The 123,637-nt window shown below is 39.9% G+C and overlaps 3 protein-coding genes, 1 non-coding gene and 1 pseudogene across 5 annotated transcripts; 1 reads left to right on the forward strand and 4 right to left on the reverse strand.

Annotated features, from left to right (window-relative positions):
- The first annotated feature begins 24,932 nt into the window (after window positions 1–24,932).
- On the forward strand, window positions 24,933–26,573 carry RRAGA (Ras related GTP binding A). The gene has a single exon (XM_060014780.1). It carries the CDS (start codon window positions 25,202–25,204, stop codon window positions 26,141–26,143), a length of 942 nt encoding a protein of 313 aa, XP_059870763.1. The 5' UTR covers window positions 24,933–25,201; the 3' UTR covers window positions 26,144–26,573.
- Window positions 26,574–27,459: 886 nt separating this feature from the next.
- HAUS6 (HAUS augmin like complex subunit 6) lies at window positions 27,460–71,653 on the reverse strand. The gene is made up of 17 exons (XM_060014781.1): window positions 71,214–71,653; window positions 66,650–66,745; window positions 65,251–65,329; window positions 64,608–64,740; window positions 61,947–62,094; window positions 60,276–60,341; window positions 59,923–59,971; window positions 55,410–55,580; window positions 53,788–53,981; window positions 52,922–53,048; window positions 50,502–50,604; window positions 43,881–43,962; window positions 38,982–39,048; window positions 38,494–38,670; window positions 36,556–36,691; window positions 33,634–34,680; window positions 27,460–31,627 (listed from the first exon to the last, which is right to left on the reverse strand). Exons 1-17 carry the CDS (start codon window positions 71,339–71,341, stop codon window positions 31,533–31,535), a joined length of 2,898 nt encoding a protein of 965 aa, XP_059870764.1. The 5' UTR covers window positions 71,342–71,653; the 3' UTR covers window positions 27,460–31,532.
- On the reverse strand, window positions 39,131–39,264 carry LOC132427760 (small Cajal body-specific RNA 8). The gene has a single exon (XR_009519968.1). It is a non-coding gene; the product is annotated as a small Cajal body-specific RNA 8 (non-coding RNA).
- Window positions 50,611–52,748, reverse strand: LOC132427364 (DNA (cytosine-5)-methyltransferase 1 pseudogene; annotated as a pseudogene).
- Window positions 71,654–82,572: 10,919 nt separating the features above from the next.
- On the reverse strand, window positions 82,573–91,111 carry PLIN2 (perilipin 2). Of its 2 annotated transcripts, none has more exons than XM_060014784.1 (8): window positions 91,045–91,111; window positions 90,014–90,064; window positions 89,732–89,927; window positions 88,034–88,116; window positions 86,589–86,874; window positions 85,602–85,783; window positions 84,558–84,692; window positions 82,573–83,614 (listed from the first exon to the last, which is right to left on the reverse strand). In XM_060014784.1, exons 2-8 carry the CDS (start codon window positions 90,041–90,043, stop codon window positions 83,159–83,161), a joined length of 1,368 nt encoding a protein of 455 aa, XP_059870767.1. In that variant the 5' UTR covers window positions 90,044–90,064; window positions 91,045–91,111; the 3' UTR covers window positions 82,573–83,158. The 2 variants fall into 2 exon arrangements, with proteins under 2 accessions (XP_059870767.1, XP_059870768.1); XM_060014785.1 differs by having other exon boundaries at window positions 83,471–83,891.
- Between the last annotated feature and the right edge of the window lie 32,526 nt (window positions 91,112–123,637).

Here is a 123,637-nt window from a genome sequence, read left to right on the forward strand (position 1 = left end):
CCTAAAGCTTAACAAAATGTGTTCTTGTATATTAAAATTAACCTCAATGCTTCAAACTCCTTATCTGTAAAATAAGAAGAGCTGGAGACTGCTAAGATCCCTTTCAGATTTAAAAAGCTAATAAGCAGGACTTCCCTGGTGGCTCGGTGGTTGAGAATCTGCCTGCCAATGCAGGGGACACGGGTTTGAGCCCTGGTCCGGGAGAATCCCACACGCCGCGGAGCAACTGAGCCCGTGCTCCACAACTACTGAAGCCCGCATGCCTCAACTACTGAGGCCTGCATGCCTGGAGCCCGTGCCCCGCAATGGGAGGGGCCACCGCAACGAGAAGCCCGCGTGCACCGCAATGCTCGCCGCAACTAGAGAAAGCCTGTGCACAGCAACGAAGACCCGACACAGCCAAATAAATAAATAAATACATTTATTTTAAAAAAAAAAAAAAGCTAATTAGCAATTTATTTTATCTACAGCCCTCCCCAGAACCCTCCTCCTCCCCACCCCCAGTTGCAAATTTAGTAATCTGGGACAAGAACAGCTCAGTAAACAGAAAACATCCCCAGGGAAAATGAAGGCTAAGATCAAGGAATCAAATTTCCAAGCTAAGCAATGCTCCCCATGTTGAGGGACCACCCCCCACCCCCGCCAATCCCGAAAGATAATAATGTATAAGAAAGTGCTTTTAAAATTTTCGAAACACTACAGAAATGTAAGGTAGTATAATACTGAAAACTGTGAAAGGTGGCCTTTTTTTCAGTAACAAGAAGTACTGGGGACATTCAGATGATCTTATTTTCTCATATACAAAAGTAAGGTGACTACAATCAAACACTCCAATCCCCCAATGTAGCTCTGTTGTGTCAAGATGATTAAGTGATAGGATGGTTAGAAACAATTTTAAAACTGTTCCATTACTGTATCTCTACAACTCATGAATATTTTTGCTTACTTGGCACTGATCGCACTGAAAAGAGATTATAACACTTTATGGTAATAATACCGATCGCCAGATCTTGATTGTCAAGTGGAGTGCTGCTGTGGATGGAAAGCCTTGAGCTTAATTCAGGAAAATGCGCCTGGTTTTTTAAAACCTGCAAAGCTCATTAAAAAGTTTTATGAGAGGTTGGAATCTCCAGATTTAGATATTTGCAACACCTTCACTTTGTCATCTGTGATCTACTCTCAAGGTATACCACTTCCTGAGCTCTGCTGGGCCCTAAACTCTAATTGCTCATTCTATAAAACTTAAGGTAAATCTATAAAAAATTACGCTGAAGAAAAACCCAGAACGAGGTGTTGTTTTCCCTTTAGGCTGATCTAGCAGTGAGACTTGGTTGGGAGAAGGCTGCCATCTTGTGGCCAAAAGAAAGAACTGGCTCCAAGAGCGCTGGCCATTCCTCGAGCCTCTGACAGCTGCTCCCACAGAGGACGGCTACCTATCCAGCTATCCGTGTGCATCCTGAGCCTCCCCAGTAACAAGAACAGAGTCTTCCAAAGTTAAAGTTGAGGACTTCCCTGGTGGTGCCCTGGTTAATAATCTGCCTGCCAATGCAGGGGACACAGGTTCAAGCCCTGGTCTGGGAAGATCCCACATGCCACGGAGCAATTAAGCCCGTGCACCACAACTACTGAGCCTGTGTGCCTCAAGCCCGTGCTCCGCAACAGAAGAAGCCACCGCAACAAGAGAAGCAACCGCAACAAAAAGCCCGCGCACCGCAACAAAAAGTAGCCCCCGCTCGCCGCAACTAGAGAAAGCCTGTGTGCAGCAACAAAGACCCAATGCAGCCAAAAATAAATAAATTTTTTTTAAAAATTAAACTTGAAAGGACATTAAAGAACTATTTGCTCAAACAAAGCCTCAGGAGGAAAATGCAGTGGAAGAGGAAGAAAGAGATGTGGGCTTCCTTCCCTCCCTGGCAGTCCCAAGAGCCTCCACAAGTCTCCTGATTTTAAAAACTTGGAGGAACTGAAGCCCTGGGAAATCAAATGACTCACTCAGAAACCCCAGGCTCCCCTCTCCCACTGAAACACTCTCTCCTCTGACCAGTAGTGTTCATCTTCACACATGCTTTTCCTCCAGATTTCTCATCACTTTTTCCCATAATCTCAGGCTGGCAAAGTAAAAAATCTTCGACTTCTAAAGCTTAGAGAACACCTATATAACTCCTCTCATTCCTTCCCAACCCATTTCTAAGCAGATTTAATTGGGGGTGAGGAGGAAGCCTTCCAAATAATGAGACTCTAGGTCAGGGTTGTCCAGTGTAACTCTGCAATGATGGAAATGCTCCCTATTTGCACTGTGCAATAGAGTAGTCACTGCACATGCATAGCTACTGAGTGTTTGGAATGTGGCTACACACGTGACTGAGTATATTTTATTGAATTTCAAACAATTTAGATGAAGTTGCCACATGTTGCTAGTGGCTAACCTACGGGACAGCACAGCTGTAAACCCAGGCTCCCTAATCCATTCCGGTATAACACCTTGACAAACAAAATCCATCTATTTATTCAAAAGGATATGTTTTGACTGCTCTATGGAGAACAGTGTGTTAGTATTATACAGCACACACACACAAATAGAAAACATGGGCTCTGCTTTCCAAGAGTACACAAAGAAGGGAGAAAGCATGCAGACAGATAACTAGACCCATTAACAGAAAATGGGGTCCCTCTCCAAAGGGGAGCTACAGGGCTCGATTACTGAGACAGGCGACAGATGCAGGGCCTTAAAAGATCATGCAACAGGAGGAGGCGACACAAGCATTTTAGAAAAGGGGCAGTAAGCGTAGGGGAAAAGAGATGGGGAGGGTCACAAGGTCTGCTTAGGGGATGCCAGGAAGCCCAATCCAGTATGAGTGGTTTTATGTAAGGGGGTCATGGAGAGAACTAGAAAGTTACATTAGGACCAGTTTCCAAACATAAAAATTAGAGACCCAAGGGGAGAACAATGAGAATAAAAAGGAAGGAACCAATATAGATTTCAAAAGAGGATGGTTTGAGACTTTGGAGATGATATGAATACTGGGAATGGTGGAGGATAAGAGATGATTCAAATTTTTAAACCCAGGATAAAAAGACAAGGATGTCCACCTAGCCACTTTTATTCAACATAGTTTTGGAAGTCCTAGCCATAGCAATCAGAGAAGAAAAGGACATAAAAGGAATTCAAATTGGAAAATAAGAAGTAAAACTGTCACTGTTTGCCGATGACATGACAATATACATAGAAAATCCTCAAGATGCTACCAGAAAACTACTAGAGCTCATCAATGAATCTGGTAAAATTGCAGGATACAAAATTAATACACAGAACTCTCTTGCATTCCTATACACTAACAATGAAAGATAAGAAAGAAAAATTAAAGAAATAATCCCATTTATCATCACATCAAAAAGAATAAAATAGCTAGGAATAAACCTACCTAAGGAGGCAAAGACCTGTACTCAGAAAACTATAAGATACTGATGAAAGAAACTGAAGATGACACAAACAGATGGAGAGACAGACCATGTTCTTGGATTGGAAGAATATTGTCAAAATGACTATACTACACAAAGTAACTGACAGATTCAATGCAATCCCTGTCAAATTACCAATAGCATTTTTCACAGAATTAGAAAAAAAAGTTTACAATTTATATGGAAACACAAAAGACTCCAAATAGCCAAAGCAAACTTGAGAAAGAAAAATGGACCTGGAAGAATCAGGCTCCCTGACTTCAGACTATACTACAAAGCTACAGTAATCAAGACAGTATGGTACTTGCACTAAAACAGAAATATAGATCAATGGAATGGGATAGAAAGTCCAGAGATAAACTCACATACCTATAGTAACCTAGTCTATGACAAAGGAGGCAAGAATATACAATGGAGAAAGACAGTCTCTTCAATAAGTGGTGCTGAGAAAACTGGACAGCTACACATAAAAGAATGAAATTAGAACAGTCTCTAACATGATATACAAAAATAAACTCAAAATGAATTAAAGACCTAAATGTAAGACCAGAAACTATAAAACTCTTAGAGGAAAACATAGGCAGAACACACTGTGACATAAATCGTGGCAAGATCTTTTTTGATCCACCTCCTAGAGTAATAAAAATAAAAACAAAAATAAACAAATGGGACCTAATTAAACTCAAAAGCTTTTGCACAGCAAAGAAATCATAAACAAAACAAAAAGACAACCCACAGAATGAGAAAAAATATTTGCAAATTAATCCTGACAAGGGATTAATCTCCAAAATTTACAAACAGCTCATGCAGTTCAACATCAAAAAAACAAACAACCCACTGAAAAAAATTGACAAAAGATCTAGACAGGCATTTCTCAAAAAAAGACATACAGATGGCCAAAAAGCACGTGAAAAGATGCTCAACATCAGTAATTATTAGAGAAATGCAAATCAAAACTACAATGAGGGGGACTTCCCTGGTGGCACAGTGGTTAAGAATCCACCTGCCAATGCAGGGGACATGGGTTCAATCCCTTGTCCGGGAAGATCCCATGTGCCGCGGGGCAACTAAGCCCATGCACCACAACTACTGAGTGTGCACTCTAGAGCCCACAAGCCACAACTACTGAAGCCTGCATGCTCTAGGGCCCACGTGCCACAACTACTGAGCCCACGTGCTGCAACTACTGAAGCCCATGTGCATAGAGCCCGTGCTCCACAACAAAAGAAGCCACTGCAATGAGAAGCCTGCGCACTGCAACGAAGAGTAGCCTCCACTCGCCACAACTAGAGAAAGCCTGCGCGCAGCAACGAGGACCCAATGCAGCCAAAAAAAAAAAAAAACTGTTAAAACTACAATGAGGTATCACCTCACACCAGTCACAATGGCCATCATCAAAACGTCTACAAACAGTAAGTGCTAGAGAAGCTGTGGAAAAAAGGGAACCCTCTTACACTGTTGGTGGGAATGTAAATTGGTACAACCACTATGGAGAACAGTATGGAGGTTCCTTAAAAAACTAAAAATAGAGCTACCATATGGTCCAGCAATCCCAATCCTGGGCATATATCCAGAGAAAACCATAATTCGGAAAGATACATGCACCCCAGTGTTCACTGCAGAACTATTTACAAAAACCAGGACATGGAAGCAACCTAAATGTAAGTAACCATAGACAGATGAATGGATAAAGAACATGTGGTACATATATACAATGGAATATTACTCAGCCATAAAAAAGAATGAAACAATGCCATTTGCAGCAACATGGATGGACCTAGAGATTGCCATACTGAGTGAAGTAGGTCAGACAGAGAAAGACAAATATCATATGATATCACTTGTATGTGGAATCTAAAAAAAAAATGGTACAAATGAACTTGTTTACAAAACAGAAATAGAGTCACAGATGTAGAAAACAAACTTATGGTTACCAAGGGGGAAAGGGGAGGGGAGGGATAAATTGGGAGATTGGGATTGACATATACACAAAATAGATAACTAATAAGAACCTACTATATAGTACAGGGAACTCTACTCAATACTCTGTAATGACGTATATGGGAATAGGATCTAAAAAAGAGTGGATATATGTATGACTGATTCACTTTGCCGTATACCTAAAACTAACACACATTGTAAATCAACTATACTCCAATAAAAATTAATTTTAAAATAAATAAATACACCCAGGGTAAATGGACAATAGAAGGCACCATTAATGGGACAGATACTGGAGAAAGGGAACGTGGTGACTATCTGAAGGTTGTTGAAGTTGAGGTTGATGAGATAACCAGATGGACCAACAAGCACTCTGAGAAGTGAAAGGAGACTGAAATAAGAGAAGAGAGGCTGAGGGGTGTGAGAGTCAAACCAGAGACCCCTGACTGAAATCAGAGTAGAGGAGTAGGTACAGGAGGAGGAGGAAGGAAAGAGACCCATGGACAGACTCTGCATCCAATGGGAAACAGCCCCTTTTCAGGGGGGAAGGAGAAACAGAGAAGGAACGTCCCCTACTACAGGGACAGGACGGAGACTTCTCACTGCATACCCTCTGTACCTCTTCAATGAGCATTCCTGGCTTCCTAACTGGAATGCATACTGGGCAAAGATGGAGACTGTATCAGATATTTCAATCCCAATGTCCTCAAGGGAGCAAATTAAGCCCCAGTCCTACCTGAATAACTCAATACCTCAAGAAGAGACGCGAGGGTATGTAAAGGGCACCAGCAGAGGGTGAGCCGTAGAGGTTTTGCCTCAGTATGTGGAAAATTAGCCCTAGATTAAAACACTGCTCTGGATCCCCCTAACCAACCTTAAAAAGCAGGACCCATGCTTCTATGTGATCTAGTTCAGCGGTTCCCAATCCTGGCAAATGGGGAAATCACCGAAAGACTGATTTCGGTGATTTCATTTAGGTGATGATTCGGTGAATCATCCTCTCTGAGGCTGGTGGGGCCCACCCTCAGAGAGGATGATTTAACAGCCTGGGAAACCAGTATCACTTTAAAGCTCCCCAGGTGACTCTAGGGGGCAGCCACGGTTGAGAACCACCCACTGACGCCAGAGATGTGTAAGATTTCTCACCCAGTTACTAGAGTTCCCTTTAATTCTCCCCACTACTGATGACATTTTCAATATTCACGTAACAAAGTTAGCAAGTGTTTTTTGCAGCTTTCCAGATGCTAACATATTTTAAGCACAACCCATTAGCAGGAGTCTCACACACATTATCTCATTGACTACTTAGAGAATCCTGGAGAAGTTCAGTTACCTGCCCAAGACCCCACAATGAACAACAGCCCATGAGGGCTGACCCCAGAGCCGCCCCTCTTTTCTGTTGCTCCTGTGCTGTCCTCAAGCCCAGCAATTCTTACATGTCCTAAGAAGGAGGTGAAAGAAGCACCTCAGGCGTTGTGAGATACAGGAAAGGGGTCAGCGGCAGAACTTTGACTAAAACCCGGGATTTCTCCCTGGACCCACCTGCTTCACCCAAGCATGGTTAATAAAGGCAATGGTCAGGAGAGACACCTGGCAAGGCCAGGACAAGTGAGCGCAAAAATAATTTCCTTTCCTTATTCTTGTTCAACTCTATACCAGTGTGGACATGAGTTTTAGAATACCTGACACTCCTAAGTAGTAAGAATTTCTCTGAATGAGAAATTCAGTTACACGAAAGGATTCCTCTTCCCCAAAAGGAGACCAACAAAAGATGCAAGACTTGGCCCAACCTGGCCAGGGGGGTTTCTATCCTTGTCTGACACTCTCTAGGCTGCAGGGAGGGGAGCACAAACTCTGCGGGTCTGTGCCCATTTTCAACGTCCGCGCAGCTCTCGGCGGGAAGGAAAACGGAGAAGGCCTGAGAACAGCCACGTTCATCGGGGCTGATTCAACGCGGCGCGTTAACTGCTAACAACAGTTAGCAGCAGCCTAAAAGAGGCCGCCGACAAGTGGACGCACCCACCGTGGTGCTGCCTGATCTCGAAGCTCAGGGTCAGGGCTCAGCCTAGCTTTCAGAGTCTGAAATTCCAGGTTCCTGGGCCCTAGGCGCGGGCGCGGACGCCTTACCCGCAGGAGCACAGGTCGCAGATGCACTTCCTCTTCATCGGGGCCATGCACAGGCCTGGAGGCCGGCGCAGGGCATCCCACGCCGCTGCCTCCTAGACGCCGACCGCCTCGCAGGGGGCGCGCCGAGTCTCCTGGGTCTTGGCAAATATCCCGAATACTGACTCCAGAGAAAACTTAAGTGACCCTTTTGCAAACTCCGGTCTTCCGTTTCCTTCCCTGAGCCGGCCTTGCACCGGGGCAGAACAGAGCGTGGACCACGCGGGCCCGGGAGACCGCCCCCTGCACGCACCGCCCCGGCCCCTCCACGCACCGGCCCCGCCTCTGCCCGCCCCAGGCCCGCTGGGCCTCTGTGACGTCACCGGGGCCACGGGTGCACCTGTGAGGTCAGGAATCCTGCAGCGGCTTGCCTGGCAGGCCCAGGACCAAGGTCCCCCGTTGGGCCTTGTTGAAACCTCGGGAAAAGCGAAGACTGTGACGACTTTGGAAAGCTCGTGGGTGCACAAGTCAGCAAACGCCCTGCTCACTTGGGCAAAAAGGCCGAAAACCCCACCTTCATCACACTGGGTGGCATTTTCTATCTCTAGGATCCATGGTGCCCCTTGGTGTAGAAAGGCATCCATTTCCAGATCTTCCTTGTGGAAATCGATGCCTTCAGCTCTTCACACAGGCCTCGCACTCTGAGAACAAAGCAGTTTCAGGGCGCCTCGGCCTTGACTGCTCAAGTGGGTGCTCAATCACTGCCCCAGGTGATAGTAATGATGCCGGGGCAGTGGTCTTCAAGTTTCCGTGTGCATCAGAATCACCTGGCTTGATAAAAGCCAGACAGCCACACCCTACCCCCGAGTTTCTGATTCAGTGGCCCTAGCAGGTTCTGAGCCACTCGGATGCCGCTAGGCCAGGGGCCACACTTTAAGAAGCACAGTTTGGGAGATTATTTTGCCCTCTCTATAACCAGCCTTCCCCTCTTATAGTGTTTCTTCAGCTCACCTGACCCTGAGAACCACTACAGAGCCTACCTAGAAACCCCTGGCATCAATAACTCTCATCTGGGACCCTAGTTTCAACAAGAAGCCAGGTGATTTGAATCACAAAGCAAACTCAGGAGACACTGCTCGGATGGGTGGTTTGGAGTTAAACACGATGACTTCCCCATTGTGGGACATGGGAGCTTCAAGTATTGACAATCCTATGGTTGTTTTTCTTTCCCACACTTCCTCACTCTTCCCATTAGTTTTTGTGAAGGAGTGAGTCAGTAAGTCAGAGGCATTTTAGACTGCAGAACACTCAATATTCAGAGTTTTTTGTATTTTTTTCTTCCACGTTCGGCTCTAGAATAGAGCGCAGCAAAGTATTGGCAACAGGCCAAATTCAGCCAGCCACCTGTCTTTGTATGGCCAACAAGCTAAGAATGTTTTTTTACATTTTTAAATGGTTGAAAAAAGTCAAAAGAATAATACACGACCCATGAAACATATAAAATTCAAGTTTCGGTGTCTACAAAATTTGTAGAAATATTCCTGATTTTGCCTCTTGGCCCACAAAACCTAAAATATTTACTATATGACTTTTTACAGAGAAAGTTTGCTGACCTCAGCTCTAAAAAGTCAAAGAGGGAGATCCAGAGGGGAGCAAAGCTTACTGATCATTCTTAAGAACAGGGGAAGGTGAAGCTGCTCCTTGCCTCCTCAGTAGGAGGTCAGGGCCCTAACAGCTGAGGATGGAAACCTGAGGGGACAGGATGGAGACAGGGAGGCTATTGGAAGCCGAGGAAAAGCCTGCATGCCATCCTTGCCATTGACAGGGAACATCACATGGGCCTTACAGAGGAACTACAGTGATGAACACCAGCCTTCTCTTCACAGCTGTCTTAACATTACCTACGAATCTTCCAGAAGAAAAATGTCACACTCATGCCCCCGGACTTGGATGAGAAGCACCCCCCCACCTTTCAAACTGCCCTTGTGGAGAGCAGCTTTGTCAACAACCCATGGCACTCCCAACTTCCCCCATCCCTGCTCTCAACAGAGGGTGGAGATCTTGAAAGATGAAGATGGTATGGATAAAATGGCATCAACACTGGTACTTTTGTAGAGCTGGTGCTGGACAAGACAACCTTTCCTCCCCCTCCCTGTTACAATTACTGCCCATGTCTTGTTAGTTCCAGACAACTCTACCCTAACTCATATAAACAACTCTCTGATCCTGTTCCAAAACGTCCTTGCCTATGAAGAATTTACTGTCACTTGCTATGCATTAAACACTTTTGCATACTTTCCCTTAAGCTCTCTTGTCCATCTCTTAAAACTGGCATAAATCTATCTTACCCATATTGCAAACAAGAACACTGAAGCTAGGAGATAAACTCACTCAAGATCACACAGCTAATGAGTACTAGAGCTGAGATTCAGGCCCACTTTGATCTTTCTTTTCAAACTTTTCCTCCCAGGAAATAGAATGAATGGGTAAGCTGGAGATCTTAGGGACCACTGCAAATGGTATTTTATCTTAAAATTTTATATTTACTTCTTAATATGGCCATCTTTAATATTTCCCCAAACTCTTTTTGTAAAATTGACACTCAGTGAAGCTATACAGTTTCTTTCCTGTGGCCTTAAAACCCATTCAACCCCAAACTCACTGCTGTATACCATCGGAAAATCTACTCTTTGTAGACCACTGTTAAAACTCTATAGTTACTCCTCTGAGTACAAAGCACTTTAGCAAACACTGCCTTTTTTACCATCTTTAATTATTTGGAATTGCTAAACTTCATTGGCACCAATAGAAGACTAGCCCATCATGACACATAAATTGGGCATCTACCATTCACTCCACAAACACTTACTGATCTCCTATGATGAATCAGACACTGTGCTGAATGACAGAGACAAGGAACAGGAACCTCATGGAACCTTAATATAGAAGGAGAAGCAGGTGACCAAAATATCGCCCAAGTGTATCATTATGAACTATGTTAAGTATCAAGAAGGATAAATAGGGGGACCTGGTGAATTCTATCAAATATTTGAGAAAGAAGTAACACCAATCCTACACATGATCTTTTAGAAAATTTAGGAACACTTCCTACTTAATTCTACAAGGCCAGTATTACCCGGATTCCAAAGCCAGACAAAATTGTCACACGAAAACTACAGACCATTATCTCTTGTAAATATAAATGTAAAAATCCTTTAAAAATATGAGCAAACTGAACCAGCAATATATATAAAGGATTATATGCCATGACCAAGAGGAGTTTATACCAGAAATACAAGGTTGTTTTAACACTGGAAAATCAATTAATGTAATATACCACATCAGTAGAATAAAGGACAAAACTACTTGATCTTCTCAATGATTCAGAAAGGCATTTGACAAAATTCAATAACCATTCTTGATTTCTTTTTTTTTTACAAAATCCTCAGGAAATTAGGGAAAGAAGGGAACTTCCTCAACCTGATAAAAGTCATTTACAAAAAAGCTACAACTACCATCATGCTTAGCAGTAAGACTGAATATTCCCTGCCACTGTGAGGAACAAAACAAGATGTCTGTTCTCACCACTTCTATTCAACACCCTACTGGAGGTTCTTGCCAGTGGAATAAAAAAAAGAAAAAAGAGTTAAAGGCATCCAGATTGGGAAGGAAAAAATAAAACTGTATCTACAGATGACATGGTCCTATACTTAGGAAATCCTAAGAACTCTACACACACACACACACACACACACACACACACACACAGACACACACACACACAGAACTACCAAAAACAAGAAAGTTAAAGCTGCAGGAGACAAGATCAATTACAAAATCAATTGAATTTCTACATACTAGCAACAAACAATCCAAAAGTTAAATTAATAAAACAATGCAATTCACAATAGCAGAAAAATGAATACAACACCTAGGAATAAATTTACCCCTTAAGTGCAAGACTTTACAGTGAAAACTACAAAGCATTTCTGAGAGAAATTAAGTAAGATATAAATGAATGGAGAGGTATATATAAATGAATGGATCAGAATATTCAATATTGTTAAGAAGGCAATTCTCCCCTAACTGATTTATAGATTCAGTGCAATCCCTATCAAAATCCCAGCAAACTTTCTGTTACAGAAATTGGTGTGCTGATCCTAAAAATGTATACAAAAGGCAAAGGACCTAAAATAGCCAGACAGTTCTGAAAAAGAACAACAAAAAAGACTTAAACCATTCAATTTCAAAACTTAGTATCAAAATTATAGCTAAAGTAATCAAGACAGTATGATATTAGCTACAGATAAACATACAGATCAAGGAAAAGAATGGAGAATCCATAAATAAACTCTTACATTTGTGGTCGATTGATGCCAAAAAACTGTCATGGCAATTCAGTGAGGAAAGGATGGTCTTTTCAACAAATGACACTGGGATAACTGGACATCCATATACAGGAAATTAAAAAAAAGAGCTTAAACACTCACACCACCTCACACAAAAATTAACTCACAATACACCACAAACTTAAATGGAAAACCTAAAACTGTAAAACTTCTAGAAGAAAGCATATAAGTAAATCTTTATAACCTTTGTTAGACAAAGATATCTTAGACATACACCAAAATCATGATCCATAAAAATAAAAAATTGACATATTGGACTTTATAAAAATAATTTACTCTTCAAAAGACACTATTAAGGGACTTCCCTGGTGGCACAGTGGTTAAGAATCTGCCTGCCATTGCAGGGGACATGAGTTCGATCCCTCGTCCAGGAAGATCCCACATGCCACGGAGCAACTAAGCCTGTGTGCCCAAACTACTGAGCCCGCAGGCCACAACTACTGAAGTCTGCGCGCCTAAAGCCCATCCTCCACAAGAGAAGCCACCTCAATGAGAAGCCCATGCACTGCAATGAAGAGTAGCCCCCACTCACTGCAACTAGAGAAAGCCTGCACAGAGCAAGACCCAATGCAGCCAAAAATTAATTAATTAATATTTAAAAAGACAATTAAGAGAATGAAAAGACAAGTACAAGCAATCCTGAGAAAGAAAATGGAGCTGGAGGACTCAGACTCCCTGACTTCAGGCTATACTACAAAGCTACAGAAATCAAAACAGTATGGTATTGGCACAAAAACAGAAATATAGATCAATGGAACAGGATAGAAAGCCCAGAAAGAAACTCATGCACCTATGGTCAATTCATCTATGACAAAGGAGACACAAATAAACAATGGAGAGAAGACAGTGTCTTCAATAAGTGGTGCTGGGAAAACTAGACAGCTAGATGGAAAAGAATGAAATCAGAACACTCTCTAATACCATACACAAAAATAAACTCGAAATGGATCAAAGACCTAAATGCAAGGCTGGATACTATAAAACTCTTAAGAGGAAAACTTAAGCAGAACACTCTTTGACATAAATCACAGCAATATCTTTTTTGATCCACCTCCTAGAGTAATGAAAATAAAATAAATAAATAAACAAATTAGACCTAATTAAACTTAAAACCTTTGGCACAGCAAAGGAAACCATAAACAAAATGAAAAGGCAAACTTCAGAATGGGAAAAAATATTTGCAAATGAAGTGACCAACACAGGATTAATCTCCAAAATATACACACAGCTCATGTTAGCTCTATGTCAAAAAACAAACAACCCAATCAAAAAATGGGCAGAAGACCTAAATAGACATTTCTCCAAAGAAAACATACAGATAGCCAAAAAGCACATGAAAAAATGCTCAACATCACTAATTATCAGAAAAATGCACATCAAAACTACAATGAGGTATCACCTCACAACAGTCAGAATGGCCATCATCAAAAAGTCTACAAACAGTAAATGCTGGAAGGGTGTGGAAAAAAGGGAACCCTCTTACACTGTTGGTGGGAATGTAAATTGGTACAACCACTATGGAGAACAGTATGGAGGTTCCTTAAAAAACTAAAAATAGAGCTACCACACGATCCTGCAATCCCACTCCTCGGCATAATCCTAAACCATGATCCTAAAGGATATATGCACCCCAACGTTCACTGCAGCACTATTTACAATAGCCAGGACATGGAAGCAACCTGAATGTCCATCGACAGCAGAATGGACAAGGAAGATGAGGTACATATATACAATGGAATATTACTCAGCCATAAAAAAGAATGAAGTAATGCCATTTGCAGCAATATGGATGGACCTAGAGATTAGCATACTAAGTCAGACAGAGAAAGACAAAAATCATATGATATCACTTGTATGTGGAATCTAATTTTTAAAAAAAGAAAAGAAACCAATGAACTTGTTTACAAAACAGAAACAGATTTACAGATGTTGAAAACAAACTTATGGTTACCAAAGGGGAAACATGGCAGGGGGAGGGGAAGGGAGGGATAAATCAGGAGCTTGGTATGAACACACACACACACTGCTATATATGACAGATAACAAAGGACTTCCCTGGTGGTGCAGTGGTTAAGACTCTGCACTCCCAGTGCAGTGGGCTGGGGTTCAATCCCTGGTCAGGGAACTAGATCCCACATGCATGCCGCAACTAAGAGTTTGCATGCCACAACTAAGGAGCTGGCAAGCCACAACTGAGGAGCCTGCTGCAACTAAGGAGCCCACCTGCCACAACTAAGACCCGGCACAGCCAAATAATAAATAAATAAATAAATATTAAAGAAAAAATGATAGTGCCTACTTAAAAAAAATAGATAACCACCGAGGACCTACTGTATAGCACAGGGAATGCTTGTCAGTATTCTATGATAACCTATATGAGAAAAGAATCTAAAAAGGAATAAATATATATACATGTATAACTAAATCACTTTGCTGTACACCTGAAACTAACACAACATTGTAAATAAACTATACTCCAATAAATTTTTATTTTATTTTATTTATTTTAATAAATTTGTTTATTTATTTATTTTTGGCTGTGTTGGGTCTTCACTGCTGCACACAGGCTTTCTCTAGTTGCGGGGAGCAGGGGCTACTCTTCATTGCGGTGCACGGGCTTCTCATTGTGGTGGCTTCTCTTGTTGCAGAGCATGGGCTCTAGGCACACGGGCTTCAGTAGTCATGGTATGTGGGTTCAGTAGTTGTGGCTCACGAGCTCCAGAGTGCAGGCTCAGTAGTTGTGGCGCATGGGCTTATTTGCTCTGCGGCATGTGGGATCTTCCCGGACGAGGGATCGAACCCATGTCCCCTGCACTGGCTGGTGGATTCTTAACCACTGCACCACCGGGGAAGTCCCTTCAATAAAATTTTTTAAAAGAAAAAAAAAAATTGCTACTATGTGAGTGACCACTGAAGCAACTTGGAACTGATGTCAGTGATAAGGCCAACAGAAAGAAAATAATTTAGTGAAAATTAAATAAAGAATAGTTGATAAAGGAAAATAAAAAAGATAAGTACAGACTGAGAGAAATACTTGCACATCATTTATCTGATAAAGGACCATATCCAGAACATGCAAAGAACTCTTACAACTCTTAGTAACACAACCCAATTTTAAAAGAGCAAAAGATTTTAAGAGATACTTCACCTAAGAAAATATATGAATGCTTAATAAGCACATGAAAATATACTTGTGCAGAAAAGAGTTAACAAAGCAAGCCTGAGACTGCTATGCTTAGAAAGTCCTACTTGCAAGGATTGCCCTTGGCTGAGAACTTGGATCTCAGGAGAGTTCCCACCATTCCCTAGTAACAATAACTCACTGTGCCTAAAGTGTAAACACTGTAGTTTACACTGAACACCTACTTTCCTTCTAGGAACCTGAAATTTTGGTGCATGGTAGGTAAATGGTGCCTAAATGACGGGCCCCCAATAAAAAACCCTGGGCTCTGGGTTCCCAATGAGATTTCACGGTAGACAACATTTCACACGTATTGTCACAACTCGTTGCTGGAGGAATTAAGTATATTTTGTGTGACTCCACTGGGAAATGACTTTTAGAAGCCTGTGCTTGACTTCCTCCAGACTTTACTCCATGTGTCTTTTCTCTTTGCTACTTTTGTTATGAGTTCTTTTACTGTAATAAATCATAGCCATGAGCATGACAACATGCTAATTCCTCTAAGTCCTCCTAACAAATCATGGAACCTGGAGGGTGGTCTTCAGGACCCCCAACACAATCTATGACATCAATAATCATTAGGGATATGCAAATTATAACCATAATGAGAGTCCACCTCACATCCATTAGAATGGCTATAAACCAACATTGTTCCCAAGGATCTGAAAAAAGTGGAACTCTCATCCATTGCTGGTAGGAGTATAAAATGGGTCAGTCACTTATGAAAAAGTTTGGTAGTTTCTTTAAAAGTTAAACATATACTTACTGTAATTCTACCCGTAGGTATTTACCCAAGAGATATGAAAACATGTGTCCATACAAAAACTTTAATATGAATGTTTATGGTAGCATTATTCATAATGGCATAAAAACTGGAAACAATCCCCATTTCCATCAACTGGTGAATGAACAAAATGTAGTAGTATATATTCATACAATGGAGCACTATTTAGCAATAAAATAAATGGAATACTGAAACATGTTACAATTTGGATGAACCTCAAAAACCTTATGCTAAGAGAAAGAAGCAAGATACAAAATAACTATATGATTCCACTTACATAAAATTTCTAGAGAAAGCAAATCTATAGAGACAGAAAGCAAAACAGTAGTTGCATGGGTCTCAGGTTGGGAGTAGAGACTGACTGCAAACAGAAGCAAGAGAAATTTGGTGGGGGGGTGGTGTGATAGAAATATTCTAAAAATGAGCTGTGGTAATGGAAATGTACTTTATATACAATGGATGAATTATGGTAAGTAGATTATACCTCAATAAAGTTTTTTTTAATATTTCTATTTCATTGGTGTAGAGTTGATTTACAATGTGTTAGTTTCAGGTGTACAGTCAAGAAAAAATTTTTTAAGAAAAGAAATCACTTGCAAAAAGTCCCCTTCAGTGTCATTATCAAATTATTATTCAGTTTTGAATAATTTAGGTAAAGATTTTTCTTATTTCCAAACAAGGTGGTAGATTAAACATACAGATTTATCTTTCTCTCTCCAAAATCCCACTAAAATGAGAGTAATGGGAGGACGGGGTATGGACAAAGATAGAATAAGAGATAATAGCATCAAATTTGGGGAAGCAGAAAAGCACAAGGAAGAATGGTGCCTGACTTAGCTGACCCAAGAAAACTGAATCCTTAGCCAACAGCAGAGAAAGTTGGGAAGAAGAATTATTTTTACCACAGAACCTCCAAAATGTTCAAGATTCAGCAGCATCAGTGACAGTAGAACACTAGAAACAGAAGGACTGATTGAAGACCTGTTTAAGAAGCAGTTAGAGGATATATGGTGCAACACAGGGAATATAGCCAATATTTTATAATAACTATAAATGGAATATAACCACCTTTAAACACTGTGAATCAATATGTTGTCTAACTGAAACTTATATAATATTATACATCAATTATCCCTCAGCAATTTAAAAAATGAAGCAATTAGACCCACAGATCCCCTCCCCAATTCCAGATTGCCAGGCAATTGCTCCTCACCCACTAATCCCAAACACTTATCAGTTTTTACTCCCTGAAAAGAGTAAACCAGAGTGTCTATGAATTGGGGGAACACCAAGGACATTGAGGAATGGAGTACCATGTTGAAAACAGGAGGATTAAGTGAAGTCTGCCTATAAACTGAATATTAGGACACTGGTTTTCTTCTCCTAGAATGACCAGAATGTTATTTATCAGGCTTATATTCATCCCAGCCCAGCAGAAGAATCTTGGAAGAATCAAAGCAGCCAAACAGAACAAGTCTAAAGATGCAGGCAACAGAAGTTTCCTCAAAGAAATGGCTCAGCCAGATGACTTTCCAATGAACCTCATAGTCTGCCAGTGCTACCCACAGGCTTTAAATGAATTTAAATAGGAGCAGACAGCCAAAAATCACTAGACAATTGAGGAAAGTTTCTAACATGAAAAAGACAGACTAAAACAAAACAAACCAACAAAAGAAATTTGGAAGAAATCAAGACTAAACAGAGATGAAAACTTTCCTTAATGTTACCAAGATCCTCAAAGAGGTAAAAGATGTTTTGTCCAAGAAAATAATTTATATTTGTAAAGGAACTATCAGAAAAAGAAATAGCCTATGGAAATTTAAAATATGATACCAAAATTTAAAGCTCCAAAGAAGAGATGGAAGATTAAGATGATGAAAATCTCCTGGAAAACAGAACAAAAAGACAAATAGAAAATAAGAAAGGGAATATAAAAGCATTAGAGGATAGTTCATGAGATCCAATATCCAGATCACTGGAGTGTGGATAAGAGAGAACAGAGAATACAGAAGAAATGTAGCATCAAAAAAGTCCAGAACATTTTCCAGAATTAAAGGACATGAGAAGGCCCAGCACAAAGCAAACTGGGGCTCAGTTTCAGAACACCAGAGATAATGAGAAAATCTACGTTTTTAAGAGAGAAAAAATAGATCAATAATAATAATAGTAAATAGATCAAACACAAATTAACAGGCATCAGACTTACTAGAAGCTAAAAGACAATGGAGTAATGCCTCTAAGACTTTGAGGGAGTATTGTTTCCAACCAACCAAATGTCAGAGTAAAAATAAAGACAATTTCAGAAAGGCAATGTCTTGAAACTTTTATTGCTCTCATGCTTTTTATCAGGAAGCTACTGGAGAATGTGTTCCACCAAGTGAGTGAATAAGGTAAAAAATGAGGAACGGATAGGATCAAGGAAAAAGGGTACTTAAGAAAGGGGAAGGAAATCCCAGAATGATAGTGAAAGGAGATCAGTTCACCTGTAGAGGAGACACTGAGGATCCCAGAACAGATGTCACCAAGGAGATGAAATTGAGTTTGAATATAATGAGATTTTCCATACACTATTTTGTATTATGACATTTTGCTGTATGTTTTATTTCCATAAACTAGAGCAAGGGAGGATATTTTAACTTCCTGTCTTGCACATATGTTAACATAGTGCCCTACACATACAAGATACTCAAAAAAAATTTTTAATTACAAGGTATTCTTTTTTTGTAATTATTATTTATTTTTAAAATTTTTGGCTGCGTTGGGTCTTTGTTGCTGTGCACGTGCTTCTCTAGTTGCGGCGAGCAGGGGTTACTCTTCGTTGCAGTGCACGAGCTTCTCATTGCAGTGGCTTCTCTTGTTGTGGAGTACGGGCTCTAGGCGCACAGGCTTCAGTAGTTGTGGCTCGCAGGCTCTAGAGCGCAGGCTCAGGAGTTGTGGCGCCCGGGCTCAGGTGCTCCGTGGCATGTGGGATCTTCCCGGACTGGGGCTCGAACCCATGTCCACTGCATTGGCACACGGATTCTTAACCACTGTGCCATCAGGGAAGCCCAATATTCAAATATTTTTTTTTTTATTTTATTTTTTTCTGAAAAACAGCACTGTTTTTAATCAGTTTTAGTCCAGAATACAAAGCAAGGTGCTAGTTGTTGCCTCAATGATAGTACGATGATAAACAATGGCTTTTTCTTCCCCCATTAAGGCAAGTTACAGATGTGTATCAGATGGACAGGATGAGACATTTGAATAAGTGAATGGAATACCTGTATTTGTAGAGTATAGCACACTAAAAAGGGCTGTAAGGTGGATCTGGAGTATCCTAACTTAGGAAGCTTCAGTATCCTGAAAACACTGATAAGTTCTGAATGAATGATACTGAATAAAACTAATTCATTCATCTACTTAGAGACCAAGGACAGAACAATGTTATATTTTTACGGGGGTAGTACGGCCTATTATTAGGCAAGTAGACCCTGCAGTTATTCTATACGAGTTCAAATTTCTATTTCAACAACTATAACTAAATTGTATTAATGGATACATACTATTAATTGAGGTAAATTATGACATCAACAGTATAAAATGTAGAGAAGATGTAAAAATGGAGAGTTCTTATACGCAAGTGAAGTTAAGTTTTTATCAGCTTATTTTAAGTCTATTTTAGACTGTTAAAACTATAAGATATTTTATGTAGGCCCTTTGTCATCACAAAGTTAATGCCTATAGAAGTTACACAAAAGAAAAAGAGAAAAGAATCGAAACACTACAAAACAAAAACAAAACACAAAGGAAGATAACAAGAGAGAAAAGAAGGACAAAAGAACTACAAGACAAAGAGAAAATAGTTAACATAATCGCAACTGTAAATCTTTCACTATCAATAACTACTTTAAATGTAAATAGACTAAACTCCCCAATAAATAGATACAGAGTAGCTAAAAGAATATGAAAACCAAGATTCAACTATATGCTTCCCATAAGAAACTCACTTTAGGGGCTTCCCTGGTGGCGCAGCGGTTGAGAGTCCGCCTGCCTATGCAGGGGACATGGGTTCGTGCCCCAGTCCGGGGAGATCCCACATGCCGCGGAGCGGCTGGGCCCATGAGCCATGGCTGCTGAGCCTGCGCATCCGGAGCCTGTGCTCCACAACGGGAGAGGCCACAACAGTGAGAGGCGCGCGTACCACAAAAATATATATATATATATATTGACAGATCTGAGAGGAGAAATTAAAAGCAATACAATAATAATATGAGACTTCAATACCCCACTTGCAATAATAGACAGAATATCCAGACAGAAAATCAATAAACAGTGGATTTGAACAACACTATAAACCAAAGATATATACAGAACTTTTCACCAAACAGCAGAGGAATACACATTCTTCTTAAGTGCATACAGAAACATTATCCAGGATAAATCACATTAGGTCACAAAACAAGTCTTAAAAAATTTAAGATCAAAATCATACCAAGTATCTTTTCTGATCAGAATGGAAAAACTAGAAATCAATAAAGTAAGAAAACAGGAAAATTCACAAATACATGGAAACTAAACAACACACTCTTGAATAAATCTCTAGGGCAAACAGGAAACCAAAAGGGAATCCAAAATATGTCTTGAGACAAAAGCAAAAACACAATGCACCAAAACTTATGGGATGCAGCAAAAGCAGGACTAAGAGGACTTAGGACGATGTGATGAAAACCTACCCTTAAAAAGATCTCAAATAAACAACCAGACTTTACACCTCAAGGAACTAGAAAAAAGCAGAATAAACTAAACCCAAAATTAACAGAAGAAAAGAAATAATAAAGATCAGAGAAGAAATCAATCAAATAGAGAATAGAGGGAAAAATCAACAAAACTAAGGGTTGGGTTTTTTGAAAAACTAAAACCAACAAACCCATAGCTCAAGTAAGAAAAATGAGAGAAGACTCAAATAAAATCAGAAATGAAAGAGGAGACATTACAATGGATGTCTCAGAAATAAAAAGGATCAGAAGGGACTATTATGAACAATTATGTGTGTGCAAATTAGATAAACTACAAAAAAATGGATAAATTCCAAGAAACATACAACCTACCAAGACTGAATCAAGAAGAAATATTGTAGAAAGCTTGAACAAACCAGTAACATATAAGGAGGCTGAAGTAGTCATCAAAAATCTCCAAACAAAGAAAAATCCAGGAACAGATGACATCACTGCTGAATTCTACCAAACACTAAAAGAAGAATTAATATCAATCCAATAGAGAAAAGATAGTCTATTCAATAAGTGGTGCTAGGAAAACTGGACAGCTACTTGTAAAAGAATGAAATTAGAACATTCTCTAACACAATATACAAAAATAAACTCAAACTGGACTAAAGACCTACATGCAAGACTGGAAACCATAAAACTCCTAGAAGAAAACATAGGCAGGGGCTTCCCAGGTGGCACAGTGGTTAAGAATATGCCTGCCAATGCAAGGGACACAGGTTCGAGCCCTGGCCCGAGAAGATCCCACATGCCACGGAGCAACTAAGCCCGTGCGCCACAACTACTGAGCCTGAGCTCTACAGCCCGCAAGCCACAACTACTGAGCCCACGTGCCACAACCACTGAAGCCTGCGTGCCTAGAGCCCGTGCTCTGCAACAAGAGAAGCCACGACAATGAGAAGCCCACGCACCACAGCAAAGAGTAGCCCCCGCTCACTGCAACTAGAAAAAGCCCGCGCACAGCAACAAAGACCTAACACGGGCATAAATAAATACATAAATTAATTTTTTTTAAAAAAGAGAAAGAAAATATAGGCAGAACACTCTTTGACATAAATTGCAGCAATATTTTTTTGGATCTACCTCCTAAAGCAAAGGAAATAAAAGCAAAAATAAACAAATGGAAACTAATTATACTCAAAATCTTTTGCACAGCAAAGGAAACCATCAACAAAACAAAAAGACAACCTATTGAATGGGAGAAAACATTTGCAAATGATATGACAGATAAGGGGTTAATATCCAAAATATATAAACAGCTCATACAACTCAACATCAAAAAAACAAACAACCTAGTTTAAAAATGGGCAGAAGACCTGAGTAGACATTTTTCCAGCGAAGACATGCAGATGGCCAACAGGCACATGAAAAGATGCTCAACATCGTTAATCATCAGAGAAATGCATAGTAAAACCACAGTAAGATATCACTTCACAATGGCTATCATTAAAAAAAAAACAAGTAGGGACTTCCCTGGTGGTCCAGGGGTAAAGAATCCACCTTCCAATGCAGGGGACATGGGTTCAATCCCTGGTCAGGGAACTAAGATCCCACATGCCACGGGGCAACTAAGCCCACAGGCCACAACTACTGAGCCCGCACGCCTCAACTAGAGAGCCCACATGCTGCAAACTACAGAGCCCACGCGCTCTGGAGCCCGAGTGCCACAACTAGAGAGAGAAAAAACCTACACGCCACAACTAGAGAAGAGAAAACCTGCACACCACAACCAGAGAAGAGAAAACCAGCACGCCACAATGAAAGATCCCTCATGTCTCATCAAAGATCCTGCGTGTGCAACTAAGCAACTAAGACCCAACACAGCCAAAAAACAAAAAACACAAATAGATGACCTAAATGGGAAGGAAATCCAAAAAAAGAGGGGATATATGTATACATATAGCTGATTCACTTTGCTGTACAGTAGAAACTAATACAACATTGTAAAGCAACTATACTCCAATAAAAATTTTAAAAAACCCCCACAAATACCAAATGTTGGTGAGGATGTGGAGAAAAGGGAACACTTGTACACTGTTGATGGGAATGTAGGTGCAGCCACTATGGAAAACAGTATGGAGTTTCCTCAAAAAAATTGAAAATAGAATTGCCATATGACCCAGCGATCCGACTACTAGGTATGTATTCAAAGGAAAGGTCACTATCTCAAAAAGATATCTGCACCCTCATGTTCATTGCAGGATTCCTTACAATAGCCAAGATGTGGAATCAACCCAAGTGTCCACTGATGGATGAATGGATAAAGAAAATGTGATTGATATTAATATATCAATAAATATCAGAGAGACAGGAGAGGGAATTCAGCCATAAAAATGAAAGAAATCCTGCCTTTTGCAACGACAAGGATGGACCTTGAAGGCATTATGCTAAGTGAAATAAGTCAGACACAGAAAGACAAATCCTATATGATCTCATCTATATGTGGAATCTAAAAAACCAAACTCATAGATGCATATTGGTGGTTGCCAGAGGTGGGGTTTGAAGAGGTTGGAAAAATGGGTGAAAGTGGTCAAAAGGTACAAACTTCCAGTCATAAGATAAATAAGTTCTGGACACGTAATGTACAGCACGGTGACTATAGTTAACAATACGGTATTGTATATTTGAAACTTGCTAAGAGAGTAGATCTTAAAAGTTATTATCACAAGAAAAAAATTGTAACTACGTGAGGGGATGGGTGTTAACTAAGCTTATTGTGGTAATCATTTGGCAATATATACATATATCAAATTATTACATTGTACACCTAAAACTAATACAATATCATATGTCAAGTATATCTCAATAACACTGGGGAAAAGGGGGAAAAATCATCATAATCCAATATAAGTACTAGAAGAATTTAAATAAACTGAATGCTAAAAACCAAAAATGTTCAACTTTTCTAAGAATAGCAGGAATTCTTCTGTTGATATATTTTAGCTAAAATTTATGTCAATATCCACTTGTAGAATATGGTGTTAGAGAACATTCTTACTGGCTCAGAAAACTGAAGATGTGTTAAGTTTTGAACAAAAAAATCAAAAGAAATCTTTTTACATTAAAAATGTAGAAATGGAGGTTTATATATACAATGAAATATTATTCAGCCTTTAAAAGGGGGATCCTACCATTTGCAACAACAAGGATGAAACTGGAAGGCATCAGGCTAAGTGAAATAAGCCAGACACAGAAAGGAAAAACCTTGCATGATCTCACTTATCTGTAGAATCTAAAAAAAGTCAAATACATAGTAGCAGAGAGAATAGTTATTACCAGGTAGGGGGAAGTGAGGGTAATGGAGAGATAATGGTCAAAGGATAAAAAGTTGCAGTTATGCAGGATAAGTAAGTCTAGGGATCTAACCTACAACATGATGACTATAGTTAACACTGTATTGAATACTGGAAATTTACTGAGAGTAGATTTCAAGTGCTCTCACCACATACACACACAAAACTGGTAACTATACAAGATAGGTTAGCTTGACTGTAATCATTTCACTGTGTATGGACTGTGTATTCACTGTGTATGATGGACACCTTAAATATATACAATTTATATTTTAAAAATAAATTGCACTTCATTATGTAATAGACGTGTAACTTGGTAGAGTTACCTAACCCCTATAAGCTTCCATTTACTGACTTGAAAATGAGGTTATTTATTCATAGGATTATTGTGAGTAGTAAGTAATGTTCTATATTAGAGTTTCCTCAAGCTTTGGAATTCTGATTATAAATCCCAAAGTCTGAGACTACCGAGAAAGCAGGTGTAAGAAAGGAACTTGCTTCCAAGTGGAAAAAGCACTAACTGGGAGTTAGGATATCTCCCGGGAGGGATTCACCACCATTCAGCTGTGTAGCAATGGGCAATCACTTACATCTGAACATCTGCACAGTTTTTATCTCCCCTGTCCTTGTACTGAGTAAACCAGGGAATCTGAGGAGGCCTAACTGGGCGGAGAAGTTAAGCCTTCTTCGGCTTTTCCCTGTCTGCTGCTCAGGCCTAAAACCACGCAACAGCACACCGCGCTCTTAAAGCGCGTAGTGGTGTGCTGGGGTTTTTTCGGCCACGAGATGGCAGCATTCTCCCAACTGCCCACACACGTACAATTTGCAACCGTAGGCCCCGTTTAAATAGCAGAACAGAACACCAGATTCCTGGGTTCACCTTCCATTTTCCCTTTCGGGTGGGCCCTGCTGCGTTTCGTTAAAAGAGCGGCTTATCAAAGCTCGTTGTGCAGCGAAGGCCGAGACCGCGGGTTCTCGCGAGATCGCCGCCGGAAGTGGGTGGCAGCGGAGACGCAGAGGCTCTCCTCTCCGGAAGGCGAGCGATTCTCCGTAGCGGTTGCAGCGGTTTACCCTACGGCGCTCTGCCCCGAGAAAGAGCTCACTGGTCGCCGCCTTCCCAGCGCCGAGCTCGCACCTTCGGCTTCTCCGGCTGCACAGCTGCACGGCCCGGCCGTCGGAGCCCGCGCAAGCCTCGGCCCCTCCCTCCCTCCGACTCGCTGCAGTTAGGCCGCGCCCTGAGGCCCAGTCCGCGGCAGCTCCGGCGGGTGATGCCAAATACAGCCATGAAGAAAAAGGTGCTGTTGATGGGGAAGAGCGGGTCGGGGAAGACCAGCATGAGGTCCATTATCTTTGCCAATTACATCGCTCGTGACACCCGGCGCCTGGGTGCCACCATTGATGTGGAGCACTCCCACGTCCGATTTCTGGGCAACCTGGTGCTGAATCTGTGGGACTGTGGCGGTCAGGACACCTTCATGGAAAATTACTTCACCAGCCAGCGAGACAACATCTTCCGTAATGTCGAGGTTCTGATTTACGTGTTCGACGTGGAGAGCCGCGAACTGGAAAAGGACATGCATTATTACCAGTCGTGTCTGGAAGCCATCCTCCAGAACTCTCCTGATGCCAAAATCTTCTGCCTGGTGCACAAAATGGATCTGGTTCAGGAGGATCAGCGTGACCTGATTTTTAAAGAGCGAGAGGAAGACCTGAGGCGTTTGTCTCGCCCGCTGGAGTGTGCCTGTTTTCGAACATCCATCTGGGATGAAACGCTCTACAAAGCCTGGTCCAGTATTGTCTATCAGCTGATTCCCAATGTTCAGCAGCTGGAGATGAACCTCAGGAATTTTGCCCAGATTATTGAGGCCGATGAAGTTCTGCTGTTTGAGAGGGCGACGTTCTTGGTCATTTCCCACTACCAGTGCAAAGAGCAGCGTGACGTCCACCGATTCGAGAAGATCAGCAACATTATTAAGCAGTTCAAGCTGAGCTGCAGTAAATTGGCCGCTTCTTTCCAGAGCATGGAGGTTAGGAATTCTAACTTCGCTGCGTTCATCGACATCTTCACATCAAACACGTACGTGATGGTGGTTATGTCAGATCCGTCGATCCCTTCTGCAGCTACTCTGATCAACATTCGCAATGCCAGGAAACACTTTGAGAAGCTGGAGAGAGTGGATGGTCCCAAGCACAGCCTTCTTATGCGTTGAATATTGCCAAAATGCGCTCTCTGAAAATGCTGAATTGCCTTCCCCCTTTTTCTTTTAATATTCATAATGTCGTGTGCTTAAAAGTGGGCTTTGAAATGTGTGCTGCTTACTTCTTCCATCCCTTTCTTCCCTTCTCCCCAGTCTTCAAGCCTTGGACGCTATTTACTCAGCTATCCAGTAGAGCTTCAAGATGGCCTTTCTGAAAAGTTGGTATGGTGTTAACACTAAAGTAGGTGGTGGTGTATGTGTGTGTGTGTTCTGATTACCTGGTTATAATAGATATACACATCAAAGCCTTTACAATATCTTCCTGTATTCCTTACAAGGTTGCAAAGGTGGAATGTTATTTTATCAGCAAGGTATTAAAATGCATTTATAAATTCTTTTTGGCTTCAACCATGAATAAACATTTGCTGTTAGCAATTTAAAATATGGTCTTATTTGAAATAATTTGAAGGTGGTTAATATTAAAGCTATAGATTCTGATTGCCCACAAGTATTGCTTAACTGGTAAGTTTGATTTTGTGATCTTGGCTCCCATCACCTTAACGATGTTTCATAGCAACTGTAGCAGTGTGGTTAAGAGAACGGTCTCTGGAGCTAGACCACCTGAGCTGAGTTAGTATTCTAGTCCCTTCACTTACTAGCTCTGTGAACTGGGCAAGGTACTTAATTTTACTGTGCTTGTTTCCTCATTTGTAAAATATGGATAAGGATAGCACTACTTTATTGGATTAAGATTAAATTAAAGCAACATGGAAAACATTTAGAATGGTACCTGGCACATACTCAGTAATGTGTCAGCTGTCAATACCACCCACTGAGCCATTCTTCCTCCCCGCTCCCAAATTACTGGATGTGAAGCCTAGCTAAGTATTTAAGCCCTTACTAAATCCCAGGTATTCTTAAATACTTGATGTGCATTTTCTTACTTAATCCTCACAACCTGTGAGGTAGATTACTTTTATCTGTTAATAGATGAGAAAACTGGTATGACCTTATTAAGGTTATACAGCTGAACCTAGGCAGTGTAATTGCAGATCCTCTCCTAACCTCTCCTAACTCTTCATCATAAAAATCCTAGCTTTTTAGCTGTACATTATTCCTTCATATAAATCCCCCAATTTTATAGATTGAGTAAACTGAAGCCAGGAAGTTAAATGACTTCTCAAAGAATAGTGTTTTGCTTTGGGCAAGATCACTTTCCCATCTGTATTTGTCTGGAAATTGGATAATTTTGAATCAGATTCTTAGATTACATACTTTGGGGGAAGAATTCTAAGGTTCCTATTTTGAATTGGCAGTGTGGTATAGTGAAATCAAAAAACAGACCTAAAGTGCCCCGTTACAGCCGCCTCATAGATTGTTTTAAATGAAATCTAGTATCTTAGAGCCAAAACACCTCTGATCAACTCCTCTCACCTCATTTTACAAATGAGGCATTATCTCTATTTACAGACATTAAATATAAGTGATAGGGAATTTCCAAACCTTTATAAAGTTATTTAACATTTATTAAATCCTTTATAGCAGCACCTGTGGATGACAAGATCCCTACCCATGAAGAGCAAGAAGCTGTTCAGATATGTTATTAAACTAGTCTAATTAGGGCCTTTGGCAATAAGCTAGTATAGACTCCAAATGAACTCTGAGAGTATATATGTACTTTTAAAAATCATTTTAAAATACATTTAATAAATCTAGAGCTAGGTGGTATAATACTGAACATTTATTCAAGACTAGTATGTAAAACATTTACAGATAGTCCCATGGAGGACTCACAAATATTTTAAATTCAACATTCACAGTGCATAACGCAAAAGGTATATCAACTATGTATGTGCAACTTAACGTGAAAGAGAGCTTTACTTTAGCAAATACTTTCTTTACATTAAGGAAAATGTCCTTAAACCTATCTTCTTTAATTTTAGTATACTCAGAGTAGGGGAAAAACAGGATTTCCTTTTATACAGGTCTCAAGAATTTAAATCAAATTGACTCCATACATCATGGTTAAGAAACACATGGTAAAGAATGCTTTCAAAATACTTGTATTTTTGTTTTCAATTAAATTCCCCCAAATTGATTTTAACAACCAATAGTCTTTATTCCACTTGATAACATTTTTCATGTTAAGCAACATTATATGCTTGTTGTCTTTAAACATTTAAAACAATTAGAACGTAAGGGCATTGTCTAAAGTTTCAAACTGATAGAGAAGTCAGTTTACACACCATCTTATGAATAGTGAATAAAACAAGGTATATTCTGCTGTGAATGTAATGAGAAAAAGTACTCTTACAGCAATAAAGTAGCCCTCCGTCTTTACCATTACTTTAATTCCATCACACAGAGGCAAAGAAAACAATTCCAATACTTCAGTATCTGCTAAGGATGATCTATGGCCCTTGGAGTATATGTATGTGTGGACACACCCCACACACATATCTACGTAAGTATATGTCTATGTATTTAATCAATACAACTGCAGAAATCACAACCATGAAAAAATACAATAAAAGCAATAAATGAAAAATACTAAGTGAATAAAAGTTAACATAAGCCATAGGAGATTTCAGAGAAGGGACAGTCCCAGGGATAAGAGATTAAGACTTCAAGGTGAAAGTGAGATTTGTTCTGAACCCTAAAGGACAAACTATAACTGAAAGGCTGGGAGATGAAGGTAGGATATTCCAGCTTCAGAACTGTGCATTAAGATTTTTAAAGACACATGCCCACCAAAGCATTTCAGTTAAAAAAAAGGTGGGGGGGGAGATCATAGTGGAAGAGGGAAAAGAAGAATCTATGGAGGAGACCTTATATGCCTTTAACTTTGAACTCACTTCTGGAATTAACAATGAACCATTAATGGAATTTTAAACAAAGAAGTGATATGGTCAAAGCAGTCCCTTAAGGTCAAAAGGCAGGTAATGCAGGCAATATTGGATAAGGAAGAGGAGTCATAATCAAAATGGTTTAGGAGAAAGTGACAGATTTAATATACTTTTGTTTATACTACTGGCATACAAAGGACAGGGAAGAATGCCAAAAACTCTCAGCCTTTCACAGGTGTGACTCAACGATGTGGTTTTTTTAAATCTATTAATATCCAAAGATATTTTGGTCTTGTGATTCCCATTAATTCAGGGCCCACACTTATTGATGAACTTCAGCTTCCTTATCAGAGAGCTCGTATCTCTAAAGCAGAATGTAATAGTGTACCTAGCTTCTTTAAGATACCCCAGGGCTAAATGTGAATCTCTATCCACTAGCAGTGGCTCTCAAGCTATTTATTGAGCCTAAGAATTACCAGGGCAGCTATTTAAAATGCAGATTTCTAATCCTCACTTTAGACCTACAGAATATATGTTTTTTTAAGATGTATTCCAGGTAATTCCTCAAGTCCATCTTAGACAAGTCATTTAAGCTCCCTAGCTTCGGTATCATTACCTGTAAAATAGGTACAATATCACTATCTTACAGAAGTATAAGACTTAAATGATATATTAAGTATCCAGGAATAGCTCTGGCCCTTTGTAGATGCTAGTACCTTCTCCTTAGCATGTTAATTTTGGATTTACCAATATTAGGTTTCTTAAGACTAGAGGACAGTTTCCCAGTAGACTTAGAGAGTCCCTATTTGTTCTGTTAACTAATAAAAGGATATGGCACCTTAGGAGAAGCTTTTCTCTTCCTCTTTCTTTTCCACTGCAAAGAAGGCAGTTATTTGTGCTTTTCTTCTGTCTTTTCTCACAAAAAAAGACTGGCCTTCAAACTTGGATCAAACAAGCAACACAGAAAGTAAGCCAAAATGAGTGAAGAAAGATGAAGTATTAAGCCCATCCACTTCCAGAACTCTTCAACTTTTCTCTTCTTGCCAGTTTCTTGGCAAACTGGACAAGGCTGTGATGGTTAAGAGTTGAGGCTAGACACGGGTGCTGTAGGTGCTACCACCCTTCCAGTGTGTGCTTAACAACCTGGTTCGCAGAGGGCAATGGCATGTATTCATCACTTGGATGCTAAAGACAAGCCGTTTTCTTGGCCAGGGGGTCTAACTACATGAGGCAGGACACTGTACAAGAGGCCTCACATCTGACTCCCATTTAGAGTCCGGAAGGCCCACTCCTGCAGCCATATCCTAAATCCTGGCCTTTCAGTTACTTCTAGGAGGTCTTGTTGGTATATTAAGGAAGGAAAATAAGGTCAAATCCTAGCTTCACCACTGACTTAGCTGTGTAACACTGAACAAGTTATTTAACCGCAAATTCAATTTTCTCGTTAATCTGAAGCTATTCTGTAGGCAGTGAGGAACTGATGGTTTTTGAGGAGGAAAGTAACAATCAAAATTAGCTCCCTTAACCTGCTGTATAGCACAGGGAGCTCAGCTTGGTGCCCTGTGATGGCCTAGTTGGGTGGGATGGGGGGTGAGGGGGAGGGAGGTCCAAGAGGGAGGGGATGTGTGTATGAGTATAGCTGATTCACTTCACTGTGCAGCAGAAACTAACACAACATTGTAAAGCAATTATACTCCAATAAAAAATTTTTTTAAAAATTGAAAAAAAAATTAGCTCCCTTCCCCAATAACAGTGCCCCTCCAAAAAAAAAACCAAACAGACTAATTTTTTAATTTACACTTTTTCTGTTAAAATAAAAAACTAGAGTTAAATTCTCAAAGTCTAAATTAGACTAAATATAAAACTGCTATACAACCCACTGAATGGATTTATAATGTCCCTCAAAAGTATCTAGTCATCTTCTGCCTTTTTCCTTTTTTCTAAATTCATTCTGCTCCAGTCTTCACTATCATCACATGCACTTTATTCCATCAAACATCATTTTCCAGGATCAACCTACCTGAATAATCATTAAGCCTCTTTAGAGCTTTCCCAAACTTAAACTTTGTCATTTTGATTATACACCCCAAAGCATTACTTTCCTCACTTTTTTTGTTTAGTACCAGAATGTTGTAAAAAGAAACAATAAAAGTTGTATATTTCCCTAAAAAGAAAGATCAGTATATCCAATGGCTATTAAGTTAACCACTTAATAAAACACATTAAAAACTACTCATCCTTATGTTAATTAACTGAAATTAGAACATAATGAATTAGTAAACCTAATACTATGCCATTTCATGCCCACAAGATTATCCAAGAAACCAAAATGGCTTCTCATAACTTGTTTGCTTTCCAAATACTTCACATTTCAACCCCATATCCATACAGAGAGAGAAAATCCAAACATACTCTCCTTACTTAAAATCAGTAGAGAAGGCTAAAAAGCATTATTTAGGACTTTTTTAGACCCTGAAAAAGTTACACTTCCAATGTGTATTTAAATTACAAATGTTTTTATCCTGTGACATTGCTTCAACTTAAGTTCATCATAGTTAAGTTGACTGGGCTACTACTTCATCTTTCAAGTGGGATGGAGATTCTTTGGCATCAAGGCTCTTATTCAAGATTTCTTCTTCTGCAAAATTGACTTCAAAAAGAGAAAAAAGGATAAGCAAACATTATAAGAAAAAATAGGACAAATTCCAAGTAGTAGCAAATTTCAGTAAAAAGTTCACATGCAAATATGTAACTGCAATAAAATTACCATTATTCTGGGACTTCCCTGGTGGCACAGTGGTTAAGAATCTGCCTGCCAATGCAGGGGACACAGGTTCGTGCCCTGGTCCGGGAATATCCCACATGCCACAGAGCAACTAAGCCCGTGCACCACAACTACTGAGCCTGCGCTCTAGAGCCCACGAGCCACAGCTACTGAAGCCCGCACGCATAGAGCCCGTGCTCCGCAATGAGAAGCCACCACAATGAGAAGCCCGTGCACCGCAACAAAAAGTAGCCCCCACTCGCCACAACTAGAGAAAGCCCGCGCGCAGCAACAAAGACCCAACTCAGCCAAAAAGAATTAAAAAAAAAAAAAAAAAAAAAAAGGTAAGATGGGAGTAGGATGGGCCCTTAATCTACAGGACTGATGTCCTTATAAGAAGGTACACGGAACACAAGGGGAGAATGCCATGTGAAGATGGAGGCAGAAATGTGTTATGCTGCCACAAGCCAGAGAACACCTGGAGGTTATCAGAAGCTAGAAGAATCAAGAAGGATCATCCTCTAGTGCAGAGGTACCCAACCCCCGGGCCGTGGACCACTACCCGTCCGCAGCCTATTAGGAATCAGGCCGCACAGCAGGTGAGTGACAGGCGAGCGAGCAAAGCTTCATCTGCCACTCCCCATCCCTCACATTACCACCTGAACCTCCCCACCCCCCACCATGGAAAAATTGCCTTCCACGAAACTGGTCCCCAGTGCCAAAAAGGCTGGGGACCGCTGCTCTAGTGGCTTCAGAGGGAACACGGCCATGCCAACACCTTGATTCTCAATCCTAGCCTCCAGAACTTGTTTTCTCCAGAGACAAAAAATTTCTGTTGTCTTCAGCCACCCAGTTTGTGGTACGTCGTTACGGCAGCCCTAGGAAAGTAATACAATGACCTACCTTGTTTTGTCACTGCACCCCCATCAAATTATTTCAAACGAAACCACAGATACTATATTATTTATTTTTTAATTCAAATTTATTTATTTTTTGGCTGTGTTGGGTCTTCGTTGCTGCGCACAGGCTTTTTCTAGTTGTGTCGAGCAGGGGCTACTCTTATCGCTGTGTGTGGGCTTCTCACTGCCGTGGCTTCTCTTGTTGCAGAGCACGGGCTCTAGGTGCATGGCCTTCAGTAGTTGTGGCACATGGGCTCAGTAGCTGTGGCTCGTGGGCTCTAGAGCACAGGCTCTGTAGTTGTGGTGCATGGGCTTAGTTACTCTGCGGCATGTGGAATATTCCTGGCCAGGGAACGAACCTGTGTCTCCTGCATTGGCAGGCAGATTCTCAACCACTGCGCTACCAGGGAAGTCCCACTATATTATAATGATATTTAACATAGCGTTTCTCAACTTTAGAACCACCTTCCATTAGCCAAAAAGATTTTGACAAGGTTTACTTTCAGTAGTTTCTATTACAAAAGCAATAGGTTTCAGGTTTTTGGTTTTGTTTTCCACCCCTGTCCCATACCAATTGTAAGCTAAATCACTAGAAGGGCTTCCCTGTTGGCGCAGTGGTTGAGAGTCCGCCTGTCGATGCAGGGGACACGGGTTCGTGCCCCGGTCCGGGAAGATGCCACAGAGCGGCTGAGCCTGTGAGCCATGGCCACTGAGCCTGCGCATCCGGAGCCCGTGCTCCGCAACGGGAGAGGCCACAACAGTGAGAGGCCCGCGTACCGCCAAAAAAAAAAAAAAAAAAAAAAATCACTAGACATTCTGAAAGTACCCATAAAAATGATGGGTTTACTCTTCTCATCCTAGCTGAAGGAATAAGGAGCATATTTTGTCATATTAACAATAAAGATCATGTAACATTCACTGCATGCTATTTTTAGGAGAAGGTGAGAGAAAACTTCAGCAGGTTAATATGCACATTATCTAGTTAAATCTTACCTGTTAAATTAGGTAGACGTTCTCCAAGACTACATGGTACTGTGGTCCTCAATCTTTGTTCCACTGGAGAAAACTTAATTAGTGGTGAAAGAGACCGTTTTCTTTCACCAAGGGACATGCGTGAAGATGGTTTTGTACAGTCAATGTGCATATCATGAGTGCCCCAAAAGTTAAGCATATCATCAGCTTGCATGTATTGGGAAGTAAGGCTCAATTCTGGTTTGTGTCTTTCAAGTGTTTCAGGATTAGAGAGGCAAATTTCTTCCCTTTGCTTGGGCACAGATTTCTTCAGAGCCTCATATCCACTCCAAGTAGCCTGTAAATTAAAGTCTGATTCTGGAGTATTCTGTCTTCCTCCCACAGCACCTTCTGGGAAAATGCCACTGTGCATAGGGCTATTTGGTTCCAGTTTAAAATTGGCCTCTGTACTACTGGAGCTATTAAGACTTAAGTGACCAACTTCTTCTGGAAGAGTTTCATGTAATATGCCAAAATCACTATCTTTAAAACTGGAACTAATTCCACTTGATATCTGAAAAGAGTTCCATAACATACTTTTATGCATGGAAAGATCTTTGTAAGAAGCTTTCGAGTGGTCTGATATTTTAATATACTCTTCTTCACTGCTACCTATCACATCTCTCCTATTGCCTACAGCAGGGGAGGATGTCTCTATTTGGCTAGTTTCTAAAAACTTGTTCTGTAAAGCTGTACATTCCAAATCTTGCTTACAAATTATGTCCTTATTTAACAAATCTGACACATTCTGTGTTGTTGGTTCACCTATGCAACTGGTTACCACAGGTTTCTGAAGCACACACTTGAGGCAATCTGAAACAACTTTCTCTTCAGGCAAATGAGAATGGCTAGAATCGGACACAGTGGTTGCTGAGAAAAAACTGTCCACGTTAAGCTCTTTTTGATTATGCACCACAGGTAAGGATTCTGGCAATACTTCTCTATGTTCAGTATCCATCTGAATTGGTTCTGCACTTCTGTTATCTTCTATTTTAACAGCTTTTCTCCATGAGCTCCTAATTTCACTTACTGATTAAATGAAGGGGGAAATAACACAAGTTATTAATAAATTCCCAAATAGAACATGCAATTAAACATTTCATTTCTAGTGGTTAAGATAAAACTTCTGACTCAGTACATGTTCATAAATATGCCAGTTGGATGACAAGGCTCCACAATACACCAAAGCCCAACAACATCAAAGAATTCCATCTCCAACTGACCACACACAAAAAATGAAACGTGTTCCTGAAATGTGCATATACTTTCACACAGCACATACAAATCACATGTATTAAAGAGATATTTTCTTAACCATAATTCAAAGAGTCATGTACCACAATATTCATTGCAGCTCTGTTTACAATAGCCAGGACATGGAAGCAACCTAAGTGTCCACTGACAGATGAATGCATAAAGAAGATGTGGCACATATATACAATGGAATATTACTCAGCCATAAAAAGAAATGAAATCGTGTTATCTGTAGTGAGGTGGACGGACCTAGAGTCTGTCATACACAGTGAAGTAAGTCAGAAAGAGAAAATCAAATACCGTATGCTAACACACATATATGGAATCTTAAAAAAAAAAAATGGTTCTGAAGAACCTAGGGGCAGGACAGGAATAAAGATGCAGACGTAGAGAATGGACTTGAGGACACAGGGAGGGGGAAGAGTAAGCTGGGACGAAATGAGAGAGTGGCATGGACTTATATATACTATCAAATGTAAAATAGATAGCATAGCTAGTGGGAAGCAGCCACACAGCACAGGGAGATCAGCTCGGTGCTTTGTGACCACCTAGAGGGGTGGGATAGGGAGGGTGGGAGGGAGACGCAAGAGGGAGGAGATATGGGGATATATGTATATGTATAGCTGATTCACTTTGTTATATAGCAGAAACTAACACACCATTGTAAAGCAATTATACTCCAATAAAGATGTTATTTATAAATAAATAAACAAACAAATAAATGGAAAAAAAGATATTTTCTTGTCCATCTAGGCCAGGGTTTGGCATGCATATATATATATATTTATTTATATACTTATATATATACAGTATACACACACACAACACACACTTTTTCTATAAAGGGCCAGATAGTAATACTTCAGGTATTGCAGGCCATCTTATCTGTGGTAACTACTCAGCCACTGTAATGTGAAAGTAGCCATAAACGATATGCTGACAAATGAACAAGGTTGTGTTCAATGCAACTTTATGTACAAAAACACATAGGGTGGGCCAGATTTGGTTTGCAAGATGTAGTTTGCCAACCACCAATCTATACAGTGGCTAGGTTCAACCTGAACTGAATCCATTTAACTTCGGATATGTCATTTCTAGTAGCAAAATGGAAATTATATATCTAATCACTCACCCAGCATGATGTGCCTACATGAGGACAAGAATATCCGAACTTTGCCCACACAATACAGGTTGTAAGAAGAAAGTACTGGGGAGTCTGATTAGCTTGGGAGAGGTAGGTAAGATCTCTGTACAGAGTTTTTGGCTGATGCTGCTGGTTGTTGACTGGAAGAATACAGCCTCCATACTCTATAAATGTTGATCACAGATCAGGTGTGGAGGCAGAGGATATTTCTGAAGTGATCAACTGAAATATTTTCCACGAAAAAGCCAAGTAAAACAACAAAAACAAAACTGTACAGTTCCAGGGCAAAATAATACTGCTGAAGGACTGCCATATAGGTGACAGTGCCCACAGTTGGTATTTCAATAAAAGTCCCCCACATGAAAACAAATAGAGCCAATGCCACTAAATTGAAAGATACAGAAAAAAAGTTTTAAAGTGAGTTTCCAAAAGATTTGTCAGACCATGGTTCTAATAGTAGTAATGTCTAAGAAAGAAAATAGTGACAAAAAACATTATTAACTTACTCAAGTTTTCTGGAGTTCGGGGAATTTGATTCCTTGTTAAGAATGGGTTGGAAGCTAGAGAGTCAATTAGTTCCTCTAATATTACTTCTTTTCCTTTAGAAGGCTGTGGTGAATCAGATAAAACTGCCCTTGCAACCTAAAACAGAAAAGAAAAAGTAAAGCAAAAATTACCAAGCCCACTGGTAGAATGCAACAAAGGCCCTGATAAGAACAATAAGCACAAAAATAAACTCAACAATGTAGCTCCCAGGCACTCCATATAGACTCTCCAGGCACAATCCTATTAAGGTGAAATCAAACCCAAACCCTGTTTCCTCCCTTATCTTAAATGGATATCCTGTTACACAGGAGAGAAAAGATAAGAAATCTTTACACTTGGAAAGATTTAGATATAGTTCTGACTGCAGTGATCTGAATTACTATCTGCCACACTTGAGCTTCACAATTCCATATCTGCTAAAATGACTGGTTCTAAAGCATGCAGGTTCTTCTTAATTATAATCCACCGCACAGTAACACCTCTACTAATAAACAGAGTACATTCTGACAACAAACTTCTTTGCCAGAAACCTCATCATCAGACATAAATTAGTGAAAACATAGGGATACATTTCTAAAATAGAGAAAAGAAAGTGTACAATATGGAAATAGCACTCTGTATTAACATTTTAATAAAACCAGAAAGCAAAAAACAAGCAAATTAAAATCTCTGCACCCTGAAATCCTGAAAAAAAGAAACTGCCTACAACCATAATCAAACTGACTCCTCCTCCATAAAAATAGAGGGCTTCTTAGAATTCTAACACTAAATATTCCTTGTCATAAACACTATTAAAGAGAATTAATTTCACTTTACTTTCAGAGTTTTATGAGATTTTAGGGCTCTCCTCTTCCATCCTATCTCATTCCACTGCTACTGTAAATTCTTTTAACCAGAAAATGTGCCTTTCCTCCCATATCAGGAAAGAAAAAAAGAATGACTAATCATCTTTTCTTTAGTATAGAGTCAATCAACTAATACAGAGAAACAACAGAACTTTAGAGATTTAAAAATATTTAGAGACCATGAAACTGGTCCAACTTCCTCAAGTTGCAAACAAGAAAAATGACTGACAGCCAGCTCTCTTATTTGGACAATATTTATTAACTTTTTTCACGATCAAGATAAAGGAGGGAACTCCAATACCTGAATCAATATGCACTAAACCAAACTTTTCTTTCAGTCTCTCAGGAATGTAAAACAGCTGATTTATTTTCTGGCTGTTTCTGTTCCTGGCAGATAATCCAAATTCAAACAATGGGAAATATGTAATAAAAATAACATTAATGAATGGCCTGACCATTTCATTTGTATAAACCGAGTTCTGTAATACTCAGCAATAGTCGTATTATGTGGTCACTTGCCAGTGAAAAGTAGAAAATTATTAAGGAACAGAGCTGGTTAAGAAAACCAAGATCATAAACAATCATGTATTTATTCACTTTTGAAATATTTAAAAAGCAGAAGGACAAAACCTTCACTTGGTGGTAATATACTGTATAGTCTTTGTTCTAAAATTCAAAAAAAGAGGAAGCTCAGCTAAGCAACAGATAACATTCGCAGAGTATTTTAATAAGTATAATCATTGGGTGTATTTATCCAACAATTTATGTAATGGTTAATTCCAAAAATATTATACATGTATTATTTTTATACTTTTGGATAGTTATAGAATGGGACATGGGTTCTAAACCACCGATATAATCTTAACTAAATAAGTTTATTTTATATCTGTTTCTACTTTTGGGGAGGACCAATTCTGCTTTAACCATGATTTTTATTGTCTGTGACCTCCTTCCCAAATTACACCTAATCAATAATTAACTGTACTTCACTTATAATCCCAACACCATTTAGAAAATGACATTTCAGTATACTTATTACAATCTCTTTCTAACCTCTTCTACCAGATGATCTTGCTCTTTTTGGAATGGATCACTTTTTTTAGCTGGCAGAGACCCTCCAAATGCACTACTCTTTGCAATATTTGATGATGAAGAGTCTTCCGCTTCAAATTCTGATGTTTTCTTAGAAACTGTTTCATTTTTCTCTCTAGGAGTCATCAACTTCGTGTCCTGAATAAGATAGACATGTAATGTTAAAACGTTAATAATTGTACCTGATCTTCATTGTACCTGATCTTCATTAATGTTAATCTATAAAAGGTTAACATTATTGTAAAATTAAATGTTCACTGGCACAGTTTAAAAATTCCAGTATTCCCATTTAGAAGTAATAACTAATGTGTAAACAGGAATGGTAGATAATGTGCACATACTAGGAAATGCGAAAATAGAAATTTAATTGGGATATCAACAAAAGTAAAGAATATTTTTATCATATGTGAGTATGGTCAGAATTAATTTTAAATTGTTTTAAAATGTACCTTTTCAAGTAGTGTAACACTGTTTCTATCTGATGGTGAAATGGGCTGCAACAGGAAAGAAGCAGGGCTAAAAGGAAAAAAAATTAATAAATCCAAGTTATGAGTAAGAAAGAATTCCATTCACTTGATGTATTTGAATATTCTAAGGAAACTGTCTGCCCCGTATCTGTCCGTTACGATTTCACTCAATTCGTCCCGGTCATCAAAAGGCAGTTTATTATTCTAGGGAAGTATAGTGACAATTAGAGCAGTACTTCAGCCCAATTTGTGTATCAGCCTCCCAAACTAATGAACATTTTCCTTACCCAGTATGTATTTTAAGTCAACAGCATTTTTTACAAGGGTTGGATGACTTGATGAACACTCAAAAATTTGAGTACAAGGTAAAAACAAATTCAATTAGGGACTTCCCTGGTGGCGCTGGGGTTAAGAATCTGTCTGCCAATGCAGGGGACATGGGTTTGATCCCTGGTTCGGGAAGATCCCACGTGCCGCAGAGCAACCAAGCCCGTGCGCCACAACTACTGAGCCCGAGTGCCACAACTACTGAAGCCCCTGCACCTAGAGCCCATGCTCTGCAGCAAGAGAAGCTGCCGCAATAAGCCCGCGCACCGCAACAAAGAGTAGCCCCCGCTCGCCGCAACTAGAGAAAGCCCATGCGCAGCAACGAAGACCCAATGCAGCCAAAAATAAACAAATAAAAATAAATAAATTAAAGAAAAAAATTCAATTAACTAGAATCACATTATTACAATGTCCTCAGGCTTCAGACCACAGAAGCACTGTAGCAGAGACTAAGATTCTTTTGATATTTCAGGTCCAAAATCAATTTCTCTTATGCTGAATTTTCTATAGCAAATACATTACACTTACAGTAAAGTCATGAGGTTATTCAATTTGAATTTGCAGCATTCCACACATAGTGTTCCTTAATCTCTTAGATTCTCTTGCCCCTTTTGGTTAACGTGAAAACCTTATGCATCTTTTCACTATAATTACAAAGTAAGTTATTAAATTTTTTAAGCCTTCAAAGTAATGATAACTTTATTTATCTTCATCTTGAAAGTGCCTTCAAATTCAATCATGGATTGGGTCTGCTCACTGACCAAAAGCTTTTCTACTCTAGGTAAAATGGAGGCAGGATTACCACAGAAACCACCTTCAACATCAAGCATGCCAGTGTTTTTCTTTCCGTTCACAGACAGAAAAGTACAAAATTAACAACTTTGCAAATATTTTATATAATAGCAAATATGCCTTTCAAACTTTTTCAAATATGCCCTTCTTGAAATCTACCTTCCAAACATAATTCAAAATCACTGAAATCGCTCAAGTTTCAAATTCGCTTCGACAGGATATAATCTAGATATCTAAGGCAAAAGATTAGTGATTACTATCTAGTGTGATTTTATCCACATTCTTCCCCAAAATTGACGTTAAAATAATCAGAAAGCCCTCTGAAGCAGGGCCAGCAAGCTATGGACCAATGCCATTAAGATGCCACCAAAAGACTGGTGAGCTCCTTGAGGATGATGACTACGTCTTACCAAAGGCTATTCCCAAGTCCTAACACAGTGCCTGGCGCTTGGCAGTGCCACACGATGGATCAATGAATAAATGTCACTTGAAGATGAGGTTCTATAGATGCCACCAAATTTTTCTATCTGAATCATTCTTGCAGAGTCTCATAATAGAGAAAAACGGAACCACATTCTATACCTCCTCTCTCTCCTTTCTGAATTGGCAACATGCTATTAGCCTTGTTAATATCTCAATTCAAGTCAACTTCAAAGCAGCCCTGGCTCAGTCCTTACTCTCTACCCACTTGCCAGGCCAAAACTGAGGCCCATGAAATCCAGATAAAAAGGGTATTGATCCCACTGTGGAAATTAACCCTAAAAGCACTACCGAAAGAAAAAAGACATGCTTTTTATAGCAGCAAAAATTTTGAGGAAAACCTAAAGTCTAAAAATAAATGAAATGTTAAAAAGCTATTTTAAGTGGTAATATAATGTTAAGTAAATATACACACACACTTAAAAAAACTGCATTTATGCTATGTTAATGTTGAGAAAATTTTGTATTTTAGAATACAAGACTTTGGAATTGGAAATAAAGTCTAAAAAAGAACTTCGGAAAGAATCTGACAAGTGATTTATTGGAAATTGGAAATTTTAGCTAATTATTTTTTATTTTCATTTGTTGTTGTTGTTATAATATGTCTACAATTAACAGAGAAATAAAAAAAGAGAAAGGAAATAACAAAATGAGATTAGAATTCAATTTCTAAGACTAAGGATGTTTGTTTGGAATGCATGCAAGATCATACTGCCCTATCTCTGAAATGTAGTAAAGGAGAAACCGTAGAGGTTAAAGGTCTAGAAGAACTGCATCACCACCACTAGAAATATCATGGAACCCTCCTTTCCAGAAACCACTGCAAAGAAAGGTAGTACCCACAGTGTACAGCAAAGGCATCACCAATCACTGAATTCTGATTGTAAGTATGGTGCAGCCTCCATGAGCTCACTCTGATCAAAATCAAGCCAGGAGATCTATGGAGAAGACTACTTATACTTTAGTACTTGTGAATGAAAACCACACGTGAAAGGGCAAACAACACACTTACCCTAAAAACTACATTCATCTCATGCTTTTTAACTGCATAATTATATTAACCATATCCACATATGAATTTCCCAATTAACTACACTGATACTGATGTAAGATGATGCCACTACAAATAAAATATTTAGTATAATAGCTGAACTACATGCCAAAAACGGTATTTCTTTAAGTGCAGTCTCTCCATGTTACACATGAAACATTTTATTACAAAATACCTTTTACAGTAAAGAATTCTGAGCAACATGTTTACTTCCATATCCCAGTAACTCAACTCTTTACCTCTCTTCTGTTCTCCTATTAGGCAGTCATAATCTTTCATTTCCCATTAAGCGTTTATCCCTCATCACCAAAAGCCTTCCTCTACCTCCTTTCAATATCCCAACCTATAAGTAAAATAAAGAGTGAAAAGACAGTTAAAAGATCCAAAAGCTTAGAAAAGGATAAATGTGGAAGTCAAAATTATTTAATACAGGGGCTTCCTTGGTGGTGCAATGGTTGAGAGTCCGCCTGCCGATGCAGGGGACACGGGTTCGTGCCCCGGTCCGGGAAGATCCCACATGCCGCGGAGCAGCTGGGCCCATGAGCGATGGCCGCTGAGCCTGCGCGTCCGGAGCCTGTGCTCCGCAACGGGAGAGGCCACAGCAGTGAGAGGCCCGCGTACCGCAAAAACAAACAAACAAACAAAAACAAACAAACAAAAAATTATTTAACTCAACTTTTTCCTATATTAAGAGAATTCTATTTGAATTAAATTCTTAGGGGCTGAGCATCTGGCTCCTGTAGAATTCTGATAGTACATCTTAGTACAAAATTCTACTTCAAGAAAGAATCTTGAGGTTGAATGGAGTTCATAAATAAAATCAGATTTGTGAATTAATCTACTAACTCCATCAATCTTTAGTCCAACAAGAGACCTTAAATCAAAATATTTAATCTGTTCTCTGAATGAAAGACAGACCAAAAACATAACTGAGATCGGGAAGCACCAACTACTTCCCTCTAAGAGGCATGCTTTAAGAACAATTGTGATAAGGGGGTAAAATTAGCAAGCCCAATAACTTTATAATTTCTTCACTTTACAAGGTCTTCACTGCAGATTTCATTCTATTTCTTTAGGTACTCAGAAAATCAACATCACACCCAGATCTAAGAACAAAAATAAAATTCTCCCACAAGTAGTGCTGACCTCCTATGAACCAGAAAATTTGCAGAGGAAACTGCCAATAGCATAATTTCACATGTAAGCTTTGACAATAGTTACGGTATTTCAACTTAATAACTTATTAAGAGTATACAGAATGAAGGGGGCCTCAAGTCATTTAAAATTTTCTTTTAGAATTATCCTAAATATTTTGTTTCCATATCTGTGCCTCATTAACATGGGGAAGTTGAACTGAAAATCGACTATTTAAATCAAAGGTTAATCAGAAAAAGCAAAATAATAAAGGAATCTATTTAGCATATCTGTGTTTGACTGCTACTTAATAATGTTTAGTTTCAATAAAGGACAAACACATTCACATTTAGTTTAGAGATTTCTGCTTTTATAATCTGGCATCAGTTTATTTAAGGGATAAATAGGATAATAGAGGAAAAAAGACAATAAATAAAGTAAGAATACTCCTAGTTACAACAAACTAGCTAGGTTCAGTTTTTTCATATTCTAAATTTTGGGATTAGATTGAATCAGAATTCTTCCCAAAAAAATTTTTTTTAAGTACAGAACTCTTTTTATCAAATGGCATATAAAGCCTCAATATATAGTACAGATAAAACAGAAGGCTGCTTAGGTTGAAGTGGGAAACGCTGGAACAGTCACAGGTTAAATTTGATTCATCCACAGCACCAGAGGGCGCTGCAGAACACAGACTGAAAACTACCAACTAGACTACCAACTAGATCATCTCAGAAGTCCCTAAACTCTTGGATTTAGTCGAACAGCCACAAGTGATTTCAAAGACGTTCACAGACACAAAAAGGCAAAAATTCCTAAACTTGCATTAAATAATTTTCACATATGTCTTTTTCTTCAAAAATTACATAATCCCCATGAGTCCCAACATTTAGATAAGAATAGAGGAAAAAAATGCCCTTGCATCAGAAATGTTGAATCTTTCCTGAAAACGTGGATCCGCAGTAGAAAAACACTGTCTGGTTAAGAGAAGAAAGTTACGAGCTATCTCACAGTGGAGAAGCTTGAAAGCTGGCTGAAGATGGGACTAAAATTAATTAAGAGAAAAAAAATCAATATGAAAATCAAATTTCTTTTACCTGTTGGCTAGATCACATTTAGTTTCCAGTATATCACTTGCCCTTCTGCAATCATCTTCCTGGGTATGTTGCTTACGTGTATCTAAAGGAATAGAAAAATTAATTACTCTTTAATTATGTTTGTACATTCTAATATTCAGAGATCTCTTGAAGTTATACAACAACCTGTAAACAGAAGAAAACAGAAAAATAAAATAAATGTTAAAGAAAAGGACAATTATTCAATTATTAAGTATAAAGTAGTATGCATGACAGTGACGGAGAATATGTACAATAGGCTTTTCTAGAAAGATAGCTCATACAAAGTTTCCCAAAAAGGGACAATCCATAATTCTCAAGTATTATATAGCCATGCTTCTTGTTTAAGTACACAGATAATGCAATTACCACATAAACCAGCCAAAAAGTTATACTACTTAGCATATTTTAGCCCAGCATCTATGACATCAGTCAACCTATGTATTTATTCTTCAACATATCATTTAATAACTATGTGTCATTACTGCACTAACAATAGGAAAAAGAAATTAAAAATGGAGACCTGTCTTCAAGGAGTCAGTACAGAATTATGGTATACTGCTACAGTATTATGACACAAGTATGTACAGAATGCAAGGAGGCAGAAAGGCACCCGGCCCAGAGTGGGGAACATGAAGAAGCCATGAAAGTACTAAGAGAATAAGTTGCATGTTTCGTGTGCCACAGCATAAGGTATATCTAGTGGAAGCATGATAGGCAATGAAATTGATGACAAAAGCCATGGCTATATTTCAAAGGATTTGATATTCCAGGAGCTCCTCTTCTTTCAACATGTTAGCTTCTGAAACACTATTTATACATGTGTCCAAAGTGTTACTGTGTAAGAAGCCAATGTGTATTCTATGTAAAGTTTTCCTTTTAATTCATCATAATGCCACCTCATAACATTTTCAATACCCTATGCTTTTGAACCTACTAATTATGATGGAGTTACTGTTATTTATAAAACATTCCAAAAGTAAGCACAAATACAACTATACCACAAGCTTAGTAGACAACCATTAACTAAAATGATGATGATATATTCAACATCTTGTTATAACCTATAATGTTAAAGAACTGAAAAAAAATATGTATGTGTATGTGTGTGTATACATATATATATATATGTTCCATTTCAGATCACTGAATCACTTTGCTGTACACCTGAAACATTGTAAATCCACTATACTTTAATTTTTAAATATTTTAAATTTAAAGATTTTTTAAAAATAAAAATGATGATGCATAACTTTAAACACCATCTGGTGGTGGTAGGCAGAGTTCATGCACATTTGTTCTGGTATGAAAGAAAGTCTGTAAGGTAAAAGCTGCTAAGTGAAAAAGCATCTAGAGCCTTTTTCTCTTTTCCAAAGGTGATAGGTGATTAAAAGTCACTGGTGGGTATTACACCAAGAGATGAAAAGGATCATATTTACATTACAGGAAGATCACTGATAGCCATTTGGAATACAGAACAGATAAACTATTGGAGGCAGAGTACCTAGTTAGAACACAATCACATGCAAGAAATGATGAAAACTAAACTTAAGATGCAAAGATAGCAAAGGAGGGCACAGTCATAATAGTGCATTTAGGAGGTTAAAACAAACTAAACTCACCACTACAAAGCAAACGAAACTAAAGTAGACACTGACTCCTACTGTAAAGACACTACAACTACTAAATAAAATGTAAGAAAAAAGGAAAGCCCAGAAGAATAAAAATCATCACATGACAGAACCGAAGACGGAAAGCACAACAAGCAGGGTAAACTTAAACTGAGAAACAAGGGCTCAATGAGGCAGGCTCCAGGGGCTGAACACAGGAGATTTAAATGCCTACATGGTAACAAGAAACATCATCTCAGGCCTCTCAGGCTGGGATCTGAGAGACCACCATAAGACAAGACACTGCAAAGACTGCTCTGCCTCTAAAAAGGGATTATAAAAATTCTGCCAACTGGACAGGGAAAGCCTGCTGTCTACCTGGACTCCTTGGTGAAAAAAAAGTATAGAAGGAAGGAAGGAAAGATATCTAAAACCTAGCCTACTCAAAAGGAGGTGTGAAATCCATAATTATACTGGCTACTTGTTTTAGGAATCCCAAACCAAAGACATTAACTGCTCTAGTTCAAAAGAAATCCCTGGGACTCTTGGCCACTCTGTAGAGACCCTTCTGCAATCCTGGGCCCACATGACTCCTCCAGAGGTGGGGAACCCACTGAAGTTGAGATTTCATTCAAATATTTAAATATTATTATTTCAATAGAACATCAGCAGGCAGAGCATACCGGAGAAGTACCTGAAATGAAGAGATACTGGGAAAATTGATAAAGATAAAAATCAGTATATTTAAAATGATCAACAAAAAAGAAACAACAGGGGCCATAATGAAAGAAGATGACACCATGAAAAAGAATGGGTAGTTTTGAAAAAAGAAGCAAATAAAAAATACATTCATGAAAATTAAATACTAAATGGACAGGTCAAAAAGGAGATTAAACATTAATAAAGAGATAATTAGTGAACCATAGCGAGATACAAAGAAAATACCCAGAATGCAGGTCCAGAGTTACAAAGAGGTTATAAATATGAATGAGAAGTTATGAGATATGGGGGACAGAATTAGAAGTCCCAATAATATGAGGGATAAAAGAAAAGGACCAAAAGAATAAGAGAGGGGGGTAATATTACAAGAGATATTAGTGAATAAGTTTCCAGAACTGAAGAAAGATATGAGCCTTCACGCTGAATAAGCACACACAAGTTCCAAACAGGCTTAATAAAAACAAATCTACATTTAGACACAGCTCAATGAACCTGCATAATACAAAAATAAATAAGTCTTAAAAGCAACCAGAGATCAAAAATTACCTACAAATGAACGACAATTAGAGAGACAGCAAATGTTTCGAAAACAAAAGAAGGCAGAAAGCAATGAGATCATATTATTAAAGTCCCAAGGAAAAATAAGTGTTGATCTTGAATCCAAACTATCATTCATAAGTAAAAACAAAGATATTTTCAAAGAAAGACTAAGAGATCTTACTATTCAGGGTCTGTCACTAGAAGAAGTGAAAGATATACTTCAAGGTATACCTCTCAAAAGGAAGGAATAGAACAAAAGTAATACTGACCAAAAAAATCAGTAAATATATTGGTAAATCACACACAATGATTGTTAAAAAGAATTTCTATCAATGTCATTCTTTTTTTAATGGGTAGGGCATTATCCTAGAATAAAAGTAAGAGGACAAAACAACCATATACAGTGAGTGAATCCTCCTTGGATCCTGGTTCAAAAACAAACATTTACAAAGAACATGTTGGCGGATAAGAGAAGTTTTATTTATAAACTTAAGAACAGCAGAACAGTATACGTATGGTTAGATTCAAAGTAAAATCATTTTTATAAACATACATCAGAATAAACTTAAGATTTAGGATAGTGGTTACCTCTGCAAATGCAGAATGAACAGTCAAGGCCAAGGGGTTAATATCCAAAATATACAAACAGCTCATACATATGAATATCACAAAAACAAACCCAATCAATGCATGCCGCAACTAAAAATTCACATGCCACAACTAAGGAGCCCGCAAACCATAACTAAGGAGCCCACCAGCCGCAACTAAGGAGCCCACCAGCCACAACTAAGGAGCACATGTGCCATAACTAAGGAGTCTGCCTGCTGCGACTAAGACCCGGTACAACCAAATAAATAAATAAAATATTTTTTTAAAAAGGGGCAGGGCTTCCCTGGTGGCGCAGTGGTTGAGAGTCCGCCTGCCAATGCAGGGCACATGGGTTCGTGCCCCTATCCGGGAAGATCCCACATGCCGTGGAGCCACTAGGCCTGTGAGCCATGGCCGCTGAGCCTGCGCGTCCGGAGCCTGTGCTCCACAATGGGAGAGGCCACAGCGGTGAGAGGCCCATGTACCACAAAACAAAAACAAAAACAAACAAAAAAAAAGGGCAGAAGATCTAAATAGACATTTCTCCAAAGAAGACATACAGATAGCCAACAGGCACATGAAAAGATGCTCAACATCACTAATTATTAGAGAAATGCAAATCAAAACCACAATGAGGTATCAACCTCACACTTGTTAGAACGGCCCTCATCAAAAAGTCTACAAATAATAAATGCTGGAGAGGATGTGGAGAAAAGGGAACCCTCCTGCACTGTTGGGGGGAATATAAATTGGTGCAGCCACTATGGAGAACAGTATGGAGGTTCCTTAAAAATCTAAAAATAGAACTACCATATGATCCAGCAATTCCACTCCTGGGTATATGGGTGGGAAAAACGAAAACTCTGATTTGAAAAAACACATGCACTCCAATGTTCATAGCAGCACTATTTACAATAGTCAAGACATGGAAGCAACGCAAGTGCCATCAACAGATTATTAGCTTAAGAAGATGTGGCATATATACACACACATACACACACAATGGGTATTTCTCAGCCATACAAAAGTGAAATATTGCCACTGGCAGCAACATGGATGGACCTAGAGAATATTATGCTTAGTGAAATAAGTCAGAGAAAAACACTATATGATATCACTTATATGCGAAATCTAAAAAATAATACAAATGAATTTATATACGAAACAGAAACAGACTCACAGACACAGAAAGCAAACTTACAGTTACCAAAGGGGAGAAGGAAGCGGGGGAAGGGACAAAGGAGTATGAGATTAACAGATAACAAACTACTTTAATACATAAAATAGATAAGCAACAGGATTTACTGTATAGCATAGGGAATTATAGCCAATATCATGTAATAGCCTATAATGGAATATAACCCGAAAAAAAAAAAACCAAAATCACTATGCTCTGCACACCTGAAACTAAAATATTGTAAATCAACTATACTGCAATTTAAAAAAAAAAGAATACTCAAGGAAGGGTGGATACTCAAGGGTTAACTACACTAGTACTTTTTAAAAAAACTAAAGCAAATACTGCAAAGATTTGACAAGAGTGTTCAGTAAACAGGTATTTATAATATTCCTGTACTTAATAATGCTGAAATGTAATTTTTTAAAACTACTGAAAAGAAAAATCACTTCCAGCAAGATGTAATATGTAAGGTATAGGAGGGAAAAAGCTGTTGTACTTTAAGCAAAGTAAAGTGGTTTACTACAAAAAGTATAAAATAATGTTGAGGTTCCCCAGCCCAGACAAAGGCTCTAGAGGGAAAAAAAAAAAAGGAATCCCAAGAGTACAAACTGTGCAATGTGTGAAGGAAACGGTTACCCCCAAAGAGCCTATCAAACACTTTTAAAATGTGGACTTCTAACTAAACTTCATAAACAGACACAAATATTCCCTCACTCTGAAGGCGACATAGAAATCTCCAAATGGACGTGAGGACAATTTCATGGTTTCACAGGGCCTAAACTAAGTATGCCAAGAGTACAAAGGCCCTTTCCATGCTGAAGTGAGAACACAATGGCAACCAAATATGCCAAGAACTATCAAAGTAATTCTATCATCATAAGCAATGCTCTGTATCTGAAGATCTTTTTCATTCATCAAACTATGCAGTCTTTTGTGTCTACTCTTCTGCTGGCACCTATCCTTGACCCTTGCTCTCTGGTCTATGATCTTTCCCAACTAGTGTCCTCCCCACATACACCTGACTCCCAAAGCAATCACCTATCCTAGCTGTGTTCATCCTTTTTCTTCCTAAGTCCTGTGCTAACTGCTGCCATGACCGATGGCCTGCCTAAACTCAACTGTAGCCTATACTTATTACCTGCTCCAGATTGGCTACATAATTCGTACATTTTTTATTCATTTATCCCTCCACCTATCTACCTTACATTTACTGAACCCAATAAAAATTTCTTGTACACAAATACTAGGCAATTGGTGAAACTGAGTATGAAATTGATATTAGATATTGTAGAGAAATTAATTTTTTAGGTGTGATAATGGTATGAAATTTGAGGAAACTGAGATAATTATTAATTTTAGGTGTAACATTAGTGTGGTAATTAAAGAGGAAAAAGTCCTTATTTTCATGGGAATGCATGCTGAAACAGAGTGAAGTGTTAAGGTCTCAGACTTACATCGTTTAGCAAACAAACATACACATTTAAAGCAAAAATCTCAACTGCTGAAACAAGCAACAGTTAAGTATTCAGGTAATTACTGTACTATTCTTTCATGTTAAAAACTTGTGGGCTTCTACACAAAACTTGTAAGTGAACATTTATAGCAGCATTACTCATAATAGCCAGATGGTGGAAATAACCCAAATGTCCATCAAAGGACAAACAGATCAACAAAATTCGATTCAATCATACAACAGAATGTATTCAAACAAAGTAATGAAGTATCGATACATGCTACAACTTGGATAAACCTTGAAAACACTGTGCAAAGTAAAAAGCTGTGCAACTGAAAGAAAGGAGACACAAAAAGCCTTATGTTAACGGAGGCTCATATGACTGAAATGCTTTGTGCATTTCACCACAGTAAATAACTGGGAAAAAAAAAACATGAAAGTTTATAAAAGAACTGTTATCACAGTGAGAAATATTAATGAGATTGAAGTTTAAAAGAGAAAAAATAACCAACCTGGAAGTGAAGCAGGGTACTGCAAAAGAATACTCTTCTCATATGCTTCTTCTGAGGCAGGATCAAACGAAAGGGGAGACATAGGTGGTAAAAGATCCACAGCCTTAAAACACAGAATTTGTTATTTTGAAATATACACACTTTACTCAGTACCACAGTAACAATACTAAGCAAACCTAGGAATGGATGGGTTTTTTTCCCTAACGAAGAAAGAATTAGCAAACATACAAATTATCCTGTAACTATTTTTAAACTAAGGAGTATGATATTAGGAACAAGAGGACTACTTTGCCCTCCAACTATGCCTCAAATGTAATAGTACCTAAAATAAAGAGGAATGTCTCAATTTCTTTTTTTTTAAATTGTAATCCTTACTGTTACTGGCCAAAAACTCTGGACCTAAATCCTGTTGTCTTTGTTGAAAGATGAACCAACTGCATGGAAAGGTTTGAGATGCACTGGCAACAAAGTGAGACTTGCTCTTCACCGAGATCAGAAGTATTAAAAGGGGATTGCACATTGTCCTTGTTTGAGTCACTTATTAAATGCCACTCGGGACTTCTAGCTGGGGTGTGTCCCATGGAGACTCACCCCCACCCCCGCCATAGCTGTGAAGCTCAGAGCACTGCTTTGCAACAAACTAAATTCTCAACGTGTTCATAGGGACTGTGGGGCTTGGTCTTTGGTCAAAGGCTCAGCCATTCCGAGGAGTCCTACCATATTTTTGCTTCCTGCTCTAGTAGGTCTAGTGTCCTGGGTTTGGGGTGAGACATGTGGACTAGAGCTGTTAGATTGCACAGGGGACTGAGTGTTCTTCATGTTCTGCATCTTCGGGCATGCACAGACCCCCAGAGGATACGGTCCAGGTCCCTTCGCTCTGACGGGGAACTTTACCATGTCGAACTGCTGTGTTTACCATGTGCGTTTGTTACCTTTTCATCCTCATCTTTCTCATCAGAAACTTGTGGTTTTACTCTTTCAGGTTCTTTTACTTCTGGTCTCCGTTTGCTAGCTAGATGTTTGGGTTCACTTTTGTGTCTCTTTTCATCTTTGTCTTCTCCTTCATTCATTTCAGCCTGAGCTCCTCTGGGCCTCGCATCTCTGTCTGGCTCCTCCTTAGATTTCTGTTTAGGTGTTAGTCCTTCGGTTTGACTTCTGAGTCTCTTTTCTTCCTGGAGGTGACCAGGCTTTACTTTATCATCTCTTTCTTCTTCTTCTACGTGTGTTCCTGGTCTTACTCTTCCCAGTTCTTCTGCAGGGAGCAGTCCAGCAACTTGTTCTCTGGATGTAACTCTACGTCTCTTTTCCTCCTGGTCTTTTTCTTCTTCATCGACAGAATCATCTGATTTTGCTTTTTCAGTGTCTTCCTCAGGCTTCCGTTTGGCAGGGCTCCCTGTGAAATGAGATGTGACAGTGGTCTGCCTGGTAGTTTGCCTTGTAATCCTGGGGCTACATGAGACTTCAGATTTTGTTTCTCCATCGGACTTGCTTCTCCTGGGCATGCAGTTTGGAAACAGGTCTGGGGGACTTGTTCTTCTCTGCTATTTCCACTCTGTGGTCCTCACCACTTGTCTGGCTCCCGTTTTCTACACATCCATTCACTTCCCGACTGAAAGCATGAGCTCCGTTCTCCAAGGACAAATCTTTATTTAAAAGGGATTTGGGGCTTCCCTGGTGGTGCAGTGGTTGAGAGTCCGCCTGCCAATACAGGGAACGCGGGTTTGTGCTCCGGTCTGGGAAGATCCCACATGCCGCGGAGCGGCTGGGCCCGTGAGCCACAGCCGCTGAGTGTGCGCGTCCAGAGCCTGTGCTCCGCAACGGGAGAGGCCACAACAGTGAGAGGCCCGCGTACCGCAAAAAAAAAAAAAAAAAAAAAGGTATTTGACTTGTGCCAGGTAGCCCTCCTCTGATAATTCTTCTTTATGTAATTTGGTTTCCAAGTCACATAACTGATTCTTTATTTCTGTCTGCAGAAATTCATGCAAGAGGTTCCACTTCTCCTTCATGCATTCCTTTTCTGCTAAACTATCTCTTTCCAAATCTTTGAGCCGGATGGTCTCGAGGATTTCGTGAGCAACATCGTGAGGTTTGTCGTAGACCGGCAGCGGCCACAGGTAGACAGCAGGCTCAGCCCCCACAGGCGACTTGAGCCTCAGCGCCAGCTTCTCCCCGATCTCATTTTCTTTTTAATACAATCCACTGAATCTAAAAATATAAACTATATCACAACAGCAGCTTAATGAACATTCTAATATGTATTTAGAAAAATCACAGAAACCGAAATATTTGAACTTTAGGCTCAGATGCAAAGATGAGAAGCATACACACAATATAGCATTTCCAGGTCATTTGTACCATGATAAATCAAGAGTTTGCAAGAGATTAAACTACTCTCCAAAAGTCAAGTCAATATTACTTACTGGAGTCCAACCTTTTATTAGACTGAAAGGAGACAGGCCGAGAAATTCTTTCCAATTTTTATGCCATTCTTCTTGTTTTTCAACAATAGAATGTTTTATAGTTGAGACATCTTCTTTTATTTTATACCTGTAACGGCATAAAAAAGAACTTCATTCAAAACATGAATATATAAAAAGAAGCACTGAGAAAAAGTGTTGAAGTAAGAATATTATAGCTCATAGAGAAAGGGCAGAAAGTATAACTGAAAGTTCAACCAATTCAGCACACCTAAATTGCATAAACTCTCCCATTGAGAGTTCAGAATCTAAAATACCTTGTTTCCTTTTAATACCAAATAGCAATCATACATCTGTACCCTATTTATCTTTAAAAATATTGGGTTGGCCAAAAAGTTCATTTGGGTTTTTCCCTAAGATGTTACCCAAACGAACTTTTTGGCCAATCCCATACAATTTTTTCCTGGTTCTGAACTCAAGTTGAAATTCTACTCCTACTCTCTATCCATTTCTAAAGAGAACCCATACCTCCCGGTCACCCTGCTCAATATAAACAAATTTTTTAAAACCTAGTTCTATTAGTAGACCCTACAAAAGAAAAGCTAGAGAAAAGTCAGAATTATTTGATAAAGAATTATCACTCAGGGCAAATAATATACTCCAGACAAAAGAAAACTACATTAATTTTCCTTGCTACTTCATGTGTCTCTCTAGAAGTTGGTGACATAAGGTTTTTGAGTACGAGTAAAATTTTCACACTTGTTTGCCAAAGCTACTGAGTTGTTAACTAAACAAGAGTTGTGCTGAGAAATTATCAAAACCACCCTACTCCTACCCCAGTGAAATAACAGAAGATCTTTCTAGTGTACCTCATATGCTTCAGATCTGACAATCTTTCTCTCTGAACTTTGGTCTCTTTTTCAAGGAAGTGAAGGTCTATTGTCAGTCTTGCTTGGTTAGCCTGACAATGTTCATATTTCATTACTTTCAAGACTTCATTTAATAACTGAATAACTGTTAAGAGATTCAATTTTCCAGCCTCATAAACATTTCCTATGTGCAACTGAAAAAAAAAAGTAGTGAACTATAGATTGTTAACATAGTAAAATGCTACAAAAATATATTTACATTTTTCACTATTATATAAAAAGGTTACCTTAAAAAAGAGTGGAAAAAAAAGAACGACTGTCTACCCAAAAATAAAACTATGTAAATAATTCTGGCCCAAAGAAAACTACTGTGGAAGAATTAACACACCATGCTACACTTGTATATCATGCAAAAAAGCTGAAACTAGAATAAAAGAAATGCAAATAAATGGAAAGCAAAATAAAGACTGAGGAGAAAGATCAGGTTTGGAGAAAGATCATGAATTCATGTTTTACCAGAAGTTGCAAATTAAAGGACCCCTAAACGTTGATTCCAAACTTAAGACATGTTTATTTGGCCTACACAGTTCCAATGTTTTAAAATCATCTGAATTAGTTGCTAATATTTTTTAAAATCACAGATTTCACACAAAATTAGTACCCCAAAGATCTCATCATTTCCTACTTTACCCCTATTGTTACACATAATTAGCATACTTCATCTATATAGTATTACCTGCCTAGCCCCTGTATGAATCTGAGTTTACAGATCCTGATTTTTATGTACTCTGAATTTGAAGTGCCTGACATGTTACCTATTAAAGTGAAAACTCTTCAGGGTCACAACAATATTTTATCTTTATATCCCCTTCACTATAATAATACCTGGCACATAGGAGATGCTCAAAAAATTTTAAGTTTACTAAGAAAAATAAACGTAGGCTATTCAGATGGAAATGTCCCATAAGCAAGTGGAAATAATTTGATGTAGTTTGAGTTGAAGGAGAGAGACTGGAAATACCACTCTGGTAATATTATTGTATAGGAGGCTGATGAAGCCATGGAATTGGGTAAGAAAATACAGATGGATTTATAATGTGGGAAAGAAAAGGGGCCATTAAAGGAACCATGGGGAACATGTTCATTTAAAAGTTAGAGAAAAAGGAACCAGTGGAAAACTGGAGACAGCAGTCTGAAACACCACAGGAAGACAACGACACTGAGGTCACAAAAGCTAAAGGAAGAAAACACTTTAAAACATTTAATACCATCAAGACGAAAGAAAAACGAGAGAATAGCTTTTTAAAAGAAATTTAGCATTCAGGAGATCATTGGTGCTCTCTTTGAGAATTTATAAAAAACTAAGTACCATATCATCTTCCTACTAAGTACCTTCTACTCTCTACACTATATGATGTAGCGCCGTACAACGTTCGGACAATGAATAAAGGTCAATAGATGTGAATATAAACACCTTTAACAGTACCCCTCTTACCAGATATATTCACAAAGGTAAATTCTGAAAACAGTAGAAAAACACTGTGAGAAAAACAATATACAACATATAAAAAAATTCTGTGAAGGGAGTTTTCTCAAAGCTCCCTTAATTATCAAATGCTTACCTGACACATTTGTTTCTCAATTTTGTCAAGTAAGAGCCTTGGAATATTGATAGCAACATTAGTTCCATCTAAAGTATATTGGTTAACAACACTAAGGACTGAACTAACAACTTCTCTCTCTTTTTCCAAAACCATGAGTGTTTCATTCACTGAAGCCCACAAAGACCGAACCTTCAAAAACAGAGACAAAGGAATTATTAAAGTCTATACATAATCTATACATAAAGATATGTAAAATACAAATATATGCTCATTCCTAGGAACAAATTAGGTATTCCTGGAATGGCTTCTGGTAAGAAAAGTAACTATTTTAACAGTCTAAAAGCACTGATATTACTTTCAAGGGCACTTTAAAGAATTTCTCAGGAGAATCTAGCCCACTATGATTTGCAAAACATATCTAAGAAACCTTATACTTCGGAGATGCAATTAGCATTTCCTGTATTCTGAGATGCCATCAGGGAAAATAAAAGATTTTCAGGAGAAAATAAAAACACTCACATCAATTTTAAGAGTCATTCAAGTTTCAAAAAGTTAAAATGTTGAAAACCATGCATTAACCTATGTTTATTAAATCACATAAAAGAATGTTCACAGCACTATTTGTAATACTCAAAAACTGCAATCAACCCAAAGAACTACCTTGAATAAAAAGTATACTTTCCTTTAATCATAAAATAGAACATTATACAGCAATGAGAATGAACACATACAACAGCATGGATAAAACAGCATGAGTGAAAGAAGTCGAACACAAAAGAATATATTCTATACACTCCCCATTTACACAAAGTTCAAGAACGGGCAAAATTAATCTTTAGCATAGGAAGTGAGGATAGAGCTTCCCTGGTGGTGCAGTGGTTAAGAATCCGCCTGCCAATGCAGGGGACACGGGTTCGATCCCTGGTCCAGGAAGATCCCACATGCCGCGGAGCAACTAAGCCCGTGCGCCACAACTACTGAGCCTGCACTCTGGAGGCCGCGAGCCACAACTACTGAGCCCACATGCCACAACTACTGAAGCCTGTGTGCCTAGAGCCCATGCTCTGCAACTAGAGAAGCCACCGCAATGAGAAGCCCACGCCCACACATCACAACAAAGAGTAGCCCCCACTCGCCACAACTAGAGAAAGCCTGCATGCAGCAATGAGGACCCAATACAGCCAAAAATAAATAAAATGAATTAATTTTTAAAAAACAAACAAACAAAAAAAGAAGTGAGGATAGTGTTTACTCTTGGAAGGAAATGGTCATGAAAGAAAGGGGGCTCAATGCTCCTGGGGTGACGGTAACATTCTGTTTCTTTAACTGGATGCTGGTTACACGGATGTGTCCACTTTGTGAATTTTGTCAAGCTTCACACTTACGATTTTTGCACGTCTTTATATGTATGTTATGCCTCAAAAGAATTTACTTAAGTGGGAAAGAGGAGGGGAAATACACTAATTATATTTGTGTTAGTGTCTGTGTCTTCTCACAGTACAAAGTAAAGTTGTTTCCCCAAAGGAAGACTCATTGGCTGGCCATCTAAAGATCTCATAGGATGGCATTTCCTTGGTGAACATACAAAGATCCAGGATCTGGTTCTCAGATTTTTCAAATCTAGAAAGTTTACCTTCTCAATGGCTCAAAGTTGACTGGACTCAGGGAAAACTGAACATTACCCAAACTCAAGAGAGACTGCTATGAAAACTCCTAACGGGTTTCATACCAACCTAACCTATTAAGCCTACAATCAAAGATACTACATTCAGCGATAGGAATATTCATATTCACTAAACTGGAAGCTCCATAAAGGAAGTGACTCTGCCTGTTTTCTTCAGTGCTCTAGTCCATAATATCTAGAAGAATGCCTAGCAAATGGCAGTTGATCAATAAATATTCACTGAATTAATGAATAATTACTACCTGAGGAGGGCACTCACCTTTTCCAGTGACAAAGTGCCTAAAAAGCCAAATTAATACCCCAAGGCAGCTTGGTGACCATGGAATCAAAAGAGCTTGAGAGACATTTCATCCAAACACAAAGGTATAAGAAAACACTCCTACCCACATTTGTTAAAGCCAACCTCTGAAAGCCTCAGATCATTTATATCTGCCAGATTCCTCTCTACTGCCATGTCAGCCTCAACATGACTTCTCATCGTTCTTCCATACTTACCATCTGCCTTCACGTAATGTATTTTATTAGATAAATATTACTGATTAAGTTAGAATCAAGCTGAATTTTCCCTGCTGGCATGAAAGATTTTAAATTAACCAAATTTAAACTGGTTAATTTAAAACTGCTTTTGTATATATTTAGTCTGATAAGATTATAAGCTAATTTTTCCATTATATTCAAGTGTTCTAAAGGCACCCTGTTAATACTTTTATACATATGTCACTTATAATGAGTAAAAAAAAGAAAAACAAACAAAAACACTGCTACAAAGAGAGATATACGAGTTCAATTAAGTAAACACTGCATAACACAAAAGAAAGATTAAATTCCTCCCTTCAAAAGTTGTCTTGGGGCTTCCCTGGTGGCGCAGTGGTTGAGAGTCTGCCTGTGGATGCAGGGGACACGGGTTCGTTCCCCGGTCCGGGAAGATCCCACATGCCACGGAGCAGCTGGGCCCGTGAGCCATGGCCACTGAGCCTGCGCGTCCGGAGCCTGTGCTCCGCGGCAGGAGAGGCCACAACAGTGAGAGGCCCGCGTAACCACAAAAAAAAAAAAAAAAAAAAAAAAAAAAAAAGTCTCTCAGAAAGAGAAGTTAAGGGAACAATCCCATTCACCATTGCAACAAAAAGAATAAAATACCTAGGAATAAACCTACCTAAGAAGGTAGAAGAACTGTACTCAGAGAACTATAAGACACTGATGAAAGAAATTAAAGATGACACAAACAGATGAAGAGATATACCATATTCTTGGATTGGAAGAAACAACATTGTGAAAATGACTATACTACCCAAAGTAATTGACAGATTCAATGCAATCCCTATCAAATTACCAATAGCACTTCTCACAGAATTAGAACAAAAGTTTACAATTTGTATGGAAACACAAAAGACTCCGAATAGCCAAAGCAAACTTGAGAAAGAAAAATGGACCTGGAGGAATCAGGCTCCCTGACTTCAGACTATACTACAAAGCTACAGTAATCAAGACAATATGGTAGTGGCACAAAAAGAGAAATATCGATCAATGGAACAGGATAGAAAGCCCACAGATAAACCCACTCACCTACGGTCAGATAATCTATGCCAAAGGAAGCAAGGATATACAATGGAGAAAAGACAATCTCTTCAATAAACAGTGCTGGGAAAACTGGACATGTAAAAGAATGAAATTAGAACACTGCCTAACACCATACACAAATAAACTCAAAATGGATTAAAGACCTAAATGTGAGACCAGACACTATAAAACTCTTAAACAGGAAGAACACTCTGACATAAACCACAGCAAGATCTTTTTTGACCCACCTCCTAGAGTAATGGAAATAAAAACAAAAATAAACAAATGGGACCTAATGAAACTTGAAAGCTCTTGCACAGCAAAGGAAACTACAAACAAGACGAAAAGACAACCCTCAGAATGGGAGAAAATATTTGCAAACAAATTAATGGACAAAGGAATAATCTCCAAAATATATATACAGCTCATGCAGCTCAATATTAAAAAAACAAACAACCCAATTAAAAAATGGGCAGAAGACCTAAATAGACATTTCTCCAAAGAAGACATACAGATGGCCAAGAGGCACATGAAAAGCTGCTCAACACCACTAATTATTAGAGAAATGTAAATCAAAACTACAATGAAGTATCACTTCACACCGGTTAGAATGGGCATCATCAGAAAATCTATAAACAATAAGTGCTGGAGAGGGTGTGGAGAAAAGGGAACCCTCTTGCACTGTTGGTGGGAATGTAAAATGATATAGCCACTATGGAGAACAGTATGGAGGTTCCTTAAAAAACTAAAAACAGAATTACCATATGACCCAGCAATCCCACTACTGGGCATATACTCAGAGAAAACCATAATTCAAAAAGACACATGCACCCCAATGTTCACTGCAGCACTATTTACAACAGCCAGGTCATGGAAGCAACCTAAACGTCCATCAACAGATGAATGGATAAAGAAGATGTGGTACATATATACAATGAATTATTACTCAGCCATAAAAAGGAACGAAACTGGGTCATTTGTAGAGACGTGGAAGGACCTAGAGACTGTCTTACATGGAGTGAAGTAAGCCAGAAAGAGAAAAACAAATATACATTAACACATACATGTGGAATCTAGAAAAATGGTACAGATGAACCAGTATGCAAGGCAGAAATAGAGACACAGATGTAGAGAACAAACATATGGACACCAAGGGGGGAATGGGGGGTGGGGTGCGATGAACTGGGAGATCGGGATTGACATATATACACTATATGTATAAAATACATAACTAATAAGAACGTGTTGTATAAAAAATAAATAAAATAAAATTCAAAAAAAAAGTCTCACCTTTTGAATTTTCTCTTGTATATTACTTTGGTCATCATAGGGTTCCATTCTAGTTAAAAATTAAATAATCTCATTAGTCAATTAAAAAACCATATGGTAATTTACCATCCAAAGAGCTAATTAATCTGCAAACCCACCTGCTAACAACCACCTATTAAAAGCAAAAGTAAAATTCAAGCTCAAAGCTATCATAATTTATTAGAAGAACTGGACTAGGAATCAGAATTATGTTCTCATCCTATTATCAACTAGCTATTGATATGTTATTTTAACTAATCTCAGTTTCCTTACCGGTAACATGCAGGAAGCTAAACTAGTATCTCAAGGAACTTTCAACTCTAAAAGTCACTTACTTTTTTATCTCGTTTTGCTGTCCTATACATTCTGATCTCAAATTCTGTATTTGTTTAACTGATAATCTGGAAGAAAACATACAAAATGACAACTGTAAATCTATTACAACTAACTAGTATAGCCCGCTTTGATATTTTCCCTCATTTCATATCTTTGCTCAAGGCCTCTGATGACTACTCTTCCAATTATACCCAGCAGACAGTCATAAAGGGACTCCAGACTCCCTTTAAGACTTACAGGAGTGGTCTAACATATAGGCGGCTATTGAAATGGACCAGGACTTCTTGGCTCATACACTCTCTGACTTCAAGTAAAAATGTTGGAAGTCAGTTAAGACTACTCTGCTCTCTTATCCTTATCTCACATACCATGGGGATAATTTTAAATGTTACCTAAAACAGGCAACATTGTAGTTTTAAGGAGATGTCAAAGGATTCTGTAGCTTTGGGAATAGAAAACAGCATTTAAAAAGTTATCTTACTATAGTTGTTTATAATTGTAAAAAATTGGACACAATTTATGTCTAGAGAGTAAGAACCTTGCTTGTCTTGTTTAATGCTGTAGGACTAGTGTATAACTAATATCCAGCACACAGAAGTAACTCAAGAAAGAAAAGTGCTGAATAGATGAATGTAAATGTAAGACAGTATAAAATGGCTAAAGAAACTATGGAATACCTCTTCAACTAAGACACTAAGTAGAAATTAAAAGTAATACATTATGGCAGTATGGAAAAATTTATAGAATGAAATATTAAGAGAAAAAGGGATACAAAATAGAATGAGCACTATAATTACAGCTTAAAATTTTATTTCCATGTTTAAAAGAAAAAGCACCTAAAGAAATTGAGTTTTTGAACTAAAATGATATCTTCCTTTTCTCTGAATTTTCATTTACAGTATGCCTAAAGTTATAAAACATTTTATTCAGAAGTTATCAGGCTTTAAAATGGAAAGATAGGGGCTTCCCTGGCGGCACAGTGGTTGAGAGTCTGCCTACCGATGCAGGGGACTCGGGTTCATGCCCTGGTCTGGGAAGATCTCACATGCCACGGAGCAGCTGGGCCCGTGAGCCATGGCTGCTGAGCCTGCGCGTCCAGAGCCTGTGCTCTGCAACGGGAGAGGCCACAACAATGAGAGGCCCGCGTACCGAGGGGGAAAAAAAAAAAAAAAGGAAAGATAACAGCCAGGGGGTTTTGAGGTAGACATGAATTATTGCCATTGAAAGAATACTGATGAGGGACTTCCCTGGTGGCGCAGTGGTTAAGAATCTGCCTGCCAGTAGAGGGGACACGGGTTCGAGCCCTGGTCCGGGATGATCCCACATGCTGCGGAGCAACTAAGCCCATGTGCCACAACTACTGAGCCCACATGCCACAACTACTGAAGCCCACACACCTAGAACCCATGCTCCACAACAAGAGAAGCCACCACAATGAACAGCCCGTGCACCACAATGAAGAGTAGCCCCCACTCACCACAACTAGAGAAAGCCCGCGCACAGCAACGAAGACCCAACGCAGCCAAAAATAAATTAAATAAATAAATAAGTATTGATAGAATTAAAAATAAAGTGCATACACCAATGGGTTAAAAAAAAGAAAGGATACTGATGACATTTGTTCATAAAGAAAGGAATTTACATTTTCTAACTATCAAAGTATTACTTACTGTGCATTTTCCTGGTATTTTCGGGTAACATAATCTTCTCTTTGCAAAATTTGTAAAAATCTGTTACGTGCTACGTGGCATCTGGCAATGCACTTGTGCAAATCTTGTGGCTTTATGTTAAATGTCTCTGTAAAATGTACAGAAGAATCTACACAGAACACAAATAAAATATACAAAACTTAGACGTACAAGCTAATAAATATAAAAGTGTGAGATTACTGAGAGATTAACAACCTCATTTAACTAACAACTCCTTAAGATCTGGCATGCCACATACACAAAAAGATACAACTAATTTCAGCAAAAGCAAGGATGACCTATTTTTAAATGAGGCAATAAAAAAGGATATCTGAAGTTGAGTTATTTTACATAATTAAAAATTCTCAGAGTCCATGTGCCCCAAGTAATTCTTATTACAAATACATCATCACACATAAGCAACTTCTCAACTGATCTTTTAACAACAAAGGAAGAAAATCAATTAAAAGAGATGAGGTGAGATCACATCACCTTCATTGCTTCATTGCTTCGTACTTTTCTTCCTAGTAAGATCAACAGGACAAGACAACCAAATAAAACCAATCTCTATTTCTCAAGTAATTCTTGGCTATGTTACTAATGATCAAAGCAGACCCTGACAACAATCCATCTAAACATTTGAGAGTCCAGGTTTTCACCTGTAATAAAATGTAATAAATCCTACTTTAAGATGGCTCAATACAATAAAGGTGGATATTCTGGAAAATAGTGACCCCACACCATACTAAACATTGTAAATCCAGGCCCTAGATTACCCGCAAAGAAATAACCAAAACGCCTAAATATTTAACAGGGGATGAGTTCGCTGGATGTAGAAGTCACCTAGAGACTGAATATGTTGAATGAAACTGCTTTAAATGAGAAATATGACAACCCATGCTTAAAAGCCTTATGTACAATAAATCTTGCCAAATCCAAATACACATAATTCATATAAAATAGTTTGGGTTACATGTAACTGGAATAAATCTAACAGAAAAGCTGGTAAAATGCTTATGTTACATTAAATTTAAAATACGTAGGGCTTCCCTGGTGGCGCAGTAGTTGAGAGTCCGCCTGCCGATGCGGGGGACACGGGTTCGTGCCCCGGTCCAGGAAGATCCCACATGCTGCGGAGTGGCTGGGCCCATGAGCCATGGCTGCTGAGCCTGCGCGTCCAGAGCCTGTGCTCCACAACGGGAGAGGCCACAACAGTGAGAGGCCCGGCCCGCGTACCGCAAAAAATAAATAAATAAAAAAATTTTTTTAAAAAATAAATAAAATATGTAAATGCTTATAAAGCAAGATCACATGTACATGTTTTAAAAAATCACGCACAGAAGATAAACTGGAAAAAAGGTATGTGTTTGAGTGCATATATATATGTATACACACACACACATACAATATATACTTGTACATACACAAAATGATATATGTATAAAGTTTGTCACTGTAGCATTATTTTTATAGCAAAAGGTTAGGAAAAAAGCCAACTGTCTGTCAGCAGAGCTGATTTCAGAACAAATGTGTGATTAAATACACTATGACACATCCATTCAAATATGCAGTTCTTAAGAGAGAGACAGAGTAAGGAAGATCTATGAACTGACATGGGATGATCTCCAATAGACACTGTTGCATAAAAAACACAAGATTCAAACCCAGATGTATGTCACCATTTAGGGTTTAAAAAACAGAATATATACACATTTGCTAGTATTATTCATTACAACGGTTGCTTCTGGGAAGGGAAACTAGGTAGTTAGAGATGGAAGACAGACTTTTCACTTCCTGATTTTTGAATCATGAGAATCTATCATTTATTCAAAATAATTAAAACATATAATATGTGCATTTAAAAAAACAACAACAAAAACACCTAAAAGAAAACAAACCAAAATATAAGCAATGGTTGTCTCTAGAAATTGGAAGATGGGCTATTATTGCATCAACTTTTCCAGCTTTTACCTCCCATGTTTTATGAGCATAACTCAATTAAACTGAGCAGCATACTTAGTAAGCTACAAATAGCATTCTTTTAAGTCTTAGGTGAAAAATCCAATATTTTGTTTCTATAATTTAGCAAATAGATCAAATCCCTTTAAAACAGCAATTGTGAACCAAAATATTCCAACACATTGCCAGTAGCCAAAATAAATCTCTAACAAATTCAACACAACATTTAATACAATGAATTATAGGCAAACTATAACCTGCAGGTCTACCCTGGCCCACTGGCTGTTTTTCTGAGATCAGAAAGCTAGAACTGCTTTCTACATTTTAAGGGGTTATATTACAAAAAATAAAAATTTAACAACCCTCACAAACAGGTATATGTGACAGACACTCTTATGTGGTTCACAAAGTATAAAATATTTACTGTCAGGCCTTACACAGAAAATGTTTCCCAACCCCTGTATTAGAACATAAGAAAATAATCTGTATTGCTACCTATGTTCATTACAAGAGGATTTCAAACTACAGTTCCAATAAAATATTAACCATTTGCCTTTTGAGGTAAAGTAATATTTTTATCTTACTTTATTTTATTAAAATCTCTTAATGATTTACAAATTATAAAAAAATAATAAAAACTTAAGAATCAAAACAAAAAAAACTCCTACTGTGAGCTTAACTTACTTTTAGAATGGGTTTTTATATAATTTATTGCAACAAATCTTGCAAAGTGATACATCAGATGAATAAACTTAGGACCACCAGGAGAAAGAAATAGTGAACCAACAACTTGAGGGAAGCTACTTCCACATTCAGCCTATGGAAAAAAGAAACAAGATGATTTGAAGACCCTAACAACAACAACCTTTATATTTACATCACACTGTTTTGAAGCATAACAGGGTTTACCAGAATTATTCCATTTGAATCACAAGTTGAATTTTTGAATCCTTCTAAACTCTTGGTGGACTCAGTCACAAAAAGCAATTAAAATTTAAAGCCACAATTATTGATACTATTTGGGGACATAAGCTAAAATAATCTATGGTAAAAAAAAATTTTCTTTAAACAAAAACTGTGATATAAATTCCCAGGAACTCAAAAACCTATTTCTAATGCACTTAGCCAACAAAGCTGGCTTCCCAGAAATATAGAATCCCAACCAAAAACCACCAGAAAGTATTATCCTGATTAGTATTTCTTGCTTATACTGTTAGCATAAAAGCACTAAAAAGATTTCACCTCTAAAAAAATTAATGTACCTCAATAAAGCCTGAAAAAAAATTACCTCTTAAACGTTTGCACCTTTCAGAAAGAAAATACTTACAGAAATCTTTTTTAACCATTCACAGCAATGTTTTCGGAATTCAGTATCACTTTTTTGGTCAAATGGAGGCCAACAAAGTCTTTAAAACAAAAATAAAAATTAGAATTATGAATAAAAAAGCAAACTCAGCAAAACTTTAAAACATCAAAATTATCTCCTATACTAGAAATATTAATGCTAAATCAAGGCTAACATTCATAAATTTCAACTAAAGAGAAACACCAACCTGTAAGAAATTAGGTCTTTTTCTTTATGAATATCTATAGAGTTGAATTCAGCTTAGTGCAAATTACCAATGAATATGTAAGTTAAATATAGGGAGAACCACTATTAAAATTACTGAAAATCAGCTAAAGAAGACAACACTCTCAATGAATTCACTGGACTAATGCATAAAGATGGTATAAATAAATTAGGATAATAATTAATGCCTGGGGAAAAAGAGAAAAACACATGGTTACACATGAAAAGCACAGAAAGAATGGCATAAGAGATCATGACCCCTAGAGATAACCTATATTACAGTGAGGGGTGCTACTGTTTTGTGGACAAACAAGATATGAAATTATTAAAAATTCAGTTTTAGTCAAAAATAATGAACTTTAAAATTTGCCTATTGCTTTCTCCTTATAATGTTTTGTCTAAATTTTTATTATGAGGCAATTATTTGATTAGGGCCCCATTTTTTTTTGTATTTCTATAGCATAACTTACATGCTATATTCATAGAAAAAAATTAAGTATGCAAAGAAAAAAAGACTAAAAAGCTGGAATGTCAACAGTGATATTCTCTAGTTGGGTTTAGGAATAATTTTTACTTCCTTCTTTAACGTTTCCTGTATTTGCTGAACTGGTTAAAGTAAGCTGTATTTTGTTTATAATCTAGAAAAAAAATCAAAAAATCTATTTTTATTTGAGCAGAGGAAGCCCTATACCTTAATGATAGGGATTTCGAAAATATGTTTCAAATACACTTGTTCTCCTGGTCACTCATAACTTTAACTGAAGGCAAAATATTAAAAATAAATTATCACAAATAAAAACAATGCCCTAAACAATGGACTTACTATATAAGAGGATGAGGGCACAATATAAATATTAAAACAAATTTGAACACTTTTTCTTATAGATGAAACCCAAATCACATGCAAAATAACTTAGAACCAAGGCTAGTGAATATTCACATTTTTATATTTTTATTTTAATTTACAATAATTTTACAAAAAAAAATCACTCAGATTTATAAAGGTTAAGTACTAAATTTGTAAGACTCAAGCCTAATTTTTATAACATCCATTCAAAATAATAGTTGAAGTCCAAAGTTGAAATTCTGGCTTATATAAAGTCTTAATCCCTTTTTAAATCCCCTACAAAAAGAAAATGAAATAACTTTTACTCACTTGAAAACTTCTTTAGTGAGAGACTGGTCAAGCGTTTGAAACAAAAAATAAGAAACTATCTGAAAGGCATCACGGTTCAACTTGTCAAACATGTTCCTAATGGTTTAAAAAGAAATAGAAGTAGGAAAAAAAAAAAGAAAAAAGAAAAAGATTAATAAAACTAAGCATCATCAAAAGCTGTTTAAGAGTCTGGCCTATTAATATTTTTCATTCTGTTCAAGAGGTCAAGGCAAATTAATTTTTCTAATTCATGTATATATTTATAAACAATTAAACACATACAAGTTTTTGTTTTCATTCTGAAAATGTAGATCGATTAGAAGAAAACTAGAAGAATTGGCTTTACTGCAATGAAAACATTCTACAAAAAGAAAACGAAAGACTAATTAGGTAGAGAGAAAATCATGGTCTAACATATAGTGAAAATGATGATACCCACCAACATTTTCTGACAATAAAAACAGCTAAATATTTATTGAGTTTATTATTTATCAGATATTATTTTAATTAAGCCTTTTACAAGCAGCAACTCATCTAATCTTCACTGCAATCATATGAAGTTAATAGCTGTGCTTGCAGCTTTAACATGAAGTATTTTATCTAATCCCAACAACATTAGAAAGCAGTTTGATTATCTGCATAATACAGATGACATGACAAATAGATCTGAGTACTCCCGTGAACACATAAAGCTATTTTCCTGAAATAAGCTTTGAGTTGGAAAAAAGAGTTAACATTAAAATTCCCATGCTTATCCTTTTGTCAAACAACTCTTTTATCCTTGGAATGTTTCTATTCCTCAACAAATACAAATGAAGTTCCTACCTCCTTATCATCTCTCAAACCTGCTATTTTTTTCATAGAGTATCCTGTTCTCTTCAACACTTCTAATTTTTAAAAAGATATTTGTTAAAGGTTTGCTCACCCACTGGACTGAAATTTTATAAGGGAAAAGTTCACGTTTGCTCTGTTCACCACTGTATACCCAGGTCCAATACTGTGTTCAGTTAATATCTGTTGAATAAACAAATGAATGGGGGGCTGAGAGTGCCTTCTGCTTTGCTTCGGGCAACTGAAGGCCTAGTAGAGCCTGGGCTGATTCCATGGAGGGGGCTGCTTATGACCTTAAGGGTCGGTGTGCTAGAGAGAACTGCAAGTACCTTCACCCTCCTCCACATTTAAAAATGCAGCTGGAAATTAATGGACGGAACAATCTGATTCAACAAAAGACTGCTGCAGCCATGTTCACCCAGCAAATGCAGTTTATGCTCCAAAATGCTCAAATGTCATCACTTACATCTTTTCCTGTGACTCCATCCCTGGAAGCTAATCCTGCCATGGCTTTCAATCCCTACTTACCTCATCCTGGGATGGGCCTGGTCCCTGCCAAACTTTTAGCAAATGTACCTGTGCTGATTTCTGGAAACCCAGCTCTCCCAATGCCAGGAGCTGCTGGTCCAAAACCGATGCATTCAGATAAACTGGAGGTATTTGTTCAGAAATATATAAATCTCTATAGGGCAGATATTAACCTTATGCATAAACATTCTTAGAACCCAATGTTTTGAATGCTTTAAATAAGTACATCTGAATTTTAAGCTTATGGAATATAACCTCAGAAAAATGTTAGACAATTTACTACTGCAATTTTACCCTGTTATGAAGTGCACAGTTGTACAGTAGGTCTAACAATGTCTTAGTGTACCCAGCCACAGACTCTGCATCTCCTTTGCTATGGCACAGAAAGTCTGGTGGGAATGCTCCTTTTAGCCAGCCTCCAGCTTTGCAGAGTGGGATTACTGTGTTCGTTGATGAGTCTCTACTTTCTAGAATAATCAGAAAGTCAGCTCTATTGGCAGCCCCTTAAATGCCTTGTCATGTATTGAACTGGAATCTGTACATGTCCTTTAGTCATGGTCCACAAGTCTGCTTGTAAAAAGCACATTGCGGGACTTCCCTGGTGGCACAGTGGTTAAGAATCCGCCTGCCAATGCAGGGGACATGGGTTCGAGCCCTGGTCCAGGAAGATCCCACATGCCGCAGAGCAACTAAGCCCGTGCATCACAACTACTGAGCCTGCGCTCTAGAGCCCACGAGCCACAACTACTGAGCCCGTGTGCCACAACTACTGAAGCCCGCGTGCCTAGAGCCCAGGCTCTGCAACGAGAGGTCGCTGCAATGAGATACCCGCACACCACAACTAGAGAAAGCCTGCGCACAGCAACAAAGACCCAACGCAGCCAAAATAAATAAATAAATAAACAAACAAACACAATGATGTGTGATAAAGACACATCTTGGACCCTAACAAAATAACCCCCTCTTGCAAACTTAGCTAATTACACTTCAGGCTGTGTGTCAGGTGGAGGATTAAAAACTGGTTTTCAGCAATACTTGCATTTCAATGTAAGGAAAGCAGACAAAGTTTTCCTTTGGGAAAACTGGATTTTTTTTTCTTCCTTGGAATAGAAACTTTGTTTAGGCTTATATCTCATAGTGAATATGGCTCGACATTATCCTTCAGCTTTCAAAATTTTTCCTAAATAGATGACAAAAGAATGTATATGTTGCTCTTACACATTCACTGGCAAAATAAATAAAAGCGAATCACCTTCCAAGCAAAAAAAAAAACCTACAAATGAATGAATCACCTTTCCTTTCCATTCCCACTGACTCCTTAGTTTACGTCTACCTAACTGCAAAGCCCTGATTCCCCCTCTAATCCATTCTCTGTAATGCAACCAGAATGATTTTTCCAAAATGCAAATCTTTTGGGCAGATGCCTAGGAATGGAATTGCTGGATCATATGTTAAATGTACATTTAACTTTATAAGAAAAGTGGCTACACAATTACATGCTCACAGAAACTAGAAACACATACAACTGCACACCAAAAAGAATGAATTCTAACATATGTAAACATAAGTGAATCAAAAAAATGTTTTAATTTTGAAGTAAATTTGATGCCACATTCTTGCTTAAAGCATTTTAAAGGGGACATCTGTTTTAGTATATCCCTCCCACTAACCAACTGAGACAACTCTAAAGACATGGGAGGGGGGCAGTGAATCTATAACAATGTTTAAAAAAAAAACTATCATCACTGAACCAGAACTTGGCAGATTTTATTTAATTTTCAAAGGCAGAAAGAAGACTGCAATTGAATAAGCCATAGCAGAGAAAACTAAGATTGCCAAAACAATAGAGAGGATGCAGTGGCAACGGGAACCATCCTCAGTGGAGGCCTGGGAGAAGCTTTAAGTTTTTCTGCCATATGGTGGGGCATCAAATCATGTGAGATAGGTGGCACATTTATTAATATATAATCATAACCTGAAAAATGCTACCCACTGGTTGTCAATTTTTACACTAGACTTCTAGACAAAACCTTTCTACATATAAATAGTAGTAACTTCCAAACAGTTACCAAACAAAACTTAATTACAGCTCTAAACCTTGACAGTAAAACAGTTCTAACACAGCTGAAAAAAGTCAAGAGGGAGAAGGCAGAGGGTAGGTAAGTGTAGGTGCGCTAATTATCGTATAAATAGCAGCCTTCACTGTGAAATTACATCGTGGGGAATCCAGAGATACTTTTGAGATTGATACACCAAGAAACAGAGGTCTAAGCACATCATTTAAATACTGCCACAAGAAAAACGGAAATAACGTAATTACAAAAGTCAAGAAGGTTGAGAACAGGAGATAGTCTATGTATCCCAAATTTTCCTTGGCCTATAGTGGCCAAGATAATAGAGACTGTCTAAAGTTGATAAGTTAAGACATAGAAATATAAACAAAGCATTAAGTTTTTTGTTTTTTTCCGGTACGCGGGCCTCTCACTGTTGTGGCCTCTCCCGTTGCGGAGCACAGGCTCCGGACGCGCAGGCTCAGCGGCCATGGCTCACGGGCCCAGCCGCTCCGCGGCATGTGGGATCTTCCCGGACCGGACCGGGGCACGAACCCACATCCCCTGCATCGGCAGGCGGACTCTCAACCACTGCGCCACCAGGGAAGCCCAAGCATTAAGTTTTATGATGAGATCTGTAACATCTGTAGCAAAGCAGGAAGGGGCTTTTTTTCACTTTTCATCTTAATACCACTCTCTACTAGTTTTTTGCTAACTGTGGCAGCCTTCAGCCTGCTATTTCAGTTAGTGAAAATTATAAACTAAAGATCAACTACCTTGAAAGTCTCCCTCGAGTCCTAAAGGCGTTTGCACCTAACGGAAGGCGTTCCCAAGTCCCTCCGTTACCAAACCGCCACCTCTCCCTCGACTTCACAGACCACCCAGCTTCACTACCAAAGCAGGAATAAGCCGCCCCTTCAGTTTCGCCCCAACTGCAGACTCTACTCCCCTACAAGGCGCTCCCGGCAAGGTCCCGTAACAGACAGTCTCCTGCCACCAGGCTGGCTGCCACTGGAAGCAGGAACTCTGCAGCCAGTGCCGGGCCCCAGTAACCGACTACTTAATTCATCAACCTACGAGGTCCGCAACAAGGCGGGTCACGCCAGCACGGCCAGGCTCAGACTCCCCCGCCCCGTCGGCCCCGGCCTCCTTACACTCCGAGGTGCGTGTGCGACACGATCTTTCCACCGGCTACGGTCGCCGAGCCCGGCTCGAAGCCGAGCGCCTGCAGATACATCCAGAGATGCTCCTTCTCGAAAGAAGGGACCCAGGCCGAACTCATCTTCGCAGTAGGCAGGGCCCAGCAAAGGAAGAAAGCGCAGGCTCCAACGACTGCGAGGGCCCCTCAGGCTTTTTCCCTACGGGCAGCCTGAGATGGCGGCGGCCCCTCCATTGCCACCGCCTGATCCTCTCTCGTCCGGAACCATTTCGCCTCAAATGGCCTCAAATGCCTCAAATGGCCTGAGACTCTAAAGTTTCAGGGAAACAGAGCCTCTACCGGTTGTACGGCACAGCGGCCTAAGCGAGGTCACCACAAAAGAAGCGTCCCGCGCCTCCAAAAGAACGGTTTGCGCCGGCGCTGCCCGGCTTCCGGAGGAGGAGGCGCTTCTTTAGAGGACCGTCTCCCGCCATGCAATGCACCCTGGCCTCGGTCTTTTCCGGTTAAGACCAGCCGAGAGCATACAAGACCCACAAGGCATTGCGGGGCTGGCGAAGTTCCTCGTGATTGCGGGGTTTTGCTGGCGTCTTGCGGCTTTGCGTTTTCTGATCATTTTTCCATTATTCACAGGTGATTGCAAAATGTTGAAATTCTCATTTGTCATTTGTTATGGGCTGAATGTTTGTGTCCCCCCCGCCAAATTCATATGTTGAAACCCTATTGCTCAATGTGATGGTATTAGAAGGTTGGGTCTTTGGGAGGTAATTAGGATTAGATGCAGTCATAAGGGTGAAGCCCTCATGCATAGAACTATAAGAGTCACAAGAGGGTTTGCTTCCTCTCTCTGCTCTTTTCACCATGTGATGATACAAAGAGAAGTCAACTCTCTGCCACCCAGAAGGGGGCCCTCACCAAAACCTGACTCTGCCGGCACCCTGATCTCAGACTTCCAGCCTCCAGAACTGTGAGAAATAAATGTCTGTTGTTTAAACCACTCAGTCTAAGGTAATTGGTTATAGCAGTCCTAACTGACTAAGATATCATGTCTTTTTCATTTGTCAGAAGGAATACTTTTATGAGAGAGATTTTCCCTCATTTACTATTTGTTTACCTAGTGATGAAGACATAAAGAAGGATAAATTCTTTTTTAATTTTTTTTGCCACACCATGTGCGGCTTGCAGGATCCTAGTTCCTGGAACCTGCACCCCCTGCAGTGGAAGTACAGAGTCCTAACCACTGGACCGCCAGGGAATTCCCAAAAAGGATAAATTCTTGATTCTTTCATTTTATTTTTTTGTAAACTGTACCTCCAGCCCTAATCTTTTACTTTTTTTATATTTGTTTATTTATTTATTTGGTTGCATCAGGTCTTAGTTGCAGCAGGTGGACTCCTTAGTTGCAGCTCGAGGGCCCCTTAGTTGTGGCATGCGAACCCTTAGTTGCAGCATGCAAACTCTTAGTTGTGGCATGCATGTGGGATCTAGTTCCTGGACCAAGGAATGAACACGGGCCCCCCGCATTGGGAGTGCGGAGTCTTAACCACTGCACCACCAGGGAAGTCCCGATTCTTTCATTTTATTTACCAGTTTTCAAGATAATAATTGGTTTGTTATCATCCCCTGAAAGTGACCAATTAGGTTGCTTATATAGATAGATAGATAGAGATATATTTAGATTTTGATGGGGTTCATATTTGATGGGGTTCAATCTATTGCAATTATTATCCTTATTGAAGTTCAGATTGTCCCATCTTCAGTTAATTGGAACCTCTTCCAATTAATGGAACCAATTAATGGAACCTCTCCCAATAAATCAGCTTCTTTTCTACCTGAAATAGCAAGAAGTTCAAGGCTCATTTTGTACATTTCCTGCCTCACACCTGGAATCAGCCATTTCTCCAAGAAGCACTGATTTCTTTTAGTGGGAAAAGGTATTACAATTCCTCTTTCTGACAAATGAAAAAGAATTACAATCTGGACACTGGGGGTGCTCCTCAATACTGGTTTGGCCATTGTTTCTACAATTTATTTAACTAATACTTATTTAATGTTGTTCTGTGCCAGGCATTGCTCTAAGATTTTATAAATGTTTATTTATTCTTCATAACAAACCTACTATTATCCTTATTTTACAGATGAGGAAATTGAGGTACAGAGAAACTAAGTTATTTGTTTAAAGTAACATAACTAGAAAGTAGAAGAGCCAAGATTGGAATCCAGAGTCTGAGCCTTTACCCATCATGATATGCTTCCTCCCAAGTGACCTGTTTTTTAGTCATATGCCTACCCCCTAGGCCAGGGGAAAGCAAAAAGACCTTGACTAGCAGATGCACTGAGACCACACCCCCCAAAAAACCCATAAAGGTGCTGTTACCAAAAGAAACAGGAATGAATCCTGGGAGGAAAAAAGAAGTCCACTATATCAGTGTTTAAAAAAAACACTCTGATTCAAGATTATAAGCCCATTTTTATTATAGGCATTTCAAAGATTAAACTTTGAAGAATTATATAAAATAATATATGATGCAGAACGAGACTCTTTTACAGAAGTTTGGGTCAATCAGAGTTTCATTACAATTAAGACCAAGTAGCCAAGAAAGAGATTAACTCCCAATAGATTAATCCCCAAAGCCACAGGAATAAACACATGAGCAAACATGAAATTTAATGTGACACAAACTGTGTATTCAGCAAAAGGAGATTTTTCTTATTAGTTATTCAACATTTTGCCCTAAGAAGGCTGAGGGCCATTGGCATGTGAATGACTTGGTCCATCCTCCTCTTCCAAAGCTATAATATCTGGAATTTCATCAGCCTCAGATGTCAAGTCTGTGACACTGAAATCTAGTACCTGTAAAAGAAGAATCTTGGATATTAAAACAAACACTAATGAAGTGAGTTGTCAAGTCCAGGTGAGCTCTTAGAAACATAAATTACTGCATGTGCATGAACCTTACTTTGTCCATAACTATGCTGTCTTCGATATGTTTATAGTCTTATTTCCACAATTCACTAATATTATAAAAGCACTAAGGAAACTTCTCTTTAAAAGGAAACCAACTAGTGGTAGAACAAATTAAATGAAAGCTTTTGAAACTACAAGCTATAAAGCATTTCTGGTTATTCATCTGTCTATTTATCTATTATTCTCTTAAAACCAATAATACTCCTCTTTTCCATAAGTTTGATTTTCCATCCTATAAACCCTTTGGGAAGTGTCTAGGAACTAAGGAAGCAAAAAGGTCTTTGAATAGTTGAAAGAGCCATCACAAAGCCCTAGCTCTTCTCTGCATAGGAAAGGCTTTTAGGGATAAGAAGTTCTATTAACCGTTACTTTGCATACCATTTTGATAAGCCAAGTAATATTTCTTAACCAACAGAAGATTAGAAGCAGAAAATTAGTAAGGTATAACAAGTTACTGAAGGCTAAATCTTGATAGCAGAGGAAAAAATTAGCTGATTACCTGACAGAGGCAAAAAAACTAACAGTAACAACAACAAAAAATATCCATCGAAAAATAGAAGGGAAAATGAGGAATTATTGTCTAATGGGTTTATGCTTGGGATGATAATAAAGTTCTGGAAATGGATAGTGGTGATGGCTGCACAACACTACAAATGTACGCTTGAGAATATGGCTAAAATGGTACCCTTGATGGTATGTACATTTGACCACAATTTTTAAAAACAGTTAAAAAACAAAACAAAACAAAACACGAAGCGAGAATCTTGCTTTTTCTTGGGCCCCTTACCCGGCTGTTTGTGGCCGTTATTGCACTTTTCCGTAAGAACTCAGGAGCTCAGAGGACTGTCTGGTCTGAGGTAAACACTTCCACTATTTATTCCTGAGCTTTCTATTTGGGGAGATCAACCTACATTCTAGATCTTCATGAATGTTCGCTTTTCAAAGATTATACCCAATCTGACATCCACAAAAGCCAACACTGCTTATATAAATTGATTCAGGGCATTACCCAGGCAAGTCAACTATTGCAATTTTAGCCTTTTTAAGTTAAAAGATGTACCTTGCTTAGCTCTCTGTTCGGATCTATTTCTATTAAATGTATATTTTAACATCCATTATCACTCTGTTTTTAATAAATGTAAAATAGAACAGGAAGCTATAACACAAGAAGATAGAGAGAGAGGGATTTTCTGGACCCCAAATAAGGAAGCGATCAGCAGTTCTCTCCTATCAGTGGCTAGATTGCTAGAATGGAAAAAATAAGCTCTTTGACATCAGTAAGACATTGGACTAAATCCCCACTCTTCTACTTACCTCTTTTCAACCTCAGTTTCCTCACCTGTCAAGTGAGGAAAATACCAAATTGACTGCATTGCAAATGAGGAGTAAAGATAGTATACGCCTAGCTTGTAAAAGGTGCTCAATAAATTTCATTCTCTTCAGTTTCTTAAATACCACCCTCTTACACACACAAACCTCCAAAGTCGCCTATAGATCAGGTAACTACTGGCCTACAGTAGAGTTCTTTGCAGAAGATTGGAGATTCCACACTTAGGATTTAGGAAAAAAGCCTCACCAACCATCAAAAAAAGTAGCTCTAGTCCTTGAGATGATTTAGGAGAGCCATATGGATAATTCATCTTCCATATATCCAGAATGAATCAGAGTATATAATTTTCATTATTCAGGACCATCACCAAAACCTATTTGGGGGGCTGGGAAGGAAATAGGGGAGGGTGGAGCAGCTAAGAAGTAGCCACAGTCTATCAAGTTTCCATGGCGAGTTTAATTTAAAATGTAGTGGTTGTGCCTGACCATCTCCATAGGGTTTTTAGAAATGTGGCACAAGAGAAATCACTTCACAGATTTATAAGATAAATTCCTTTTCCATTGACATAAACAACAATAGTTTGGACCATCAAAGAAAGAGTGTAAGGAGTCTCTTGCTGAGAATGCCCATCAGGCATTCTGAGGCCAAACTCAGAATCACATGCTTGCTGAAATAACCATAGTCCCTCCCTGCAAGGACACTCTTTTCAAGAAAACCAAGTGACCATGCCAGGGTTCCAGGGAGTTGCATAATTTTTGCAGGTTGTTCACCATACAACCATAAGGGGGCACCACTCATTCATAAACTTCACTGATTCCTGTATTTATTATGACAATTTTCCAGAAGGTGGCACTACAAGTGTTGAGGATAAGGTGCCATTTTCTAATTTGCATAAAACTCCCAGAAGAAAACATAGGCAATACACACTCCTTGACATTAGTCTCAGTAATATATATATTTTTTTAGCTGTCTCCTCAGGCAAGGACAACAAAAGCAAAAATAAACAAATGGGACTAAATCAAACTAAAAAGCTTCTGCACAGTGAAGGAAACCTTCAACAAAATGAAAAGGCAACCTGCTGAATGGGAGAAGATACTTACAAATGATATGTCCCATAAGGGGTTAATATCCAAAATACAGGAAAAACTCAGACAGTAACTCAATATCAAAAAGCCAAAAATCCAATTAAGAAATGGGCAGAGGCCCTGAATTGGCATTTTCCCAAAGACATACAGATGGCCAACAGGTATAGGAAAAAGTGCTCAACATCATTAACCATCAGAGAAATGCAAATCAAAACCACAATGAGAGAGCTTCCCTGCTGGCGCAGTGGTTAAGAATCTGCCTGTCAATGCAGGGGACACGGCTTCGAGCCCTGGTCTGGGAAGATCCCACATGCCGCAGAGCAACTAAGCCCGTGCGCCACAACTACTGAGCCTGTGCTCTAGAGCCCACGAGCCACAACTACTGAGCCAGCATGCCACAACTACTGAAGCCCGCACGCCTGGAGCCTGTGCTCTGCAACAAGAGAAGCCACCACAATGAGAAGCCTGCGCACCGCAAGGGGAAGAGTAGCCCCTGCTCGCTGCAATTAGAGAAAGCCTGCTGGCAGCAACGAAGGCCCAGTGCAGCCAAAAATAAAATAAATTAAAAAGAAATAAATTTATTAAAAAGAAAAACCACAATGAGGTATCACTTCACACCTGTCAGAATAGTTATCATCAAAAAGACAAAAAATAACAAGTGTTGGCAAAGATGTGAAGAAAAGGGACCCCTCATGCCCTGTTGAAGAGAATGTAAACTGGTGCAGCCACTATGGAAAACAGTATGGAGATTACTCAAAAAATTAACAATTAGGGACTCTCCTCATGGTCCAGTGGTTAAGACTCCTTGCTCCCAATGCAGGGGCCTGGGTTCGATCCCTAGTCAGGGAACTAGATCCTACATGCCACAACTAAAAAGATCCCACATGCTGCAAGGAAGATCCCGCCTGCCGCAACTAAGAGCCAACGTGGCCAAATAAATAAATTTTTTTTTTTTAATTAACAATTGAACTACCATACATCCTGAAATTCCACCTCTGGGTATTTATCTGAATAAAATGAAAATATATATGCATCCCAATGTTCATAGCCGCATTATTTACAATAGCCAAGATATGGAAGCGACCTAAGTGCCCATCAACAGATGAATGGATAAACACACACACACACACACAATGGAATATTAGCCATAAAAAAAAAGTATGAAATCTTGCCATCTGCAACAACATGGATAGACCTGGAGGGTATTATGCTAAGTGAAGTAAGTCAGACAGAGAAAGACAAATACTGCACGATCTCACTTATATGTAGAATCTATAAAATAAATGAACAAATGTAACAAAACAGAAACAGATAAAGAGAACAAACCAGTGGTTGCCAGAGGGGAGAGGGATGAAGGGGATTAAGAGGTACAAACTAGCAGTTATAAAATAAATAAGTCACAGGGATATAATGTACATCACAGGGAATATAGTCAATGCTTTATAATAACTTTGTATGGTGTGTAATGTACAAAAACTTCGAATCACTATGTTGTACACCTGAAACTAATATTGTAAACTATACTTCAATACAAAATTTTTAAAATTAAGGTAAATTAGAGTAGGTCTTTCTAAAATGACATTTTATGGAGTCTACACCAAGGGTCTTGTTAAATTTTGTTTTTATTATTATTTTTTGGGGGCCACATTGCGTGGCTTGTGGGATCTTAGCTCCCCGACCAGGCTCAGCAGTGAAAGTGCAGAGTCCTAACCACTGGACCACCAGGGAATTCCCAAGGGTCTTGTTAACTAAAGTAAATTAAGAGTAGCTCTTTTTTTAAAATTTATTAATTAATTTATTTATTTTGGTTGCGTCAGGTCTTAGTTGTGGCAGGCGGGCTCCTTAGTTGCAGCACGTGGGCTCCTTAGTTGCAGCATGTGGGATCCTTAGTTGTGGCATGCAAGTTGCACCATGCATGTGGGATCTAGTTCCCTGGCCAGGGATCAAACCCAGGCCCCCTGCCTTGGGAGTGCAGAGTCTTAACCACTGTGCCACCAGGGAAGTCGTGCAGCTCTTTTTAAAGTAAGACATTTTATGGAGCCCACACCAGATTTCTTGTTTGGAAAGAGTAGGACTGTTGGTAACCCTAGCCCTATCTTTGTTTCAGATTAAAATCATTTGTTTCCTGTTTCCTTCATTTCTGAAAGTATGATCGTTGGACCACCTGCATTAGAATCACCTAGGATGTCTTTTTTATTTTTTTTTTTTTAAGCGATGCTTTTTTAAAGTGCAGATGCCTGGTACTACCTCCAGACCTACTAACCAGATTCTGTAGGGGTGGAACCCAGGAATCTGCATTTCATCAGTGTCCCCAGTTGATAATCCCTGGCATAGATAAAGAGGGAAGAGGAATGCTCACTGACAGACAGCATGGTTTTATCCATGCTGAGAGCTCACTAGGGCCATTTCATACAAGGGAGTCAGTCTGATAGATACAGTAGCTACCTCCTTACTGAGTTGTCCTGTGCTCTAACCTGAGTAGACAACGAAAAGGGAAAAGTGCTTGATTCGTACTATTCAACATCTACTCCTATTAATGCTAAGTTATAATTTAACTGGTTGGCTAGAAAAAAATAAAGAAAAAAAATGGTCGGCTAGAATCAAAAAGTCAGATAACAGGTGTAGGCGAGGATATGGAGAAATCAAAACCCTCATGTACTACTGGTGGGAAAGTAAGATGGTGCAGCCACTTCAGAAAACAGTCTGGCAGTTCCTCAAACAATTAAACATAGAGTGACCATATGACCCACTAGTAATTCTACTCCTAGGTATATACCCAAGAGAAATGAAAAGATAATTTACATGGTAACCATTTCTTCATCACTGACATTTACACAAAAGCACCATTTAAACTATTCATTACTCTTGTAAAATATCAATTAACAACACTATCTACTACCTTCCTCACTTTCTTAAATTCTAGAAAACATTTTTTTCAGTGTTAGCCAAAAAACATAGATATTATGATATGGCTCTCATATCGTTAATATGGCTCTCTCAAACAGCACTTTCATAAAATCTGTACCGAACTAAACAACCTAGGTCTATTCTACAACAAGACGAGGCTCCTCTGTGAGACTTAAAACCTTTCATTATATTATATCCCATTTCTCTCGAATCTGTAGGCCCAGTTTAAGCAAGTTAAGCATGGAGGAGAAATCCCAGGCAATTGTCTCCCCTCTCCCAAACACTGTGCTTTCACACTGCCACCCTATCATTCCACTTAGCCATCTTCCTGACAATCTTAACAACTAAAGATGCGTTGTGTTAATCAGCAATCTCACCTGTCAAATTCAACAGGGCCATGGGCTGCCTGCCTCTTACTATCTTATCATCAATTGAGGGTGTGATATTCCTAGTCTGCCTTTTCCACTTGAGCACCCAGCCTCCGCTCAGCAACCCCTGGATAGTGAACAAGAAGGCCTCAACCCCAACCAGCCCTAAAAATATGACCTGAACCTATCCCAGTAAGGGTCCAGTTGACACAATTTCTTCTAGCAATTGGTAGCTTCTCAAACGTGAGGGTATGGCATCAGAATCTCAAAAGGTAAGCAAGGGGAACAGGAAAGATACCATAAAACATCTTTCTTTGGTCTAAGTTGACCTCAAGCCTGATATGACTTCTTATTCTTCTCCTTCTCTGCCAATAGTCCGATACTATTTCCTTTCCAGTTTCTCCATCTTTCAGATGAAGTAGGCTGCTCCAGGATAGCCTGGGAACTTAGACATCCAACAGTGGAATTATCCAGCATCTTTTCCTTACTAAATAGCAACTGTGAAAATAGGATAGGATATCCTACATTATAGGATATCTTTGGGGAAGGTGGACACTTACAGCATGAAGGTATTGCCCTTTGAGATACAAGCAACAAATACCTTGGTTTATAAGGCAGGGACATCTCACAAGACCATCACCCATACAGGCCTCTGTGCTACGTCACTCCTGGAGCTGGATCAGGACTGAGGCCCAGCTGGCCCAGTCTCAAGTCCACGAGAGCCCAGGAAGGTCAGGCTGGCAAGAGCCCTCCTTTCCATCCCCCACCTGCTCCCCCAGGCATCATTTTATGCCATTTCTTAGATTTGTGCACAAATATCTATCCTTCTCCTTATTCCTCCTTCCCTCACCAGTCATCTCCATGAGCTAAATGATACTCTAAAAGGGATATCTCAGGTAAACCAAATTTCAGTTTTTCCTGTTTCACTTCATTATTCCTTCAATATCTATCATGCCTTATCAAAGTGGATATATTTTCCCAATCATGATCTGATATTATATACTCACTACTCACTCTGGAACTGGCCAGTTAGAGACACTATGTGTCACTGTCCCACAGAAGGTATCCTCATGACTAGTGCAAAATAGAAAGACACCCCATCCTCAAACACTTCACTTCCATCTGTTGAAAAACATCACTAATTTTACTTTACAGATGATAAAACTAAGGCTAAGACATTAATGGCTAATATACCATGTTCCCTCTTTTGCCCAGAACTAATTAGAAAGTTCACATTATAATTACATGCAAAGGAAAGAAATAGGTTTGTACACTCAGGCACACTATGCCAGGCTTCATGTAGCCAAATATTCAAGAACCTGCCGTAATTATAGACTGTGCTAGGCTTAGTCAGCTTTTTTCCCCTCAAAATAATTGTCCTCTTTGGGAAAAAGTTTGTTAAACTAAAACTGCCAGTTTATGCAACAAGAAAACGAGGACACCACAAATTCTGAGACATGTTGACAACAAAATGAAATGCGTGTAGGCACCAACTTGAGACACAAAGTCAGACAGACAAAACCAAGGGCAGTGGTATTCTTCTAGAAAATAAGGTCTCTTTATATTCTGTCTTGCTCATGAAGAACAGCTTTGAGAACAGTCTCTTTTTCCTAAGCAATTCAGTAGGTACTATAACTCTTATGAAGGGGAAACACAAAGGTTTATGTTCAGTATAAGAAAGTCTGTGTACAGCTGTAGTATATAAATTTTCCAACCATTTAGAATCAACCACAAAATACCAGCCTTGAAGTTTTGAGGCAAATGACAGCAGGATCACACCCAATTAGGACGAATAAAAATTTTTTTTTTAAGAGGTAGAGTCTCTAGAAAAACCAGTCACTAGGGATGGGCAGGCCAGTGCATGGATTGGTTCCACCCTGGAAGCCCATAAATCATTGACAGTCCACCGTCCCAGAAACCAGAGGTTCCTTAGCTTCAAGTATCTCAGGGAGTCCCTCCAACTGAGCTCACATGTTTACTGATTCCTGGAGCTACCTCAAGGGGAAAAAATTTATTTCTCTAACTTAGTAAGCTTTGATAAGTTTATTCACACAAGTCCGTGTAAAGTTATACGCTGCTTGCTTGTTTTCATGGGGAGACAGGGGTGAAGCAGGGTAGAAAGAGGAGACAAATTTGACTTAGACTTCAGTTCTGCTGAAGGGCATGACAGGTAGAAGCAGGCAGCTCTATTTCACGAGTTCTAAGACTGGCTTTTCTGAAAAGGTTTGGCATACTGCAGCTTTGTCATGAGGAGATCCATATTTCCTAAATAATTAACCCACATTAAGGGGATTAGAAGTCTGGACACCCTAGGTAGGAGGTAGGAAGAACCCTTTTCTACAGGGGGTCCGAAGTCTTTTTTTTCTAATTATTCTCATGTGGTCTTCTAAAGGCATTTCACCCACAACTGAGGTTAGTGATTTCTCCCAATGTGACAACATGGTACCTTAAGTCCAGCTGAGACTGGACACTGAAGAATCTCATTCCTTACACGTTAGATGGCCCCTTGGCAAGAAATACTGCTATCTTTACGTGAGACTGCTGCAAAGAGTCACTGCTTCCTCTCAGCTCTGATTTCTTTTCAGCAAGGCCGTCAGTCATAAGTGGCTCCTTCTGCTAGTTTAAAAACCTGTTCTCAGGGGTCCAGTAAATGGGCAAATGAAAGGAACCACCACCACCTAATAAAATTCTTACAGGAACATTAGCTTTTAATTTGTTTAAAACCTGTTATCAAACATTCCATTTTTAACATTAGTTTTCCAATGTTATTACAAATTCCCCAACAGCCCATTTGAATTCATGTGTATTAATAACCCTGTCATGCAGGCAAAGCAGTTCCAAGAAAGCCACACTAAAAGCACATGTAACACACAGCATAAAAGTGATCTATTCTGCAGTGAATTTTATTGAATTCAAAGGGGGCATTCCTTTATGAAAAATAAAAAACTCAGGGTGCACAAGCATGCATTGTGAGACAAACCAGTGCTGAGGCCTGCTCAGACCAAACCAGAGCAGACACCAGTTCATACAACAGCCCACACGAAGGTGTTTTTATTCAATACAAACAGACAGCAACAGTGGCAACAGAATGAGGCCATAAACGCACTGGGACATTTTGTGAGTTCTGGATAGGCTCTGAACAGTCTATCATTCTTTTCTTTCCAGCCAAGTAAACAACAGAACTCATCCGTTAAAGTAGAAACTTTAAAGCTCTTAATCCAGTTGGCAATGACTACAATAGAGGACCTTTTTTTCTCGATAGCTGCTTCCCCACTTCAGAGTTGTCTAGCAGGTTTCAACGTAAGAGGAGGGGTCATCTGGCTGGCTGCCCTGTGCATTGCTGACAGGGACAGGTGTAATGTGTGTTGCGCTCAGGCTGCCGGGCCTCCTGGCTGTACCTTGGGCCTGAGGACGCTGAGACTCAGCCACCTGAGGATAAAAGGGACCTACCAGCCAGTTGAGGGGTGTGTTGTTAACAAGATAATCCATCACATCATCTAAAGACTCCTTCATTTTCTGCAGCTGCCCTTTGCTGGAAGCGAGGAGGCCGTCAGACACTTCCTTAAAGGAGGCAACGTTGCGAAACACTGAGTAGATGTCACCAGCCATCACCCCCAAGTGGTTGGCCTGATCTTGGATGTTCTGTGGTAACCCTTGGATGTTGGACAGGAGGGTGTGGCATGTGGTCTGGAGCTGCTGAGTCAGGTTTCGGGCAATAGCAAGAGTACGTGACTCTATGTGCTGCAAGTAAGACAAGTTTAAGAATTAGCAGTGGATCCAACAGTCCTATGTATGAATTAGTTCACTTACAGTCAGCTGGTTATACATCCACCACGCATGTGGATTCTTTAACTTTTTAAAATCCTCATAACAACCCTGAGTGAAGCAGCATTATTTCGCATTTCATAAACATGAACATAAGCTTAGAGTTGAAATAACATGCCCCAGTTAACAGCTGGAGTGTGGATTTGAACTAGTGCCTGAGTCTTCAAAGTTCATGGTCTTAAGCTGAAGAAACCTAACAGGGGAGACCGGACAGAAGGAAAATACACTCCATATTAGTAGGGCAACTTAGATATTCTCTCCTCAAGTGAGATATGATATGAACAAACAGTTAATATTGATTTCAAGGGCAAATGCATACTAGCTTTTGGAATGCAAAGGACCACGTTCTAGGGCTACAATATGCTATTTCTTCTGTCTGGAACATTCGTCCCCTTATTGCCTTTTCACCTAGTTTATTCACCCCTTAGGTCTCAGCTTACCACTCATCTCTTCCAGCAAACCATCCGACTCACCCATCCTCACTCCAAGGTTGAGTTAGTACCCTTCCTATGTAGTATTCTCATAGCAACTATATTTATGCTATCAAAAAACCACTATGACAGGAAAGATGCCTATATTCACTTAGTCTATAGCCATTGTAAGGGCAATGCTCGTGTTTCTCAATTAGTTGTATCCTGATAGGGACAATATGCCTATCTGTAAATTGTTAGATAAAGTTGCACATTTTTGCTTTTCGGTCACATAACAGGCAACCTATGTATACTGTATTGTTCAAACTTTTGATAGAGTATTCTAAGAGGAATAATAAGAAACTTATTAGTAAGTTTCTAATAAGAAGTTTTAATAGTAAGAACGTCTTCAGAAGCTGTAGTGGATGACTCTGTCCCAGTTGTCTCACCTCAGCACAGTGGGACTCATCTGTATCGTCATATCCGATGCTTCTCTTCCACTCCAGCCAGGACAGATAGAGCTTATCCTGAGCACCCTGAATTTTCTGGTTGGCATTATGCACATTCTTCCTGGCAAATTCAATCTAGAACACAGTTGAAAGAAGACAAAGGAACAAACTAGTCAGACATTCTTGTTAGCCTGTTCTCAGATCCATGATGTAAATCAGCCAACATCAGCTCTTACAGAAATTCTTGGTTTTTAAGGAGACCTATCCCTGATAGCATTGTTATGTTATCAATATGTGTAAGTCAACCAAGCAGTCATAGTACTTATTGCCTCTTATTTAATTATTAACCCACTGTCTCCAATTTACCTCCAGTTTAACATAGGCAAGGCAACTGAAATTTAATACGTGTAAAATATAAAATTACAAAAGAGAAAGGAACTCGAACTTCCTCTTCCCTGTTGCCAGCCACCTACTTCCCCTTCCAAGAATAAACTGGTTTCTAATGGCCATACGATACATACTGTTCTGTAACTTGGCAATCCTTAATGGCCACACAGTAGTCTTTTGTGATGTATCAATGTAATCAGTCCCCTATTAGTTGATGTGCATTGTTTATACTCTTTTGCAATTCTGAGCAAATATACTTATCTGTGAGATAGGTTTCTAGAAGGAAAGCTGCTCCAGGCATAGGTGTGTCTGTAACTTTCCTATAAGAGCCCCTTGAATCCTCTGGAAGTACAAGAACACAAGCACTGCTCTTTCTCTACACCATCGCCCACAGCATCTAACTTTGCCAGTGCCATCGGACAAAACCGGAATCAGTAATTTGACCCCTCAGAGTAAGATTAACGCCACTTCATATATTGATATTTCAGCTATTTATACTTTCTTTTTTCTGCGAGTTTTCTGGATACTCTTTGCCCATTTTTCTATTGGATTGTTCATATGGTAAGATTAAAATTCTTGCATTTCATGATATGTCTACTCCCAATCCTCGAGATAAATGAACTCACTTCAGATGCCTTTAAAGGAAGTTGTACTCACCAGGTTGACAGTGGAATGGAGCTGAGAAATGGTCTCTTGGCTTTTCTGCTTAGCTTCTTTAACCCTGCTGAGGGCCTGCTGGTAGGCCCATGAGCGGAGCTTGGTGGACAGGGATCCCAGTCTGATATAATAACTTGGCTTCTGAACAGGATCAAAGCCTTCCACTTTTTTGGCTTCTTTTTCTGAAGTTACATAGAAGTGACCAAAAAAAAAAAAAAAAAGTCCAGGATCACAGCTCTAAGTGACAAGGCCTGGAATCTAACCTGGATCTTGACTTTGTTGATTCCACTCACCCATCTAGCAATCATGCACCCCTCTTCCCAAGATGCCTCATGTCTGCTGCTGGGCTTAGCAGCCCAGAACACATCCCTATATGTGACACATGTCACCTACACAGGTCTCTTTCCACTAGAGCTTCTTACCTGGCACAGAGTGAGCACTAAATCTTTAATGATTCTATACAGCAGCCCATTAAGGACAATCCATTTATAGAAAGTATTTCTCTAGGCTAATTTCTCCCGAAGCTTCAAGACTTACTACGTACAACTCAGTGTGAAACTTAAGAGTGCCTTAAGAAGGAAAACTATAGGGACAGAAAGATTAGTGGTTGCTCAGACAGTGGGGGTGGTGGGGGGATGGAGACTGACTGCCAACAGGCATGAAGGATCTTTTATCTTTGGGGGGTGATAGAAATTGTATAACTGGATGATGATGGTTATGTAACTGTAAATTTAGAATGAAAAAAAGGTGAATTTTTTTGGTATATAAAAGTATATCTCAATAAAGCTGTTTAGAAAGATTGCTTTAAGATATAAAACATTGGGAGTTCCCTGGTGGCCTAGTGGTTAGGATTCTGGGCTTCCACTGCCATGGCCCGGGCTCAATCCCTGGTCGGGGAACAGAGATCCCACAAGCTGCATGGCACAGACCAAAAAAAAAAAAAAAAAAAAAAAGTAAAACATTATTTCAAGAAAAAAATCCAATTACCTAGTTCATCCTTGGTGAGAGGGAGGTACTGGTCTACCAGCAGCTCTGATTTGGTGAGTGCATTTTCTACTCCACTGCTCACCAGCTGCATCATCCGACTTCCTAGGACTATGTTAATGCCGCCACTGACCACGGACTTGGTCTTCTCCACACTGCCAGTCACTGTTCCTTTGGTCTTGTCCACCACCCCAGTGATTGTGTTGGCCACAGAATCCTTGGCCCCAGTCATAGTAGTTGTCACAGCATCTTTTGCCCCAGTCATAGCTCCTTTGGCATTGGCCACAACCTACAGGGAAAAAGGCAGATCATTTGGCTGGTGAGAAGCATAAAAACCTAGTTAAGTTCTTAACTAAGGTAGCATAGTTGAAGAGTTAAAGAATGAATTTGGCCCTTTTACTTTCTAGTTGTAGGTCTTAGACAAGTCACTGAGAGTTGATGAGCCTCAATTTCCTTATCAGGTATAAGTACCCTACTTGCCACCACTCAAGGGTTGTTGGAGGACCAAATGAGGGAAACAGATAAAAAATCTGTCAATTTGTCAAGTTTTTTTCCTTAATTTATTTATTTATTTTTAAAATTTATTTTTGGCTGCGTTGGGTCTTCGTTGCTGCACGCGGGCTTTCTCTAGTTGCGGCAAACGGGGGCTACTCTTCGTTGCAGTGCACGGGCTTCTCACTGCGGTGGCTTCTCTTGTTGCAGAGCACGGGCTCTAGCCACATGGGCTTCAGTAGTTGTGGCGCACGAGCTCAGTAGTTGTGGCGCACAGGCTTAGTTGGTCCACAGCATGTGGAATCTTCCCGGACGAGGGCTTGAACCCATGCCCCCTGCATTGGCAGGTGGATTCTTAACCACTGTGCCACCAGGGAAGCCCAAGGTTTTTTTGGTTTTTGTTTTATACTAGATGAACCTATAGTAATTAAGGCACAAGGAGTACTGTAGAGAAAATGGCATTTTCCACGCTGACATGCTTATACTGAGCCCCTCATGCATGCCAGAAGTATAGATATAGGTATCATGCACACCTGGCCCTATGCACACAGCCCCAAGCCAAAACACAGGTAGAGGTGTCAGTTCTCCATCCTACTAGATGTGCTCTCAGGTACCAAGTGAGAAAAGGCTCTATTTCCCACCTCTGCATTTGTCCAGTACCACATGGGAATCAGTGATTTGAGAAAGCCATTTCGCCTACAGAGATGAAGCCACAAATTTAATAGAGATCAGACTACAGGTGTTCTAGCCCAAAGGTGGATAGCTCATCTCTGCTTCTTAAGACAACCTGACAACAGTTCAGGAGGTAACGGAGTGATCATTACTCTTGCAAAAATATATCCAAGGTTGAGGGGACAAACAAGTATTACCTATTTACAGTCTGCACAGCCTGTGTTAAACAGATAAAACTTAAAAATGCCAGGTGGCAAGCCTCAGCACGCTGGTCCCAAGCTCACCTGGTTTGTCGGCTGATTCAGAATAGGCAGTTTCTCCTCAATCCTGTCTAGCCCCTTACAGGCATAGGTATTGGCAACGGCAACTAGAAGAATCACAAATGATGAAAATGTTAACAGTCTGGGTAAGAGTGAATATATATCTTGAGCCTTCATTCTTACTATAAAAAAACAGCAAAAATGTTCATTTTAATTTACCATGCAATACTTTGCCTGGTTTCTCTGGTTCAGAAAGAAGATTCTTGCCAGGTTTCTGGCAACTTTCTTCTACTGACAGGGAAATAAGGATATGGGTGTGGGAAGGGTGGGGGGAGCAGCAAGCAGAGGCAGTGACAAGCCAAGTAGGATGCTGGCCAAGAAGCCTCTTACTCATCAACTGTCCCCTAAGGTTAATGCCAGGAGAAGCCAGGCTTCACCTGAACCCTCATTCAGGGAACGAGGTATATGAAAACTCAAAATTAGCATCTCCATGCTAGTTTAATCCTCACCTACACTTAATTCAGTAGGTGGCAGTGTACTTTGGGTTATCACCAGGAAACAGTATGCTAACAGCACCCTGGATCTCCCTAAAAAGATCCGGATTTTAGTCCAAGCTCCCCCCACCCCCAGCAATGACCAAGCCTAGAACTACTACTATACTCATTTGGGAAGTAACAGAGTTGGAAAACTGATCTCTAAAAGGTTTCTTATAATCCTAAAAGTCCACGACATAACCACTTGGAGAAATGTGGAGAAATTGAAGATTCCACTCCTAGGTATATACCCGAGAGAATTCAGAACATATGTGCACACAAAAACTTGGGCACAAGTGTTCACAGTAGCATTCATTATTCATAATAGGCATAAAGTAGAAGCAACCCGAACATCAACTGATGAATAAAATATGATCTATCCATGCAATAAAATATTAAATTATTCCATATTAAAAAGGAATGGAATACTGATATGACGCTACAATTTGGATGAACCTTGGAAACATTATGCTAAGTGAAAACTAGCCAGTCACAAAAGACCACATATTTTATGATTCAATTTACATTACACGTCCAGGATGTGCAAATCTATGAAGACAGAAAGTAGATTACTAGTTGCCTAAGGTGGGGGGAGGGGGACAGGGAGTGACTGTGAATGAGTGTAAGTGTACAATTCACAGGCATTCACAATACTGTTCATTCACAATATTGTGCAACCATTACCACTATCATTTTCAGGACTTTTTCATCACCCCAAACAGAAAGTGGTACGAGGTTTCTTTCCGGGGTGATGAAAATGTTCTAAAATTGATTATGGTGATGCCTACACAACTCTGTGACTATATTAAAAGCCACTGAATTGCATGCTGATGTTATTTATTTTTTTTCTTAAAGCAGTTCACATATACTGTGTAGTCCCAAGGAAGTCAGCTATTTCAGTTCACTTCCTCTTTCCCCATATGACCTCACTTGCCAACACAGAAGCATCTCCGGGGGATTTTTTTTGGTAATATCATAACATCTGCCATTGTTATGAAGCAGGCCTTCTATAACAATGAGGGTCACCTGGCAGTTTCTAGGGAAAGGCAGCATGTGTCTCAGGAAAGGCTGAGGATTCCTGATGCGTGCTTAAGGCATAACACTGGCATTCACCATATTCAAGCCAGCTTCCGGGCTCACTCCTGATGAGTACGTAGGACTAAATTTTGAGGGGGAAATCAAAACTCACTTTGTGGCTCTAGCTTTTGGATGATTGGCAGAGCGCTCGTCACGGCCACCGAGGTGATGGTCTTCACGCCCTTCTCTGCCATCTCACACACAGACTTCAAGTAGGGATACTGATCCTTCGTATTGATGTAAGCCGAGGAGACGAGGTCATATGTGGAGCTCACCAAGGGTAGGTTGGCCACCCTTGTCACCACACTCTGCAACCAAGGAGGAGGGAGAGCTTAACTTCCAAAACACACTGGGGAGGGAAAGGAATCAAGAAACTGCTATTTATAAATCATACCGGCTGTGGTTCAACTGCAACAGATGCCATTTTTCTTCCGGAGAAAGAAATCTGCAGAAGAGAAACTTGGTTCAGGACACTGTAATAAGACTCCCAGATTCATTCTCCACCCGAAGCAAATGCTAATTTCAAGTAGAGCAAAATTCAAGTTTAGTCTGCATTTCTTCCCACCCTCTGGCTCTCAGAGCTCTCCTCTGGGCAAACTGAAAGAAGGTTTTTAAAGCTCACGTGTACAAGTCACCCACTTAAAATGTTCAATTCGTTTTCCCCACCAGAACATTAGAGATGCCTTTTGAAGATAAATATGTGTCCACAAAAATGCTAACCAACTTAAAACCCATGGTAAAACTAAAGAGATATTCCAAGTAGAAGACATCTTGTACAGTCAGGACGATCAAGACGGAGCACTTGGGTGGGGGGCGGTGGTTACTCCTTCTTTGTCAAAGAACTGAAACTAGTTCAGGGGACACCAAACACACGAGAAAGGAGGTGCTCCGCGGAAGTGAGAAACTTTTCCGGACGCTTTAAAATGTCAATTTAGTATCCCCAACGACCCACAGCCACACAAAACAGCCTCACTGCTAAGCAGCAGAGCTGGAAAGTTAAGAACCCACCACTTCGGAGCCAATCAGTTCACCCTCCGGCCAAGGGTCCCACTTTTACAAGAAATGAGAACCACGCTAAAGGCGGAAATCAGACGCCAGCATCAACAGCCCGTCTATCACTGCGTACCCCACAAAATTCTGTTTCAAGACGATTTTCTCACGCGTTTCCTTTTAAATAACGTCCTTTCGGGACGACTGGAAACTGTTACCCGCAACCAAGCCAAGAAGCTACAACCGCACTAAGGCAGCGGGCAGAAAAGCAGCCTGAATCAAGGAACAAAAGCGAGGTTGCAAAGCTTAGGCCCAGGAAACAGCCCCTTCCCAGCCGGGGCCCGGAAACCGCCACGAGGCCGCCAGCGTCCAGCCTGGAGCCCGCGGGGGGCCGAGCCGCGATGGACCGGGACCGCAGAGGTGACGCGTACCCACCGGCTAGCAGCAGCCCAGAGTCCAGGATCCAGCGGGTCCGCGTGGCGTTCACAAGGCCCGGCCCGCGGGGCCGGGCTATATACCCCGCCCCCGCCCCCGCCCCCGCGCCACGTGACTGGCGGCTCCCTGACACCCGACCCCCAGAAGCCGGGCCGAGTCCCGCCACCTCCCCCAACTGCAGGGCCGCCTCCAAGGGTGGGGGCCCCTTTCGGGGTGGGCGTGGCGGGGGGGGCCCTGCCTGGGTCAGGGGTGCTGGGGTTCCCCCGACAAAAATGCGGCCGGCGCCCACGCTGGATTTGTAGTTTTGCAAAAGGCAGTGGAGGAGTCGCGCGGACAGACGAACAGTAACTAACCTGTTGATTTCCACCAGTCCTCAGAACAGAATTGTCTTTAGAAATGGAAGCAGTGACGTCTGGACTGTTATTTATAACAACTTCTTAAGTTTTGTGAAATTCTAAATGATGACGGACGTGTAGAGATGGCTGTTTTGCTGTTCTTTTGACTTTAAAGTCAGTTCCTCAAACATCGGTCTGATTTAAAGTTGAATCGGAATTTCCAAAACAGGGAATTTTTTTTGAGAATACCGTTTGTTGGTTTTGTTTGTTGGTTTGTTTCAGCGAGACTTAAACCCAAATCACTCCGGGATGATAGCTGCCTATGATTACTATGCAAGATGGCATTTTTTTTTTTTAAGAAACAAATGAACGTCTGAGTCCCAGTTTCTTCTTGTGTAAAATTCAGGATTTGAACCAGATTATGTGAGCAAACAAATTGTGCAACTGCCCCATCCCGGGTAGGAGCTCTGTGGACCGCTCCCTGAGTGAGTGGCCTGGGATCAGATGACATCGCCGAGGGCCTCGGCCTCCCTGCTCCCTCTCAGGGAAGGTAAACAAGAAAGCACAGGTGGGAGGTGCGAGGGGGAACTGGCGCCGGGTCCTCGGCCTCCGGAATTGGGAGCAAGCGGAGGCAGGGAGGACGCAGGAACCTGGCGGCGAGCTTTGTCAAGCTACAGAGTTTGAACTGTGGGAAACCCTCAAAGGCATTTACCTTAATTACGTAACTAGTGTTGCATGCACAGAGATCCTGTGCATATTTAGAGCTCCAAACCGACCCATTAAAAAATGTATCCTTTATACACGACGGAAGACATCTGGAGGCCCCCAGCAAGAAAAACCAAATATTGTGTCTTCCCGCCCCGCCTACACACACCAGGTCATTCAAAACAAAATGCAGTACTTCCATAAAATAACTGTTAGGAAGTCCAAAAATGTATGGGTTTTTTTCTCCTATGTTGACATCTTCAATGCTTTAAGCAATCAAATTATTTTTTTCTCTTCTTTTTGCTCTTCTGTCTTTGTTGGTGCTCTAAGCAGATGTTTAGTGTGCCTATTGTTAATGTCACCACCCTAATCTAAAACGACAGGAATTTGAGTGATGATGGTGAGGGGTTTTGTTTTTTTTTTAAACTTCTCACTGTTCTGGCCTCTTATTTTGCAACAGAAGGCTCTTGCGCTTTCACCTGTAAATGCCTCCATGCTTTTACTTGTTTTAAACCTGTGAGTCACTTGCCCTCTTTAAGGATAAGCAAGCTTCCTTCTGTTCTTCTATACCTGAGAAGGAGAGGGCTCCAGAGACCAATGTTGGGGTCTAGACTTTCCAAGTCCCCGGAGGATAAAGCACATCATATTCTGCACCTGCTTTTCTTTCATCTTCATGAGTCTGGGACAACATGGAGCTAGTGGCAATAATAACACCCAAGTCCTCCAGGTGATTCTGTTGGTCTCTAACGTGTGAGAACCTTTGTTTTACAGAGGGGATTTTTCGTAGTTGGTCTCGGGACTAGTGCATCAGAATCACCTAGGGTGCTTGTTAAACATTCTGTCTCCTACCCAAGCCCTACTGAGTTAGGAGCTACAGGGGGTAAGGCCCAGGAGCCTACATTTTTAAAAATACTTTCTTTAGTAACACCACTTTACTCTTCACAAAGCACTTTCACATGTTCCTCATTGTTTGAGCCTCCCAACAATCTGGGAACTCAGTGCAATAGGGATTATCACTCCCATTTTAATAATGAGAAACAGTCTCAGAGGCATTAGGTGATTCTGCCCACAGTCATGACTGACTAAGTAGCAAGCTAGGTGAGACTAGATCCTGGGGACATAACCTGAGCTAGTTACCTAGTTGCTCTTTGCCTTAGTTCCTTCATTTAAAAACTGGAAATAATAACAGCCCTTTATCTTCTAGGTAAAGGGTATATGGTTATTCATTGCATGTACTAGTTTTTCAACTTTTCTGGGGCTTTAAATATTTCATAATAAAAGGTTGAGGATACTACCCAGCAATGAGAGAGAATGAACAGACCTATAACTACGTGCCGTGTAAGTGAAAGAAGCCGCATACAAATAGTGCTGGACAAAACAAGCAAACTAAGCTCTGTTGTCAGAAGTAAGGCTTGGTAGTTGCTTTTGAGGGAGGGGAGGGCTAGTAACTGGTTGGGGCCACAAGGGGCCTTTTGTGTCCGAGTAATTTTCTTGTTCTGGGTGCTAGTTACATGTGTCTGCTCTTCTTGTGAAAGTTCATTAAACTGTACACTTTATTTTTTATATGCATGCTATACTTCTCTTTTTAAAAGTTTTGAAAAGTTGAGAAGAGAAAAAATAGTGGTGCTTACTTCATAAGGTTTTTGTGAGGAGTAAATGAATCAATACATTCAACAGAATAATGCCAGGCACACGGAAATGGTACCTATTATTTGTGGGTTTTTTTGAACTTTTGAATTTTATTTTATTTATTTTTTATACAGCAGGTTCTTATTAGTTATCTATTTTATACACATCAGTGTATACATGTCAATCCCAATCTCCCAATTCATCCCACCACCACCACCACCACCACCACCCCGCCACTTTCCCCCCTGTGGTGTCCAAACGTTTGTTCTCTACATCTGTGTCTCTATTTCTGCCCTGCAAACCGGTTCATCTGTACCATTTTTCTAGGTTCCACATATATGCGTTAATAAACGATATTTGTTTTTCTCTTTCTGACTTACTTCACTCTGTATGACAGTCTCTAGGTCCATCCACTTCTCTACAAATGACCCAAGGAAATGGTAGCTATTATTAATGTTTTCTAACCACACCCAGAGCCTTTTTGCCCAAGAGAGCCTTGCTCACAGGGGAAGCAGAAGCGGCTCCAGGGAACGGGCCATATCCCAGGTCCCACCTGATCTTCCTTCCTGGACTACAAAGTATGAGAGACTCTGTTGACAGAGACACATTTCTTAGAGTTCTTAGCAACTCAACCTGGGTGTATTATTGATACAAAGTAATAGTAAAATAGCAAGAAAAAGAAAATCTGACTTGAAGTTTCCTTTTCCAGAGGTAGGGCAACTGCCTCCTTCCCCAGCCCTTATCCTTTTTTCTTCCCTTCCACAAAAGCACTGTATGCACCAGCTACATCCTCCTGTATCCCTGCCTCCATGCAGTGCTCACTCCCTCACAGACCTCTCTCTCTGGACAAACCCTTGTTGCCTCTGCCTGGAGTGCCTGCCCAATTGGCAAACTCTACTCACTCTGTACTACTCAGCTCTCCACTTCTGTGAGGCCCTCGGCTCCCAGATCACTAGTGAGTAGTAGGACTGGGCCTGCAACCAGGTATGTTTGACTCTAGAGTCTACACTGTTTATTATTACTTGGTGTGTGCTCTTAGGCAGTAAATACACTTGACCCTCAGTGCCTGTAAGATGAAGGAGTTAGATGATATCTAGGGTTCCTTCCAGCTGTATTATGTTAACCCAAAAAATAACAATACCTTACCTTGTGTATAGCTTTACAATGTCCTTTTTTTTTTAAATTTATTTTTGGCTGCATTGGGTCTTTGTTGCTCTGCGCAGACTTTCTCTAGTTGCGGCGAGCGGGGTCTACTCTTCGTCGTGGTGTGCAGGCTTCTCATTGCGGTGGCTTCACTTGTTACGAAGCATGTGTTCTAGGCAGGCGGGCTTCAGTAGCTGTGGTGCACAGGCTCAGTAGTTGTGGCTCGAGGGCTCTAGAGCACAGGCTCAGTAGTTGTGGAGCATGGGCTTAGTTGCTCCGTAGCATGTGGGATCTTGCTGGACCAGGGCTCGAACCCGTGTCCCCTGCAATGGCAGGCGGAGCCACCAGGGAAGCCCAGGAATCTTAATCTGGTTAGTCGTATCCCTTGAGGAGGAGCTAGGACTCTGTTTTATTGCTGAACTATTGTCATTACTTTTCTTGCTTAGCTGCTTTTTCTTTGTTTCTGTATTCTCTCATTTCCCTAATTAGCAACTGCTTTGCCTGCTCTCTGGAACTCACGGAAGGCCTAGGAGACTAAAGCCTTTTTTTTGTTACCAACAAGAAACGGGGGGAAAGGGAGGGGCTTTAGTACCTGGGAGGGCCCCACAGGGTCCTGCTCCATTTCAATCCCCCCTCTTCTTTGATTCTCCTCAATCCTGAGGGGAACAGAGGCAGGACAAGGAAGGGAATGGAATACAGTTTTGGATAGAGAGGTTCATCATAAACTCGGGAGGGGAACTCGGTTTCATACCCAGAGATTCTGATTCACCTCATTCAGGAAATAGTCCAGAAATGTTTAAAAAGTAGCCTGGGTCATTCTGATGCAGGTAATCCAAGAACTATACTTTAAGAAAACTGCATTTGGGACTTCCTTGGTGGTCCAGTGGTTAAGACTCTGTGCTTCCACTGCAGGTGCATGGGTTTGACCCCTGGTCGGGGAACTAAGATCCTGCATGCCTCTCCGTGCGGCCAATAAAAAAAGAGAGAGAGAGAGAGAAAGAAAAAGAAAATTGCATTCAATTACAGTATTATATATAGAAGGGATAAACAACAAGATCCTACTGTATAGCACAGGGAGCTACATTCAGTATCCTGTGATAAACCATAATGGAAAAGAATATGAAAAAGACTATATATATATATATAAATGAATCACTTTGAAGTACAATAAAAATGAACACAACATTGTACATCAGCTATACTTCAATAAAATAAATTTTTTAAACAAGAAAACTGCATTCAAACCACACTCTTCTGAGAGACCAAGAGGCTGGGGGATCTGCCTAAGGCACCGCAGCGGGCAGAATCGAAACTAGAATGTGAGGTGTCCGACTCCATAACCTTTCCGCCATGTACACAAAAATACAACTCAACAATAAGACCATTGTATGAAATCATCTTGGCATGAAGAATTGCCCTTTATAACATATGTTTATTGATTTAAACTCTAAACCGAGCTTACTGGCCAGCCCCAACACTACAAAGCCCCTAAAAATCTATTTTTTTTAACAATTTATGAAATATATTCACATGTGAGGTAGGAAGGATATGCTATGCCTATTCTGTGCTCTGACTCAAAGTCACTTGTCCAAACCACTTATTAGGTTTGTAAGCAGTAAAGTTAAGTCAAAGATCCTGTCTACAACCTTTCAGCTATATCATGCTATCTCTGAAGAATAAACGTCAAAGGTCCCCAGTAAGTGTTTGTTGAATGAATATTCAAACAAAGAGCAAGAGGGAATGAGGTAGTAAGAAAGGAAGAGGATTAAAAAAAAAAGATCAGGGGCATTTCCTCAGGGGACTAGAAAGGAATTGTTCTTGGTAGATGGGGAAGAAGGCTTTGTGAAATTACGAAAGCCTGCCCCAAACAGACACACAGGCGCACACTGCCTTCCATACACTACCTATGTGTCATTCCCCAGGCTTGATGAGTTCCCAAAAGACATCAGGCCTGTGGATAAAATGTTTATTTCTTTTTTGTTCTTTCTCAGAAATTAAGTATCATAGGTCATTTTAACTTTGGGCCACCAAGCCCAGACGATAACCCTAGAATTTTAGAGCAGGAAGAGATTCTCCTGATTATCTAATCCAGTGGGTCTTTATGTTCATCTTCGTGGATGAAAATTGTTTGGGGCACAGATCTTCAAACAAGCACCTTCTCCTGGGATGGCTTCTTCAGCAGTTTTCTTGGAGGCAAAAGCTGTGGGCCAGCTACCCTTGGAAAGTGGTCCTTTGGGCCTGGCTTCATCTTTGAAAAGATGCCTGATCCCTCCATTTCTCTGAGCTCTCTATTAGTCGAGGGCAAGGTGAGAAGTAGGGGTAGGAGAGGAGTGATTTTTGTTTCTTGCTTAAGTATGCTAATTTTGGAAAGATGACTGAGCCAAAAGTTTTGGGAATGAGAGCTATTATATTCACTGTCAACCTCCACATTCTAGCTCTGGAATTAGATTTGGCAAAGATGCTTTTTCTAGGTTGGCTTCTGACAGAGCCAATACTAGCAGTCCTCAATGACTCAACAAAAAACTGAGAAGGAAATTGCGGGAAACATGACTTTACCCACAAAGGTCACTGCCATTTCGAGAATCCTCCCACTCTCTGAGCTGCAGAATGAAACCCTCAAGGTCAGGATATATTTTGTCATCCAAGTATGAGTCATTCCTTTTTTCTGAGCCTATTAACCAAAGTGCCACATTTGATTTAATGTTTCATTAAAGAAAAATCCAAAAAGCTTCACTAAGTAAAGACACGGTTATATCAGGATCCAAAGTTCAGCAGACATGCACAGCCACACTACTATAAACGTTATAAAATTCATCAAGAATTCAGAATTGATCTTCTAAAATTTAAGACCATACTGATAGGAGTATTCCTGATATTACTTTAACAGATCTGTATTTTTTCTATGTACAGATATCTAAAACCCTCAAGCTTGCCACCAGGATTGAATAAAAATAATTCATGATCAAATGTTTTTGAAAAATACAGATGATAAAGCATTTCTGTGAAGAAAAAAGAAAAACATAGTTATCCCTAAGTTGAAATAAAAGGAGAAAGGAAAATTTTCTCATACAACTATATAACATCTATTTATTGAAAGCTTATTAAAGCAAGAAGATTTTCGAAGAAAATATGCCAAAATGTTATAGTTACCATTTGTAGGAGGATTACTGCTCATTGTTTTTTTAGTGTTTACCTCTATTCTCTAAAATGAATATCTATTATTTGTGGCAGAAAAGGTCTTTTCATAAATAAGTTTTTTATTAGGTTATACTTAATGCTCAAAAACAAAACGATTAGCCAGAGGAGTCACCAATGATTGCTAAATTTTATCTAGCAACTTGATTACAGAAAGCCAGTAACTGAGTACGGCTTACTTGTTCCAGAAAATCCAACTGTGAGCATTTACACACATAGCTGAGTCAGGAACTCCCACAGCTCCTTGGAGATGGCCAGTTAGGGAGATTCAAAATTACAAGTCTAATTCATAAACTAAGACATATTCTCTCAAATGTTCTAGAAAAGTGTGGGTGTGGATGTGGGAGCATAGACGGAGCAGAGGCAGCCGCAGTATCACAGGACCCATTCCTAGAGGACTCTTAGGCCTCTACACCTACCTTTTCCAAGCAACATATATCCCCAACTGTCCAGCACCAATCTCTGGAACTGCTTGGTGGGTGGTGCATCCCTAAAGGCCCATGGTTTCAGGTCCATGAGGGTGTCTTAGTTAAAACTGTGGGTTCCCGGGCTTCCCTGGTGGCGCAGTGGTTGAGAGTTAGCCTGCCGATGCAGGGGACATGGGTTCGTGCCGCGGTCTGGGAAGATCCCACATGCCGCGGAGCGGCTGGGCCCGTGAGCCATGGCCGCTGAGCCTGCGCGCCCAGAGCCTGTGCTCCGCAACGGGAGAGGCCAACAACAGTGAGAGGCCCGCATACCGCAAAAAAACCAAAAAAAACAAAACAAACAAACAAAAACTGTGGGTTCCCAAACAACCATTTACAAAAGGACTTCTCCTCAAGCCATCACTCCAGGATATCCTTGCTAGGGATCTAAGACATTGCCCCTTCCCTCACATGCTCATAAGAACTTCAGGAATCCTTGGGTGGAAATCACATCTAGGCCACCAGGTTCTTGACAGCTCTCCAACAGGTGAGCACATATGTGGCTCATAGCTCATAACCACTCCATTTATTCATTCATTCATTTATTCATTGGGTTAATTCTGATTAGGGCATTCTGTGACTGAACTAAATTTTAACATATTCACGTTAAATAAATGATGTGGCTACCTAATTCATAACACTGTTTCCTATAAAAGATAAAAATCAGGAGCATTTCCCAGAAATGGAGCAGGGGCAATTTCATCACATTCTGGCTGGCCGTCTCTCTCTTTTACATACATACACGCAGCCTGGTTATGTATACCCCAAACTGTCAAGGAATGTCAGTTTGAAGTGGGTGCAATTTTTTTTTTTTTTTTTTTTTGGCCAGAGATACTGTATATTAAGACACAATCTTTCAGAGAAAGATAAATTCTGTATGGTATCACTTATATGTGGAACCTCAAAAATACAACAAACTAATGAATGTAAGAAAAAAGAAACAGACTCACAGATATAGAGAACAAATTAGTGATTACTAGTGGGGAGAGAGAAGAGGGGAGAAGCAATATAGGGGTAGGGGATTAAGAGGTACAAACTATAATATGAATAAAATAAACTCTAAGGGTATATTGTACAACACAAGGAATATAGTCAATATTTTATAATAACTATAAGTGGTGTATAACCTTTAAAAATTGTGAATCACTATATTGTACACCTGTAACATATATTGTACATCAACTATACTTCAATAAAAAAATGAGAAATGAATTATTGAATGAAAAAGAAAAAAGAACTGTTACAGAAACTAGAACATAGAAAAAGAAAAAATAAAAGACACGATCTACTTCAAAATCACAAAATATATCATCTTGAGAGAGACATATCAAATAATTGGCAATGGCAATTTGGGGTAGGCATGCAGAGATTGTAGAAAACTTCTATTTTCATATATATTTACTACAACATTTGAAAATGTTTAACGAGCTGTAGTTCCAACTTTGTAAGCAGAAAGCATAAGAGACAATTTAAAAACAAAAAGCATCATATGTAGTGTGAGAAACTTGAGCTTTCCCACTAAGATCAGGTACAAGACAAAGATGTCCCCTCTCACCAATCCTTCTCAACATTATATTGGAAGTTTTAACCAATGCAGTAAAACGATAAAAGGTATACAGATTGGGAAGGAAGAAATAAAACCATCTTTATTCACAGGTGACATGATAGTCTATGTAGAAAATCTAAAAGAATTCCTGGAACGAATAAGTGATTATAGCTAAGATTATTGCAAGATACAAGGCTAATATACAAAAAGCAGCAGCACATCCCTTAGTGATGGATCACACATTACCATCACTAGTTTCATGCTTTCTTGTGACAGTCCTGCCTGTCACTGAGAAGCCCTAATATAATCTCCAAGCAGCTGTGGGAGTCCGTGAGAAGATCTGGCAGCTTCTTACCAATCATCTGATTAGGAAATTGTGCAGATATAAATCTTGGAAAGAGTAGAAGCCCCCTGGGTTTCCTCTTCCTGTGACTCCTTCTCTTGAGTCTGCAGGCACTGTCTTCACCTGTCAGAACGGGCAGTTTCCCTTTAGGTCCTCGCACCCCACTCTTCATCCCCCACCTTTTGTTTACATTTGATTCCCCAGGCTACTCAGAAAATGGCTAATGGTCATAGGGGTTTCATCTAAATGGACTCTTGGCAACAACAAACTTCATGCTTAGTCAAAGACATGTGTTAGAACTGGACTGTTAGGTAGAGCTCTCAAAATGTGTGGGTGAAGAATGCTGGAAGTGAGGTGAGGAACTTTCGTGCTCTTGTGCTAAGAGCTCTGGGTGCTCTTAGCAGTGCATACTGCCAGGAAGCCAAGAACCCATTTTCCATGATGCCCAAAGTACAATACGCTGAATTCAAGGAGGCCCTGCCATGTAACAGACGCAACAGAAGGAAAATTCGTGCCTCCTACTCTCGAGGAGACCTAAATATAGTTAAAATCTGAGGATTCTGACTATTGGAAAGAGGCAAGGTAACGTCGTTCCTTCTCTCTCATTCTCTCTCTCTCTGTGCACGCACTTGCACACATAAGGTACTGATTCCTGCTAATCACCAGTCTGCTCACATACATACACAGTTCCTTAACAACATTCTTCATTTCTTCACCAAATCAAGTACTGCTGCTCGAGTTCTCACTTTCTTTTGGCCTTTCTGGCTTTGGTTCTCCTCCGACTCTCCAGCCACCCTTCCTGTCTCCATAGGGCCACGTGAGCAGGTGAGCATTACAATGCTCCAGTCTGCTGCCTCTGGGGGTTTCTTCCACAAGACTCTATTCTTTCGAGTTGTTTCAAAATCCTCTCCACCATCCTTACTTTGTAGCCCTTCCTCCATGCATCACTCCAGGGTCAACCACTCCCAGAATATTGGCCACTAAGGGGTTCCTGCTTTCTTTCCCAGTCAAGCACACACTGAAGGAAGCCCTGATTATTCTGACAAAACTTTCTGTGCATTCAGAATAAACTCTTGATGGCGTCCTGGAAACCTCTGCGAACAGCCAGCCAGCTTGCTGCCAGCCAGCTCCAGGAAGAACCAAGTAAGCGCCTGTTGGTTCCTCTGCCTCCTCACCCACCCACCCCCCCCATGTTAAATGGGCTCCTGCTCACAGCTTACAATGTCGCCATTCTCCTGGGGACACCATTTCCACAGACTTAAACAGCTTCCCCTTTAGACAAGCATCTGTGGTTTTATTATATTCCCTGCCAAACCATAAGGGCATCCTGCAAATGGTAGGTAGTTCTGGCCTGTGTAAATTCCGAGAATCTCTAGGCTGGCCAGCGTAAAATAAACCCCAGAGTGTTAATAAGGGCAGTGAATAGTGGAGATGGAGAATGGTAGAAGACGAATCATCTTTTTTTTCTAAGATTTAAGTGTATTTATTTTAGGCTGTGTTGGGTCTTTGTTGCTGTGCGCAGGCTTTCTCTAGTTGTGGCGAGTGGGGGCTACTCCTCATTGTGGTGCCCGGGCTTCTCATTGCGGTGGCTTCTCTTGTTGCGGAGCACGGGCTCTCGGCGCGCGGGCTTCAGTAGTTGTGGCACGTGGGCTCAGTAGTTGCGATTCGTGGGCTCTGGAGCGCAGGCTCAGTAGTTGTGGCGCACGGGCTTAGTTGCTCCGCGGCATGTGGGATCTTCCCAGACCAGGGCTCGAACCCGTGTCCCCTGCATTGGCAGGAGGATTCATAACCACTGTGCCACCAGGGAAGTCCCTGGAACTTTAATCTTATGTGATCTCTAAGAGTAAAGGAGAAAAGAGAGCTTTTAGGTAAACTCTATAGAAATAAATTATGTTTGGGGAATGTCTATGTAAAATAGTCTCTCCAGATTTTGGTAACTTGAAACTAAACAAAGTTAAATGAGAATTCGCCTATCTGGGTCAATTCAAATAGGATAAAATACTGGAACATTAATTGCTGGGCGGGTCTGAGTTTACCTACCCTCGCCTTCTTAGGAGAGGAAGACTAAAGCATAAGTTTCCAATTAGGAAATGCACAGCTACTTGCTCCTTGGTTTTTGCCAGAGATTAAGGTTTTGAAGGGCTATGATTATTATCACTCATAATTCTAGTTATTGTAACCAAGTTTCTTTATTGATTGCATTGTAATCAGGTGCTTAACCGTGCCTTTTAAGTCTTGTCATCTATAGACAGTGTTTGTTGTACTCTGATGCTTTTGCAGAAGTGCTTCATCTTCAAGAAGATCCAGAGGAAGAACCTTTTGACAATAACACGTCCCTGATAAATGTCAGATTATACCGCTGAACAGGGTACGAAATTAAAGAATCCTAACGGAAAATCTTATGGCTTCATAAAGAGATAACAAAAGGATTAGCTATTGAGTAGACTGGTAAATATGGTTATAATTTTTATGGGTTTTGTCTGGAATGTTACTGGTTTTTATCTGTGATTTCCAGATAGAGGGAAGCCCTTCACCTCAAGTTGGTTATGATTTATAGCAATTTGCTAAATTACTCCTGTGGGTAGAATTAAAACATTTTTCTTTTCTCTTTGCCTGGTCCCTCCAGAAATTGGGAACTCCAGTTCTGAGCAGCCTAATCAGGGGAATGGGAAGGACTGGCATGTCTTTCTGGCATGTGCAAGAATCTCAATATTTGGGGGACTGAGAAATCCACTGAGGCAGAGCCTGATGGCAGGCCTTGGGCTTGACTTTCCTGGCCTTGAGAAGCCTGTTGGGAATTCAGTCTGAGACTCCTTCTGGGGAGTTCTACCTCAGCCAGTTTGGAGGAGCCTATATGATCAACTGACCAGACTTGTTTTGCAAACAAATTAGTCTTGATGTGGCTGTATTTGGTGGAGATGAGGGTAATTTTAGAGAGAACAATATTGTGTTTCAGTGGATGTTAAATTCTAGTTCTGTTCATTGAGGTCTGTATTTATGAAAGTTATTATGTTATCCATACTTTTGCCCTGATGCTCCGGATGGAAAAAAAATTATCTAGTGAAATTGTCACAGAGTATAACTACTCATGAACTGTGACACTGCTTGTTTTAAGTCTGCTGCTAAAAGCACATGTACAATGCTTGCGTCACAATGAGGTATAAGTGATAAAATGTATAGCCCATAAAGTGTTTCCCCATTAACATACCTCTGAGCCTGTTCACGAGATCTGGTTAGTCTTCCCCCAAAGTGAATGACTAGGCAAATATAAAGGAGGCCTAGCATGGAGGGGCATGATCTGAACTGAGGGTAGGAATCAGCACCCCAGCACGGAGGGATGGATATTTTGATCATCAATGCTTTCTATTGAAAGATTTGCAGTCAAAAGGGGAAATGAGGGCTTCCTTGGTGGCACAGTGGTTGAGAGTCCGCCTGCCGATGCAGGGGACATGGGTTCGTGCCCCGGTCCAGGAAGATCCCACATGCCGCAGAGTGGCTGAGCCCGTGAGCCATGGCCGCTGAGCCTGCGCGTCCGGAGCCTGTGCTCCACAACGGGAGAGGCCACAACAGTGAGAGGCCCGCGTACCACAAAAAAAAAAAAAAGAAAGGGGGGGAAATGATGGAAAAATCTGCACATGTTGAGGTCTGAGGAAGTCAGAAGGTTTATACATGTTTTAACTTGAATTTTACTGATCAGAGCAGACTCTTTTGTGGCCTTTCAGACATGCATTGTATATCTGCTTTGGCCATTGAGGAAGGGGATGGATTTGAAAGTCAAAATGGAGTAGCTGTGGTTCAGACATCCAAGATAAAACTAGGTGGCCATTGTGTACATGATTTGGGGCACATTCCTGTATTACTGAAAACTTGAGTTTTCTGAACTGTATTGCAGAGGAGGACAAAAAAACCATAGGTGGGTGTGGTATTATCTCAGAATGTGGTTACTGCTTGTATTTTGCTTAATTGTCATGATCTTCCCCGTGCTGTGCCTGTTACATGTCTTACATTCCCTCCCTAGCCTGAGGGAGGAAATCTATTCAAGGACGGAGCAGCAACACGGGCCTCACTGTGGAATGAGTCTAATTGCTGGGTCTACAGCGAGATGCCGTTGCGGTCCTCCTCTGGACTTCCATGAGAAACTGACCCGGCTACTGTGACTGTGGGGACTACTGACCACGGGGGAGAAAGACTCTCACCATCTTCCTGTCCCACAAGCCAGTACATCAGAAGGACCCCCACTGGTAAACGTTACTGTACAACTGACTGCCCTTGAGTCCCCCCGGACTATGCTGTGTGGAATGGAATAGGCTGGCTTCTGGACACACAAGTCCAACTAGTGGGATTAACTGGGTTTTGTTTGGAAAGACCTAATGGGTCCACCCCTGGGCTTCCCTGGTGGCGCAGTGGTTGAGAGTCCGCCTGCCGATGCAGGGGACATGCATTCGTGCCCCGGTCCAGGAAGATCCCACATGCCGCGGAGCGGCTGGGCCCGTGAGCCATGGCCGCTGAGCCTGTGCGTCCGGAGCCTGTGCTCCAAAACGGGAGAGGCCACAGCAGTGAGAGGCCCGCGTACCGCGATGGGTCCACCCCTAATGGCACTCCACATTACATGGGGTGACAGATCTGTACTGTGACCAACACAGTCTGTCTGGTGGCTAGGCCACCAGAATATTTCTTTTAAAGCCAGGCCTTCCCCTCCTCATGCGGGTGGATCTGGGTTTGTGAAAAACAGAGGTGGCCTTACCTTCCTTATAAGTGGACAGGGCACTGCTGCTGTTGACTCCCGTTCCATTGACTCGGTAAGCTCCAAAATTTGCCCATATCCGGGCAAATGACTGTCCTGAACATACTAGGTATCTTATTCTTGATACTCTGACTGCTGCTGTCTGTACTGAATTTGTGGTATCTGGTTGCAGTGCCCCCTGCATACCTGACCCCTCAGAAGAGGGGAGGACCAAGATGTAAGCGTTGTGCAGGGTATGTAGGGGTAGAGTGTGTGGTCAAGATGGCTGCTCTCTTGCTCCCTGTACGTCGCCTGCCTGACCAGTGCCCACTTCACCCATACCTACTCACATGACCCACCTTCCTACGTACTTGTCCCTGGCCCCAGCTGGTGATAGCTTATCAGACGGGCGGTGAGGGGCGTGCCCCTCTACTGGTTTCCCTGGTAACTAATGAGCCCACCTGACGTCAATTCCCCTTTAACTGGTAATTCCCCATCCCGCACCCCCAGCAAAGACCATGCCACCATGTCCTGCCTGCCCAGCGCCTCCCACGGTGGGGTGTCACTCCAGGACCTTGTTTCAGACGTGTAAGCTCCCTCAACCATTAAACCACTGATGTCTCTGTTGCTGACTCCCGGCTCTTTCTTCAGTCTTGAAGCTGGGCAAGCACAGGCCTTGTAGGCCTGTGGGGTGCAGCCCAACAGTCATTAAATTGGGTTACTGTGTTCTAACAGCTGGTTCTCCAACTCAGCTTTGCCAGTGTTTGGCTAAGACAGTGGAGGGTAGGGATGGTGATAAGTAGGACAGAAAGACGAGAAGGGCAGGTAGGAAATGGCAGTAGCAGTAAGATACGGTAAGTCCCCTACATAGGAACGAGTTCCGTTCCAAGAGCGCATTCTTAAGTCCAATTTGTTCGTAAATCCAACAAAGTTAGCCTAGGTACCCAACTAACACAGTCGGCTATATAGTACTGTACTGTAATAGGCTTATAATACTTTTCACACAAATCATACATAAAAAACAAACAAGAACTAAAGAAAATATTTTTAAACTTACAGTACAGTGCCTTGAAAAGTACAGTACTATGGTACAACAGCTGGCATACAGGGGCACATCGAGTGAACAGGCAAGAAGAGCTGCTGACTGGAGGACGGAGAGGAGGTGGGAGATGGTAGAGCTGAAGGATCGTCAGCAATAGGAGACGGAGGGCAGGCTGCAATTTCACTCACGCCTGACGTTGATGGAACGCACGTTCGCATCTTTCAAAGCTCACAACTTGAATGTTCATATGTAGGGGACTTACTGTAGATGGAGGGCTTTGTGTTCTAACAAGTTCATGGCATAGTGGTTAACGGTATGGGCTCCAAAGCCAGGCTGCAGGAGGTCTAAATCCCAGTTTTCCTATTAAACAGCCCTCCAGTATTACCTTAAGCAAATTACTTAACCTCTCCGTGCTTCAGTTTTCTTGCTTTTATAAAATGGAGATAATCATAATAGAACCCACCTCTTGTGAGTAACCCTAAAGGGCTGACAATAATACCTAACATGTAGTAAGGGTTAAATACATATTAATTATCATTATTACCACAGGATGAAAAAGATAGGCAAGTGCTGTTTTCTATGGCTGAGATGGAAGAGCGGTTTTAACTTTAAATGTATGTGCTAATATTTCTGATGTATTTAGAGATCTCAAATATCAATATATTAAAAATGTATTAGGCTCAGGGCAATACTCTTAATAGTTTCAGGGAATCACATATCTAGGTGAAAGTTCACGGAAGAATATGTGTTATTGCAACACAAACTAGGCCAAAGTTCAGAGCTAGGTAGAGTTGCTAAGGTTTTCATTCATCTTATCATGCTACCAGTGAACCTTTTAGCACCAGGAAGTGGACTCAACAGGAAATTATTCAAATCTAGAGCAAAGTTCGTCCTGTACCCAATGAAAAGTTGTGCAAAAGGCAAAAATGATGAGTGTTAAGTGTCACGCAGGATGTGCTGATAACACTGCTCGAGATACTCTATGCAATCAGTCTTTGCAAGTGTTAGATCATCCTCTCACTTTAGAAAAGCTTTCCATTTGCCCTAGACACTTTTACCTTCTGGGTTACTTCCCAAAGTACATTTACCTTAAACCAACAAGCAAAGAAAAAAAATGTCTCAAGTGCTCCGAGTTTATTATTCCCTTTTTCTAGAGTCTGTAATCAGGGTCATATGAGTATAGATGAGGTTCTCCACGAAGATCCCCTGAGGAGATTGAGTGTTTATGAACTTAAGAGGTTAAGAGTGGCTACACCTGGAGCTGTGAGCCAGGAGTCACAGGGGCAAAGGCCTAAAGTATTCTCATAAAATTGAGAGGGCTTAATGAGAATCATCTTCTCAAATCAATGGCATGGGGAGGCAGATCAATGTAGAAGTAGTTTTAAAGTCAGACAGACCTCAGTTATAGTGTCAATTTCTTCCTCTGCAAACGGCCTATGAACCTGGCAATTCATTTCAGCACTGTTTATAACAACAAATGACTAGAAATATACTAAGTGTCCACTAGTGGGAGACTAATTAAATAAATTATGGTAATAACCATGTAGAAAGTTATCCAAATGGAAAAATATATAAATTTTAGCAGTGTATAAAGTATGTACCCTTTGTGAAAAAACTAAAAGAAGGAAAATACTTCCTACTTTATATCTGTTTGTTTATGAAGTAAAATGTCTCTGGAAGAATGTTCAAGAAAGTAATAAGACTGATTGCCTATGGGAGGGGAAGTGGATGGCTGAGAAAAAGGTCGAAAGAGAAACTTGTTCTTTCAATTGTAAACTATGTGATTCTGTCACATGTTCAAAAATTAAAACAATGGTTTGTATACAAAGAGTAAGGCACTATATATATTTGGAGAACACTTACAAAAAGGAAAAAAAAGAATCCCAGTTTTCCTTTTTACTAGTTATACAACCTTGAACAAGTTATATAACTTCTGTAGAGCTCAATGTCCCTGTGTATAAGTGGGGATAACAATAGATCCTATCACCTAGGTTTGTATAAGGATTAAATGGTTAACTATAAATGTACATCAAATGATTAAATTTACATTTAGTGGTACCATGCCTGGCACAAAAGTACTAGGTATATATTAGCTATTAACATTATATTTGTTGGGACTCTGCTTATGAAGTCACTATTGAGAGATGGCAAAGAAACAGAAGACTCTGGCTATGCCTGTAAGGAGCTCAAAAAAAAAAAAAAATATATATATATATACATACTCCCCCCCACCCCGAGTAACTCCATTTTTGCAACAGTTCAGGCCAAAAGTCTTGCAGTCATCATTTTTTTTTTTTAATATTTATTTATTTATTTAGCTGCACTTGGTCTTAGTTGTGGTACAAGGGATCTTCGTTGCCGCATGTGGGATCTTTTAGCTGCAGTATGTGGGCTCCTAGTTGCAGCATGTGGGACCTAGTTCCCTGACCAGGGATCACATCTTGGCTCCCTGCATTGGGAGTGTGGAGTCTTAACCACTGGACCATCAGGGAAGTCCCCTTGGAGTCATCTTTGTATCCTCTCTTTTTCTCACAATCCACATTTAAACTATTAACAAAATCTGTTGGCATTATCTTCAAAATATTTCCAGAATCCAGACCCATGTCACCTCTTTCTTCCATACTACCCTGGTCCAAGCCATCAGCTTATCTTGCCCGGCCTTCTACAATAGTCTCTTAACCTGTCCCTTATGGAAGCCGCATCTCCACACCCTCCTAGGCTATTCTCATTACAGCATCAATGTGATCCTCTGCTCACAACCCTTCAAAGACTCAACTCGCTTGTAATAAAATCCCAAGACTTTAAGACATGATCTGGCCCCGCTGCTTCTTTGATCTTAACTCCTACTCTTCTTAACGTTTGAACCACACACTGGCCTTCTTGCCATCCCACAAGAGTATGAAATTTGTACAACAAAAAGCACTTATTCAAATGATTGATATAGAGCTCTGCAACCAACAATGAGAGAAAAATTACATTTTTTAAGCACAGGAGGATCATTTAATAAAACTGACAATGTACTAAGCCAAAGACAGTGTCCAAAAATAAAAAATCAATACAGTAAGTCCCCTACATATGAGCCTTCAAGTTTAGAGCTTTCGAAGATGCGAACATGTGTTCGCATGTCCAATAATGTAAGTTACTTCACACGTCTGGCGTACATTGTCACCTGCGTGCATCCTCTACAAATGGTTGTGCTTTTGTGTACTTTACTGTACAGTACTGTATAGAGTACAGGAGTACAGTATCTTTATTTCAAGCCCAGGATGTCCAGAAGCAAGCATAAAAGCAGTGGTGATGTAGCTGGTACTAGTGCACTTTTCAAGGTACTGTACTGTAAGATTAAAAATGTTTTCTATATTTTTTTGTGTTTGGTTTTAATGTATTATTGATGTGAAAAGTATTATAAACATATTACAGTTCAGTACTGTATAGCCAATTGTGTTAGGTGGATACCTAGGCTAACTTTGTTGGACTTACGAATGCACTCTCAGAATGGAACTTGTTCATATGTACGGGACTTACTATATTATATAAACCAGATCCTCAAATCACAATATAAGGGCTTCCCTGGTGGTGCAGTTGTTAAGAATCCACCTGCCAATGCAGGGGACATGGGTCCAAGCCCTGGTCCGGGAAGACCCCACATGCCGCGGAGCAACTAAGCCCATGCACCTCAACTACTGAGCCTGCACTTTAGAGCCCGAGAGCCACAACTACTGAGCCTGCGTGCCACAACTACTGAAACTTGCATGCCTAGAGTCCGTGCTCTGCAACAAGAGAAGCCACCGCAATGAGAAGCCCGCGCATCGCAACGAAGAGTAGCCCCGCTCGCCGCAACTAGAGAAAGCCCACACAGCAACGAAGACCCAATGCAGCCAAAAATAAATAAAATAAAATAAATTAATTTTAAAAAATCACAATATGATAAAATGAAAAATCAATAACAAAAAATAACTTAAAAATACAAGTCACCCATCCTTATATGGCCTTTGATTTTCAAGAAAGGCACCAAAGCAATCCAAGAAGTAAAGTTATTTCAATATATTATGCTGAAATAACTGAATATTCATAAGGAAAAAAATGAATCCTAACCCTTAGGTCGCAGCATACGCAAAACAAGCCTAAATGTAAAAGCTAAAATCATAAAGCTTTTAGAGGAAAACATGAACATGTCTTCATGACTTGGGATTAGGCAAAATTTCTTAGATTAAACACAAAAAGCAATGACCACAAAAGAAAAACTTATAAAGTAGACTTCCTCAATATTAAAAACTTCTGGTCGTCAAACATCACCCTTAAGGAAATGAAGAGGTAAGCCACACACTGGGGGAAAATATTAACAAAATATATGTCAGATAAAGGTCAGGTATCTAGGGTATATAAGGAATTCCTACAACGGAATAATAACAACAACAAAAACCCAACTCTTTGAAAAATAATGGGCAAAAGAGTTGAATGGACACTTCACCAAAGAAGGTAAGTGAGTGGCCAGTAGCACAGGAAAAGATGCTCTACGTCATTAGTGATCAGGGAAATACAACCTCAAATCAAATGTTATACCACCACATACCTACCAGAACAGCTAATGGTGAGGATGTGAAGCACCAAAAATCCATACATTGTTAGTGGCAATTAGAAATTTAAAGTATTTTAAGGAAACCTATTTGTGTGTTCCCACTGAATGTTCTTCACATTGAGCAACATATACGAAAGACAGGCAAAAAGGAAAAAGATCGGAGTGCCACAGAAAAAAATAGCAGGTTTTCCAAGGACAGAGTGTGATAACAGAGAGAAGAATAATGGCAGCAGAGTAAATAATAGAGACAAGGCAAAACATGGGCTACAAGAAGGAAAAAGGCAGTCAGGAGGAGGGGAATCCGAGTGGGAAGCCACTTAAATGAAAGCTTAAATGAGGTGATGTATAAGTGCCTACAACAGTGCCTGGCGCAAAGGGTGCATAGGATCCAAATATATTTATTAACTATAAATCAAGAGGAAAATTAAAGGAGGGAATTCCCTGGAGGTCTGCGCTTCCGCTGCAGGAAGCATGGCTTCGATCCCTGGTGGTCAGGGAACTAAGATCCCGCAAGCCTCCAGGGGTGGCCAAAAAAAAGGAAAGGCCAGGTATTCAATAACTGTTTCTTAAATAAATGTCTAGCCGCTCTGGCAATGTATACAAATAAATTGGTTATAAGTATTCTGTGCTAAATTCACATAGCATTTTTTTCATAATTCTATTTTTATTTTAGCGTGCTATTGTTTTAGGTCTATTGTTGAGTCAGCAAGGAATTTCAGGATGTAATTGAGTTTCTCATTTTCCGGCAATGACCATGTGAGAGGCAAATGAGAGCCTTTCACCAAAGGGCTTTTTTAATGGGTAAAAATGAGAACAAATATTAAGTGGGTCAAGTAATCCACTTGTGGCTAAATAAAATTCAGTCTTCATCTGATGAAACCAAAGTTCACTATGAAACCAGGATTACACTCAACGTTCTATACTGAACTGTGGTGCTAAGCCAGAACGCTTACGGCGTGGGAAAGTCTCTTAACTGTGCCTCAGTTCCCCTGCGCAGGTTGTGAAATACACAACCAATGAAAGTGATTTTAAAGCACTTCTTGGGAATTCCCTGGCGGTCTGGTGGTTAGGACTCCGCAGCTTTCGCTGCCGGGGCCAGGTTCAATCCCTAGTGGGGAACTAAGATCCCTGAAACCTGCGCTACGAAGCCAAAACAGAAAATAAAGCACTTCTCAAGAAAGATGGGAACAGGGGCTGGTGAATGCCAGGACTTTTTTTTCCCAAGGGGAGAAAGAAATACGACAGAGGATGCCTATATAATGCTGTGGGGTTTGGGGGGAAACACCCACGCGTCTGGGGCAGTGTAAGTGGGCCTTTGATCACCTACCTGCCAGCTGTCATACTCAGCTCCACCCCTCCTCCCTCAGGCCAACGTTTCCCTTCCCCTTCTCAAGTCAGCCCAAAATGCATCATATGCCACTGTTACTCCACCTCATCCCAAGCCTTATCAGTTTATTAACCCACGACCTATTAATCATTGGCCAGGCATGAACTTTTCTTCTCCTGGGTATCAGGGTGTGTGTTCTACTCTACCCCTAGCAAAGCTTTCACTGGAGTTTTCTGGAAAGCCCATCTTTAGCTGTTGTATGTCAATAAAACAGAGACCGCAATTGTTAGTGTTGAACTTAACTCATTTCTGAAAGTGTTTTATGTGAAAATTGCTAACTTCTCAGAGTTATGGAATATCAGCTCTTTTGCACGATGACGTCACAAAGATGCTTTCGCGGAGAAGTGATATGATGAAGGAGGGAGAAATGAAAATGTCAGGAACATAAAAATGAAATATATTTAAATAATTTCATTGGCCACTCTTTTAGCAAGAAACAGATATAGTTGACAATTCTACAATGTATTAAGGTCATATGAGGCCAGAAAGCTTTTCATATTATTATAAGGAAACAGAATACACTCAAAGATTATATCAGGTCATAGCTAATCTGTCAACTGAAGTATACATATTAAGGATTTTGGTAAAAACTATATATATATATATATATATATATATATATATATTTTTTTTTTTTTTTTGGTTGTGTCACATAGGTTGTGGGATCTCAGTTCCCTGACCAGGGATTGAATCCAGGCCACAGCAGTGAAACCCCAGAATCCTAACCACTAGGCTGCTAGGGAACTCCCAAAAACTATGTTTTGTTTTTGCTAAATTAACCAGTCTCATATGTCATCTTTTAGAGAGAGAATTTAGCACATCTTTTAGAGAGAGAATTTAGCACAATGTAGAAATGTGTCAACCTGAGATCTGTTCTCCTGAGACCTGTGTCATAAGACACAATGCTCCCTTGTGAGATTCTTTTTATAAATTTATTTATTTATTTTTGGCTATGTTGGCTCTATTGTTGCTGTGCGCACACTTTTATTAGTTGCGGCGTGCAGGGACTACTCATCGTTGCGGTGCCTGGGCTTCTCATTGCGGTGACTTCTCTTGTTGCGGAGCACGGGCTCTAGGAGCGCAGGCTTCAGTAGTTGTGGCTCACGGGCTCTAGAGCACAGACTCAGTAGTTGTGGCGCACGGGCTTAGTTGCTCTGCGGCATGTGGGATCTTCCCGGACCAGGGCTCGAACCCGTGTCTCCTGCATTGGCAGGCGGATTCTTAACCACTGCACCACCGGGAAGCCCTGAGATTCTTTTTAAAGTAACAATTAAGATTGTTAACAAAAAATTCAAATGGTACAAGAGGGTTTAGAAAGTGGTTCTTAATGCCAACTTCACATTAGAATCACCTGGGAAGCTTTGAAAACAATGCCAGTGACAGGGCCCTTCTTCCAGTTTCTCACTTAATTGACCTAAAGTGGGCAAAGGGAACAGTAGTTTTAAAAGTTCTCCAGGTGATTTTAATATGCAACCAAGGCTGAGAACCACTTGTGTAGAATGGGAAAAAACTCTCCCTTCCACTCTTGATCCATTGGCACTCAGTTCTCCTGCCCGATGCAGTCACAACAGGCTGTTGTGAATCCACGTGGCACATACACACACCCTGCCTTTAGAAAACATGGCACCTATATATATCCCCTGCACATAAATGTGGTACACTGATTAAGAGCAAGGGCCCTGAAATCCAGGCTACTGGGGTTTAAGTAACAATTCTTCCAAGCAATAGCCAGATTTGGACACATGATTTAACTTCGCTCTGTTTCCTCATCTGTAACGTGGTGATAAGTTCCAACCTCTGAGGGTTTCTATGAAGATTAAATGAGAAACTCCATTTTAAAGTGCTCAACAGGGATTTCCTTGGCGGTCCAGCGGTTAAGACTCTGCACTCCCAGTGCAGGGGGCACGGGTTTGATCCCTGGTCAGGGAACTAAGATCCTGCATGCTGCATGGCCAAAAAAAAAATCAAATAAAGTGCTCGATAAACGTTAACTGTTACAACTTCTTCACTTTTCCCCACCTAGCAATTTTCTAATAATATATCTTGCAGATGATTTTGTATCAGTTCCTATAAACATACTCCCTTCTTTTAACAGCTGCTTGGTAATTCACTGTAAGATGTACAAGTTAACCAGTGCCTGTTGATGGACATTTAGGTCACCTCTAGCCTTTTGCTACCACAAACAATCGTGCAGTGAATATCTCCTTACACTGATATTTGTGCATGTGTGCAAGTACTATACACCTTTAGTAAAAACGTCTAGAAAAAGAATTGCTGTGTTTAAAATTTTGACAGATTGCCAAATTGTCTTCCAGAAAGTATAAACAAGTGTACACTTCCACTAAGAATGTATGGGATTGCCTGTTACCCTAAACCAAATATATTATCAAATTTGTGGATATCTGCCAATCTCCTACGTGAATATGGCTTTTTCTTTGTAGTTTTAGTGTGCACTTCTTTTATTAAGAAGGAGATTTGGAATCTTTTCTAGAATTTGGGGAGACATTTGTGAACAAACACAATACAAAAGTATCGTGACAGAGATTTTCCTGCAGTGCTCTGGGTTAAGGAAGAGGGTCAGATAAGGCTCCACAGAGGAGGTGGCATTCGAGCAGGACCTTGAAAGATGAGTGGGAATTCTGCCACGGAGTGCTTTCATCCTGGTATGTCATAAACCAAAGGCTCAACTACTGTATGCTGACCTAATTGGCAAAATTAGGACATTTGCATAACACATTTTCTGGATGGTTGAGGGGATTTCTGGCTATATACAGCAAGACAACTGACGCACAGATACCAGTACATGACTAAGCAAACTGCAGATTCAGACAGTGAGAGGGGCAAGCCCTGGAGCACCAAGCAGGAACTTAATAATGCACAGCTGGTTTCTTACATTTCATGGATATTGAGCGACATCTAATGGTCAAATAGAAAAAAGCAGTCTGCCTTTTCAGTATTTTATTTTCAAGCGTACCATGCACTATTCTTAGCATTTAACACTATTAAGTTCTTTAATCCTCACAGCAATCCTATAATACAAGTTCTTTATCCTCATTTTATGGATGAGAAAATTGAGAAACAGAGAGTTTTTTTTAACTTGCCCAAGGTTACATAGACAGATAAGTGTATCCCTGGCTGTGTATCCTTGGACAAAAAGAGAATGTCATGGAGATTTAACCTAGTCAGGAGACTTAGGGTGTATGTAAAGAGTAATTACTATCCATTGCATATATGTCCAGTTCAGAACTCTCTGCTGAGCTCCAGGTCCATAAATGCCTACAGACCAACTCCATCTGGATGTCCAATAGGCTCCTCAAAATCAATACATCCCACATCAAAGTCTTCCCTTCCCCTTAGGCTATTCTTCCTATGTTTTCTATCAGTAAATTCAGTAGGTTACCTAGGCCATCAGTTTTACCCAACATTGATTTTGGACACTGGGTGCAAAAGTCAACACAGGAAAAAGGCAAATAAAATCTTTGTATTATTATAAAAGCATTTTTGATCTTTCAAACTTCCTGAAAATTCTCAGAGACTCCATGGGTCTGAGACCACACTTTGAAAACTGCTGTTCTAGTTATGAAATCTCCTGTGGACACTGCAAATGTCTTTCTTTTCCGGTCTATTTTTGCTCCAGGAAATTAAACAAGGGATATCCTAATGTGCCCCCAGATCAATTTACATTAGAATCATTTTAGGTGCTTTAGTAAATGCAGGTTCCCAGACCCCACACCTTATGTACTTAATTAGAATAGGGAGAAGGGGAGATTCGCTTTTTTTTTTTGCAGTACGCGGGCCTCTCACTGTTGTGGCCTCTCCCGTTGCGGAGCGCAGGCTCCAGACGCGCAGGCTCAGCGGCCATGGCTCACGGGCCCAGCCGCTCCGCGGCATGTGGGATCCTCCCGGACTGGGGCACAAACCCGTGTCCCCTGCATCGGCAGGCGGACTCCCAACCACTGCGCCACCAGGGAAGCCCAGATGTGCATTTTTTAACAGGCTTTGTGGACGATTCTTAAGCATTCTGGTCCTTTGCTTTCTAAAATTAGTCCTTTTAGAAATGCCTATTTTTAAGGCATTTGTGAAATCATTCATTTTCTTTGACTGGACTAAGGGGCTTTATTAGAGAACACCAGGATTACAAAGGACTTGAACTGGCATTGGAGCCCTTCTTCTTGCCAAAGGTGGGCACAACATAGACAAAGTGCTGGATGTACTGCTTGTCTTCTTTTTCTCCTGTTTGGCCACCTTGGGAATCTGACCTCTCACATTCCCAGCACAGGCCAGGGAACTGTGGACAGGGAATGTTGTCTACCATTCCAGTAAACACAAAATGTTGCTTACCATCCCAGTTCTACAAGGATCAGGCCATCAGCCACTTCAGCCACCTACCAAGGACAGTGCGCCCTGAGGGGAATTCAGGATAGAGAAAAACAGGAAGCATTCTGTGCTTTGGATACTGGACTTAGTTAAGATGCATATCTAAGAAATAATTTCAATGAACCCAGATGCTTGCATCTTCCCATACATAGATTCATAGAAAAGCACAAAAATCATTAACTTGAGATGTCTGTTCTTTGTGATTAGCAGTAATCTTTTGATGTTCAACTACATGGTTTCTTTTTTTCCAGCAAAAAAACCTCCTAAATATCCTGGCTCCTCTCTTACCGCTTCAGAGCAGTTCCTGAGAGCTATCTGAGAGGTTGTCTCCCAGGCTATAGTCTTCAGTAAGGTCCTGGAATAAAACTTAACTCACAACTTTTAGATTATGAGGTTTTTCTTAAGTCGACAGAAATATTCCTACACCAGCACAATCGAGTGAGAATACTGCTGGTTCCTTAGCTCTTCTTTCCTCCATTTCCTTCTATAGTGACCATGCAATATTATCAGAAATGGCATTTTGGCAGGGATAGGGGGAAATAGAGAGGTAAGAACAGGGGAGGTATTAACAACCCTCTTCCCCAGGACTGTCTCATTTGATGTTACCAGTGAAGGCTTGTGAACTCTGATTTAGCTGAGTTAATTTCATGCATAAAAATGAGTTGCAGTGCTTGTTAAAAAATCATAGATTACTGGATCCTTCTCTAGCGATAATGATTCCTTAACCTTCGTGATTCTAATGTAGGTGGCCCTCAGGCCACACTTTGGGAAACAATGACTTAAACCTGGCCAAGAAAAACTGCAAAAAACTATCAGGACATGTGGTCTCTTTTGAAATCAAGAGGTTGGCTACTGAATATGGACAGCTTTGTTTTCCCGATTAGTGAAAATGATCCCTGCTGGAAGAAGTTGATTCATTTTGGAAAGAGTGTGTTCAGTAATCTTTAAAGCACGGAAACATTTTTTCCATTCTTTGTGTGCAAACAGATTGTCGGCCTTCTTCAGGGATGCAGGCCCAGACAACATCTCAGTAGTCCCTTTCGGACAGAATTTTTCCACAGATGAAACTAGGTCAAGGAGAAAATTCAGAGCTGTTTGAGACAGAAAAAAAAAAAAAATCCAGAAATGCAACATAAAGCTGAGGGGCAGGGGAGGGGGGCAGGGGGTGGGGTAGATGACACCCACCTGCTTTGTTGGCCCTGGTGAAGGCCGATGGTTTGTCACATGAATCTCAGGCTTTCCTGTTCTCTGCAGCTGCCTTCTGAGTCACTGCGGGTGGCCAGGGAGGACCCTCTAATTGTCAGGGAACAGAAGACCAACCGACAGACCAACTGACCCTATGACTTTTAGGTGAGGCCACTGCGCCAGGCCAATTTCAAAATTAAAGACCAACTGCATCGTTGCCTATTCTCATTTATCTTAAGAAGTTCTTTAGTCTAGTTTTGCCTATGACCGCAAATCAGCAGAAGGCACAAAAAACAAGCTGGTAAGTGGAATTTGCATCTGGTAAATGAGAACCGGTTCCAGTCCTATTAGTCACTAAGATCATTTAAGGGTGGAGTGCGCTAGCAGGATAAACATTAAACCAAAAGCAACACTTCCTTGTAACAGTTGGGGTTTCCTAAGAGATCTTTAAAATGAAAACCTAGATGCCTAGGCAGGCAAATACTATAGTTAGAAAAGCCAGCATTTACTTTTCTCTTTCCTCTGGCCTCAGCTCTTGCAGAATAGTGCTGGGTATATTATACTCATGAATTAAGATTTCTCTATTAATCATGCTTACATTGTATGAAAACCTCCCCCAAATTTTAAAACGTTCAGTCTTTTGCACTGAAGCATTCAAGAACCACTCCAAGTAATAGAAACAACATTGAGGTATAATGCATTTGAACGTGGCATCCTATCTCTATCCCTCAGCCCAGTGCCTGGATTCAAGAGGTGCCTAATAAAGACCTGACTATGTGATCAAATTATTAGCTGTAGAACAGAGTTATAATAATTGATTTACTTCTCTGAGCCTGCATTTTCATTTCTGTGATCGGGAAGAAAACCTCTTCTGTCTACCTTACAGAATTTTTGTAAGGATCAAATAAAATAATGTGTATTGAAGTTTTGCTTTCTTATAGCAGAAAAATGCATTAAATATCTCTGAAAGTATAGATAAGAAACTGGGACTAATTGTCATCCCTGGGTAGGGGAACCCAGAGACAGGAGTCAGGGCTAGGCAAAAGATTTCCTTTTCATTGTATATACAGTACTTTCCATCATATGAAAATAATGCATATGTAAGAATATTGGTATGAAATTTAGGCTTTAATAAAATCTTCATGAAAATTCAGAAGCATGTTATTTCATTTACATTCAGATCTGTTGTGTTGACTGCAATGCCTTGTAACAGAGTCTGAACTCGGTGTGTTCTACATGAGAATTAAAATTACACAGTAGAGGGCTTCCCTGGTGGCTCAGTGGTTGAGAGTCCGCCTGCCGATGCAGGGGATGCAGGTTCGTGCCCTGGTCCGGGAAGATCCCACATGCTGCGGAGAGGCTAGGCCCATGAGCCATGGCCGCTGAGCCTGCGCATCCGGAGCCTGTGCTCCGCAACGGGAGAGGCCACAACAGTGAGAGGCCCGCGTACCGCAAAAAAAAAAAAAAAAAAAAAAAATTACACAGTAGAGGAACTTCCCTGGTGGTTCAGTGGTTGAGACTCCACACTTCCAATGCAGAGAATGCGGCTTTGATCCCTGGTCAGGGAACTAAGATCCCCGCATGCCGCGCAGTGCAGCCAAAAAATAATAAATAAATTAATTAAAAATTTTAAAAAAATTACACAGTAGAAAACTGCATATCTTTTAGAGTTACATTTCTTTCTCTCTCTCTTTTTTTTTCAATTGAAGTATAGTTAATTTACAGTATTGTGTTAGATTCACATATACAGCAAAGTGATTCAGTTATACATTTTTTCAGATTTTTTTCCATTAAAGGTTATTCCAAGATATTGAATATAGTTCCCTGTGCTACACAGTAGGTCCTATTGTTTATCTATTTTATATATAGTGGTGTGTATCTGTTAATCCCATACTCCTAATTTATCTGCCCCCCTCCCCTTTGGTAACCATAAATTTGTTTTCCGCGTCTGTGGGTCTGTTTCCGTTTGTTTTTCTTCTTTAATTTACTTAATTTTTAAATTTTTGGCTGCATTGGGTCTTTGTTGCTGCACGCAGGCTTTCTCTAGTTGCGGTGAGCAGGGGCTACTCTTTTTTGCCGTGCGCAGGCTTCTCATTGCGGTGGCTTCTCTTGTTGTGGAGCATGGGCTCTAGGCGCCCAGGCTTCAGGAGTTGTGGCTCGCAGGCTCTGGAGTTCAGGCTCAGTAGTTGTGACTTAGTTGCTCCGCGGCATGTGGGATCTTCCCGGACCATGGCTCGAACCCATGTCCCCTGCATTGGCAGGCGGATTCTTAACCACTACGCCACCAGGGAAGCCCCTGTTTCTGTTTTGTAAATAAATTCATTTGTATTATTTTTTAGATTCCACATTTAAGTGATATCATATAATATTTATCTTTCTCTGTCTGACTTATTTCACTAAGCATAATATTCTCTAGGTCCATGTTGCTGTACATGGCAATATTTCACTCTTTTATGACTAATATTCCATTATATATATATATATATATATATATATATATATACCACATCTTCTTAAGCCAATAATCTATTGATGGGCAGTTGGGTTGATGGGCACTCAATTATTGTAAATAGTGCTGCTATGAACATTGGGGTGGAGTTACATTTCTCATCTGATGAAAATCAATGCCCTTGAACTTTTTTATACAATGGAAACATTAGTTCAAAGACCCTTGAAAAGGCAAAATAGAAAGAACAGTATGGAGTTTTTATACTGGAATCTGATACAGTCAGTACATGTAAATCTAAACACTTTTTATCCGGAAAAAGTCTGAAAACAAGACTATTGTAATAGTTAATCCAATAGAAAATATATCATAAGCTTATTGTACACCAACAAATTTCATTTATTTAATATTTTGATACACCTACAACCTCTTTTTTGCTTAGACCTTTGAAATTGGGGTGAGGGTCTTTGAAAGTTAGAACTCTATCAGAGAATTGCATCTGAAATGTATAAATCCTCACCTGGATGTTTCAATAGTACAGCAATAACTACTCAATAAGCTTTAAAAAAAATAAATCTGAATAGAAGTGATGGTGAATACACACCACTATATATAAAATAGATAACTAATAAGAACGTACTGTATAGCACAGGGAGCTCTACTCAACACTCTGTAATGGCCTGTATGGGAAAAGAATCTAAAAAAGAGTGGATATACGTATATGTATAGCAGAGTCACTTTGCTGTACACCTGAAACTAACATAACATTGTAAATAAACTATACCCCAATAAAAATTTAAAATAAAAAAAGTGATAGTGAAATCTCTCCTTAAGTTTCTCTTTTTCAGTAAAGTTTTTAATTTTTTTAAATTTATTTTATTTATTTTTGACTGCGTTGGGTCTTCATTGCTGCATGCTGGCTTTCTCTAGTTGCGGCGCACGGGCTTCTCATTGCAGTGGCTTCTCTTGTTGCAGAGCACAGGCTCTAGGTGCTCGAGCTTCAGTAGTTGTGGCATGTGGGCTCAGAAGTTGTGGCACACGGGCTCAGTAGTTGTGGCACACAGGCTCTAGAGCGCAGGCTCAGCAGTTGTGGTGCACGGGCTTAGTTGCTCCGTGGCATGTGCGATCTTCCTGGACCAGGGCTCGAACCCGTGTCCCTTACATTGGCAGGTGGATTTTTAACCACTGTGCCACCAGGGAAGCCATTCAGTAAAGTTTAATTCAGCAAACTTGAATCTTTAGTTGTCCAGAAAAGGATTGGGTAATAAATGTGGTAATCATAGAGTAGATAGTCATCAGCACTGTTCAAAAGAATATGTATCCCTTGAACAATTCAAGAAGAAACTAAGAAGGAAAAATGAAGAATTTGTTTCCCCATAAGCAAGATACAAGAATGTCCATAACCATTACTGAGCATTAATCATTTGAGTATCTCCTTCACATCAACCTCAAGAGATTATCATGTCTCTTCCTTACTGTCAGGAAACCTAGAGTTCTGTCCTGGCTCTGTGCTATAGTCATATGTTGATCTTATCCTCAAAACTTTAAAACCCTTGTCTTTATTTTGAAACCAGAATGACAGGGGAACACAATGAGATTGTTGCCAAGTCATAGAATCTTGAGCTGAAACAACCTTAAAGATGATCTCATTAAGTAGTTATTCATTTTTTTAAGCAGAACTCTTTTATTAAAACAAAAATATAAGAAGTAAGATGAAAGCTAAACAGTTTTGGTTGAAGGAGGGTGAGTGTTGAATGTCTGCCAGCTGGTCTTCCATCCTCTCCCCTGCAGTCCTTCAGGAAAACCTTAGCAGTCCTCTACAGCACAACTTGAACACTGACTTAGTCTAACCTCATTTCACAGATGGGGAAAACTCAGGAACTTTCTGAGTTCATTGCAAATTAATAGCAGATTCAGGACCCCTTGTTCATTGTTTTATCCATAATCATAACAACACTTATTGAATGTTATATTTGGGCTAAGCACTGCTTTAAATTCTTCACTTGCATTGTTTCATTTATTCCCTATAATAAACCTCTGTGGTATAGGTACTGCTAAGATCTACTTATTTATTTATTTATTTTAATTAAAGTATATTTGATTCACCATGTTTCAGGTATACACACACACACACACACACACACACACACACACACATATTCTTTTTCAGACTCTTTTCCATTATAGGTTATTATAAGATATTGAATATAATTCCCTGTGCTATACAGTAAATCCTTGTGGTTTATCTTTTATACATAGTGGTGTGTATCTGTTAATCCCATACTTTTAATTTATCCTCTCCCTCTTTCCCTTTGGTAACTGTAATTTATTTTCTATGTCTGTGAGTCTATTTCTGTTTTGTAAATAAGTTCATTTGCATCATTTTTTTAGATTCCACATATAAGTGCTATCATATATTTGTCTTCCTCTGTCTGACTTCACTCAGTATCATAATCTCTAAGTTCATCCATGTTGCTACAAATGACATCATTTCATTCCTTTTTATGGCTGAGTAATACTCCATTGTATATGTATATACCACATCTTCTTTATCCATTCATCTGCGGTTTTTTTAAGATTTTTTTTTTGATGTGGACCATTTTTAAAGTCTTTTATTGAATTTGTTACAATATTGCTTCTTTTTTACGCTTTGGGTTTTTTGGCTGCCAGGCATGTGGGATCTTTGCTCTCTGACCAGGGATCGAACCTGTAAGCCCCTGCATTGGAAGTCGGAGTCTTAACCACTGAACCACCAGGGAAGTCCTCTATTCATCTGTTGATGGACATTTAGGTTGCTTCCATGTCTTGGCTATTGTAAATAGTGCTGCTATGAACATTGGGGTACATGTATCTTTTCAAATTAGAGTTTTTGTCTTTTCCAGATATATACCCAGTGGTGGCATTGCTGGATCACATGGCAACTCTATTTCTAGTTTTTTAAGGAACCTCCATGCTGTTCTCCATAGTGGCTGTATCAATTAATATTTCCACCAAAAGTGTAGGAGGGTTCCCTTTTCTCCACACTCTAAGATTGATTTAATAGATAAGAAAAGTAAGGCAAGAGAAAATAAGTAAATTGCCCAAGGTCACACAGTTACTATGTTGTCTTCTTAGGCTTCAATTACTTCATCTGTAAGGAGCTGGATAATTTCTGAAATGCAGGCTCGTGTGCACTTTAAAATTCTATAGTCTTAGGATTCCAAGTTGTGAGACAGGTTTTTCCACCATAAATTGTTCCTTCAGAACCAGTTGCATTCCTCTGAGACTTAAATATTTGAGGTCTACAGAGGGAGATTTTAAGATGCAATTGTTTCAATTCACCAGTCAGGTGAGTCTGATTACCTTCCACCTGTGATCAGGGACTGACATTGACCCAGTGTCTGTTGATGCAATAAGTGGTGTGGTGGTGGATGAGTGCTTTTTTTTCTTTTATAGAGCTTTTTTTCTCTTTTAATTAATTAATTACTTTATTTATTTGTTGGCTGTGTTGGGTC

This window comes from Delphinus delphis, chromosome 6 (assembly GCF_949987515.2).
Source record: "Delphinus delphis chromosome 6, mDelDel1.2, whole genome shotgun sequence".
In the NCBI taxonomy this organism is placed as follows: domain Eukaryota; kingdom Metazoa; phylum Chordata; class Mammalia; order Artiodactyla; family Delphinidae; genus Delphinus; species Delphinus delphis.

Excerpts from the sequence above, each read along its gene's own strand:
- RRAGA (XM_060014780.1), top strand. The coding sequence starts at position 25,202 with ATGCCAAATACAGCCATGAAGAAAAAGGTGCTGTTGATGGGGAAGAGC.
- HAUS6 (XM_060014781.1), bottom strand. The coding sequence starts at position 71,341 with ATGAGTTCGGCCTGGGTCCCTTCTTTCGAGAAGGAGCATCTCTGGATG. Across the intron at positions 64,741-65,250 it reads AATGGTTAAAAAAGATTTCT|GCTGAATGTGGAAGTAGCTT; the intron begins GTAAGTATTTTC and ends TTTTTTCCATAG. Across the intron at positions 50,605-52,921 it reads TAATAAAAGGTTGGACTCCA|GCTGTGGATCTTTTACCACC; the intron begins GTAAGTAATATT and ends CTGTGTTTTAAG.
- PLIN2 (XM_060014784.1), bottom strand. The coding sequence starts at position 90,043 with ATGGCATCTGTTGCAGTTGAACCACAGCCG. Across the intron at positions 89,928-90,013 it reads TTGCAGTTGAACCACAGCCG|AGTGTGGTGACAAGGGTGGC; the intron begins GTATGATTTATA and ends CCTTGGTTGCAG. Across the intron at positions 86,875-88,033 it reads TGAATCAGCCGACAAACCAG|GTTGTGGCCAATGCCAAAGG; the intron begins GTGAGCTTGGGA and ends TTTTCCCTGTAG.